Source organism: Hirundo rustica, chromosome 17 (assembly GCF_015227805.2).
Source record: "Hirundo rustica isolate bHirRus1 chromosome 17, bHirRus1.pri.v3, whole genome shotgun sequence".
Lineage (NCBI taxonomy): Eukaryota > Metazoa > Chordata > Aves > Passeriformes > Hirundinidae > Hirundo > Hirundo rustica.
The window spans coordinates 11,272,420-11,375,392 of NC_053466.1; the positions used below are offsets into that span (position 1 = coordinate 11,272,420).

The 102,973-nt window shown below is 43.2% G+C and overlaps 2 protein-coding genes across 15 annotated transcripts; both read left to right on the forward strand.

Moving 5' to 3' along the window:
- Positions 1 to 2,804: 2,804 nt before the first annotated feature.
- Positions 2,805 to 66,103, forward strand: SPECC1L (sperm antigen with calponin homology and coiled-coil domains 1 like). 3 transcript variants are annotated; one of them, XM_040080675.2, is made up of 16 exons: positions 2,805 to 2,905; positions 17,118 to 17,307; positions 22,533 to 22,692; positions 23,435 to 25,068; positions 26,482 to 26,689; positions 32,369 to 32,442; positions 32,927 to 33,102; positions 34,316 to 34,482; positions 36,121 to 36,212; positions 40,743 to 40,833; positions 42,741 to 42,824; positions 44,010 to 44,166; positions 47,560 to 47,662; positions 56,529 to 56,645; positions 57,177 to 57,236; positions 58,948 to 66,103. In XM_040080675.2, the coding sequence occupies exons 1-16, from the start codon at positions 2,865 to 2,867 to the stop codon at positions 59,035 to 59,037; spliced, it is 3,444 nt and encodes a 1,147-aa protein (XP_039936609.1). In that variant the 5' UTR covers positions 2,805 to 2,864; the 3' UTR covers positions 59,038 to 66,103. The 3 variants fall into 3 exon arrangements, with proteins under 3 accessions (XP_039936609.1, XP_039936610.1, XP_039936611.1); XM_040080676.2 differs by lacking the exon at positions 2,805 to 2,905 and adding an exon at positions 3,345 to 3,416; XM_040080677.2 differs by lacking the exon at positions 2,805 to 2,905 and adding an exon at positions 10,185 to 10,301.
- A 7,254-nt stretch (positions 66,104 to 73,357) lies between these two features.
- ADORA2A (adenosine A2a receptor) lies at positions 73,358 to 102,040 on the forward strand. 12 transcript variants are annotated; one of them, XM_040080836.2, is made up of 4 exons: positions 73,358 to 73,685; positions 82,027 to 82,121; positions 88,304 to 89,188; positions 96,369 to 100,038. In XM_040080836.2, the coding sequence occupies exons 3-4, from the start codon at positions 88,839 to 88,841 to the stop codon at positions 97,327 to 97,329; spliced, it is 1,311 nt and encodes a 436-aa protein (XP_039936770.1). In that variant the 5' UTR covers positions 73,358 to 73,685; positions 82,027 to 82,121; positions 88,304 to 88,838; the 3' UTR covers positions 97,330 to 100,038. The 12 variants fall into 12 exon arrangements, with proteins under 12 accessions (XP_039936770.1, XP_058278818.1, XP_039936772.1 ...); XM_058422835.1 differs by lacking the exon at positions 96,369 to 100,038 and adding an exon at positions 90,226 to 91,737; XM_040080838.2 differs by lacking the exon at positions 73,358 to 73,685 and adding an exon at positions 74,020 to 74,077 and having other exon boundaries at positions 96,369 to 102,040.
- Positions 102,041 to 102,973: the final 933 nt, after the last annotated feature.

Here is a 102,973-nt window from a genome sequence, read left to right on the forward strand (position 1 = left end):
GACTTTGTCAACTTTCCATTTGTGTGCAGAGCACTTGAACTGTAGTTTGTATTTACTAAGAAATCAGCTCTGGCCTCCAGTTCTTCAAACACTGCATGAAATTAGTGGGATTTTGTAGGAATCAGTGTGGAAACTGAATCAGTTATTTAAATCAAGTTAACTCGGTGCTTTATTTAAATATTGTTTAAATTATTAATGTAATTAAAGTACATTTATGTTGGAATATAGTCCAAATTTAATATAATATATAAACCTTTCTACAATAAAAAGATACCTGCTTGAAAGCTCTCTAGCCCATTTCATTAAGTGTGGATCACAAAGATTACAGGGCTCCATTGCAAGGTTGGAAGTAGATAAAATTTAACTAACTGCTGTGATTAAAACTACACTGAGTATTACGCTTAACCCTGAACTGGGCAAAGAAGAGGAAACTCAATGACTATTACTAATACTTCCAACCAGTGTGGCTGTATAATGTAAAATAGTTTTCCAGTGGCTTCAATGTGGAATTCTTTTGCCTAACGGTTCTCCCTCTCCCAGAAAGTGAACCCTTGAAGTGCAATCACACGCAACAGCAGCCCCTGGGTGAGCCTGGAAGGGTTCATGTCCTGCACCAGGCACTCTGCACCCACAACCAGCTCTCACCGTGTCCAGCTCTCCACTGCCTGGCAGCCTGGAGCATCCCAGCCTCTCCTCCTGGGTGCTTTTCCTGGACTGAAGGCCCCAGGTGAGCAAAGCTGCCCGGGGCTCCAGGTGAGCCTTGGTGCAGGCCTGACCAAAGCCACCGGCACATACCTGCGGCACCTGGAACGAGAGGGAGCGAACGAAACCTAAGGCTGGAGCAGGATGAGAAGTAACATGAATATAATAACCACGGATATTCTGTGCAAATTGCTCCACCTGAGCAGGTGTCTTTCTGTTTTCCAGGCTGCCCTGGGGCAGCAGCTCCCCTGAGGCCTGCAGGATACAGCTGTGAGTGTGAGGCAGGATCAGCAGTCCCAGCCTGACTCTGAGAGACATTTGTCTGCTCTTTGTTAGAAGCCTCCAGTTATGGGATTCTGTAATCCTCTGGGGCAGTCTAACCCAGAATATAACCACAATGAGAAAGCTTTCCTAGCAGACAGCTGAACGGCTCTCGCACACATTACAGCACACAATACTGCAATTTAATGCATTTTTTTCAGCGACCTTTAAGTTCCAGAACCAAGATCCAAGGCATATGCGCTGTCAGCTAGCAACTTGTTCATTAATTCACTGAGCTGAGCGACTGCTTCCTGCTGCAAAACAGAAAGCTGAGCCCTTTGTGGACTACCGTGAGAAATACATTGTACAAAACAAACGCAGTCACCTTTCACATCCTCAATACAGAAGCAGTGCCATTGAAATGCCGTTTTTTAGCTGATAACTTAAGAATCAATCCAAAGGCACAAATACGGGACAACGTTTTGCTTAAAGTATTATGGAGCACAGAAAATCTAGCAGAATGACATTGGTCTTACTGTAGGAAAATAAACAGCAGGATTATTACTTACACATAAAGGAGCATTTCACTGTCAAATGAGTACACCGTGTCTGTGCAGCTGCCTGCCAGGGGAATCCCCACCAGGTAGGAGCAGGCAGAGTGACAGAGAAGTGGACAGGGAAAGACATCTCAATGAAATTGACTTTGTGAGACACAGAAACAGAAAAATTTTCCCACTGTGTAAATCGAACTATGTTGTAATATCTGGCACCATACATCCTGCCAGTTTTAAAGGGAATTCTGATGTAATAGAGATATCATTTACTTTGATTTATAATATTAAAAAATTAACTTCACCAAAGATAATGAGGGGACTGTAAACCCTAGTTGCCCTACCATTCTCCAACCTACAAATTCCATATTCCTGTGAATTCTATTTCTATGAATTCTAGGAAGGAATGTACCTCAAGGGAGAACATGCAACTCAATCCTACAATGAAATGTTTCTCTTGCTAAAACAGCTGAGTTGTTGTTGGGAGAGAAGCTTTAACCTAAATAGGGGGAAACTTTTACAGGGATGTGTCAAATCAGCACATTTTCGTCATTACTGTGTTCATAGCACTTCCCAGCCAGTGCCTGTAAACACAAACTCTGCTATACCTCCCACCAAGGCACCCACACTGCAATTTGGGGTTATTAACTTCAGTTGCTGGTTATTTGTGACAAGTCAAACATCCCGTACAGTGATGGGCTTACAAAGCTGAGCTTGGTGTAATGCGTTTGAAGGGAGCTCAGACTCTGAAAGCTCATGTGCCCATGAGTTCTTGTAACCTGAGAAGGCAAAGCTATTTCCTACCCACAACGTGCTGGTTTTGGCTTGGGTAGAGTTAATTTTCTTCAAGGTGGCTAGTACGGGCTATATTTTGGTTTTGTGCTGAACAAAGTGAAGAAAACTCTAGCCCATTTAAGCCATGACACATTTAAACATCTACTTCTCACTCAAATGAAAAGCTACAATTATAGATCTGGACAGTAAGGCACAGGTTTAGAAGACCCACCACTCACATTTACGTTTCCTGCACTGTGCGTGCTTGGTGCCAGAGCTTAAAATATGCGTGCTTATTCCCCCGCCCCAAGAACCCCCACAAAATAATTGATTTTTTTCATCACTCTCAGATGTGGGCCCTAGGCCGGGGCCGTTGCCGTCCTCCCGCCCTCAGACGGGCAACGGAGCCGGGGAAGGGTCTGGAGCACAAGAGCGATGAGGAGCGGCTGAGGGAGCTGGAGGGGTTCGGCCTGGAGAAGAGGAGGCTCAGGAGGGGCCTTCTGTCCGTCCACAGCTCCCTGACAGGAGGATGCGGCCGTGAGGGGTCGGGCTCTGCTCCCGGGAACAAGGGCCAGGATGAGAGGAAACGGCTTCAAGCTGCGCCAGGGGAGATTCAGGTTGGACGTGAGGAGTAATTTCTCCACAGAAGGGCTCATCAGACATGAGAACCGGGCTGCCCTGGGAGGTGAAGGAGTCACCCTGCCGGGGGGTGTTTAAGGAAAGACTGCACGTGGCGCTGAGTTCACCGCTATGTTTTAGATGACCCGATGGTGTTGGGTCACAGGTTGGGCACGACCACCTGAAAGTCTTTTCCTCCCTACCTGCTGCCGGTACGCCGCGGTTCCCAGGTTCAGGCGCGGAGCACTCCCGCCCTGAGGGAGGGGCCGCCCCGCGCACGCGCCACCCGTGCCCGCGCGCCGCCCTCTCCCCTCACGGCCCCCGGGCGCGGGGCGGGTCCGCGCGGGGCGCGTGCGCGGTGCCGCCAGGGGGCGGGGCGGAGGCGGGCGGAGGGGGGTCCCTGCCGTGCGCGCGCCCCTCCGCGCCCCCCCCCCTCCCGCCGGCCCGGCCCGCGCGGCGCCCCCGGACCCGGGGCTGCGAAGCAGCGGGAAGGAGGCGGCGGCTGCCCCGGTAAGCGCCGAGAGCCGGCGGGCGCAGCCCGGCCCCGACCCCCGTCCGCCCGCCGGGGGGTCGCCCGCGGCCGCGCAGGCTCCGGCGGGGCCTGTGTCCCGCTCCCCGGCCGCAGCGCCTCGCGGCCGCGGGAAGCCCCGGGCCCGGCCCCTCCTCACCGCCGCCCCCCGAGGGGCCGCGCTGTCACCCCGCGGCGGTGACACCGCCCCGCGCCCGCCTCGGGTACCCCCGCGCCTCGGGGGCCGCGTCCTCCCTGTCACCCATCTTGCGGTGACCCGGCGGTGAGGGAGCGGAGCGCCCGCCGGTCCCGGCTGGCGGGGAGGCGCAGGTTGGCCCGCGTTTGCATCCCGCGGTGGAATCATTCGCTTCACGCTGCTGGCTGGTGTCTGTGAGGGGGATGGTGGGTGCGTGTGGAGCTCCCTGAGGAGAAACGCGGGGTGCCCGCGTTCAGCAGCTTCCTAGCTGGGATTTAGTGTGTTTGGGAGTATCTTTGTTTGGGTTCTGGTCTCATGCTTCTCTGGAGCGCGGTTTTTCTGCCTTTTTAGAGCTGAAAGAGCCTCTGAGTTCCAGTTTTGTGCCTGCTGTCAGCTATCCTATGCCTCACGCTATTTTGGCTTCCAGGTCTGCCATGACCTCGTATTACCAGGGCTGTGGGAAGGCAGGTTCCTATAGCACGGCCAAAACCGGTCACCAGCCTGTTCTGAGAGGTTTCTGTACGCTGTGTCTTTAGAGAGAAAAACAATGCAGTGCTGTGCTGATGCTCAATAAACTGCAGCCTTCTCTCCACAACAGCATCTCACTGTCTGTGATTGCATGAAGTGTCTGTCTGTGCTGGGATCTGGAAAACACAGTTCTCTTGTTGCAGAAAATGTGTCATGTAAGTGGTTCTGCTGGGTGAAAGAAGCTCCAAGGAGCCGTGGGTTCTGTTGAAGGGCATAGTCTGTGCAAGCTCTGCTCACCCCAAAAGCAAACATAAACCTTCTGGAGCTGCTTCCTGCTTCATTAATGGTGTGGACTTTGGCTGCTGAAAGGCAAATTAAAGCCAGTGGCTGTTTTTAACGCTGTGGATCACAATATAGTGCTGCAGTAGCTCAGAAGAAGAGAAGCAGTTTCTTTTCCATCTCCAGCCTAGTTGAGAGTTGTTAGGTAGTCGCTAACAAAAATGAAAAGAGAAGGTCATTGTAAATAGTCTGAGATTAAAACTGGGAAACTGAGACGGGAGTAGTCTCAAGTTTCTTGTAACACTGCCACTTCACTTTCAGCTAATGGAAAAACCAGATTCCAAGCTGGTACACTAGGTGAAGTAAGGAAAAAACCCCTTTCTTTCTCAGATGTTTTTGTATAGCTGAAGATACGTGTCTTTTTCTTTCTTTTTTGAATACGATACATAATTGAAAATAAAACATCTCAAATATTTTGACATATTTTTCTATTTCTGTCAAATAAAGGGCCATCTAGTTAGATAATGCAGCCCACGTTTTCCCAGTTATTTTATCTGCTCAAGCTAATTGTTGACACATGCTTTAGTGTGATCATCGGTAAAGATCTGTCTTCTCTCTTCCACTGTATGAGGGGTTTTTTATATTAAAGTCTGATGATTGTGCAGCATCACAGTGGGAAAACATCTGTGCAGTGATTTCCAAGTGTCATGGACTGTTACCTTCCATTGTGATTTGCAGCTCTGGGGTATTTTCCCTTCCCCTCTGTGCTCTAGGCTGGTGTGATCTCTGTGGCCTTCCAGGCATCTGCCAGAGGCATTCTTCATCAGGCCGGAGCTAAGGTTTAGCTCAATGGAGAGTGTGCCCATAGTAGCAAATAAAGGACAGCTTGGGTGTTAGGCTGAGGTCTGGCACGTGCTTGGCCACATCCTTGTCAGCACGGGCACTGGCATGGCTTGCTTGGGCCAGCTGGCATTTTCCTGAGCCGTACCTGGACATCATTTAAAAGTGGTAAATGCCAGGTCTAATACTTCTTGAGTTTTGGAAGTTTCTTTCTAAGTACGTGTTGGGATGGATATTTTTATGCTGCAAAGATTTAATTGTAGAAAGTAAATCTGATGTACAGTCAACGTTTTATGTATCGATAGATATATACTTAGAAGTAACATTTTGAAGTCAAATTTGTGCCATTTTTGCTTTACTATTGGTATGAAAGAGGAAAGCAGATTCTCAGTAGGTGGAGGCTGTGGAAACTCCTTAAGAGATTTTTCACTAACGTAATTCAGCAGCTCTTCTTTGACCCTGTGAAGCTGGAGCCTGTCTTGCCAACAAGGACCCAGTCCTAGCAGTGTGTAATGCTATTAATGGGACTGAATCACTATTACTCATTGGGAAAAACAGCATAAGAAATGTTATGCTTGAACTTCCTGGCTTAAAAAAATCACCCCATTTAGTCTTATTTTTGGTCTTTATACTGAAAAAGGGAGAAAGAGCAAGTGCTGGAAGCAGATTTATGTACATAATGGTAGCCTTACGTGACTGGTTAAAAGGAACCTATTACTTGTTTCTTTTGAGCTTATTCCAGCTGAAATGATCAGAGAGCCACCATTTGGAGCAGTTAGCAGTAGTGTAGCCTGGAAGGAATCACAGGACACTATCTTTAAATAAAAAGAATTCATTAGCAGAGTTTTCACACATACGATTTTCCTTGGGAAAGACAACTTTACTGTCCTACGCATGCAAGGCACTACAAGTTTTGATCTTCGTCTTTGTTACTAAATATCTGCGGGTACTTCAGTTTTGCAAAGAACTGACACTGTGTTGCAAATCAGTGGCAGAACTAGTAGCTTCCCAGATTGCAGGGAGGAGTAGTAAAAGAATAAATTCTGAAGTTAGGTGAAAGGGGATTTTGTGAAGGGTTTCAAGCCACAAGATTTCAGTACCAAAAAGAAAAAAAATAGAACTAGCCACTTGTTGAAATTAAATAGTTATAAAGCCACTAAAGCAGAATTTCAGAAGAGTAAATAACAAGTTTTTACATACTTTGACATTTTTGAAAGACAAATCTTGCATAAATTTTGTTTTCCATCACTGTCTGCCAGAATGGAGCCAAGGTACTGACTGGCTGCAACTAATTGTTAGATATGCAGTTTTATTCAGGAAAATAAACTGAGCACCTAACATGTAGTATTTAAATAATACTAAAAAAGAGTTAAGGTAGCGTTGAAGTACTCGAGTGATGTATTTGATGACATCAGTCTGAAAGTATTTGTATTTCTTGGATGCTAAAAGTATTTCCTTGACTTTGGTCACTTGGCCAGTGTGGGATGCATGTTCTGCACAGGTACATGCAGTGAGTAATGACTTTCTGTGGGATCTGCGTTTGGGGAGGTGGGTGGAAAGCATGACCAAGAGGCTGGCATTCTTACCGCTCCCTGAAACTTTCTGTGTTCTTCTTAATACGTTTCTGTGGATGTTCTTAATTAAAAGCACACAGTGGTTTTGGCGGTTGGAACCTTCTTGAAGTTTTGGTTACAGAATTTCCTTGCTGTGTGAGGGCTGCATCTGGAGAGGCTCCTTCAGTGTATTTCACTGCTAGAATGTTGGCTGTCTTTGTATGGTCAGGTCTTAAGTGACATGAGCAAGTTTATGAAAATGATCTGTTAGAGATTCACTTTCTCTCTTTAGCAGGAGGATTTTTAATTATTTTCCCTCCTTTTTTACTGAGTTGCCAGGTTATCCTGAGCTAAAGTTTTCTTTTATTTAGCAAAGTAAATGACACTGAGGGTTGATAATGGGTGTGCATTTAAAGTAGCATCGTCTGTGCAGTGTCTTTTCAGACAATGGTCTTGCCTGTTTCAATTTGCACTTCCCTGACAAGTGACCAGCACTTTAAATGGTTAATGGCAAATATTTCCTTCAAGTCCCTCAAGGAATATAGACTTTTCTGGAAGAGAAAAGGAAAATTAAAGCTACTTTTATAGACATGATTCCCTCTGCAACTCTGAGTAACTGTGTACACTTGAAGTTTTAGTTTTGTTTTTATTTCTTTCTGTGACAAAAGAACCCCTTCTTTTCTTTCAGTGATACAATCATGCAAAGCTACTTTGTATCTGCACTTGCTCATATAAGACGGTCAATTAATGTCTCTTTTGAAAATTATGAACTTCTTAAATACATACAGTTGCTGGTAGTTGTCCTCAAATTATTCTTGACTTAGGATTTGTAAATATGAGATGCATCCTTGATTGTGGCAATATAACTGAATTTAACTATACTGAGGACATCAAAAATTAACGTGTTAAAATGAAAACTTTGTGACATAAACTTTTCTCCCGTTACTGTTGCTGCTCCTTCTAGTTTTATACAAAACTACAGGAGAGTTTCCTCAGCCTGTAGCATGGGCATGCCTGTGACTTTGGAAAAGTTTAAAGGTACCATCATTCTGTTCTCCAAAGCTTTTGGTAGTTTGCTGGGATATATATTACTGTAAACAATGTAAATTCTGTTTGTGAAAACTCAGGAAACATCGTGAAGACATGTTAAAGGGTATAGATCCAAGTGTGCAGATGAAATTTCAGTCTACTTTGTTTCATATTCAGAATTACATTTGCTATATTAAAAACATTAAATCATACAAATATGTGTTACAAAAGCTTCTTGACAGTTTCCTGAAAATCTTTCTGATATACACACCTGTCAAAAATAAATAGTGCCTATCTACAGAAGCAAACTAGGTCTATCAGTTATGGACATTAGTGTTGTAATATAAAGGATATTTGAAGGAAAAGAAAAATACTTCAGTATAGCCTTTTTAAATAGAAAGACTGTTGAGACCTTCAGTCACACATCAGAGGCTTGCCAGGAAACCTGGAGATACAGGAGCTTTTCGAGGAAATACCTTTAAAGTGTTTCACAGTGGGAAGTGCACTTGCCATTCCATGAGGATGTCAACACACCCCCAGCTACATCAGCTGGGGATGCTGTATTGGGCTTTTAGCGCTTTCCCAATGTTTGTCCCATGTAGAGTCCTGCATTGCTCCAACAGCCAGACTGTTCCAGGGAACAGCGACTCCCTGAACTGGCTGGTGATTCACCCTTTTCTGGAAGGCTTGGAATTAAATTTGGAAGAGAAATAGTCTTACCCTTTTTCCCTGAGGAAATAAAAAATTACCAGTAGATGGGAACCTCTCCATCCTGTCGCAAGGACTTTTCTTCCATATGACTCAAATATATGTTCTAGAGCTTCCACACTGGTGCTGGTAACTGCTCCTCCCTTGGTGATACCGGAGTATTTAGGAAGGATTTGCGTGTGGCTCTGTCTCTGCTCTGTTTGCCAAGCCTGAAGGACTTTAAACTCCGTAATGAGTGTGTTGTTGACAGGTCTTGGAAGTGAGGAAAGATGTGTGCCGCTGCACAGAATTGAAATCCGTAGATAGCCAGGCTTCAGAGCCCTCAGTGCCCTGTTTTGTCATGTGGTGATAGTGTAAAAATAACACGGTTCGTCTGTGCCCTGGAAGAGTGTGTCTTGGAAATGGTGGTGGTTTGGTGGGTGGCAGTAAGAGGTTCATTGAAAGCAGGGCTGTTGCTGAGCAGCCAATAGCCTGAAACTGAATTAAAACAAATTTGGGGCTACACCATCTCTGAAAGGATGAGACTTCCTTCTTGTTCCCGGTCCCGCTGCTTCCTTTGCATAGTATCTAGCAATTACAAGGTGAGTCAGATCAGTCCTGATCTGTCTGAAAGACCAACTCATCAAAAATGAGCTGTGATCTCTAGAATGGAGAGAAGGGAGAGGACTGAGGAAGGGGTGGGACTGCCTCTTTAGGTAGCAGGGTACAATTAAATTATTTCCATGACTAACTTAAACAATCCCCAGCAGGCATTTCCCTCCCTCAGCCTTAGCAAGATTGACTTGTGCATGAGCCATTCCCATTCAGGCCATTCTCTTGGTGCATCTGAGACCAGGATGGTCCTTCTGGGCTTGGGAATCCCAGAGCTGTAAACACCTGGGGCCTGGGAAGGTCCTCAGGTGATGCATCTCTTTATTGCTTCTTCTGTTCTCTGGGACTTTTTTGTTGCAATACCTTCAAGAATGTTGTCAGACCAGGTTGGTGGTGAAGTGGACATAGCGAGCACCCAGTCACCTCCCAGTTCCAGACATCCAGGCAATAGAAAGTCCTCAAGCTCAGAATTAATCAACTGCTGGTAAGAACAGATCTATCATCATATCCATCCTGGTATCAGGACTTGCAGTGTTTGGATTTTGCATGGACTGAAGATCTGGTGGAGTGTTTTGGATGAGCATGAGGCCTAGTCAAAGTGAATCACTTCTCTTACAGGTTTTACCTGTAACACACGTGTGCTGGGAGCCACTGGTCTGCCTCCTGAAATGGGCCATTGCACATCCTTCTCTGTCCCCTTCCTGTCATGGGCACCTGGCTGCTGCCTGCCTTACTCCTCCCTGGGAACTTGATGCAGCAGAAGCCTTTGGCGCAGTTGGTATCTGAGTTCAGCTGACAACATTTACAATGGACCAAAGGGAGGAGGTCACCACCGATCACCTGCTCTAGGCAGCACTTTTGGGAACAGCTGTGCTGGAGAGAGAACATTGCAGTGAAATGTAAGCTGAGCGAGTCAGTTTGAAAGGGAAGGAAGCTGTTGTGTTGTTCATACACCTTTTGTTGTGCTATTCTACCAACTCCCCTGTTTTTAAAAGTACTGCCAGGCAGTGCCAGGAGAATTCCATGTGTGTGTTTGTCAGTAGGACTCATGGCTGTAGGAATCAGAGCAATTAACAGTGTAAGCATTCCGCCAGTGGACTTTGATTGTTATGTGAGGAATACAGTATATGCTTAAGGTTATAGGACACTGAATACACCTTTGTAGCTGGAAGGTTGCTGATTTTTGGAGTAACACTTACTTTGGAGCATGCTTGGAATAACAGGTAAGAGCACTTCCAGTTAATGGAGTTAACTGAACAATTATCCCTTTTTGGCTTAGTGGGGTTTATACTTAAAGCTGGCCAGTCCTTTGGCTGGGAAAATTAGCCTGTTAAATTTTTAATTTTCCTGAAGAACAAGTGTCGCTGTAGGAGTTGGCTCTGTTATTTGGCTAATGTTAACCCAAGGGGTTTACAGGGGAGGTTGACATGTCTGCTGTTTGTTCAAGCATGTAAAATCTGACATAGAATTGTAATTGTTACCCAGGAAATAGGTATATGCTGCCTCATCTCTTAGTGTGGGGCTTAAAATTTGGATGCAACTGTGAAATTTCCCAAAAGGAGTGAAAAATGACAAGTAACCAAATCACCTGTATTTACAACACCAAGAAAACAAACCCTACTTAGTAGTAATGTGGATGGTGTTCTGATCTGGACTATGAGCAGCTGTAGTTAATGGGCATGCTAAGGGTACTGAGCCAATATAGGATGTTTTTTAATCAGCTCAGCGATGGATACCAGTATGGTATGGATTTACCCGGTCTGTTATTCTGTTTTTCAGAGCTATAATTTAAAAAGTCTTCTGGAGCTGCAGTCAGTGTAGAAGCTCATGCTGAGACCAAGTTATAGACAATGTTCCCTTTCCCTGTGGAACAGTTTCCCCATGCTAGTTGATGAACAGTTGTTTTTTCTTTCCTTGGCAGTGGTTTGAAATAGGAGTTGTTTGAAATAGGAGCTTGAAAACAAGGCCACATAATTTTAATTTTGTTATGAAAAGGCTTTTAGAGCACAGTTTGTGAGTTCAGGAGTTCTGTAAATGTTCCTTGTCACTTGTCTGGAATGTTAAGTATTGCAACGGTTACACATCGCTTGCAGCAGCTACAGCTCTGAAGTTTTCTCCAAAGAAGGAGTAGTGAAATTGAGGTGTGGAACAGCCAATTCTTGCCTATAGTTCTGGTCTTTCCTCCCTTCTGTTTGAAAGAGAAGTAGCAATAGCAATTGTGGCTTGAAAACAGTGGATGGATAGAATAACTTAAATGCAGAATTCCTATTTTTGTAATTCCACAACCTGTAATGGAAAACCGTAAAGGCTCTTGAGAATTTTTAAGACAGAAAGTAATAGAAAGGTCTTTTCTCTCTAAATGACTCTCTGCAGCTGCTGTTCCAGGAGTGCAGCCCCGTGTGCTCCATCTCTGTTGCACCACAATGCACACTTGTGTATTTTCCTCACAGCACAAGAATGAAGCAGACACTGCCCACACTGGCACAGGGATCCAGCCCACCTGGAGCTCCAGCCCACCTGCAGCTGTGGGCAGATGCCTTAGGAAAAAACCCAAACCCAAAGTCTTCCCTCCTCCCCTCACTGCTTTCCCACCCTGCAATTAGTTTTGGCTCAGAGGGGTTTCTGAGCCCTTTGTGCTCGGGTATTTATAACAGCCATTAGGAAATTTCTGTACCTTGTGCATGACCAGTCTCCCCATCTCCTCACACAATATACATTAAAAATGCAGCTCACCTTTTTTATTTAAAACTTGGCTCTAAATTCATTTTCTGGTCTTTAGTTTTAGCACTAGAAGAGATGATTAACAGCTGCTCCCAGTCTGCCTTCTCGATGCCTGTTCCAGATTTGATAGGCTTTTGTCATGTTCCCTGTGAGATGTCTCATGGGAGTTATTTTATACCTTTGATCTTATTTTTGCCCCTTCCTCGATCAGTTTAAGATCTGTAAGAAAACTTTTTTTTTGAAGTTGAGAGATGAACTGCACATAGCAATTAAAGTGTGGGTAGATGGGCAAAAAATTGATTTGTTGTGTGTGATATTTGTGTTTTGTGGTTCATTCTCTATTCCCTTCTTTAATAAATTCTGGAATTGCTTTGCTATTTTTCTTTTCCTTATTCCAAATGCTGTACTGATAGTTTAATGAAGCTGTGAATCAGAATGCTGTAGTCTTGCTGAGCAGTTCTGATACACTGAGAGCACATTTATATTTGAAGCTGAGGTTGCTTTCCCCCAGAGATAGATGTGTTTGTGTTTACCAATATTTAATTTTGTTGGCTGTTTTTATTGTCTAGTTTGTCTCTTAAGGGTCTTTGTGATTCCATGGACTCTCCTATTATCTTTGGTATCTTAAATTACCAGCTACCATCAGCAAACTTTCAAATCCCTAAAACTGATGTCTTGATCTTAAGCAATAAAAGAAATGCACTTTTTGCTCTGGGCTGCTGAAATCCAGTGGTTTATAGATCATGTTTTTGGAATTATTGAGCAAGAGACATGGTTGTAGAGTGCTTGTTTAGCTTGCAGGCTGAACAAATGTAGAGAGCTGTGTCTTTTTCTATATAGCTTATTTCATATTCCAGATATGAAGCTTTTTGGTGCCTGTGCTGTTTTGTCTGCAGAGACTTGGGAAAGTTCAGTATCTGTATTTTACAGGGGGTTGATGAGGCTGTATTTTGTAATCTCTGCTTTTCAGCCTTTTGGGACTGTAAGTGACCTGAAAATGTCATTCCCTAATTATTTGGGCAAAGTTGTCATCCTAAATATATCAAAACCAAGGAATTTGCACAAATAGAGAGTGAAAGTGTACTGACTATTGCTCTTAGATGTGAGCAATTTCTTCTGTGACTTGGGTATTTGGTTTTTGAAAAGTGCTCAGATTTGAGGGACCGCTTGCTTCTATTTTTTTTTTTTATCTCTTAGAAGATAATTCTAAGATTATTTATGATTTTCCTAATAAATTGCAATTTTTAGGAGGTAGCACTGCTTAACGCCTCTCAAAAAATACTTTTGTTGCTTAACCCTCTATTGTCTTCCAGGCACAGGAAACAAAATTCTCTACTCTTGTAACTCAGCTTTATTTTTGTGACAGCAATATTAGCATAACCAAGCATATTAAATAATGGATGAGATTAAGATAATCACAGCAAGGCATCATCCCCTCCCTGCCCTGCTCCAGTGCTCAGGGTTCTGAAGAGTAACTCTGAAAGCATTCCATGTTGGCTGGCTGGATGTATCATATCAGTTTACAGTCAGGAGCAGAGCCATGCTATTGGGCAAAACAGTTTTAAATTATTATTTATGCAGTTGTGTTTGCAGCTGGTATAAAGTGCAGGACTGGTTTCACATGCCTCCAAGAGAGCAGGGAGAGCACTCCTGAGCAAGGTTCTCCTGTTTCCTGGACTATGTGTGCAATGGAAAGAGAGACGGCTGGGAAAGGATACAGGTTCGAGTGAATTGTTACAGTTTAGTTTAGGAATGCAGTCTTTCTGTCTGATATTTTGGCATTCTTTTGGCTTTTTGCCATTTTGATTAATTGATACGGTTTGTGCTATCATTAATCAAATGTTTTCCAGTAATGTCTTGTGCCTGTTCATGAGTGTTTTCTTTAGTAGTGGCTTTTTCTTCCCTTTTTTTTTTTTTTTTTTTTTTTTCCCCTTCTTTTGAGGAGGAGGAGGAAGTGTGTATAAAGGGAAAGGAAGTCTTCAGTAATTCCTTCTTTCTCCCTAGGGCAAAATATAAAATACAGTTTTATATGCTGTATTTTCTTTTTTAAACAATAGTGAAATAATATTTTAGTTCTCATTTGAATTGTTAGTGCTGTATGTTACTGTTCAGAAAGCTTCCTTGGGTTAGAGAGTGTTTTACTTCTTACTTTAAAACTTATTGTTACATTTTCTTGTTGGGCAGAGAAAATTATTGTTGATTCTTAATACATTTCTTCCTAAGGAATGTGGTGGTGCTCTTCAGAAGCACAGAAGTAGTTTTTATCTGCCATACCTGCCTTTTGAGAAACTGGGTGAAGCAGGGCTTTTTCTACTTCCAGTCACGCAATATTGTGTCTTCTGTTTTCAATGCTGAAACCCCATCTTTTTCCTTCCTGGAGAAGGCAGGATGGGAGAAACTGGCACAGAGAGGCCATAAATTCACTTTAGGAGTCTTAGTGAGCAGCTGCATTTAGAACCTGTAATGCTAATTGATGTCTTGTTCTTATTTTGTGAGACCCGTTTGTATATTTTTCTCAGTTTTTAAACTATAATCGTGTAAACTTCTCTCAGTAGGGAAGTAACTACTAACGCTTAGTTTCTCTGGAATTAAAACAGAAACAGTGGTTCCTAGCCCTTCTTGTCCTCTATCTTTAAAGTTTCTGGAAATGTGGTTCTACCTTTGAGTTTCAGGGAATCAAAGATGGTCATCTTGTGTTTCAAATTTACAGGTATTTTAAAGTAATGCTGTGATGAAACATGAGGATTATACTTAGCTGACATTGTTGAGTTTTGCTTGCTTCCATCTCTGTGCTTTGCAGTTGCTGTTCTTGAAGCAAGCAGTGTGGCATGTTTTTAGGAACACTTCTCATGGGTGAGAAGTATTTGAGCTCACAGAGTCTTGTCACAGCTGACCCCTGAGAAATATTGAATCTGGTATAAATGGTTTGTTCTGTAAAAGGTAACGTTAGCCTGCCTCTCTTTTGCAGGTCATCCATCCAGTGGGTTATGTTACTGTCTTACGTGCTGCAATAAACAGATCCAACTGTGTTTACTGTGCATGCAAAGCTCTTGTGTGCTGTGTCTGGCTTTGCAAGGTGTGTCTGAGCTGATGAATGTGCTCTGCAGACCTGAAAAATGTGCATTGCAAGTAGGCAGTGCTGGGTGTCTCCATGCCAGCCAGAGCCACCGCTTTATCTGCATTGCCAGGCAAGGTTGTCAGGCTTTGCCCAAACGTATCACAGTCACATCAGTGCCAGTGTCCTTAACCCTCCTTGGAGCACTGGCCTTCTCACTCTGTGAGCTGTGAAAAAGGGATGGTTCTGGCTGACTGGATTTATCGCAGGTGTGTGGTTTTTCTTGGGGATAATTTTTTAAACGTAGTCAACTTCGCTACAAACTGCGCTCTGAAAATTCATTTGGTTATTCCTCAGGTGTGCTATGGGCAATTTATTTATGTCTGTAGAGCATCAAAAATACCATTCAATAGTAAAGATGCTGGTTTTACTAAATAACTGTATTCTCTTTTCAGTTTTAGTTTTCAGTTGAATAAGATCAAAAGCACAAGTAAGTGTTTGACTCATGAACATGAAAAAGGGAAGAAATAGAAGTGGTAACTTAGATGGTAACCAGTGTTACCATCTGCTTCTGGAATCTAGTAGGCAGTTGTACCACTTAATATTATGTGTGTATAGCAAACATATTACCTTCATGGGGCTTTTCTGGTTTGGGTTTTGGTTTTGTAAGGAGTCTCTCATTTCAAATTATCTCTCAGTTATTTAATCTTCTGTGAAGGCATCCTGATTACTTGTAGCTGTGTGGCAGGATTGGTGCATTTTTGACATTGTGATGATGAAACTGCAACAGCAAACAAAGTTTTCTGTGTCTGTTCATGGCAGCTCTCAGAGCTAAAGGGAATCTGGAAGCTATAAACAAATATTTTCAGTGTCTTAAGATGAAGCTTCCTGTTGCTTCTGTTAACAGTGCTTAGGGATCTGAGGAGGCAAAACTCGTGGAGTTTTACTGACTTTTATCAGAGTCAGAATTGAAATATACTTGTGTGCAGCTGAGGTGGTCTTCAGAAGTGTGTATAAGGGTATGGTGTTAATTTTGTTAGCTGAAATTATTTAGTACTTCTGACCACTGTGTTAAGTCAAATGTCTCATGCATGCAGTCATCAGTCGGCTTTTTGTGCCTTTGAAATGCTTCAATTTTTAAGAGATGGAAGTGACTGGATGTGTTTCATGTTTCCAGTCAGCTGTGAGGTATTGGGCTCAGATAAACCTGATCATTTCCTTCCACCTGGTATCCATAAGACTGAAAGTGGAGTGGAGATGTTGTCCTCTTAATCTTCTACCCCATGACATCTGACTCAGGGGTGATGAAGAAAACAGCTGCCAACTCTCCCTCTTGCAGGAGGAGAAGATCCTGGTGTGTCTGGTCTTTCTGGTAGCCCATGCTTCAAGTTATGGCTGTTCTGTGGCTGTTCTCTTAGTCTGTGCTTCCTTGGAATTAGCTGTTGTTGTTGTTGTAATACCTACAGTTTTTGGGTCTGTTGTGGCTGCTCCTGGTTTGGATGAAGTCAGCTTTGTTTTCTGGACTTTCATCAGTGCTTGTGGGTGGAATGGCAGTGCTGGCAGTTGTCTGCTGTCAGAGACAGCAGGCCAGGCCAAGCTTCAGGAGTGTCCTCACTGCGGGCCGTGGAACCCAGTGAGCTGCTTCTGGCTTCTTCTTGCAGATAGTCCTCATAATCACACGACTCATGTTAAATTTTGTAAAATTCCATGCGTTTATTATTGTGATTTTTAATAATTGGTTTGAGGGAATCTGAATTTTTCAACTTCTTTGGATTTTTTGTAGAGGAAGTTTTTCTCCGCGACCGCTGTTTTTCTCTCAGCACTGTAGTTACCGAGCTGGTGGTAATCTTTTCTCAGCTCCAGTGTTGTTGGTAGTTAGGCTGTTGCCTGAATACTCCCACAGTGTTTTCCTTCCCACAGTCAGAAATAAAGGACGTTGTTCCCTTTCTTTTGCTGGCTAACGAGTGAACTCAACAACATGGGTCACTTATAAAATATCCTCAGTTCAATGCCATTTGCGGAATGGAAACTAAAAAAAAGTGATTATAATTTGGAGTGGAGCTGTAGGAAGTGCTTAGTCCTTAGCAAAAGTCCCTTTTAAAAAAAGGCAAAAACCATTGGTCAGTCACATGCATTTTGTTTGGCTCTAATTTGAGGTCTGTGCTGCTCTTCTGGGTTTCTGATCTTAAACAGAACATTATAAAAAAAGACATTGCTTTTCATCTGTATTTTATATTAAAAGTCTCTTTCTTTCTGCTTGTAGATTTGTTTGTAAATGCATCATAAACAGACAGCCCAGAATGAAGAAAGCAAGCAGGAGTGTTGGCTCAGTGCCCAAAGTGCCTGGAGTAAATAAAGCTCAAACAAGTGAAAAAGCCAAACCAGAAAACGGCTCCTCAGTGTCTGCAGTAACAAAACTCTCCAAAACCGGGACATCAGCAGCTCTTTTGAAGGTAATAATCAGCGGAACATTCTGATTATTTGTATTTTTTACAATAAAGCTTTAAAAAAGGTAGAATTTCCAAGGCTTGTCTTTAGTGCAGCTTAGACCAGAGGTTGCGTGGGTAGCTGGAGGGAATCTGGGGAGTTACAGAGCACTGGGCAGGCTGACAGGATCTTGTGTGTCATTCATGCTGTACTCTCACACTGCAGGGTGAGATGGAGAGCAATGTGCTGTGCAGGACTTGGCTGTTTGCAGAAGGAGCAGAGTGGAAGTTGTGTTCTGATGAATGTTGTTTGTTTTGTGTTATGCTTGAATGGTGTCAGTGACTAATAGGATTTGATAAGAGTTATTTACTTGTTCGGAGAAAAGAAATAATGAAGTATCTAAGATGAGAACTTTTATATAGCAGTGATCCATGTTGGGTCAGTGCAGCTGAATTCTTCTGGCTGTTTTGGCCTTTGCTTTGTGTTGAAGTACTGCTTGAGCTGGATTTTCACAAGTTGATTCTTGCTCCCAGAGCAAGTTCAAAGGTAGAGGTTTCTCTTACAGTAGCATAACAGGGAGCAATATGTAGGAGCATATGGCTTCCAACAAACAATCAGACACACTGAGGTGTGCTGGTGTGGAGTTTTCACCTGGGAGCAACCACATCTGGCTTGGATGCATGGAATGAGCTTGCCCAGTCTGTCTCCTTTTCCTGGCATGGAGACATGGCTGGATCCAGCTCCTTTTGCTGTCTGCAGCCCGGTGTGCAGTGCTCTGCTGCTGCCCTGCAACAAAGGAACAGAGCAAGGAACCCGGTGTCCAGCTGGGACCCGGACCACTGTCACTGACACACAAAGGCCATTTAAGTAACAGACCAATAAAAGTCCAGAATTAAAGAAGTGCAAGAGTTGAGGTCTCTCTGTGATAGCTCTGCAGGATTACTGAAGTCAGAAGGTGTGTTCCCTTTCTCTTCTTCCTTTTCTTTTATGGAAGAATGGTTAATACTTTTGCTGATGAACTTGCAAGCCAAGTTTCAGGGGGGTTTTCTCCCAGTGCCCCTCCTTTCTTCCATCACCCAATGCATCTTGCATTGAGCTTTAAATAATCTTTTGATGCTTGTTGACACTACATACTTTATATTTCTAGAAACCTCTCAAAGCAACTAAAGTTCTTTGTAGTTTACTTATCAAGTTTCTTATGTCATCCCTCTCAGGGAGATAAAGGAGGAGGATGATCTAACACTGAACAGATTTGACCCAGTATGCTTTCACAGTGTTACTTAGATTAGTAACACTTCTGGCTATGTTTTGGTGTGGGATTAGAATTTATGACAACTTATGAATTTGAGGCACAATGAAAATTTTCTCTTGATTACTAAGGCTTATCTCAGGTTTATGTTCAACCAGGCCTACTCATACAGTTGGATGTTTTTTTACTTGTTACGATGCTGTTGTGCCAACTGTAGTGATGGATCTTTGAGTATTCTGTACTTATAGAACAAAGTTAGTTGTTTGTGGGGTTTTTTAATTTACTGGTACTGACAAATCACGTAATTTCTGGCTTGAAAGAAGTATCAATAGAAGTTGCATTTAAAAAGATATTTTAAATTTTATATTTATCATTTTATATTTGATATTGTTGAGGAAACATTTGGCATATTGTTTTCCTCATAGAGGCTGTAGGGTATTCTCTTAGAGTTGATGAATTGGTGTGTGTTCTGAATTTCATTTAATATTCTTTGGCAAAAAAAAAAAAAAGCTGGCATTAAATAACTTTATTGCAATGCTTACTAATTTATTCAGTCCTTTGAGTTGGATATTGAGTGAAAGACCCCTTAAAAGGTAGAAATACAGTGCTAGAACAATCTTGGTTCAGTCAGTAATAATGTTGCAAAATGGAAAATTATTTTGTGATTATAGCATCCTCTTTGTGATATAACTATAGGCCAGCTTTCAGCTTTGGGCAGGCTTCTTTTACTGCATTGTTCCATACATTTGTCCTTTTTTGTGGAGTTTTCAAAACGTGTGGACAACGAGCACAGGAAGAAACTGTGGGAGCCACCCTTCAGCAGAGCTGAGCCTGTCCCAGGCTCTGTCTGTTCGGCTGCTTCCCGACGCCCTTGGTCAGTTCCTTCTCTGTAGTTTCTGTCTCCCACTTTGCCCAGCACTTGTGGAAATGCTCAGCACCCACACACACATTATTACTGCAGAAGTTGAACTGCCGGCCACTTTTCGTTTTTAATCTGTCAAAAAACACTCTACAAATAATGTATTCTTATTTTTAAGGTGATTATTTTTTGACTTCTTCGGCTAATGAGCTTGTGATCCTGCTAACATTCCCAGCTGTAATTAGACAGCAGCTGTACTTCAGAAGAATTGCAAAATCCAGTGTCCCTGAAAAGCCAGGACTCTGAGACCAATATTTGAATATTAAAAGTTAGTGTGTTTTCAGTATTCATGTGTCTAGGCTTCTATTCTGTTTGCAAAATGCAGTAACTTAATTACAGATTGTTGTGGAGCTTGATGTTTGAAAAACTCAAATGCAGAAACAACAACCATCAAAGAAAATCTTAGGTAGGAATAATTATATATATATAAAGGGATTTGAATGAGATGCAGTAAATAGGATATACCTGTTGAGAAACTAAGATGAAATGAATTGTATGGGTCATTATTCAAGTTTTGTTGCACTGAAAGAAAGTAGTGAGAGGAAAACAGAATATGAATTGTATAATTATAAAGTGCTTTTTATACAGAAAAACAAAATAGGTCTGGATGAGCATTTCCAATTATGAGATTTTCTAATTTTTCATAATGTAGGAGTTTTAATGCTAAGCAGGATGGCACAGTTCTTAGTAAATTGGAAAAAGTTGTTTGATAAATATACACCATTGCATTTGCTTCAATTAAAAAGATATGCTACTAAAATACTTTGATTTTAAAAGTTCTGAACAGTTGCCATCGTGGAACATTAAGAAAAGAGCTGCTGGTTTGTAATTTTTCCAAAGCTTTGCTAAATAGTTTTCTTTGCCAAGAATATAATGTTACAGCTTTGAGAAACTGTTTACTAATTGGCTGCAGAGGAGGCAGTGCCTTCCAACCTAGACCAGAAATAGTTTATGGGTAAGTCAGAAGAATGGCTGTCTTAAATTCCTTTGTTAGCAAGGACTGCAGATGACTAATGTCTGAAAATGTGTATTTTACTTAGCATTTTTTTTCTTCAAGCTGAGTCACATCTTGACCTATTTGGCTTGATAACGTGTACTTGTACTCTAAGTGTCTAAAAGCTTAATCTAATTTCCCTGCTCTTTCAGCAGGGTAAAAATGCTGACAGCTCATAATCTGTTTGAACTATCACGTTTGCAGGTGGGTGGGGAGAACCAGCAGCAAAGCAGAAAATCACTGTTCCGTGCCTTTTTGGAATACCTTGGTTTAGGCAACAGTAGCACGGGGTTGTTTCCCTCCCCCTGTACCCCTGTGCCCACAAAATCGGTTTCGATTAGATGCAAAAGCTAATTAGATCACAGATAAACCAGGAGTTGTGCACCAGTAGTTTGTGCTCAGCCTGTCCTCCCCACATGAGTTGCTTGGGCTTTATGGCTTTTGTAGCGATATTTTATATTTCCATTGCCTGTGCCTCTTTGCATGGCTGTGTGACATGGCAGATCAAGGGGCTGGTCTGACTCCTGGGAGGAAGGAGCCCTTGGAAAAGCCTTGTTTGCACAGCAAGCAGCAATGGCATTTTCCTAGCAGAAAATCCAGCTTTAGATGCACAGCAGACTAGATCCTTGGAGTGATGTGTTTTCTTCCAGCCTTTTATAAACCTTTTCTGAAAGCTACACCATTTCTGACGTGATTCAATAAAAACATTCTTGTCCTAGAGGATTTTACCCTTAAAAATTTCTATCTGTATATTTTCTATATTTCTATCAATTGCATGCAGAGCAAATATGTTCTTGTCCCAACGCTCCCTTTTCTTTTGCAGCAGCTCTTTGTAAATGGCACAGATCCCACCCATGTTCTTTCCACAGCACTATGATCAGTGTTCCTAGCTGTTCTGGAATTGGCACTTGGAGAAACAGACTGTAGAGAATAGAGCAACATGCAACTATTTTTTTTAATTAAGCAAGTGTACCTCTATTCTATAGAGAATTTTAATGCCTGTAATACAATTTTTAACGTGGATGTGTGTTGGAGCTGGAAGTTAGAAACTTGCAGACGTGATGGAAAGCAACTGGTTAACTTCTATGCACTATCTTTTAGATGGGATGTTGGAGAAAAGTTCCAATGTGTTGTCCAGCTGAATAATACAGTTGCTCAAGGAATGCTGCTAGCACAGCTGTTTTCTTTTAATTTTTTTTTTCTTGCTCATATAATGGGAATAATGTTGAGCATATTTTGATTTTCACCATTTGAAAAATTGTGTTTTAAAGCATATGAAGTCTGCCAATTAATGCTTAAGAGCTTAGTATTTCTGGACTTTGCTTCATTCTGAAAGATGTATTCTCTGTTTGGGAGTCTGGTTGTTGAGAATCCTGTCCTTGCTGCATTGTCACATTCCAGGAAGCTTTTGTGGCTAACAGTAGTTTCAGGAACAATCATATGAGGTTAGACAAAACATCCATCAAGTAGATAGCCCACCTCTTAAAATTCCCTTGAAAAGAGTTTGAAAAAAAGGCAAGGATATATGGTGAGGGTAGCTTTTCTGATCTCTAGCTTAGTATTTTGAGCTAGAAATTATATTTTGCTAATGTTAGATTGATTTTTGTTCTTCTTTGATTTGAGCTTTTTGTTGTGAATTTGTGCACCAGAAAACATTTGATCATATTCAATAGAAGGATATTGTACTAACTTCCTGGTAATTAGTGGTTTAATTATCTAAGAATTGCCTTCATTTTTATGCATAAGCCAACTTTTAGTCAAAATGGAGAAGTTTTATGCTATGACGTGTTGCTGTGCTTTAATTGATTTTTTCAATTATTTTTCTCCTTGGTACTGAAAGATTAAGAATTTTTGGGGGGAGAGAGAAGACTCAGTTTCAACACTCACTCATATGTAAGGAGTTAAAGTTCCATTTCAGTTTACCGACTCTGCACAGTGCAGTGCACTTACACTTTTCAGCATTCTTGTGTAGACACATGACTTGTCAAATATGTACTTTTTAAACTAAAGGAATCTTTAACAGTAGAAATGTTGGCTATGCAGACTTCTGGGCCAGGTGTCTTAAAGCTGCTTCTTCTCTTTCTTTCAGACTAAGAGTAACGATGACCTCTTAGCGGGGATGGCTGGTGGCGGTGGAGTGACAATGACCAACGGTGTCAAGGCCAAGAAGAACTCTTGTGTATCAACAGCATCTTCAGCTCCAGGGACAACCATGAACAGTCTGGAAAACAAACCCAAACCTATTGCAGGTAAACGGGTACATTGCTTCTGAAAGGTGGAAGCTGGGGAGCTTTTTAATTTCATTTAATATATTGGGGATCCAGGTTGCCTACTGAAGTGCTCATTGAAACCATGGTCAAATTGAAACAGAGATCTGAAAATCACACACCTTCTGAGCTATTTTTCTGTTTTTAATAATGTAATTGCTTTTTTGGAGGGGGTTCCATTTAGATTTTTCAGTATTGACTATGCAACTTTTATATAAAATGAAATAATATAATTAATTTAGAGAATCATAGATTTTTCTAAAATAGTCTTTTAAAAAATCCATGACACGAGCACTAAATCTCTAAGATGCCTTGTTACAGTGAAGTTTTTGGAAGTTTTGTATTATTTTATTGAAATGAAGTAAGAGGGCTTTCAGAAACTGTTCAGAAAAGTGAAATAATTTTGTGTGTTATTGATATGGATTGAAATACGTCTTGCCTTCCATTGCTGTTTTGGATTCAGTAATGCTTGCAAAACTGTAAAGCATCTGGAAATAAAGGAGTAATAATCTATCTTCATTTTTATACAATGAGATGAAAACAGATGAGAGGAAACAGAAAATGCTGAATGTTGGGTTAATGCTTACTTCCAGTACTTTGTATGAAATGTATTTAGCAGCGTGATTCAGAAAATGAACCACTGTGTTGCTGATACAAGGCACACAGCCTTCTGTGACAGATGCTGTATTTTAAATGCATGTTCATAACTTTCAAAAAACTACAGGTACAAGCTCCACAGCTAAACGTAGCACTTCATCTGGAAATAAAGAGTCAAGCTCTTCCAGAGAGAGGATCCGGGATCGTTCTCGTTTGAGCCAGAGCAAGAAGCTGCCTCTGGCGGGACAGGGCCCCAGCGACGCGGTGCTGGCAAAGCGCTCCCGCAGCCGCACCAATCCCGAATCCGATATCCGCATGAGCAAGTCCAAGTCAGACAATCAGATCAGTGACAAAGCTGCACTGGAAGCGAAGGTGAATGATCTTCTGACATTAGCAAAAACTAAAGATGTGGAAATCTTGCATCTGAGAAATGAATTAAGGGACATGCGTGCTCAGCTGGGACTCAACGAAGATCATCTTGAGGGGGATGAAAAGTCTGAAGAGAAAGAAGCCATTGTTGTCCATCAGCCAACTGATGTAGAGTCTACACTGCTCCAGTTACAGGAACAAAACACTGCCATCCGAGAAGAGCTCAACCAGCTGAAGAATGAGAATCGAATGTTAAAAGACAGACTGAATGCTTTGGGCTTTTCTTTGGAACAAAGGCTGGACAACTCTGAAAAGCTCTTTGGCTATCAGTCTTTGAGTCCAGAGATTACAGCTGGCAGCCACAGCGATGGTGGGGGCACTCTGACATCTTCAGTGGAAGGTTCTGCTCCTGGATCGATGGAAGACTTGTTAAGTCAGGATGAAAACACTCTCATGGACAACCAACACAGTAATTCCATGGATAATTTGGACAGCGAGTGCAGTGAAGTTTACCAGCCACTGACATCAAGCGATGATGCCTTAGATGCTCCATCGTCTTCGGAATCTGAAGGAGTACCAAGTATAGAAAGGTCTAGGAAGGGAAGCAGTGGCAATGCAAGTGAGGTATCCGTAGCTTGCTTGACAGAACGCATCCATCAGATGGAAGAGAATCAACACAGTACAGCTGAAGAGCTCCAAGCCACGCTTCAAGAGCTTGCAGATCTGCAACAAATAACCCAAGAGCTGAACAGCGAGAATGAAAGGCTTGGAGAGGAAAAGGTAATCCTGATGGAGTCTTTGTGCCAGCAAAGTGACAAGCTGGAACACTTCAGCCGTCAGATCGAGTATTTCCGGTCCCTTTTGGATGAACACCATATCTCCTATGTAATTGATGAGGACATGAAGAGCGGGCGCTACATGGAGCTGGAGCAGCGTTACATGGAGCTGGCAGAGAACGCTCGCTTTGAGCGGGAGCAGCTGCTGGGGGTTCAGCAGCACTTGAGCAACACTTTGAAGATGGCAGAACAAGACAACAAGGAGGCCCAAGAAATGATAGGGGCATTAAAAGAAAGGAATCACCACATGGAACGGATTATTGAGTCAGAGCAGAAAAGCAAAACGGCTCTGGCATCTACCTTAGAGGAGTACAAGGCCACAGTAGCCAGTGACCAGATTGAGATGAACAGGCTGAAAGCTCAGCTAGAGCACGAAAAGCAGCGAGTGGCCGAGTTGTATTCTATACACAACTCTGGAGATAAATCAGATATACAAGACCTGCTGGAGAGCGTCAGGCTGGATAAGGAGAAAGCAGAGACCTTGGCCAGTGGTCTGCAGGAAGAGCTGGCACACACCCGCAACGACGCCAATCGACTGCAAGATGCCATTGCTAAGGTAGTGCTTAAAATGCCATTGCATTCTAACATCCCATGTACACAATGACCTATTGGCCTCTGTAGTTCTTTCAGGAGTAAAAGATTAATTATGGGGTTAGTTGGATTGCAGTAGTGTTAGGATTGATTGCTTTCTCTTGACTTACGCAATGAAAATGATGTCAGCATTTGAAAATATTATATGGATACATTGAGCTGCAAGGTGACTTTTTTGTTACTTTTAAAAAATATTTAAACTCCACAACTTATTTCAATGGCCAAACTTAAAAAATACTTGATATTGTACTAATTTAGTACAATATTTTATTGTGTACTTAAATGGTACACCTTCTGGAAGACTCTATGTGCTGATTAGGTTTTGGATCAAGATGTTTATTTCCAGTTCTGTTTTGATCCAAATATTTCTAATTTATGCAGTAGCTATGTCTAGTAAAAGTATTTACCATAATTTAATATAAAAGTAAGATCCACACAATTTATTTATTAACTTTACATATGCATTTAAAGGTATATCTTTCTGAAGAGACAATTTATGCCAAATTTAATGTGGGAACTATATATTAGCTGCAAAACAACATGTTAGTCATGATCATGAGCCTGTTAGAATCAACCTTAATTTGGGTGAAAAAATATACTAAAAAAATTTTAATAACTGAAGTTGGAGCGTGCTATTAAAATAAAACCCACTGAAACAGATGACATAAAAGCAGGGCATTTTGTCTATTAAACTTGGTGCCTGCCAGCGTTGCCCACCCTAAGCCACAGCCTAATTTCTCTTATTTTTCTGACACCCCGTTTCTGCTGTTGGGTTAATGTTCTTATGTTACAATTTTATGAGGCAGGATAAAAAAGCCTCTTACTCTGCTCCTGAAAGGGAGAAGTCAACCAAGTCCACTTCTTCCCTCCTCTGTTTTGCTTTTTTTTTTTCCAACTTAATAGTTTGACAGACTCCTCTGAGAATCGCTTCAATTCACCTCACACACAAATGTGACCCTTGCTTGAGGAAATCACTCATCACACAGGTCCAGCAAGCACTAAAATTGATGCACAAGAGACCAGGCTTTTTTTCTTTAGACGAGAGAAAGGAAGGGCGAAGAGTTTTTCCCCACCCTGTCCCTTTTCCACAGCAGCTGGATGTTAAATTGGATCAGCTGCTCATGAAACCTCAGGCTTGATACAATGGTGGTGTTGCTTCACTTGTATGCAGGGCACTGCTCTTAGGGTAGCTGGAAATGCTCATGTATCCAGCCTGGGAATTAAAAAAAGTTTAACTTTGGCCCAGGAAAAGAGTTGCACTAGAACAAAGGCTTACATTTCTCCTGTTATTTTTCTGGTTGCAGAAATAGATTGTAAGTGTAGTAGTTAGAAAACTAGAAGAATGTTTAATATGCAACTAAGATATATTCTTCATTAGGTTGAAGATGAATATCGAGTGTTCCAAGAAGAAGCCAAGAAACAAATTGAGGATCTCAATGTGACTCTAGAAAAGCTTCGGACAGAGCTAGATGAAAAAGAGACTGAGAGGAGTGACATGAAAGAAACCATCTTCGAGCTGGAGGATGAAGTAGAGCAGCACCGTGCTGTGAAGCTTCATGACAATCTTATCATATCTGATTTGGAGAGTAAGTATTATGCATTTCTCTTGAGAGAAAGGATAATTTAAGAGAAACTCAAGTAGAACACTGTAATATTGAAAATATTTCCACTTGTCTTTTGTATGTCTGAATTCAAGTCAGACTAGCTTTTGCGGAATCCTTATACACTAGGGGAAGGAAAAAATCGAGTTGGCTTAGCTTTTCCAGACCCACTTAGTATTTGGTGTGGGAATAAAAACCTGTGACTAGAGAACAAATATGAAATCTACTACTACTGTTTTCAAGTTGTTCTTCAAAGTAGAAAAACATGTAGTAGGAAACATGTTTACTGTGTACCTGTCTAGCTCTCTGTGCCTCAGTTCCCTCTCTGATCTTGGAGACCTGCTCAGACATTCCTACCACGGGCTGGAATTCTGCAATTAGTCTCCATCTAAATAAGAACACAGGCAACTCTACCCTGGCAAGCTGTATTTGCACAGTGCTACTTAGAGAATTCAAATATCTGTTAGTCTTCCATGTTATTCGAAGATGAAACAAGACAACAGAAAAACCAAAGCATGATTCCTTCTAACAACAAGGGAAATATTCATAGGAAGAGTTTTAAATTGGTCTGCTATCAAGAAAAGTTAGTGTCTTAAGCAAGCTAAGTGGTTTATTCAAGCCCAATATCTTCAGACATGGCTGTGAGTGTTATTTCCCTACTACTCCCCTTCTATTTCCCCTTCTTTATTTATCTTGAAAGGCAATCACTGCTTCTCTTTACAAAATAGTTTTGAGTTTTTATTCTGATTTTTTTTCCCTTTCTGTGCTAAAAGACAGACATTTTGGAGCAAAGACTCAAAAAGATTGGATAGTTTTCTACTTGGTTTGTTTTGTCCATTAACTGAAATACACACACGCAGGGAACAGCACTGTAGTCAAGTAGATATTTAGGAATCTGCCTAGCAATACCTGATTACAGGGCAGCTCTGATTTTTAGAAGCTTCTGCTTTGTGGCTACAAACCAGCTGTCAGATATTTAATTTCGACTGGTAAAAATTCAGGCAGACAAATCTCTGCCGGGGAGAAATTCTCAACAAAAATTGCAACAGTCTTTGTTATTCATTGGTCTTGAAATAGTTTGGAAATTTCATCTGGACCAGGCAGTGTCCTGACGTGATCCTTCGGGGACAAGCAGGCAGTTGTTTTAGTTATATGCTGGAAGGAGAGTGGCATCTAGTGGCAGTTAGAAAGGATGGCACCCGAAGAATTGTATAAACTTTTAAAAGTGTATTTTTTCTGACGGCTTGAAAACGCTGTTGATTGTGGGTTCATAGTTAAACCTCTTACAGGAGTTTTTTTTGTGGTAGTCTCTTAAGTAGTGACAGCATAGAACATTGTCAAAAACCTGGGACTTTGAGGTGGTACATACAACATTTAAAAGATAGAATTCTAAACACAAAATGGAAAATTATAACTTAAAGATTATACTAAAGACAGGCTTTGCACTTAGGAGAAAGATGCTTCATAGATGAGGTGGTGAGCGTTCATTCAATTTAATGAGTAATCAACACAAATCGTAATGTAAGAATGGGAAACTCTCCAAGCACTGGTACTTAGGGCATGCTTCACTGTGGGCTTTCCAAACGCCAAAACGAGGCACAGGGAACCTACAATGGAACATTTTTCACAGTAATCTGGGTATTGAACTGTCACATTTTAGCTGTTAATATGTCTGCCTGCAGAAACAGGCATCTTTGATGTGTGCAGCAGGATGCAAATTGCATTGATAAAAAACACAGTATGTTCCTGACATCCATCCAGATGTGGTGAGAACTGCAGTCACTGCAGCTGAGCTCGTTACTGCTGGCATGAGGAGTTTTAAGCATAGTGCTTAAAGGGTCTGGAGGGGAAACCTAATGTGGAGGAGCAGCTGAGGGCATTTGGTTTGTTCAGCCTGGAGGGGACTGAGGGGGGACCTCATTGTGGTCTTCAACCCCTGCTCTCTGTGACTGGTGGCAGGAGGAAATGGCTGGAGCTAAGTCAGGGGAGGTTTAGGTTGGATACCAGGAAAAGGTTCTTCACCCAGAGGCTGGTTGGGCGCTGGAACAGGCTCCCCAAGGACAGTGGTCACAGCCACAAGGCTGCCAGAGCTCAAGGAGTGTTTGGACAGTGCTCTCAGGCACAGGGTGGGATTTTTGGGGTGAACTTGTGCAGGGCCAGGATTTGGCCTCGATGATCCTGACAGATCCCTCCCAACTGAGGATACTCTATGATTCCATTGTACATGAAAAGTCTGAGAAATATTAAAATAATCTGTATGTTTAAACGCTCCCTGCTGTGCTGAGCTGAAAGTGGCAGTGGGGAGGGAGGGACAGTGGAGAAGGCTGACACTGCACTAGATGGCGTGTTCCCTCTGGGTTTCGCTTCTGACTCCCAAAAACTTGCAGCAGTCAGGTGGCCCAGCTGTCACGTTAGTCATCTGCAGTAGCTTAAGGGGGAAAGAGAAACCTTTGTTTCTCCCAAACAGTTAAGAAGAGTTTGTGGGGAGATTTTTTTTCCAGAAAAGTTGGACTCCTGATGTGCAGAAAATATCTATTTGTAGGTTAGCTTACCACTTCTCCGAGGTTTTTTTCTGAAGCATAAAAATCATCATTGCTTGTTCTCTTAGCACAGGTGCACATAGGTTCTCCTAGTCTGTAACTATGTAAGGCAGTAAATTTTTAGGACAAGGGTAGGTGAGCTAGAAGGTGGATATATTTAATGTTCAGTGAATAATTCTTTTATGGATCTGACAGTGTTAGTTTTAATTCTGCTGCATCTCGTTTGAAAAGGATCTTGACAGCAGTTATGAAATGAAATGTTTACATTACCATATTAGGCCTTTTCTAACAAAGTGTTGGAAAAGTCAAAAGGATGTTCATTTTTTGTACTTTTTTATTATTTATGCTTTTAGTACCTTTTTTTTTTGGCTAATGATGGATCCTTAAAAAGTCACTTTTCTTCCTGTATAGACATATTATCTGACATGATGAGCTCAAAAGCAAGACTGATCTAAAAATTGCCTGAGCTCTGGTATTTGTACCCAGTACCTCTTCCTTACAGAAAGAAGCTGTAGTTCTTATACTACTCTGTATTTGTGATTGTGCTGGAAAAGCCATTTCTGTGCCAAAGAATCAAAATGCTCTCCCAGTATAAGACATGCCTGTGTCAGAATTGCTTGATTCAGTGTCCCATCCCAGGAATTGCCATGACATTTTTCTGAAACTTCTGCACGTGTCTGAATAGTGGTAGTATATTTTCCCTTATTTTTCCCAGAAACTACTGAAATTAAACAATTGAATGTTGATACTGATTTTTATTTCCTAGTGATAAATTTTAACTGGTAGTTATAATTAGTAAAAATTGCAGATGCAGAACATTGTGATACCTTTTCTTTGGTAGCCTTACAAATCTCTTCCTCGCAGCCCTAGTTGTAAAGGTTTTCTTTACCATTTGTAGTCTGCATGTCCCATAATCTTATTTTTTATCTGCCTCTTACGTAGAGGCAAGGCCTTGTCAAACTGTGGCTTAAATCAATATAATTTTGTGAAATGGAGATGTAATTGGATCCTGCAGTAGAACACGAGCTGGCTGATTTGCCTTTTCTGATTATCCCATTCATTCATCAGCAGAGTCTCCTTGTTTTTCATTTACCCTAACATGGAGCCACTTTTTCTTTTATCTCAGTCGTCTTTGTTGTCTATGATCCTTAAAAGAAGGAGACTGGATACTGGTAGAAGTACCTGTCCTACTGTACTGAAAATTCAGGCACAGGTGGAGGTGGAAAGGGTTTGTGTGTGTTAGAGAGGAGTGTGCAGTTTGCAAGGGTGCAGAAAGGAAAGATGCTACATGGCAGCCTCTACCTATTTTGACTACTTGAATTTTCTGGCTGTAGTTGGTGGAGGAGGTGAAATCACTTATATTAGACATAATTTCTCACTGCATTTCAAATTCAGTTGCAAGTTGGTGGGGGGTGTCTTTAATCCCCTTGATTGGGGAGGAGAGAGAGCACTGTTTCCAACAACTGCTGTAAACTGCTCTGTATTATTTATGGTACCTGCAGAATATTCAGACCATTGTGTTTTACTTCAAAGCATAAATAAACTAAAATTTAATGGTGCGTTTCATAACTCAGAGGAGCTCAAAACAATGGCACTGCACAAGCTTTAACTGTGAGTGCGTTTATGGTTTCTGGTCTGTGGTTATTTTTAGCTAGCTTGCTTTTAGTAGTACTGCAAATTTTGTTTTTAAAAACATTTTTTCTTTGAACTGTTTTAAAAGTGAAAATGAACGTCGACTTGTTCCAAAATGTATTTAAAAGAAAAGGTAGGGGGAGCAAGTTTTATAACTTTGGCCTAAAGCTGGCCTCTTAATTCTGAATTTAGCTCAAACAAGTTATGTATAAAGAGACAAGCTAAAAATTGGAGGGCTTTGCTTAAGTATCGTAGTAGCATGAGATTTGAGTGGCCCACCCTGTAGGCTTATCTTCAAAGCTTAAAGATCAGCTGGGTGCAACTTAAAATGGGCAGTCTTGCAAGGAGGAGATAAATACAGAACTATCTGTCTATTTTTAATCTTCCAACTTTTCCAAGTTTGAAAGGTTATCATGTTTTCAGGCCAGCTGAGGTTTATATGGTTCTTGTAAAGAAATTAACTGTGACTTAAAGAGTCCCTGTACTTGGAGCTTTTTTAGGAGGGCTTTGTGTATTGAACAGCCTAAATGTGTTAGGCACCTTCAGTCATGTGGAAAGAGCATTGCAATATGCAGGAAAAATAGGTGTTGGGATAATGAACCTGGACAACAAAATGCATTTAGTCAGCTTCTCCATAATTTTTACAGTTTTTACAGTCACACGAATGCTATAGAAATAAAACATCCTAGAATCCAAGGATCAGTGAAGTGACACAGATTAGGAATTTATGCTGTGTTCTTCTTCATTAGTTGATTAGTTTTAAGAAGGGAGGAATCAATTACATTGTCCTTGTGTATTGAATATAGTCACGAATGAATAATAATTGCAGTAGCCAGTCTGTCAGACGCCACACAGGAGCTGCCGGTGATCGGGCTGGGAACCCTTTTGTGTCACTGCTGACAGATTTAGGGGAACATCTCTCTCATAACACGAGCTCACAGACTGCTTGGCCTTTTGCTGTAAATATAGTTTGCTTTGACCTCAAATAGTAGCTTGATAGAGAAGAATGTCAGATTCTTGGGGACATGAGTTCAGTTTTATCCCTCTGGAAGGCACGGCTGTGAGTGTTATGTCAGCTGCTTTGTGGCAGGAATTAAACTGTGAATCAGAAGGCTTCGTGTGGCTGCAGTTTATGTCTGAGGAGGGAAAACCCTCTGGACATCGATGTCTTTAGGTTCCTTTCATGTTTAATTGCTTACCTTGTTTACTTGCTCTTTCTTACTGCTTTGTCGTTTTAATATTGTGATTTGGGATTTGTGTAAGAATTGAGTTTATGCTGCTCCCCTTACCAGTCACAGAGAAGTGTGTACCTATTAACACCCTCTGGCAAATTATTCCTTTCATACTATGTTTCGTCAGATGTCTTCGGTTAGAAAAATGTCTTTTCTGAGTAAGTCTTCAGAAACATTTGCAGGTCTTTTCAGTTACTCATTTTTAAATAAATATATCCCTGACTAAGATCTTACAGGGAATTTAACTTTTTCTTCCCCAGATACAGTTAAAAAACTTCAGGATCAGAAGCATGACATGGAAAGGGAGATCAAGAATCTTCACAGGAGACTCCGGGTAGGTAACAAATGAAAAAGTCAGTAAATTGTAAGCTTAGAATGTCCTAAGACCAGCATATGAAAATTGTGAAAAGATAATATTAGATACAATGCCAATAAAATAATTTCTGAAAGACAAGGCATCATGGGAATATATTTACTAACCTACAGACCCTAAACAAGGCTAAAAATTTCTCAGTGTTGCAAAGATATGATGCTGACCTGAGGAGAAAATGTTTCTGTGTATTTTGATGTGGAGTTTAATATGAAATATTTTTCTCCTCCACTTTGAACATTTTGTTTGTCTCCAACAAAGAAATTCATAACTTCCCATGTCTAGTTATTTCCAGCAAAACCTCTTCAGTTCAACTTGTGAGTTAGGTTGTGCCTAACACTGGACGAGCGCCTCTGTCGTTCCTGTAAATCATTTCCTTTAACAGCGTAGGAAAACTATGAATAATAAGGATAACTTTTATTTTTAACTTCCAAATTCATGCTTCCAGGAGGAGTCAGCAGAATGGCGTCAGTTCCAGGCAGACCTGCAGACTGCAGTGGTCATCGCCAACGACATCAAGTCCGAGGCCCAGGAAGAGATCGGGGACCTGAAGCGCAGATTGCACGAAGCGCAGGAGAAAAATGAGAAGCTCACTAAGGAGCTGGAGGAGATAAAGTCACGCAAGTATGCCAATGACAACAGGGATATATGGTCTCTTTTGCAGGGGAGGTGCAGTTTTGGAAATCCACTTTCTTAATTATTGAGGCTCCAGAAGTTTGTAAATCCTCTCACTGTGAGGATCCGTATTTCAGCAAGCTGCTTTATGCTGCTTTCAGCGGTCAAAATAGGTACACTTACAACAGCAATATTTGTTTCTTTATACTGTGTTCTTAATCCAACCTGGGTTTTACAAAGCCAGGTTGAAGTACAGGATTTTTCCAGTTTAAAAGCTAAAAATGATTTAACTTCCCACAGTGTGAAAAACAAGCAGTGTTGGCTTTTGTGTACTGTCATTAATATTTCTTATTAGCAGCCAAGGCTTTTGGTGTGGTTAAAAACACAGCTGGGTTTTTACCTGAGAAGAAACCTTCATCTAGTTCTGCATATAACTTACACTATTTTCTCTCCACTGATAATTAGTGGTGCTTTCTATATAAAAACAAAAGTAATCAAAATTGTGATGTATTTTGGCTTGAATTACATGCTCCAGATATTTAGAAACTGAGTTATATGTCTTTCAGAAGTATTAAAGAGCTCAAATAGGAACATCTTGGACAGCACCATTTGAATCCTGACTACATTGTCTCTAGATATGTGTATAGCTTACAGTAACGATGCTTGTGATATGTGTGTATAAAACAGTTGTTTTCTGCATGGATGGGAGTTTGGTAAGATTTACATTACATTTAGCCCAGCGTCTGGTAGGGTAGAAGATAGCACAGACTGTGAAATTGGGAAAAGCTGATGCTGCCTAAAGATGTATACCAGAAATATATTCTTACCTCCTTAGTATTAAATTGTTTTCCATTTATTCAGGTGGAAAATTCTCCCCTCTGAGATGATTATTTTCATGTGGAGTGATGAACCTTAAGTCTCAATTTTCTCCATCCGTGTGTGAGTGTGAGATAGGAGCAGAAATTAAGCCTTATATCAAATACTGTTTTGATAGACTTTTTACCAGATGCTGAGCTCTGTTGCTGACAGGTAGTAAGAACTTACAGTGATAATTTGGGTTGATAACCTATTTCTGAATTACAGTGCAAAGAAAACTAGGTTAATGTAATGGCCCATTTGGACCATAGATTTTAATTCAGCTTCAATTTGTGTTAATTTTTTTAAGACTTTGCCTGTTACAATGTTTTTTAAATGCCCTAAATGAGCAGCACATTGACTTCAGGCAGGAAGAAGAACGTGGTCGAGTGTACAATTACATGAACGCAGTAGAGAGAGATTTGGCAGCTCTGAGACAAGGCATGGGCCTGAGTCGCAGATCCTCCACCTCCTCAGAGCCAACTCCCACTGTGAAAACGCTCATCAAGTCCTTTGACAGTGCCTCCTCCCAAGGTGAGTCCCAGCAGCCAGAGCAGCAGCTACCAGGCTGCTCCTCTGCTCGTGTTATGTGGTCATCTCTGATGGCTCAGCTCACACAGAGGCAAACTGCATTATCCTGTCGTGACCTGCACGTGATGGCTGAAGCAAACCAACCCAAACTGCATTGCAGAACAGATTGTTCACTGCAGTTAAGTGCAAGCATCCTTTTTTTGTCTTGTCTTTATTTTTCTCTTTGCTGTCGCATTGCCAGTGACTCATATGCTGGATGCTTTGATTCAGTGCTCCTGTATATTAGAAATACATAAACACATATGACACACATAATTATAGCTGGGAGCACAGCTGATTTCAGCCTGATTATTAAAATGTGAACTTAAGGTACCAAATTAAGCATTTTCAAAGCCATGTAATAGCTAGAGCTGAGTTTATTGCTTTTAATAACTTATATCTTATACTCAGACCTCTGATGACAGTTAAAAGATCCAGCCAGTATCACCTGTTGAAAGATGTAGGAGATATTTTCTAAAATTAAAAGAGTCTCAATCTTGAGACAATAGACTTCAATATGATTCTGATTGTGGGAAGAAGTGGTGTTCTTCTCTCTAGGTGACCAGAATAAGGAGTCCAAGTAATTATTCTGAAATTAGAAACACTTGGGTTTCACCTTTAGCTGCGTATGACATCTTGTATGGATTAAAATGTTTCCCTTGCCAGGTCTTTGGGTTTTGACTTTCATGTCCAGTAAAGTCACTGTAAGACTCATGTCAAAAGGCTTGTTCGGAAGCAGACTAAGTTAGCAGAGACAGTTCAGTACTGTGCACAGCAAAGCTGCATTTCACTGCTTAGAACCAGGAAATTTAAGATACAGAACCATCACTGTTATTTAACCGTTCTGTAAATGCTTCTATTTCCATGCTTGCTCGTTTTGTTCATAGTTATTTACATTTTTTTACTTTTCTAGTGTTAATTTAGAAGGTTTTTTAGTGTTACTGGAGGAAGGTGCTTTCTTGCCAGGTAGTTTAGTTAAATGATAAATCCCCTCTCCCTTCTTTGGAATCTTTTATTTCAAGCTAGTATCTGCCTCTGCCTCAGCATTCATATCTAATCATGTTGTTAAACCATCAAATCACTGCTTCACCAATTTAGAATTTTTCTGTTTTCATACATTTCTAAAAAATATTACTTGTTTAATCCCCAAATTTAAGGTATATAATAATCTAGTCCTCGCGGACTTTGATTAGAAACTAGAAAGGAGAAACAGGTGATACAGTTTATCTTTCTTGTCTTACTGGCAGAGCTAGGAGCCTGCTGCTATGTCTTTAATTGTCTGAAGATCAGAGAATTAGTAATGGCATGATTTACATCTGCCAAGGTAATAGTATCCTGCACCTTAGCCTTGTCCACCCCCAGCAAACTCAGGCTTTTACCACGGATGATAGAAAGACAGCAAATGAAGGTAATTGCAGGGGAGTAAATGTGTAGGCATACTTTCAAATGACTTTTCAGTCAATTGCTAATTGAAATTCTGAGAGTGTGATCTGGTAAAACTAGTAATGTAAAGTACTAGGTGAGGGGTGGCTTTAGCAGTCTCCTGTTGTGCTGCACAACGGCGTCATGCTCACCATGCCTTCCTTTCCATGTTCCTCCTAGTTCCAAGCCCTGCTGCTGCCACGATTCCTCGCACTCCCCTGAGCCCAAGTCCCATGAAAACCCCCCCAGCTGCTGCTGTATCCCCTATGCAGGTGGGTGTTTTATGACTGCACTTAATCCTTCTCTGTAAAGAAGATTGTGTGAGACTGCAGTGGTGACATACAAATATTGGCTGACTTGCTGGGGAAATAATGAGAAAATGCTGCCTTACGTAAGTAATTACTAAACTGTTCAGTCTAACAAGTCTTTCACTGAGAAGCACATTGGAAATTTGGAAGTTCTTGTTAAATATTTGCAACCATTGCTATTCCTGTGCTATTAAAAAGCATGAGAGGAGGACTTTATTTGCATTCCTTAGTTTTAGAGTTGCTGTTTGTCAGTTCTTAGTCCTGTGCCTGGCGGGGAAACAGCAGTAATCCCCTTTGGCAGAGGACTAAGGTCTGTGCAGAATCTGTCAGCAATCAGTGTAAATGTGTCTTTCAACGCAGGCCTGACAAGGGAGGATTGAAATAGTTGCAGATTTCTGATCTTTGTTCATTTTGCACTGACAGAGTTTGGCCAGTGGGTGATGGTGCTGTGTGTTTTGTGCTGTCCCCTCTGAAGCTTTGTCCTTTTGCTCAGCTGCTGCAGCAGCCTGGGTGCACTGAGCTGGCATTGTCAGGACTCTGATGTTCAGCGTGGTGCATCTTTGCTGGTTTGATTATCTCGCTGTGTGACGTGAGATTTTGGCAGAAGCCAACAAGTTTAAGGGCAAAGCAGATGGCACCAGATTCATAAAGAAAAATCAAAGAATGTACTTTGCTTTACTCCTTTAATATCCGTAATTCTGCTGTTGCCTTGAAGCTATTGCTATCCAAAAGTTCCAAAATTGATTTTAGATCAGTGCAATGATTTGGTAATACATTCTCTCTGCCTGAACTGAGGACTCTATAGCCATATTAGCTTTTGGTCCTCAAGGAACAATACCTGGAACAGACTGACCTCCTGTTCTCAGACTAGTGCAGCTTTTATTCATTTAAGAGTGAATTTCATGAAACAAATAGATAGCCTTAAAGCAAAGAGAAAGAATTAAATGGTTTTTTGGGAGAGCTTCTGCTACTTCTTGTGGTTCAGTCACTCTTGACAGCAGTTTTCTAAATTAGTCAAATGTGACGAGTTCGCTGACAGATGCTTTGTTCCTATTGATCTGTCTTTATATTTCTGTTTATTTCTGCACTCTTGTAGGAGGAGGCAGACTTAATCTCATGTTCCAAAGGGCTCAACCAGACCTTTGGCAGACAGAAGACTTTCTGGTGAAGCCTAAGGCTTATCTCACTTTATTTACCTGTAAATTAACCAAGAACCAAAGTAATCTCTTAGAATACTGCAAAGCTGCTCAGGTTTACAGCTCTTGTTTGATGTTCTTGATCTGCCAGAATTACTTGAATTTTGAATTCAACTTCTGTTATAGACCCAAGTCATTAACAGCTGGATACTCATTAGTGGGAAACATTGCCTGAAAAACAAAGGGGAGGGTGTGTAAATGAAAACAGCTTCTATTGTCTTTCTGAAGATAGGTGGTTTTCTTCAAAGTGCTTGTAATTATCCAGAAGGCAATTGGGTTTCATGACCTCAGCTTTGTGAATATTTTCTGCTCAAGAGAGAAGGGGGTTGAGTTTTCTTTATTTTCATATTGCTGCCTCATTTTCTACTGTGGTGTTCTATGTAACCTTTTTAAAACATTTTTTGTTTGTGCTGTCTTGCAATTAAAAAGCAAGATTTTAATAAGTAATCACAGTGTGAGGTGACCTACTGGCTCCCACTTTATAGAAGTCATCTATGGTTTAAGGTCTTTGAGGAAAGGTGGATCTCTATATGGGTGTTGCAGTGTTTATTATCATTAATCTTGGTTGCTTTTAAATGCTGTCACAGAGGAAATATTTACATGGGACCTACTGAGAAACTGGCACAGTGTTGATACTTTCATAAGATGGATTGGTTGCAAAAAAACATTGTCCAAGTACAGATGCATCGATCATGTGCTTTGTCTTTGGACTGTGTCATGAATTTCCTCAGTCTTGAAGAGTTTTTGTTTGCTTGGTTTGTTTTTCTTTACAGCTGTGTATGTATGTATAATGAGACAGATTCTTGGATATATTTTGCAACTCAAAACAAACAAACAAAACCCTTTCTGGCTTCAGGTCCAAGCCTGCAGTGGAACATAGCTGTGTTTTACTATGGCTCTTAGTACTGCAGAACAATTTAGGAAGAGAGGTATGAAGAGAATGCTCTTCAGAATGTGAAAACAGCCCCAGTGGGTTAGCCCAAAGCTTAGCTGGTCTGTTATGCCACTGGGAGTGACCAAAGCAGATGCCTAGGGAGGAATATAAGGACAAGGGAGTGTATCTGCTGCTTTCCCTGCGTACTTTCTTCTTCTGTTTTGTAGCTGGAGGACTTTCTCAAACAGACATGGTTTCAGAGTTACAGGTTAGCATTGGATGTCCTGGTTTACTCTGCGTGTATAAACTTCCAGGGTCCAAGCAGTTTAGTGTCAAAGACTTCCTATATCTGAACTAGTCAGTGTGTGAAAAACTGTGTTCTGCAATTGCCACGTGTAGATGCACTGGCATGAAGTACAAAGTGATCAGGAAGAGGTACCTGGCTAGTGGTGATGGTCATGTTTCCTCCCGTAACTGACAGCAGACACAAAGATGATGAGTCAGAAGCCAAATATTTGGAGTTGAAGCGATTAGTTCATCCTGCCATAGTTCTGTTTCAAATTTAAAGCATCTCCCAGACCCCTATGCACTGCTACATAGATGAAGGCAGGTGAAAACGGATAAACATCAGTTGGTCCACGTTCCTCTGGTTTGCAGTGCATCACTCACTGTGTTACTGCTGTGAGATACAGAATGAGGAACTAAACAGCGCAAGGGAGCCCTGTCTGCAGTGCCAACAGGAGCAAAGACACAACCAGTTTGATTTATTGCAAAAAGACCAATATGCAGCAAGTTATCATGCCCCATTTCTGTAGTGCCAGTCCCAAAGTAAACCAAAATTGAATCTTTTTATTTTAGCTTCATTATCTATTTTAGCTGTTTCCTGGGGTGGGGAGGTGCAATGAAATGGCTCACTTTGGTATAGTTCTTGTCATTTAGTTAAGAAATGTTTGGTGGTTTTTTAGGTAGGTGATGTAAGTGGGAAATACCAGCTCCTAGGGGAAGCTGTTGTGGGCATTTCGTGTATGGCTCGCAGTCGCTTTCACCTGCACATTTAAAGGTATCATCTTTGTCGTGTGTGTGCAGGACACTGGATATATGAAGTGATGAAATTTTTCATGCTGTATGTTGGCAGTTGTTCTCTCCATTTGATTTCTAGCACAAAAGCATGACTCTAGTTTGACTCTCACTGATGAATAAGTAGCCCTGTAATCCTGCCTGGGCTATGGGATGCTGTAAAGTATTTTCTGTTAACTTGTTTGAATCACAATTATGGATTTGTCTGTCTTGCCCACATAATTTGGCATGAGAAACACCTGACCTTTAGTGTTTTATGAAGATAAGACTCATTTAACCTTGGGCCAGATGGAAACCTGGAAGAGTTTTCAGGATAAACACATTACTGGACTGATTATGATTAAATATTGGAATCTAATAGAAAGGACAGGGTGAATAAAGAATGAGCTGTAATTTGCAATAGGCTCTTTGAAATGATTAATTTGAAATCATTGTGGGTGATCCTCCATGAGTCTCTAGCAACTGAATCTGTTTCAGTAACTATACGGGTAATTACTGCTTTGTACAGTTTACTGTGTAAGACTAAAATGCTTATTTTAGTCCTATTCAGTGCTTACTGAATTGTGTGTACAAGTCTTAACACAGCTGTGATCATGTGCTTGCTAAAAGCCATATATTGCTAAATGTTTATATAAAACTTGAAAACAAAATGCTCAGTTCACAGCTTCTTAGAGGAGAAAAAAAAAAAAAGTGACCTGAGAAGGAGAGGAAAAAAAAAAAAATCATATTTGCGTTTTATTACATCTTTGGCAAATAATAAAATGTGTCTCTCCATTTGTTCCCAGAGCATCTCAGTTAAATATGTGGGAACAAAAGCTCTTGACATTCTGAATAAACCCCAGTTTTTCAGTAGTGTTTTTCTTAGCAAAGAGTACTTTGGGTCACTGTATCCATTCTCCCAGCTTTCCAGGAAGAGGCACAAAGCTGTAAATGCTTATGTTAATAACACAAGTCATGCACTAAACCCCTGACTTTATATAGGGGATTCTGTTGATTTAAATAAACACATCAAGTTTAGCTAGAACAGGTTTGTTCAAACAAAATATAAATGAGGGTGAGAATTAATACAAGAACTGCAAGAGCATTCACAGCCTTAGTTTTTAACTTTGGTCTGAGGAACAGGTCTCAGTTTAAAAAAGTAAATGTTACAGGATCAAGGCATAGTCAGGTTGGCTAAAGTAAAGGTTTTTGAAGTAAAGAAGGAAAAATTTTAAAGGTTCCTTTATTTTTGTAGTTCTTTAAAATTAGTAATAATGTCATATCTCAATTTCTAAAGCCGATTCTGCAATTCTGTATTTATTTTTTTATCTTCCAGTTATGTCTGACACAAATATTTTCCCATTTCAGAGGCATTCCATAAGTGGGCCAATCTCAGCTTCAAAACCCCTTGCTACGCTGACAGACAAAAGACCAAGCTATGCAGAAATTCCTGTTCAAGGTACTGATTCGAGTTCATTTAAACTTTGGTTTTAGCACTGCTATTGATAGTTTTGTAAAATATTATTTAGTGTCCAAAGCATTATCATGTTACATACCTTTTATTATCAAAGTATCTTAAAAGAATCATGGACTATCTCATGTTTAAATTCTTTTTACTTGTGTTTCATCACATGTGGTGGTATAACATAAAGATGCTTCTTTGAATTTCCAACAGAACCACAATTGCCTGCTGATAACTTGGTGTAATTCTGGCAAGTTTTAGTGTGTGCATAAACTAAGATCACTTGTAAAAATCAAGATAAGATAATTTCAGGGACATATATCTTGCAGCTGTCTCAGATATTAAAAACCCCACTTCTGGGGTTGCAGTGTTTATGTGGTTGCAGGTTTTTTAACTCCTAGAACAACACAAGGATGATGGTTGGCGTTGTATTACGTGCAAATAATAAAATAAACTTATTAAGTATTGAACCTTCAGGAGCCAGATGAAAAATTGAATGGAATCGAGTGTTGATTTATCTATTTCCCAATATTCCCCTGTTCTGTGAACTTTGTTTTGTCTCTCAAAACACTGTTCACAATGTGCTCTTCCTGTGAGAATGAATGGCTATCATGTGTTGGGTGTAGCTCTCTGATTTATGCCTGCTTTAGGGGCTTTTTGTGTGTAGATGTTTCTCAAGATAATCCCCATATGACTCCAGGCTGAATATTTCCTCTCAATTTGGTATTCCTGAGGTCTGATGTTTTCTAAAGGGTTGGGTTTTTTTTTTTTTCTGTAGCACTTCATAATAGTCTGTATGTGCCAGATTTCCTTCTTGCTTTTGTTGAATCCATATTGAGGCTCTTTGTACAATGCAGCTGCAGTTTTAATTTTAGAAACTTTGATATTTTTAGGAATATTGAAATGCCTTTCCAAGAAGATAATACAGGATTCTTTAATTGTTACAGAGTTCAGGGGTAGACATAAACTTAAACACAAAAAGAGTGGTATGTTTTACATGGCTTTTGTGGTTTTTTTCAAATCAGTGAATGCAGCAGCAAGACTAGGACTGTGTTCCAGTAGTGAGGGTGCCAGACAGAAATCCTGTTTACAGCCATACAAATATATTTTTAATATATAGCTCCAGCAATGTATATTTATGTCACATTTTCAACTAATAAATGGGGTTTCACTTTTCTTAATTCTTATTTCCCTGAGGTTTTTATATTCAAATGACTGTCTTCTAAATGTTTCTACGTAGGAGTATGTAAACCTTTTGTTTGCAGTTTTTACTGAAGGAATATTTCATAAAAGGAAATAGCTTTGATATTTTGCTATAGAAAATTAATTTTGTTGTAGTTTTATTGAACTCATTGGCGTTGGGCAGAACTAGTCTTGCAATCTAATATGTAAAGGCACCTTTTAGACTCTGCTGCATGGAGGAAGAAAGGAAAAAGTGTGTAGTTTTATTTAATGATAAAATTAAAAAAAACCCCCGAAGCCCAAAAAAAGGTCAATCCAACAATCCAGAGAGGAGGGGAAAAAACCCAGATCCCCTGAGGGACAAAGCAATTTGCTTTACCATTAACACTGTGAAAGACATATTGAATATTTTTGGCCATGTGCTGAATGAGGGTTCCTTTCTCAGCCTTTTGGTTTAAGGATTTTTTTTTTATGACCAGGGCAAGTGGATTAGCAAGAGGCTTTAGGGCAAAAGGATGAAGGTGCTCGTGGTTTGTTCCTAGTGCACTTCACTGGCAAGGGGCAATTTTAGAGCTTCTCTGTCTCGCAGAGAAAATCAATTGCTCTCCCTGAAACAGCCAAACTCGGGCACTGGTGGGCAGTATTCATGACACAGCCCTGAATGTCTTACATTTGACTGGAATCTCCAGTAATGATGACTTCCCTCCTTTTTCTTTGACCAGAGCATTTGTTGAGAACATCCTCCACCAGCCGGCCGGCGTCTCTGCCGAGAGTCCCTGCCATGGAAAGTGCCAAATCTATTTCAGGTAACGCCGCGGTTTTTAGGTGATCAGGAAAATCAGGAGCTCTCATTTCAGCCACGTGCTTACAGGTCTACTTTGTGACTGGCATAAGGCACAGATATTCTTCAGTATTGCTGATGGTAGTTGCTGGACATTTGATGTTAACTTCGCATTTAAAAAAACCCAGACTTGGAGATACAAGTTTATGCAGAGCATTAGTTTAATATCAAGCTGTATATACTGATGTCTCAGTGTCAGCAGGGGCTTCTAAAACCAAATCTTTATGAATTATAGCACAAATAGTATGACACTGTGAAAATGATACTTTGTATAATCTAGGCAGAATTGATTTTAGATCAATATATTTTTAAAAAAAACCCCTATATTTGAGTAAATGCTTACAAATTTTAGATAGTTTTTGTTTGTCCTAAGAACCTAAACATCTTGTGTCTGGTATTTATAAATCAAAGTACTTGCCCCCAGGTCATTAGCAAATAAGTCCCTGATTTATGTAGAGAGTTGAATCTTTGATTTGTACAAACATGAACAGTGGTGACTATTTAAGTATAAAGGCAAACCTCATACTTCTAACTGGAAACTCTTCCATGTAGAAAACATGTAACTATTCCAAATTTGGTTTTATGGAGTACAATGCTTGTGCTTTCATTTGAAAGAAAAATCATTTCCTTTGATAAAATGAAGCAAGCTCTGTGGAATGTGGCTGACTGGTCTCAGGTCAATGTTTGATATTATTATTGATGATATTTAATTAATGTCCAGAGCATCACATACATGCCAATTCTTCATTAAAATTAAATGGAAATAAACAGCTGTCATCTCTAAACTGATTTGGTTTTCTTTTTCCTTAACTACTTGAAGCTTTGCAATGTAACTATATGGACTAGAGGAAAATAAATGCTTTGATGTTCAATTTCCTTCTCATTCATTAAGTCCTTCAAATGGAAGTAGTGATATTCCATTAAGATACCTCCATCAAATTTTGCTTCAAAATACAGGCTTGATCATAAATGTTTCTAGTGCAGTCTAAATCCTTCATATTTACAAAGCGAGAAATATCAAGAAGAATGTTAACACCTACTATTAGATACAGGTTTCTGTGCTTGGTTTCTGAACTGATGCTTGTCTGAGAGCAAGTTTGAAAGTTTTTATGTTTGCAAATGATAAATGCATGGGCAATTCCCCCCTTAGTGTCTCGAAGAAGTAGTGAAGAAATCAAGCGGGACATCAGTGCACCTGATGGAGCATCCCCAGCATCCCTCATGGCAATGGGCACCACCTCACCACAGCTGTCCCTCTCATCTTCTCCTACAGCATCAGTCACCCCTACAACCAGAAGCAGAATAAGGTAAAAATCATTGATTTGTGTTAATTCCACAGCTGTCTGTCTGCAGACCTCTAGTACATAATATTGGTGCTGAGACTGCAGACCCCGCACAGTAATGATCTTCAGTAATCTGTAAGAGCTTCAGAAAGGTTTTCCTGCAGCTCAGTATTTGTTTTAAAAGTTAGACTAAAAGTTAAGGCTTTCTCATAAGCTTTTTAAAGCTTATGAGTTAATACCAGAACTTTATACTCCACTAGAAAAGCAAGCTAGGTCATGTCACTAAATAATAATAGCAATTCAAAATACCACGAAGCCAAATTCAGGAAGTGAGCTTGCAGCACATGGAGCAGATTGTGCAGACTGGCTTGGGCCCAGGGAGACCATGATAAACCTTAACTTCTGTAATCCCAGCTGAAGACAAAGCAGCATGCCCAGGCCTTAATCCCAGACACTGGCAAGTCTTTTTAATAACTGTGAGCGAATGAGCCTGGGTTTTTTCGTCCCACAGATGGAGTCATAGTGCAAGTCTGAGCAACAAATGGCCAGACAACCTCCTTTGATTAGGAGGGACAAAAGATAAGTCTGTGGTAAATTTAAAACTTTTCCTCTCTGTGGTGTTATCAGTCAGAGGACTTCAAAGTATTTAATGCTCGTGTTATCCAAGTGAAGTATGTCCTCAGCTCTGCTTCAGAGATTGGGGAATTGGCAGACAAAGGTTGAATAACTCTGTCAAGACCATTTCTCACAGAGCTTCCTGACAAAGCTTTTGTACAGGAGGAGTATTTAAACCCTTAATGTTCAGACACTTGCAATATGTATAAAATTCTAAGGTATTCGCAGCTGTGGGTGCTTTTGAAAGTGATTTTCCTGAAATCAGCTGAGACAGGCCTCAGTGTTGCCCTGCTTTTATTGTGCAGAAATTAAACTGAGTTTAACTGTGGGTACTTTACTGCCAGCAATTAATGTGTATGTTACCACCTAAATTTAAACTGAGTACATCCAGAAATGAGTTTAAAAAAAACCCTGAAGCACCTGTGTATGAACTTCGAACAGGTAACATTGATTGTACTGGTGTCAGTCTGCATTCTGGGGCAAATGATGTGACATTCCAGAGTGAAACTGTCCAGTTGTAATTAGGAAATCATTACTGTGCTGCCCAAGCATTGCCTGCAATGTTCAGTGCTACAAAAGACTTAATGGGCTGTGCAGCAGTGGGTGTGTGGTGATTTTGTGGCCTTTGGAGCCGCTCTGAGCGGCGCTGCTGGAGTTCAGCTTGTTACGTGATCAGATTGCTCTGCTTTCCCCTACCTTTTTCTGACAGTTTTTGGAAGACAAACAGTTGTTGGTTAGTTCACTAGAACGAATATTGCAGTTTACTGTTCCCTGTTCTAGCTGAAACTTCGCTAGCTCTTTGATTTGGAATGCAGTTGACCTAATATGTGAACATGTAAGATTTGTATGTCAAGCCATTTCTCATTGTCTCCATACAACTTAATGCTAATTTATTTTCTTCAGCAGTGTTTTCATAACTGTGAGAACCTGATATAAACCATGTGCTCTTGCTGGAATTTGAGAACAGGCTGTACAGCTCCCTCATGGCTAAACAGTATGTTTAGCGTAAAGAGAGAGGGATATTTTTATTTGAGTTCTATTGTTGCCCCAGGTCTCTGTTCTTCAGTTCTCATAGTGTTGCATAACCCTCATTATAGATCGAATATGCAATCCCATTGTTACTTGTTTCAATCACCAAAGGAAAAAATACACCAGTGTAAGTTGTTGATATTTGTACTGATTTAAGAACTGAAGTACAGAATTTCATGAAGCATCATTCTGGCTCTGTGGTGCCCATGGAGTTTAGGTACAGTGACCAATTGAGATAATTTATTTCATATTTTAAATACACAATTATTGACTTCCTTGCTGTGTTAAATCAAGACGAGCAGTTAGGTTGGAAGGCTCAGTGTCAAAGATAGCAGTTACTGTTCTGTGTTCACTGTCCAGCTGGGCATAAATTTCCATGGATATTTCAACTGTTATCTCTAAGTAACTTTGAGATCCTGCCCATCCATATGTTGGCCAAGCAATTTAAGATCAGTGCCTTAAACCCTTTCCTGGTCTGTTGGGCCAGTTCTCTTTTATGCATTGACCAAGAGATGCTGATCCATGGAATAGTCTCTGGTGTTCTGTTTATAGCACACACAGAGGAAGAAATCCACATTCCATGGGTGTTTTCTTTTCCCTTAGCAGGAGCTGGGAGAATTGCTACCTGTAAATCTGCAGCAGAGAATCCACTGATGATATGATGTGTTTGCACGTTCCACCCCTCTCTCCAGTCACCATATGGGCTGTAAAGAACAAAGAGTTGAAGATTTGAGATTTGAATGTATACAATCCCTATGTCTTTTGGGAGATATTCAAAAAGAGTAACTTAGGGTATCATCTCTGTGAATGCTGTCAAAACTTCGCTTACATCTGATAGACTCCTTAAAAATGGCAGATGGGGAAGTCTTTGCAGTTCACTGATAGCTATCTTTTTTTAATTTTCCAAATGGAGATCATTAAAAACAAGAACAACTGCTGGCATGCTTCATGTGTGATAACTAATATCCGTAATGGTGTAATATTTGCTCTGTCAAAGTCTGTTTATTATAATATCTAGAGAAATACTGATTCATGTAACCAAGCCACTAAAGAAGTATTAGCCTCTATAATATTTTTTTTTAATCTATGAATTAATTTCTGAAGCCTGGTAAAGAGATGCTTGTAATATAAAGCTCATGAAAAAATGCCAAACATAGTTAGGGTGATCTTTTCTTCCCCAATCTTTTCTTAAGGAAAAAATTACTTAAGAAAGCTTGACAAACTGGAATTGAAATTAATTGACTGCTTTTATTGTGCTAATACATCAAATGGCAGATCAGCCTACATAGATCTCCCCCTTCTTTTTTGAGAACTCCAGGTCTCAGGCAAATGTTCTGTTAATAACACTGTGCTGCTCATATGCAAACTTGTTGTTTCAAGGTGACATTTGTAATCAGCCATAAGATGCAAAAGAGATAGCATCAGTTTATTTTCTTTCTAAATACGAAATAAAGTCACTTGAGTTAGCTTAATGGTTCAGGCTGGAACTTATTATGTGGTGAGCTTATTTTTTCAAACTCTTAGAAAGAAATATCATTGCGGTGGAAAGATCTAGTAAAAAAAGCTTAAAGGAAAAAGAAGGATGATTTGCTAATGAAAGAATTACTCCAAACTAACTCAGAAATCTTTTTCAGGTATTCCTGGGTGTTCTGTTTTTCAGTCAGAAGTGCTGTATCCTGCTCCTTTCAGCGTGCCAAGAATTTGTCCTTCTGTTTAAGCCTATATAAATACCTGCTTCTGTTGCGTTATAAGCTCTTCTGGCCTTGTTCCTAGGGAAGAGAGGAAAGATCCCTTGTCTGCCCTGGCAAGAGAATATGGAGGCTCCAAGAGGAACGCCCTGCTGAAGTGGTGCCAGAAGAAAACAGAGGGCTACCAGGTACCTGCAGAGCTGCCTGAGGCCGTGTTCAGTGGCTGCCAGGCGCTGGAGCCTGCCCGTGGCACGAGCCAGGCTGCTCCACACCTGAGTGCATGGCCTGAGTGCCCTGGCATGTCCTGTACCCTCCCCTTGGAACGTGTGCTCCCAGTGCTGCTCCAGCAGCAGCAGCTCCTCTGGCGCTTTGCTCCGCAGCTTTCTCTTAAGGGGGCAGCTGCCCTCCCAGTGAGGCACTTGAAATCAGCCTTTCACAGGTCGCACTTTTGAAACTGGAGCTGAAACTTTTATCAGCTTGATGTTTAAATTCATGTTTCCCAAATGCAGTTAGAGTACCGTTTCTCAGATTTCAGAGATTTATTTTTTTTTCTAGGTAATTGTCAGAGGGGTTTTCTTTGGATCCTTGAATGCACTCTCATTTAGCCTCTTAGGGACAGTTTGTTTTGTGAAGGTGGCATTGTCTTGCATTTTGAACTTGGCTTTCCACTGTGGCTGCAGACTTTTTTTTTTTTCACTTGGTCCAAATGTTATCAGAAGCCAAAAGAACTAACAAGATAACTGTCCAGAGTTCTCTTGATTACATTATTTTTTCAAAAGAATAGTGGCTTCAGCAAACTAAACCAGGATGTTAATAGTCTGACCGTGATGTATTTGTTTGGTTAACTTGTATTGAAAGTGTTTGGAGTTCCCAACACAATCCTCAGTTTCAGAACTTTACTCTTTCCACGACTCGAGCCTCACAATGCGGGAGGAAGTTGAGAGCCGCATAACAGGATGGTCGCCCATCCATAGGAAAAGTCCTCCTCCAGCACAATGGACAGGCTGTGATATAAGCCCTCCCCCTCTTCCTGTGGCACGTCTGGTACTCAACTGTGCTATTTCTGAGGATAAGCAGCTTTGTGGAAAGAGCCTTTCTCCTTCCCCACGTTTTGAAAAAGGCAGGATGTTATATTTCTTTATAAATCCTCAAACTGAGTGCAAAAATATTTTCCCATATTGTCTTGAGATGAAAGATGAATTTGACAGCTTCGTTAATCTGGTTAGGAAAAGTGATAGAAATTATTCCAAACTTTTCACTCTCTAGTTGCGTGCATATCCAAGAATATGCTTCTGATTCTACAGATTGCTGCTTATAATTCCTTGAGCTTTATAAGCACTGGTAAAAGGACAGGTTTTGAGACTTTCTGTACTTGCTTCAGAACCTGCAGCATGGTACTGAGAAAGCACAGAGCATCTGCAGAGCCACTGCAATGAAACTGTAAGATGGTATCAGGAGGTTATATTAAGCAGTTCTGGGAGAAGAATGGCTTTTGCTTTAGGCACACTCATTTTTCATTTCTTTGTTGCACAGAATTTGATTATTTTCATCATGCCCTGGAATTCAGTTCTGGTTGAACACCGTGTTGGTGGTATTCTAATGATTTAAACATACCCAGCACTGTATTCATTGTGAACAGTGCTTATCCAGTTTGCTGGCATCTCAATGTTATCAATAACAGATAAGGATCTTTTTCTTTTTTTATTTTCCATTAAACTCTGCTTCATTTTAATTTTATTTTAAAACCGTGTGTTCAAAACTGACAAACAGTAAACAAGCATCAGGGTAATGAATATCTCCCTTCCTCATTCAGTGTTGCTGAAGGTTCTCAGCTCTCCTTCCTTCCCTGTCATCCAAGCATGGAGAGAATGCCCTCTTTACCTCTGGCTCCTCCTGCCACAGCTCCCTTTTCTCCCCAGCATTTCCTGTCATTAGAACTTCTACTTTTCCCCTGTACCACTGTTTTGTTTGCTTTAGCACCTGGGTGAGAGCCAGCACAGGCTTTCTGAGCTGCAGGTACACACTGGCTGCCCCCTCCTCTGTCTGAGCTGCTGCAGGAGCCTCACAGAACAAGAGTCCTAAATATCCCAACCTTTTCCTTTAGAAGAGCAGCAGGTCACCTTCTATCCAGTCACCAATTTCTATCCAACGTTACCAATTTGGCCAATATTAGCTGTAAATGTGGCAGACTAAAGAAAAAATACAAATAGAGTCTCTAATAAGTTCTAAAATGACCTGGAAGATTGTAACCATCATTTGGAAACAAGCAAAAGAAAAGAAAGGATTAGAAGCCTTTTATATCAGAATAATTATTTTCTTAATTTGGTCCTATTCATATTAAACTACCAATACTTAGGTAAACTACCAATACTTAGTATTTTTCAGATGTCTTTCCTCTCTTCATCCATTGCCAACAGTAATCACTTTTTTTTTGTCTTGTTTTCTCCCTCTCGCCTGGAGGTGATGTCTCACAGCTGTAGGTCTCTATGCATAAATGCATGAAAGGTATTTATAGAAAATTATTTCAGCTGTTGGTGTTTCACAGGGAAAATGGAACCATGCACGTTGAGTTAAAGCTCCATTTCTAACAGAGGCAGGTTTGCTCCTGGCATTGTTTTGCCTTACATCTCTGCCGTTATGTTTCGCACTGGACAGTGGAAATTAGCTAATAAATACTAACAAATAGTAATCACACAAGTAACCGGATACAAAAACGAATTTCTGAATTTTTTTGAAAGCGTGCAGAGTTCTAGGTGAGCTGCCAGTGTCAGCCTGTTAAGCACCAGGTGTGGTGGAGTTGGTTTATCCTTATCAACAACAGCAAATACTAAAGAAGAAAAAAAAACTAAAAAACCCCACCAAAGTTTGTCCTGTTTCAAAGAGAGAAGGTTTTATTTACTCACAAGGTATTTGTGGAGAATACAGCACTACAGAATTGTCTGGTACAACTGGTATGGGGTTTTTTGTCTGCTCAAGTCAAATGGAAGAGAAATAACTCCTACTTTCCTATCCCTTCTAGAAAATTGCTTTCAAGCTTTTGATTAAAAGTCTTAAGTACTTATTTCTGCTTTAGAAGCTTGAAACTTTGTGAATGCTAAATAATTCAAACATGATAGTGTGGTGAAACTCTTCATTTCAGTCCATTATAGTGGAATAAACCCTGTTAAAACCCCTGTAAATTACTTCATTATACCCTTTTCTTTATTTATTCAAGCAAATTTGGAGGGGAATAAATGAATAGTCACCTTTAAATGTAGTTGTTAATATTTAACTGTGTTCCAAATGTTTTTTCAAGACCTCAGTGAAAAATTCAAGTTGATACAGCCAATGAAAATAAGACAAATTACTGGTGTAAAAACCTGAATGACTTCATCTCTTACTATATTGTAGCTTTCAGCACGCTGCCTGAATGTGGTTTGCAGGCAGGATTTCTCCTTGGAGCTCAGGTTTGGAGAATGGTGATCTGCAGAAGGTCAGTGCAGGACCAGCAGAGGCAGGTTCTGTATTAACTTCCACCCAGAGCCTGTTCATTCTTGACACAATTGCACACACAAAGTTACTGAGCTGCTTTGTATTGTGGGCTGAACAGATCTCTAAGCCAGGAGAGAGGAGAACTACTCTCAAGATAAGCTTTTAGATGAAAGAGGAGCACATCACCTGTAGTTTTCAGATCAACAGGCACAAAATAGTTGAAATTTCATCGTGTGTTAGCTTTGCTCAGGATCTGACACTGCTGCAGAGTACGGAGCCAAGTGCTGCATTTTTCAGCGGAGAGAATCCTCCTGGCTCCTCTAAAATATGTGCAGTGTCATAAAACTGTCTTAAATTCCAGATATCTTCAAAGCATAAAGTAATCCCATCCAGCTGTTCTGGAGCATTTACCCTGGCTGGAACGCAGCTACTTTCATTTTGAGTACACAGCTAATAAAAGTCCCCAAAAGGATGTGAGCATGCATGTTTCATGTTAAAAGAGGACCAGCAAACAGGATACACACATCCTTACCCATTCTTATCTCCACCAGTATTGCAATTTATTTTCCATTTTTGTCAGCATTCTGAGAGATAATTCACTTCCAGAAGTCTGACACCAAAAAAGCAATTGTCACAAAAGAGCAACAAGAATAGACTATTTTTTAATTTTTTTTTAACTTTCTTTAAGCTTTACACAGTTCCTAGGTAGAGATACACTTAGTGTAGCCCTGTAGTACCTGTACTCTACTTTATGCAATGCTGCTTTCTGGAAAGACTTTTGCTGCAAAGACCTAGGTTTTACCTCCTGTACAGATCAAAGCTACATGTCATGCAAAAAATTGAATCCTGTGCTCAGTGCACCTTGAAATCAAACAATGCTTTCATTTGTGCTTGAGCAATAAGTGTAGAATAACAAAACTAGAAGTAAAAAATGCTTCAGGTTGCTTGTTTTTTAAACTTATCAACACTGAGCTAGGTCATATTCCATTCAAGGTAGTATATTGATTTTAAAAATGCACAAGGAAAGGACATGACTGTGCTTATGTAAGCCTGTGTTCAAATACTGACTCCAGGGTGTGCATTCTCTGCTGTCTGGTTGATTCATCAGAGTAGTCAGGATGCCAAAACACTTCTCTCCTTGGTTTAAGCTGATGCTTTAGCCAAAAATTGTTGAGTTATGGAAGGACATGCTTCCTTTTTGTGTTTGGATTGGATTCTGATACAAGAGAAATGTCAACTTGTTAGACTTAATTATGGCAAAATTTAGAATAAATTATGAAGCTGTCTGTACCTCTTAAGTACATTAATGTCTGAAGCTATTACTGGATTTTGTGAGAATGACTGCTTCTTTTACGGTTCTTCTTTATGCCCAAACTGAAAAATAACATGTGTTTGGTATGGAAAGAAACATTACCAGTCAGTGTTTCAAGGTTTTGATGATCTATATTTGCCATTTACTGCTTTCCAGAAGCTGGGATTGAAGAGGCAGTAGCTGAGACTGCTGAGTCTATTCCAAAAATACTTTTATGTCTTTCATGTTCTCACCTACAGCTACGGCTTTATTCCATGGTTTGAGTCATTGAACCCTGATTCAGTGGAGCGTGGATAGCAGTCCTTTTGTAGTTTCTCTTTGTAGTCTTCTATAATGGATACTCTTTTCTTTAAAAGCTTTTAAAAACATTTCACTAGTAATTTTCTGCCATGGGAAGAAGTCTGCCAAGGTCTGTACACTTAAACTTCAAATCTTGTTTTAAAGCTTTAATATATTATAGCACAGAATTATATTAATGGTTTTGCTTTCTCAACCCACTTATTTAATTACTAATACAACAGAGACATAGACACATGTTTTTAGTTTCTTCATGTCCTGACTCTTTTGAGAGCCAAAGCAAGTTTGGATATGGGAATCTCTCCCCCTCGTGCAGAAGAAGGGATGGAGAAATAGCTGCTGTGCAGGATGCTCCTCTGCTGGAGTTCTGATGTCCACAGGGAGATTAAAGCTGGGAATATGTCTAAAAAAGTGGCAGAAATTACTTTGTTCTTAATTCGTAACTGCAAGTTGCAAACCGTGTTTTCTGTACTTGGGGTTCTTGATGTTTGTGGGGTTTTTTAGCTGTGGAAGTTTTCGGTGGGGGGAGATAAAAAAATTAAAGAGTTACTGGGTTATAATAGTTAACATCTGTTCCTTGGTTTTGGTTTTTTTTTAATGTATTTTCACTGACTTTAGAAGACCCTCTATTAATTTAGAATTCTTGCAAAAAGCAATAGGAGAAAAATTTTTATATTAGCACAATGCTGGTTAAAACCCCTTTAAAATGGTGAATTTTAGAAAAGCCATAGGTTTGCGGAGATCTTAGATAGATGTTATGCAGAGGCCAGTCTGTTAAGCAGTGTAGAAAGTTGCATGGGGAATATACTGGTTTTAGTCTTTTTTTTCCTGTGTGAACTCAAGGGAAACCTCATTTTGTGGTGACTGCTCCTGCTCTGCAGTTTCCAGTTCAATATGGGCTGGAGTCATTCTCAAAATGATTCTTGGTTGTGGCTCTACCAGGTTGTTCTGTTACCATCTCTTTTTCACTATGTATTTTTACGTTCTGTCTCCAGAAAGCCTTACAAATTTTTAACCAGGAGTTGTTTACTCCTGGTTGGAAAGTGTCTTCCACAAATCATTTTATGACAGTGGTCTGTTGCTTAACTTCAGTTGGAATTGCCTTTTTAAAACCCCTCTACCCCAAGTACCAGAGGAGGCTTCTCTCCCATCATACCTATTAGTCATTAATAGACAAGGGATGATAAATCATCTTCTAGTTCATTTATCTCCAGAAAAGCTTATTCCTCATGTGACAATTTATCTGAAAGTATGTCCTTCAGTTGCTTTAATACTTTGTGGTCTGAAATGTCTTGAAGAATAATTCTAGATTAGATTCCAGCAGAATTCTCTTAATAGAGCCAATTACTTAATAAAAGCAGTAACAAAGAAGAAATTATGTCAGAGATTTTAGGATGATGTTCTGTTTACCATCAATTCTTTGAGAAATAAGAGCTTAATGCAAGATTGATTTCATTATACTGACCAAGCTTTTTCAAAAAAACCACAAGTAGTTAAAAGCATTTAGGAAATAAAATTTGCTGTATTTAAATGTGCCAGTTATGTGCTCAAAGCCCTACATGAAAAATTAAATTTTCAGTTTAAATGACAATCTGTCCCATTTCTAGATTTGTTTTTACTGTCTGACCAATATTATACTTCTTTTAGTCTAAGAGGTAATAATAATTCATAATGCTTAGAGCAATTGGAAACAGAAACCAGTCCCTTTTAATAGTTTCCTTCCGTTGTATTTAATTCAGCTTCTCTGGATACATTAAAATTCTTGGATGATGGGTTTGTTTTCTACTTGTTGTCTTAATAATAAAAGCTGGACCCTACAAGATGATTTAGAAAAAAATGGAGTATTCTGAGTGGTTTTGTTTGAGAACCAACCAAACTTGTAGGTGCACTTTAAGCGGCCCTTTTCTCCCCAAAGCTTATTTTAAAAATTCAGCATTGTATGGATACTTACTAACAGATAAAGTGAAGTTTTTACTTTGTACAATTGTACTGTTTAAGGGAAGATGACTTTTGCTTGTTGTAATTTCACTGTGGCAATGCCGGTGTACGTCTGTCTCCTCTTCCCACATCACTTGGTCATCACAGGAAAAAGGTGAAAAAAAGGGTTTGAGTTTTTCACCCTCAGTGGATTGTACAGCAAAGCAAACGGGATCATTCACACCTGGTTTTTACGGCCAGCTTGCCACACACGCCTGTGAGGAGGAAAAGCTCCTCTCCCTACCTTTGTCCATCTTACCGACACAGAAATGAGCTTGAGGCCTTTTTGGGTACAGGGTAGGAGGAAAGCACTTTCCAAAAAGTGACTTCTGTAAATGGACACATGTAGAAATTTATTTGCTTTGACAATCTGACATTTCCCCTCTTTTTTTTTTCCCCTTAAAACCTCATACTATGCGTTGCATATATCTCCTCAATTTAAGTAACGCAGAGAAAGTTTTAACCAGGCATTAATTTAAATCCGATTTCCTGTCTCTCTTGAGGAGGAAAAAAAAAAAGCTTTTTTTATTTTTTTTTCTCTCCCTTCATGTTTTTCCCTGTTGCTTTTGCCTTTTCCCAGCCGCGTGGCCGGAGGAAGCTGCTGCGGGGCCGTTCCCACAGCCCGGGGGTCTCGGCGCCGTTTCCGCGGGCACCGTGAGCCCCAGCACGTCCACTGACACCAAAACCCGCCTGCACCGGGGCTGCCTCGCAGCAAAAGGCCCAAAGCTGAGCAGGAAACCAAGATTTCCCTCACATTCTTCCAGAAATTGCCCAGAGTTTTGTTTTTTCCCTCTGTCCGAGGAGATTGTGGTTGTTGTTCGTTTGAAGTCCAAGTGCCCTGGACTGCCTGGGCACAGAGCGCTGGCTCCGGGTGGAGTTCTGTGTTTTAGGAATAACCAGTTTTAGTGTCTTGTCTGAGATAGCTGCTGCTGCTGATGACTAAATTGCTGTCAGGTGAAAGGTTGGCTCAGGTGATCGGGATCCTGCGCTTCTGTGACTGGAGCTTTTAGGTCCTGCTGTTAAAACTTTGAAAACTAAGCAAGCCTCTGCTTGAGCCCAGTTAAGCGAGTTAGGCATTAAAGCATATTTATATTTCTCCATGAAAGTGTAGAAGATATATGATATATTGTTGTTACTGGTTGTTTCCTAATTAAAGTTTAAACTGACTGCTATCCACTTAGCCTCTCTGACATTGTTTGACTGCCAACAGCCAAATATACAGTCATTTAAAAGGTCACTGAGGCATCTTGTTCATAACTCTTTTGGACTGGGCTGACTCTACAATAATTTATACAGTCTCAGGAGATGCATTTGCCAGTGCCACTGAGTTTCCTACGGGAACTAAAAGATCAAGAGTGCAAGACAGCAGTTTTCAATTTCAGTTTCAATCCCAAAGATTCTCTTCTGCTGTCAGCACTAAATCTGCTGGAACATCTTTATTTCCAAATGAAAGTTAACTTTTGTTTGTGAGCTCCTTCACATTAGTTTCTATAGAGGAATGGTTTGTTTAGAAGAAAAAATACTTTTCCTCATAATTTAGAAATTTTGTCTGGCTATGAATGTAGTAGAAGGAGAAAATAGAATGAACATGAACGGAGATAGGAGCACATTGTCTGATCAGGGATTTGGGGTACAAGTCTTTGACTCATTTGCTTTTCTCTCTTGGGGTGTACAGTTGTACCACATCCCTTACCTTCTCTAGCACAACATTTTACAGCTCTTAACACACACTCAAGCACACATCTTACACTTTTTTTTGAGGGAGGATTTAATACTACCTGAAATTAATATATAAAATAACTGACTTTCTTGTCACTGTATTATTTTGTTTTCCTCTGTTAGTAGTGCAGTTCTTAGCACAGCACTTTGGTATTGGGCTGTCCCCTTTCTCTGCCAGTTTCTTGGAAGGTATTAAAAAAGAAGTATTGGTGAATTGGTAGCATGTAATAATTGTTAGATTACGATTTTAATATTGATTTTATTTTTTTCTCTTCAAGAATATTGACATCACGAACTTCAGCAGCAGCTGGAATGATGGCCTGGCTTTCTGTGCAGTTCTCCACACTTATCTCCCAGCCCATATTCCCTATCAAGAACTGAACAGCCAGGACAAGGTAAGACATTAAAAATCCCATTCCCAGGACTGCAGTGCTTTAGTTAATATGAGTTAATAAAGACCAATGAACTAATTTGAGTTCTAAAAATCCCAGTGTTACTAGGATTTCCAAATCATCTCTCTGTTCTGGTCTGCCACAGTTCCTACCTGCTGGTTACTCCAGGATGTACAATTAATGATAATAGATCCTAAAAGCAGAAGATGATTTCATTAATGCATGAAGAGATTTTTTTTTAATGCTTTTTAGAGAATAAATAATCTTTTCTTTAGTATTTTATAACTAAATTGTTCTTTGCTGACAATGATATTCAGCGTTATCTTCTGAATAGGCAACTAATAAAATTTTTAATAATTTTTTTGGATGTTATTAACACACATTCATTCCTAGGACTCTTTTAAATTGCTGCAGTCAAATTATAGACTATTTGAAGTGAAAGTAGTAGCATTATTATGAACATTCTTAAGACCATTTTGTTATGGTAGAAATAGTATTTCCTTGTTTCCTAACATGTTTTCATATCTCATGCAGAGAAGAAATTTCACTTTGGCTTTTCAGGCAGCTGAAAGTGTTGGCATCAAATCTACTCTGGTAAGATTTAAATGCATATTGAATGAATTATGACCCATTTACGAAAATCAAAATTACTCTATTTTGTAGTCTTAAAAGATTTGGATGTTTACACTTAAAAATAGCAGCAGATGAGCTCAGCTAGAGGTTAGTGCACTAAGTAATGACTGAAATACAGACTGGTTAAGCTTTAAAAGGAAGGTTCACCAACTCCTCCAATATGAAAATAAATATCAGTAACAGCAATGAATTTGTTTGAGAATAAATTGAGAATACAATTTTCAAGAATCCATTAAATCTGTCCTGTCTCTGACCTACTTTTAAATTATTTGGGATATTTTGAGCTCTGGAGCTACAAATCAAGCAATATAATTTGTTCCCTTTTCTCAGTGTAGCGTGAGAGCTGAGATTTGCATCTTAAGACTTTTAATTTGTCATCATTGCAAATAGTTGCAAAGTTTCTTCAGTGATTGTTTGACAGTTTTCTTACACAAATTTTAGAGTTAGTTTTCAATAGCAGAGTGTTTACTAGAACAGGAGTATTTCTGAAGGTGTGGGAATATCCCAAACCCTTGTGAGTGATCACAAAAACTCAGCTGAAATGGCCATTATCAGCAATGAGATTTAAGTGATACTTTTGCAACCTAAATTCGAACAAAGCTGCCATAGTTAGCAACTAACAGTACAACAGAGTTTTTAAAAATAACACTTTCCTTGATCCTTATCAGTGCTTTTAGCCCCCCAGCATTGTGTTTGCTGACAATGGCAGTGCAACTCCTGGGCTTTCATACTTTGACTTTGGCACTGATTTGAGATGTGGAAGTTTCTTAGCAAGTGCTGATGTAAGAATGAGATTGTGGAAAATAACTGCAGAAATTCTTTCATAACTCAGTCCAAACGGTTGCTGTCTGCCCTTCCCTTTTGTGATGTACTTCATTACAGACACTCTAAACAGGCCAATTGAATGGAATTCAAAGTGCAAATTGTATCCATCTTAAGAAGTTAGTATCTATTTACATACCTACATTCACACTGTGTGTGATTTGTCGGTTTGTGGATTTTTGTCTCATCCATATTACATGAGCAAGGGGTTAAGAAGGGTGTGAAAACTGCTGTATGTAAACAGGAGTGGAATGCAAGCAGAAATTATTCTCTGAAGGAGGTGTTCAGCTAAAAGAGCTCACAACTTCTTTGTTGAGTTCTGGAGATTCCTGCATCCAAAGCTTTTAAGCAGAGCCTTACAGTAAACAGAAATTACTAGGAACTGCATCACTCTTTTGCTTTGTACGTGTCCTGAAGAGGGTAGATGGAAGTCAATTATTTATTGATGCTTAACATGATGGGAATTTTGAACTTTTAATTAATATCTGTGCCTGGATTCCGTGGCTCACAGTTCCTGGGTAGGTTGTGTTGATTTGCAAGGCTGGTGCAGGGTTATGTGAACACCAAAGTCTGACTATTGTACCAGCTGTGCTCAGTGGGGGACAGCTTGAGCACGCACAGCATCAGGCATTTCAATCTTAAGTCAACAAAAGAACTATCTACAGATATGCTATTCATTACATTTTGTGACTAATACCAAGATATATGGAGGAAAACAGAGCTTTCTTCATCAGTACTTTAAATTGTGGAAACTTGACAGATTTACCATTCCCAGGAATGTGTGAAAGCACTGCCACATTGCTCTCAGGGTTTTCATTCCTGATTTTGACCAATCTGTTTTCTGTGACAGGACATCAATGAAATGGTGCGAACTGAGCGTCCAGACTGGCAGAATGTCATGCTGTATGTTACAGCAATTTACAAATACTTTGAAACCTGAACCCTAATCACTCGACAGATCCATGGGATACACGAACGTGAGCTACCAAATGGAAACCTTACTGAAATGCTAATCCCCATTTCACTGAAAACTGGCAACATTTGAGACCCCTCAAACTTCAGTGACACTATCATGGATCTCCTCAGATTGCTTCAGCTACTAAGCATGGAAACAACTGTTTAAAAGCAAGAACTTGTTGCCACAGTGCTTGGAATAACCCAAGTTATTAAGCTATTCAGATTAATTATGTAGCCTAAAGAGCCTGAACTACTTCTGTGCTGCCTTTCCAGTCAGACTTCCTGAAACTTTCTTTGCTGGGAGAGTGAGATGAATGCTTCCTCTGGCATATAGGAGACTGAATGTACAGATAAAGCTTTGAGAAGGAAAAGGATTACATGGCATCACATTACTGAACTTTCTGTAGCATCCTGATTCCACAGACTCTGAATATTCTACCCACAGCATATGGCAGCCCAATACAGTAGAGTTCTTAATGGTAACTTAGTTACTGCCTATATAGCTATTTTCCATCCTTTAAAATGTGCACAATATTCTAGGAAAACAAGCTTTGATTCCATAATGACAAATTGAGGGGGAAAGCGCTCTTGATACCTCGAAAAATCTGGCACAGAAGAAGTCGTCATTCTAAAGCTTCATTATAAGCCTACCTCTGTCACAGTGATGTGGCTTTCATCTTTATCTTATGGATTGTAAAGACTAGCACATGCAGCTCCTGGCTTTCAGGGTACACTACACTTCAAGGAATCTGTGCAAAGTCCCCGTGCTTCCACTCTTAACAGAAAAGCATCAGTGATCACCCCTTGCCTGGCTTGTTCTTTGCTCTCTTCCTCCTTTGCCTGTGCAGCACATGCAGCCACCCCGGGCTCTCCTCTGCAGCAATACGAGCACGCGCCGTGGACATCTGCCATAGAAGTTTGGAACTGGGATGACATTTCCTTTGCAGAGAAGATATTCTCAATAAGATGTAATGATGAAGTAGTTTGTATCAAAATCCAGCTTTGCCATGTTTTCTGTGTGCTTTCATTGGTCTTGCACATCCTCATCTAAGTGACAGAAGGTGAGATGTTCTCTGGGAAGGACTATGGAGGAACTGATGTAATGTGTGTACACCCAGTAGTCTCAAATATTGCGTGGAAATGACTCACTGTCACAAGGAAGGAATTGAGAAACTTTAGTCTGCTCAACTTCTTTTTTTTTTTTTTTTTTTTTTCCTGAAAATGTACCTGAATTCATTTAGCAGCTCTTGGGCAAAAGAGTTTAAGTGCCTTAGCGATCACTGAGTTGATCTGTCCTGGCACTTCAGGGCCTGGTGTGGAATGTTAATGGCTCCCAACAGTTTCATGGCTCCATTTGTCACGAGGTGTTTGTTGTAATCTTGTTTGTCAAATCAAGGGGAGACTTCACTCTGTCATTGCTTCTGCCTCTTGCTTTTCTGAACACTTCCCAGCAGTTCAGCCACGGAACATCTCATTAATATTAAGCAGAAGCCAACTTGAGCAGTGAGTTCTGTAACAGCTGCTATTTATAAGCACAGGCTCTTTCAGCAGCAACCCCATTGTAAAGAAAATAAATCTGTTCCATGGTGCTCTTACGACTGTTAAGGACAGTTTGAATGTCATAGATGTTAACTCAGTGAATGCAACTGTGCTTGGCATCTGTGAAACTTCTTCATGGTATAAAAGCACAGATTTAACTCGAAACTATTGCCAAATCCAAAAGCCCATCATCTGAAGAACATAGCTCACGTGAAGAGTAATAATTCAGCATGTCTCTAGCATTGTATAAGAATACACATTCACATTCACACTGATATGTGCCTGTGAGAATTATGGAACTTTGCAAAATAACTACTTAACCTGTGCTGAGGGCCTTTGGAGAAGTTTTCAGAGCAGCAGTGTCTCAAACATTCTTACAGCTCTTTAGAACTAGAAGTAGAGACCCTCAGATTATTAATTGGTGCATTTGAAGAGCCAGCATAATCTAAAGACAATTGTTGCAAGAGAGGTTTCAACTGAAAGATCTTCATCAATAGATTTTAATAAAAGTCTGAAATGCATTTTCCTCTCCTCTATATTTCTTCAAAAAAGTTTTTTTTTAATTCATTGGTTTCAATAAGAATAGTCTTAGTGGAAATACACATTACAGAAATACACATTACTGCTGTCTTGCTTTCTATCTCCTATTATTAAATTCCAGATTTTGCCAATCAGTGTTTAAAACCCCTTCTGTTTATCCTCTGAACAGATATCCTTATCTATGATTGTCTTATTCATTGCCTTAGAGTTAAAAAAATATTTTTCTAATGAAAAGGATAGCATTTCTTGACCTAAATTCACATGTTTTGGTGAGGTAATTTGAGCTTTGGGCTAATTTTTCTTCCTTTCCAATGGTCGTTTCATTTACCTGGAGTGTTGTCAGAGTCCTTAAATGCAATAATCCTGAGAGTGTAACCATTTGTCAAATGAGACATCACGTTTGCCAGATTCTTTCTGTTAAAGAAACCTGAGCAGTAATAATAGAAGGGATCTTGTTATGAACTTCAGAGATCTGTAAACTTCTTCTTGGTGTGATCTGTCTGGTAAAACTCTGTGAATCCAGCCCAGGAACCCTGGGCTTCATGAAGAGTTTGTGTCCTGATGTATGTGAGCCTTTCATGTGAGGTGCTGCCGAGCGGAAGGAATGGAGCAATGGAAGATCTAAAGCAAGCACAAGGCCCTGCTGCACTCTACAAAGTGCTTTTTTCTGAAGGTTCAAACCACATTCAGTTGTCCAAGAGGAAAAATAGCAGCAGCCCTTCTGGATGTGGAATGAATACCCTGTTGTGTTTGGTTTCTGCTCATAGCTAATCCTGAAGCACCTTGGGTTTTTGTTCGTGTGAAGTGCGAGTTGATGCCGATTTACTTTCCTTTTAGTCCAGAAGCTATTTCTGAATGTACTGAAAATGTGTTGTCATCCATTTATGTTTGACTATGTGCCTTGCCAATGCCTGTGCTGTAGCAGGGTTGCTCGTGGCCAGCTGTAGGGTGGAGCTGTGGGACATCCTGGTGCAGGTACAGCTGTGTCATCCTCTGGGTGGAAACACTTCCACAGGTGTTACACTTGATTTGGTTTTGTTTTGTCCGGTTTGGTTTGGCTGTTTGTTTAAACAGAAACACTAATTCAGTATCTCCGGTGTGAATCTCTGGCCCTCACAAAAAAACTCTGAAAAGCTGAGTGAAATTTCCATTTTTAAATTGGTGTTTGTGCATAGTTGATGCAGAATATAGTTCATAATTATGACATATTCTGATTTAGAGGTAGATTTTTTTGTCTCTTTTGTATAAAATATATTCTCTGAGTTACATGTAATGTTTCTGCTATTTTTTTGTCTCAATTTTATGAAATATTTCTACTGTTTGTATTTTTCTCTAAAGTCTATCATCGTGTCTTAGAAGGCCCTTAATTTGCCAGAGCTAAATTATCTCTGCTTTAATTTATCAGTGTAAATTCCTGTTAATGTCCCTGGCAGCACTGGTGCTCTGGTTTTAGGTGCATGAGGAGGATAAATCGGATCCCTCCTGTAGTGGTGCAGTACAGTGGTTTAAGCTGCTGAGGATCTGCCTTGAGAATTGTGGAGCTGTGGCATTGGAGACTCATTTCTCTTACTGATCACAGTGTTAAGTTCTTAGCTATTTTTTCAGTTTCAACACTCCAGACATTTGGGTTCTCTTGCATCACCAGAAGATTACTTTCACTCAGTTCTATTTCTGTACAGATTTGGCCCAGGGCACAATTTTTATTCCAGCCTAGTTTTAACCAAGATTATTTGGCAAGATGGAGATTTGGAGAACTTGTGGGTGTTTTCCTTCCTGCCTGTTCCTGGTCTGGGGACAGTTCCTGGTGTTCAGGTGGCGTGTGACAGTTCCTTCCAAAGGCTGAAGTGATGCAGTTACACCTTTAAACTGTGTTCCTGTGGCTCCTTTGGTGACTTCACTTCTTGTTTGCCTCTTGCAACTGACACAGCCCCAAGCAGGAGCTCCTAAGGGGCAAAATTCTTCTAGGAAGGAATCCAGTTGTACACCTTCATGCTACTTTTTGCCTATTGTGACTAATGCTGGGGTGGTCTAGAAAGAGGACCTCAAAACAGTCATGCTCATGTCTGGGCTGCGTTAACTGTAGGGTTTGTTTGTGGTCCTTCCTGACTCGGTAAATATTTATTTCTGTTTGATTTTTATCTTCTGCTGAGCTCTATTTCTGCAATTCCTTTCTTTAAGCTACCATTAGTGTATCCCTTTCTTTAAGCTAATATTAACCAGTTTGAGAAATTACTTGGTGAGAAGTGCTATTAAAATGTCTTCATCACCCAGGAGGACTGGACATGCCATTGTGCTTTCCCAAGTTTGTGTTGACTGGCAAAACACTGGCATCTCTTTAATACATTTAATTGTCCTATTTAGCAAGATATCTTTAATAGTGTTTCTGCTTTCACAGGAGAGTGGCTGAATGGGTTTTAAATTACTGTGTGGCTTGCTGTGTCCCTCCTTCAGCTAGAATTCTTCTGTTGTGTTCCCTGATTTTAGAATCAGTCTTGTAGTACACCCTATAATTATCTAACCCAAGACATTAAGCATCTGGAATATGTAGCAAGTATGCTGTGGATAATTAATGCTAAATAACTTTAAAGGTCGAGGTTTGTACAGTGCTGATTTCTTTTTTTTGTTGTGAGCCTTTTTTTCCTTATGTTTTTGCTACACTTACCAGTTGTTTGGATGCAACACCCTTGAACTCGGTTTGACAAAGCCACTGTCCTGATCTCCTTGAGCTGATTCATTCTGGGATCTTAGAATTATTTCCTCCCAATGGAACCTTAGTAAAACCTACGAGTACCAGATGATTTCTTCCAACTGACGTTAGCTTTTGCTTGGAATATTCCTTACCTGAAGGTCACAGTCTGCCTCAGAGTCACACAGAAAGTTCCCAGCAGGACTTGGGGATGCAGTAGGGTAAACTTCTGGCAGAACATTACAGCAGCCTGATGCAATTAAGCTGGTGTCATTTTAATCCCCTATTTTCAGGGGGTTTCAGTTTAGGCAAAATCATTTACTGAGAGCCGAAATGTGGCCTGTTAGTTCTCCACTGGGAAGTATGCTTCTGTTTAATAATATTTTTATGAGATTGTATTTATGGAAATGGAAAGGAAAAACGTCATAAAGCTAGTTTTGTTGCACTTTTCTAAGGCTTTTGTATTTTGCATAGTTCTAGAATATGAGGAAGTTGCTGGGGGAAGTCAAGGCTCGGAACCTGCTCTGCCCCAGCATAGCAATGTATGATGTGCATTTTCAGCCTAGTGTTATTTTAACTGCATGTAACTGGTGTATTTATGTGGCAGTGAGGGAGCCCAGCAGACATTTCTTGCTGCACAGGAGCCGTTGGCAGTCCTGGTTCCACAGTTCATGGAATGACCTGTTCTGACTCTGGACTGCACTTGCAATAATGGAATAATCCAGTTTTGATTCGGAACTCTTTCAACAAGTGGGGAAAAAGGGGCTCTTCTTGACTTTTTTTTTTTTTTTTTGGTGGTGGTGGTGTTTTTCTGTTTGGTTGGGTCTTTTTGGGGGGGGGATGTGTTTTGTTGGTAGTTTTTTGTTTGTTTGTTTTTTGGGGTTTTTTTTGTTCCATTGTTGAAATTTCTCTGGAGGCTTTTAATGGTTTCCAATTATTGCATATGTTCAATTAGGATGGTTCCTTGGGAATCAGTTCAGCTAGAAGGGCACAAATACCTGTAACATACTCAAGTAATTATTCCTTGTGACTTACAACATTTCAGTTTGATACTTTTGGTATCAGAAACTTTTGGTTTGATGCGTATTGTAAGGTTAATTTTTCTGTCTATAAGTAGCACTTTTATATGTATCTGAAGGGTTTTTTTGAACAGAAATGTGTTTTTTCTGTGTATTATCTAATGGGAAGAAAGTATAACACTACTAAACAAGGCATAGACTAGTTTGCCTCCAGACTGTAAGTTCACTTTAGGTCAGTAATGATCAAGAGTTGTTCAGTGTATTTGGAATGAATCAGTGATGCCATTTAATACTGGACAACTCTCCTGATCAAACCCAGAAGGGCATTAATTGGTACCCTCCAGCTCTTGGATGAGGGTGCTTCCAGTTCAGGTGTGAGGCAGAACTGACAGAACAGTGTGACCAATCTTGGACTTGGTGCAAGAACAGGATTTAATTGACGCCTCGGTCTGACTTCACAGCACTATACTGGATAAGGACTAACCTTGTTTGAAATGACATTGCAGCCAGTAATGAGATCTCCTAAATAGCTAATTTAAAGCTCACTTTCCATGGGCTTTAAAGATGATACAAACCCCGGTGATTCTAAAAGTTCTTCTCATCCTTCCAGCTTTTCTGATTTGTATTGGTTTTACTCTTCCTTGCAACACAGCTGTTGTATGTCAGCTTGTGTATGGGTTTAGAAATTCTTCTAGACAAGTGCAAGTACTTTGCTTTTTTCCAGCACCCTTTTGAATAGTTTACACACATCTTACACCGAGAGAGGCTTTGCAGAAACGTACAGATGTACCCACATGGATAAATGTGTGTGTGTGCAGATGTGTACTCCTGCAGGTTCTGAGTAACGTGGAACGGGTTTCAACAAGTGCTTGCGTCTTGAAAACTTAGGCTGGTGTGGTAGTGTAGTGTATATATTCAAATGGCAAGGAGGTTAAAAAAAACCCCACATTTTGTTTGCTTCTGGTTAGAGCTGAGAAATACAGGTTTGAGGAAAATTCGAGTGTTCTGATTGTATTTCACCCTGTTTCTGGTTTGAAAGGCATAAGTTGGAAATGATTGGAACTTGAAAAGTCACCAAGCCTATATGTTAAGCTAAAACCTTTTGGAGGACCCAATATGCTTTCAGTTTGCAAGGACCACTAAAGACCTGGGCATTTACTTTCTCCATAATGTATTCTGTATGAGTATTTAGTATGTATGCCTTCAATTTGCCGATGTTGCCATGTTTTCTTCTCAATTATTCATGAAATAAAGGTTGCAAATAGCGGAACGTGTGCTTGTTTTCTTGGGTGTAGGCCTGCAGTAGGGGCTGTTCTCACGCTGCCTCTGGCACCGGTTTTTCAGCAGTGTTGCAGGAAGCAATGATGGAAGCGAGGAGTGTGTGCCAAGGGCTCGTGTGCTCATAACCTCAGGATTTTTTTGGAAGTTATATCTCTCGTGGGACACCAGCAGCCTGTACAGGATCTACCCCCAAGGGGCTTTAAGTGATAAGACACTGAATACCCCAGATAAGAGGGACATGTTCAAGGCATCTGCTTAGCCTGTATTGTTCTAGAGAAGGAAATGGCAGAGAATATGTTCAGTTTTGGCAAATTCTGTAATACATTGCAGGATTAGAATTACTTAAATGTCACTTAGCCTAACCCAAGTAAGGCAATTGTGTGCTCACTCCCTCTCTGCCTCTAAAGGAGTTGGGCTGGAGAGAGGTTGGGGACTTAATCTGTAGAAAAGTTCAGTCTATTTGAAGCAGAAGCCTAAACATAAATTTTCCAGGTGAAAATAAAGCTTTGAACACCTTAAACCTGGTTTGGTGTTTAACCTTAAACCTCAAATTGTCCTGATGGTAACTGTTTTCAAATGCTGGTTAGGAACTTAAACTTCAAGTGCTCTGGAATAAATTTGATCCAGAGGTTTGGATTGAGCTCCTAATTATTGTAAATACTCTTCTGAAAGGCACTGGCTAGTAGAAGTATTTTAATTCTACCTTTTGAGATTTGTGTGGTGTTTTCTGACTGTTCAGTAATCCAGGAAAGTCTTTGTCTCACTAATGTTATTCGGCAAGAAAGTGTTTTGTTTCTCCTCTCTTGAGGAGAAATATTCCCCCTGAGAACTCCTTGCAGTCCTTCCTGCAGTGTCTGGAGCTGCTGGAGGTATGTGGTTTATGGATTTATATCCTGTTTTTAAGCATGGATCTTCAGTTTTCCTACTTCTCTTGCAAATAAATGTTTCAGAAGTGGAGTGGAGTAGACTCCTGTCAGAAAATAGATGTTTTTCTTTGCTGTAGCAAGCACATGGCAGCACCATGGGAGGGACTTGTCCCTTGCAATGGGCATCTGGAGGGCAGGACATGGGCCAGGCCTGAGGGATGCTAAAACTGCAGGGTCTGCACAGGGTGTAGAGCTGCAACTTTTCTTTCCCATACCCACTGCAATAATATTCCCTCACCAGAGTATTTTCATGGATTGCCTTCTGAGATGTCACTAAAAAGTTTTGCTAAAAATGTGAAACCAGCTCCACCAGTGTGTCTAAGTTGAATATAATAAAATCGCTTCATTAGTTTTTAAGATCTTACTGTAACAAAAAGCTGCAGCTGTATGGAATAGTATATGCTGCTAAGGAGCAGCAGCAATAGAATATTCCATTGTATTAAATCACAAAAGCTGATATTGGAGTCATGGTTTTTCTGCAGCTAAATTCTGCGGAGGAACTAAGTTAGCAATACAGAACTTCTGAAATTGTGCTAAAGGGTTTCACAATTGCTTTGATCGACAGAATTGGATTAAATCCTGTCTGTTGCAGAGTTCTACAAAGGGCAGAGATCAGAGGGGCTCATGAAGATGTGCTTTATTACCACACAGATTTATTTAAGAGGAGACCCTTATCATTGAAAGTTAACTCCTTCCTTGAGTTTGTTAATTAGGAAGCTATTTACGGCCAGCAGCTACTGGTAGAGCTTAAAAAATTATCAGAAAGGGAGCTGGATTCTGTGCCCCTCTCAGCTCCCTCACCCAGTGCTTTGTGTTGATTTTTCAGCACTCTTTCCTTGAGCCCAGCATTTCATGTTGAGATGTTCTCGTATCTCAAGCTGGTTTTTTTTTCTTTTTCATCTTCAATACTAAAGGTTGAGTGAATTCTCCTTTGAATTTGCTCAGAAAGTTGTGATGGCATTGAGGAAACTCCAGTGCCTTCTCTATGAATTCCTGCTTGGTGCTGCAGCCCGGCACCTTGAATGGGCAGGTTGGTTAATTAGTGTCTCTGTTCCTGGCAGCTCAAGATTAGAAAAGCATTTATATCAAATTAAATATTTTTATCAGTTTCATTTCCGTTAGAAGAGTTGATTTGAAACTTCTCTTTTGTTCAGAAAAAAAAAATTGTCTAAGAATTTTTGAAGAAGCAGGTGAGGGACTGGTGCCACCGATTCTAATCCAGGTTAAGGTTTTTATTAACCTTTGTCTCCTATTTCCTCTGTGTCACCGTTGTTTAACCCTTTTTGTGGAACTGAATTTCTGTGTATGAAATGCCCTATTTGAAAAATATGATGTTGACTTCTCTTAAATGGCCTTTGTCCTTCAGGATTTTGAGTTCTTTGGAACCTTCTTAATCTCATTATGAGAATAGGGTTGGACACAGTAGTGTCTCATCTCACCTCTCACAGTATTTTTGCTCTTAGACATCTGCATTGATTCTATAGTGTGGGGCACTATTTGTGCTTCTCTCCAGTGCTGTGCATAGCTCACTCCCTTGTTTATGTCCTTTTCTTAAACCATTTTAGGCTCTATCCTCACGCCAGAAGCCTAAAAGTTAAGCTCTTAAAAATGAAAGAAACTTGAGAAGGAGACATAACAGTCTGGAGACAACTTCACTGAGCTGTTGACAATATCATATTTTTCAAAAATAAATATCCCACAGAGCACCAAAATGCCGCTGAGTTCAGGCTGCGTCTCCGTGGGGCCACACTCGGAGTCCATGGGCTGCACCAGGGCACAGCCTGCACTGGGCATAGCCAGTCTCTGCAAAATCACAGCTTTGCATGGTCAGCTTTGCAGTTCAGGAGCTGCAAAACATCCCCCCTGAAAGGGCTGCTCCGAGAAATTCATCCAGCTGGACTTTGCTCTGGCAGAGACGAAACGCAAAAGGGAGGTTTGGTGCCGTTGTGCCCTTGGCCAGAGGTGCAGCTGGCACTGAAGTGGCTGCTAAAACATGAGCTCCACTCTATAAACCCTGAAGTTGTGTCATTTTGCACCAACGTTTCCAGCAGATGCTATTCCCCAGCAGGGTCAGCAGCTACTTCTTGTGTCCAGTTTGTGTTGTGACAAAATTGGGTTAGACACAAAGTGTATTTTGTCAAGTTAAATAAGGGTTGCCCTCTCATTGCTCCTCAGAATAAAGTGAGGATAGTTCAAGTGAAGAAGAATCAAGTGACTTCTGCTGGGCCTTTCAAATCCAACAGTTCATTTATTGTGTAAAGGTAAGTTATATTTTAGCTGTTGCTCTGCAGCTCCCACATGATGATTCATGCTACCAGTTTTTCTTCTATTAATAGTTTATAGAGAGGGCTTAAATTTAGATTGAATTCCATCTCATAGTCTGTCATGCTGAATAGCATTGAGAGAAATAAAGCCACAGTCTGTTTGGGCAGTGCCTTTTACGGAGAGTAGTCAACTGCTGACATGAAATTACTGAAAATCCTTGCTTCGTTCCTGACCCAGACTGGATTCAGACTGTGTTGGGGATATGGATTTCCCTGTGAGGGCAAATCTTACCTTGACTTCAGCTGCTCCTCCTTAAGCCTTTGGTAAAAGCTGAGCTCCTCCTGTGCTGGGATTGACCAGTTTGTGCAAAAAGGCTTCAGTCTCTGACACGAGAGTGTCCTTCAATATGATTTTAGCCATGGGCATTGCCAGCACAATTCTGCATGTGTAACGTTGTTAAAGATTTTTCATCAGAAAAATCGAGCTTTTCCCAATGTTGATTTAAAAAATGCTATCAAATATTTAATGTTGAGCAATGTGAGTGAAATAATCACATATATACAAACACACATACAGATTTATATATATATATATATATATATATCTGTCTTTAATGCTGAAGGATTTGCTGGTGTATCCAAAGGGCCTCGAGTGCCCTCATCCCTGCTTTTAGCCTAACACAGGTGTCCTTCATTGCTTTTGAGGAGATTCAGGCAGTATTTGTAGGAATGGGATGTGTATAAGTCAGAACACACCATTTTAAATGTCCTGTTTAACAACACTGAACACTTGTGCTAATGCAATACTCAGTTTGATGTTCTTGGCAGAGCGTGCATCCCTTAAATGTTACTTTGCACATATTAAATAATTCAGTCTAGTTAGAAAGAAAAATATCATGACAGAGAAGAGCCTCAAAACTGATAAAGCATTAATCTCTTTGTAAAGACAGAAATAATTTTCCTGTTTGAGATAAGATTAATCCTTCCTGATTCTGTCCTAGGCAAACTGATCATTTTCAGTCCTCCACGTGGAAGCCTCAGTACCTGGGTATGATTTTCTGCTTCCCAGGGTGTTTGGTTATGAGCCTGTTCCGTGTTCCAGGGGTATCCCTGACGTGCCCAAGGTGTCGCTCGTGCAGTGCCAGCACAGAGAAGGGTGAGTTTCACAACAGGTCTCGAGCATCAGGTTTTTATTTACTTTGCTCTCACCTTTTTGAAGGAAGCATTTCAAGAGCTGTTCTACACAGGCTTTCTAGAGTTTACTGCTTGAGCTGAGTTGCTAAGTCTGTGAAGTGCAAATACTCTTATCACTACTTTTCAGCTGCCCAAAACTCTGGAGTTTGCCTTGTTCAGTGAGACAATGAACAGGATGTTACTGCAGCTCTGCTTTCCAGGAATGAGAAAGCCTTTCTTGGATCCACATGGGAGAATCAGAAAATATAACTTCTGTCCTTGCACTCCTGGACTCCTTTCAGCTCAGAGCCAGCTCTGAATGTGTGGCAGTACCTTCCCCTGGCTGTGGGGGCTGCTGGAAGCTGTTTTGTTTCCAGGAGGATTCAGCCTGTCTCTTCATGTCATCCCTTCTCAAACTGTGCCTTGGCAGTCACAGTAATGCTGGTTTATTCTCCAGAGTGACCAAGGGAGGTTGTACTCTCTGGTGCATTTATTATAAAAAAATACCCCTGCATTTATTATAAAAAAACCAAAGATATAAAAGCTGTTTATATTCCTTACTGTCAATTTTACCATCCTTGGCCACTGGTGAGGGAGGGCCTAAGTAGAAATACCCAGAGGTAAGGACAGTGCACATGGAAAATACACAGGAATTATGGTCTGATACTTGGCAGGGACAATGGCACAAGACCACTAGAAAACCAATTCATTTTTTAGTTCAAAAGAAAGGTAACAGATCTATTCAGATCTTATTACAGTAATGGAAGTTATCCTATCCAACTGCTGAATAGGACATAAAGCAGCAGCTGCTCATTATAAACACAGTTACTTGTGCAGAAGTGAGAAATGAGCATGCAGAAGACACGGAGGGTCTGGCCTGGTTGCTCTGGGAGGTGTTAATACTGATCTTAACATCTTGGATCACTGCAGAGTTCCCAGCTGCACAGATAAAATCAGCAGGTGACAACGGGGTCTGATACGCTGTGCAAACTGGAACGGCCAGTGAGGGAAGGAACCAGTGGTTTGTGCTCCTGGTATCAGAACACTTTTATGGAAGGAAAGTAATTTCTGAGAAGCTTTAGAAGCTGGTCAGGGAGCCATTGTCAGCCAGTCCTGTGAAAGTACTTGGACATTTGCTTAGGATCTTCTATGACTTGCAGATTTAAAAGAAAATCTATGTAGTCTACATTAAATACTCTTAAAATTGGTTAGCTGCAAAAATCAAAGAGATGCAACTGGGAAAAGAAACACCCAATGATGCATTTCTGGGGTCCTTCAGAAGTGTGGTGAACAACATTTGTGACTTGGAAACTTTGTAATGTATTGAGGATGGGATGGTTGGAATAAACCAGTCTGGCAGTTCAGCAAAGGGGGTTGACTGCAACAGCTTTGGGTTTCATGTATTCAGGAACAAAATAATATTTAGAAACTGCATCTCTGCTCCTTAAAAGTATTTTGATTTCCAACTTTCATTGATTTCAGTGGGAGAGAGTAATTTGGATGGCTTTGAGGATCTGGGCCAAAGAGTGAGGCAGCCTCTGCAATACAGGAAACACTGCCCTGGAAAGGAGCAGCACTGAGCAGATGCAGCAGAGCCTGGCACACAGCTGATTCTGACTTGCCCCTCTAGTTCAAAAACAATTGATGGCATAAAATTTCATGGAATATCAACTAGGAGTGGGAAAATACTGCCTCTTGTACAGGGCAGATGTGAGGCCATTACATGAACACTATCCCATTCCAAGTGTCAGCATTTTTTTAAAAAGCTCTGGTAAACATCATGTAGGCAGATGGCATTTCTAAATCTATCATTTATGCAGCGTGTTTTGATGAGGCTTCTAATTTTCTCATCTCCCACTTTTGCTTTTTCTCTTGACTTGGCTAGTCAATGTATGTGTTCCTTAAAATCATTTCATGTCACTGTGTGGTAAATTACTCCAGCTTTTTCTGTAACTTCCTGGGAAAAATTAGTTTGGTGTTTTTTGTTTGGTTTTTTTTTTTTCTCCCCAGAGGATTCCCATTGTGTTTGGAGCAGCCTTCACTGTGCTCTGTAGTTCCCAGCTGCGTGGCTGAGGCAGCCCGTGAACCACCCTGCCTTTCTGACTGGGGTAAGAGTGAAGGAGTGATGGAGAGGGCAGCTCAGGTGCCGGGGGAATTTTTAATGCTTAGAAGCTCATAGATTTTGAGGTTGGCACTGAAGGGGCTGGTGCCAGGTCTGCTCCTTCTTTCCTACTGTCTTGTTACACCGAGGAAATGTAAAACGTCGCTGCTGCCGCTGCCGGGGAGGGCAGGGGAGCGGCGCTGGGTGTCGGTGATGTGGGAATGCTTTAGGCCAAGGTGGCAGGAGCAAAGCCCCTCTGGAGTAGGAAATCCTAGGATAAAACCTCACTGCACAACACAAGCACCCAACCTGCGGCAGTGCCTGCCCAAGACGGGCCTGGGCTGGCTGTCACTGAGGCGGATCAGTCTGTCACGGGCTGGGACCTGCCGTGGAGTCACGCTGGGGTTTTTCCTGTTTGCAATGTCCACCCAATAGGAACACGTAGATTACTTAATTGCTAAGAGGTAAACTTGAAAAATAAAACTTAAAAAAACTTAGAAGATCCCCATAAAGGCCAACGAGATCAAATTCTTGGGAGGTTCTCTCCCTGTTTCAGAATTGCTGCGAGATGAATCGTGGCTGTCCCCAAGTCCTTGGGAGTTGCGGGATCTGGCTGGGGACAGGCGCAGCCCCAGGGGCACCGCCGGCAGGAAATGTGCTGTGTGCTGGGGGATCCACAGCCGCCTGCCCGCTGGGAATGTGAAACGCTGTCAAAGAGTCAGTATCTCTGCAGAGAACCCTCAAACCCTTCCAGAGCGGTAATGCACAGCCGTTCCTCTCCGTCGGTAGTAGTTAGAAAGAGAGTGAAGTTTCTCTGTGCGCAGCCTGTGCGGGGTCCCTCGCAGCCCTATGCTACAGCGGCGGGCTTCCACTCGCTGGGTGGGTTTTCCAGCCTGGAAAGAAGTAGATGCTTAAAATAATGTAGTGAGAAAGCCCTCCTCTCCTCCCCTCTCCTCTGCCCTCTCCCTTTCCCTTCCCTTTCCCCTCTCCTCTCCTTTCCTCTCCTCTCCTTTCTTTCCTCCTTTCATTGTATGCAGATCAAGCCCAGTCAAAGCCCGCTGCTGTCACTTGCCGGTCCCTTACGACAAGCGAGGACTCTCAAGTAAGTGTTCTCTCTCCTCCAGCCCCGCTGCGGGGACGCTGCTCGGGGCTGCCCGTGTTGGCACCGAGCCGGCCGCCAGGTAAAGCTGCGGGGCTGCCGGGCGCGCATCCGCCGGGAGCGGGAGCCGTTCCCGGTGCCGTTCCCGGTGCCGTTCCCGGTGCCGTTCCCGGGGCCGTTCCCGGGGCCGTTCCGGGGCCGTTCCCGGGGCCGTTCCCGGGGCCGTTCCCGGGGCCGTTCCCGGTGCCGTGGCCGCCGCCCGCCCGCCCCGCGCCGCCCTGCAGGGGGAGCCGCGGCAGCCGCGTCCTGCGCGGAGGCGGGAGCGGAGCGGGGCAGCGCCGGCACCGCCACACGGCTCCGGGCGCGGCCGGAGCGGAGCGGAGCCCCGAGGCCAGGTGGGTGAGGCCGGCGGGCCCGCGGGGAGGGGCGGCGGGGCCCGGGGTGCAGCTCCCGGGGCGGAGCGGGGCCTCCCGGCGGGGCGGACTGCGGGGCTCGTCCCGCCGGAGCATCCCGAGCGCGGCTGGCCCCGGCCCCGGCGGCCGCCGTGCGCGGCTCGGTTCCCCTCGCGGTGTCCGCGGCAGCCCCGCTCCCTCTCCTGCCCGTCCCGCGAATTTGAAAAGTGGCCGCGGCTGCTCTCTCGGTGCAGCCGAGCCCCCAGCCCCGAGACGGGGCGGCTTTGCCCCGCTAGCGCTCTCTCCCGCCCCGGCTCAGGTGTTTCCCCCGCGGAGCCGGTGCTTTTCGCTCCGTGCTGATTCCCAACTGTCAGTCCCTCGACACACCCCCGCGCTCCAAGATGTTTGCTCCGCGGATCTTCCCTCAAACATCGGGTGCTGGACTTTGGCTCCCTGCACCCAGCCCTCCTTGGCCCCTTCAGCAGATATTTGTGCCTAATCATAAAATAGCGATTCCGCGGGACCGCCCTTCATCCTGCAAACTTCTCTGTAGGGCTTTCAAAGGAGATTTCTACGCACTTCGCAGTCGCGTTAAAGGGAAAAGGGCAGGGACTGAATAGATGGCTTCAAACCTGTGCGGTCCTGTCCCATTCTTTGCCCCCAAAAGCCCCAACTCCGCCTTATCTCTGCCGAGCAGCTGGAAGTTCCTCAGCCTTTCCCTGCGCCGGGAGCGCTCAGCCTCGGAGCCCGCGATGGAGCCGCCGCTCCCCGCGGGGCCTGTGCCCCTGTGCGGGGGGAGAGGGCAGCTGGAGGACGGCAAACAGGCTTCAGGGTGCCTCCGGAGCTGTGGGCAGGGTGTGGATGCGGGTTTTTGGGGTGCCTGAGGCCGCAGGTGCGTTCCCATCCCGCTGTCAGTGCTGGTGCGCGGTGCCCTTGCCGGGGATGCTCCTGGGAGGAGATTTTCTGCACGGTCCTTTATGTGGTCTAGGAGTCATGGTTGCTTTACTCACCCTGGACAGGGTGAGTTTGGGGGTGTCAAGTGCAGGGGGACTGAGGGCTTTGCCATGGCCTGAAAGGAGGAAAGGTGCTTGAGCACCTTCTTCAAAACTGCCTGGGGCACTGAGCCCACAGAGAGACGGGAAGGGTTAACTTAAAGAGAACAACATGACTCACTTGGTAAATAGTTAATAGAATTGCTGTAACTACTTAAAATGATTTTCCTAAGCAGATGGCCAACTATTAGATAACTGAGTCTTTGGATGTATTTGTTTTCAGGTTTCTTATCAGGCTTGTAAGTCTCAGGCGCATGTAACTCAAGAACTGGAGTAACTGATAAATTCATTCTTCTGCATGAGGGAAACTAACAGAGAGAGAGAGAAAGCATGGTCAGCCCCTGAAGTTAGAGACATCCCTGCAGCATGTTGCCCAAGTGAGGCAGAAAAAGATTAGATAAAGTGACCAGCAAGGATGTGAGAAATATTTCAATTGAGTTAGGTCTGTGGAGGAAATACCTTATTTTGAATCTCAATAAAAAAAGTCAATATAAACGTAATCATGTACCACAAAAACCTATGGAAACAAAATCCTGTCTAATGTGGCAAATGGATTAAATCCTCAATTAACCAGGAAAGCTGTGAACCTCTGAATTTGTAGAGAAAACATGTGGGTACAAACTGCAAACATGTATGTGTGTACATAAAATAAAAATGACCTATTGCAGGGTGCGGGGGAAGAAAAAAAAAGGCAAGGAAAGAAAAGTCTCCTTTTTAATGGTGGCCATGTGGTACTTTTGTAATTTTCATGTGTACAAAATCTGTGCCTTTTCATATATTTTTATACATAAATAGAATCAGCATCACCCTGTACCAGGTCAAGGGATGTTGGCCCAATAATGATGTTTTTAGCCTTTGTCCTTCTATCAGGGGGTGCAAAAGGCACTAAAGGTCTGAGCTGGAATGCCTCTGCCAGGTCTCCCATGTTTGCTTTTCTGTTTTTGCTGGTATTTTAATAGGATCTTTCCATAAGGGCTGCTGCTGCTGTTGCGTTTGAATATAATCAACTTTTGAAAGCCCTTCATCTTTTTTGTTTAATCTTCAGTGATGGATTTCATGTAGAGCCGTGTGGTTAAGTTCTCCTAAGAAGCACTGGGAAAAGCTCAGCCCAGCCCTGCGGAAGATTTGGGGGGAATCTTTTCTCTTCCTTTCAGTCCTGTCTCTGGGAAGGGTCTGGTCCCCCCTTGCTTTTGAGCCTGGCTGCTTTTTCCACCCTGCGTCGAGGGAAAGCCTCTCCCTTTACCACTTCCTTTCTGCCTGGCTGACTGATGGCTGTGTGATTTCTTGTCTGTACAGGATGTTTAAGGTTTCACAGATTTCCCACCATTTTCACTGCGCTTCAGCTCTTCGCTGGGGTTTGACACTTCTGCCCACACGAGATGGGACAAGGCACAGAGTGGGGAAAGTCTGAGTTCTGCACAGCTGGGAGCGAGGTGTTCTCCTTCCAAAGGCTGGTGCCAACATCTCTCTTGGTGTCCTGCAAAGTTTGTCCTTGTCTTCAGCTCGAACAGATTCTGACTGCTTGTTCATTTTCTCACTTGGTCTGGATTGTGATTAACTCCCAAGGTTGTTCTTTATTGTGTGATTTCCATCTGAAAAGGGAGATGGGCTATTAAACATTTTCTTTTTTGGACTCGAAAGTAAGAACCAGGAAAGAGATCTTGAGCTGTGTGTCAAGGATTAAGAGAAGATCCTCACAAGTCAGTGGAGGGTTATCCCCTTTTATCAGGATATTTGGTATTTAGGACCAGAAGGTTTGGTTGCTTCATGGACCATCTTCAGGTTTTGCACAGTGCACCTGAACAGCCTTGGTGAAGCTACTTGAACAAAATAGCACAGTTCCTTGCCTCTCTGCTCATTTCGAAAATGCTGAGGAAGCTGCCACTTAACGAGAGGCTTTTGTAGTTGAATATTGAGGGTTGGACTGTTAGGAGTGAAGAAATGGCAGCATTCTGTCTTGGGAGGGCAGGAGGGTCTGGGCAGATGCACAGAAGGTGATTTAACCTCTGAAGGCTTCAGTTCCTTCTGCAGTCAGAAGATGCCTCTCCCTTCACAGACATTGCATCTGTATCAGGAATAATTATTGGTTGTATTGCATTTTTTTAAATCTTTTTTTCTCCGTAAATCTCAGTAAATCTCCGTAGATCAGAATGGACAGATGGCACGTGCGATTCTCAATTATGGGAAAAAGCCTTAGGAGGCACTTGGAGGTCATCTAATTCAGACCTCTGCCCAAAGGCAGGATGAGCCATGGATTTGCCATCCCTGACATCTTTCCTAAAGACCTGCAGCTGAGACTCCTCACCTTCCTGGTGTGCAGGAAATACCCTGATATCCAGCTTAAACCTCCCCTGCTCTAACTCATTCTTCATCCTGACCACAGTGGGTAGCCCACAGACAATCAGCAGAGTATTTCAAAGCACTTCACCCAATGTGGGTATTTGGTAAATATGAGTGGGTAATGGTGTGATCTCTCATTCCTCAACCTGGGCCCTGGGGCTCTTGCTGATGGGGATTTTAAAATTCTTATTTCTTTAAAAGTTACACATTTCAAACCTGAATAAAGTAATTTTATTACCACTACAAATGCAGCTGAGGAAGGCAGGGTTTAAAAAGAAATGACAGCTACAAGACAAATTGTATTTATCTTAGATGCTAAGTCAGGGGTTGCATGCAGTAGGTTTATCACTATCTGACAGGTAACAAGATAAAGTCCAGGTGTTACACAGGGATGTGGAAAGACTTGAAACAGGAATAAAGAATACTTTACAAGGCATTTTTAGGGAACATTTGCAAACAATGCCTCTGAGACAATGGAGAAGTTAGCAGGGAGGGAAACTTCTTGCAGGGATGGTTTGAGCCAGGGGCAGGGGGAGGGAAAGGCACGCAGGGGATGAGGGAATCTTCCTGTCCCTCTCTGATACAAGGAGAGGAAAGGGGGGTTTTCCTGGAGCTTTGGAGACGTGACGGGTGACATGCTGGGCTCCTGCCTGAGTGTTGATTAGCATTCGTGATTGCTCCCAGTTCCAGGGGGGAAGGCGCTCCGGCATTCTAGTCCTCGCAGCTCGGGGCTGGTTTATCTGCGGCGTTCCCTGCGTCCCGTGGCCGGTGTTCGTGGCCCTCGTTCGCAGCTCCCCGGGGACGGGGCTGGCTGCTGGAGCCTCTGGAAGCCCAGCCCGAGGCGAGGGTGCCGTCTGAGCATCCCCCGGGCAGGAACGCTGCTGAGCCGAGCCAAGTGCAAGCTCGTAACGCATCCCTTCGGGAACGGTGAGCGTTGCACTTTTCCCTGGTAGAAGTTTCCTCATTTGGTATTCAGACCTCAGAGTCTCCTCTGTTTTTCTCCTGGATTTGTTTTGTTGGGGATGTTTTGGTTTGGGTTTGCACTCTTGTGTTCTCCTCTTGTTCCTTGCCTCCCCTTTCCCTCCCACCCTCTTATTTTTTCTAACTAGGGCAGCATAAATGTTTCTGCTCTCTCTGCCGGTTCTCTAAGGCAAATCCCCCTTCTCGTACTGGGACAGCCCTCTACAAACAGCCCTATCAATCATTTTGGTCATTGAGTTTTCCCCAGTAGAACAGGATTGTCAGATCCTGGTATGAATCAGCTGTTGGACTTAAGGGAAGTAGGTGGTTCAATGTCATATTCTGTGCTAATAACAACTTTGGTTTCAGTACGAGATCCATAGATGGGCACAGATGGGATTTTCCATAGGAAACATCCCCCTGGACAAAAGACAGCTAACAGGTATGCGGCTTTTTACTAAAATCTTCAGAAGAGAGGCACGTGATTGAAATTGATTTGAATAATTACAGTTTCCACATACGTCCAATGCACAGATCAGTGCCCAGGTTCAATGGGACGGTGGAAAATCACATCAGACTGACCTGGGCTGGCACCAGCACCATCCCAGCTCCTGGAGCTGTGTGGGGAAGCACACTGACGTTTAAAAAGGCTGTAAAATGTTTTGCAGCCTGGATTTTGGCAAAAAAAACCCCTGACCTGTGCTGGTGGCTGCCTAGTCAGGGATAATCCGGGGCTGTCTCTGATAATCCCAAAACGCAGGTCCTCTTTAGCAGACCTTTTAAAACTGAGGCACCTGACTTTGTCAAACACCTAAAAAACATTATTTCTTTTGTGCCATCCTGTGTTTTACGAAATGTTGATCCAAACTTTGCTTGACCATTATGATTCATTTAGGATTCTTGTTGACTTTCCTACCCCATTCCGAAAGGGAAATCTTCCTTTTCCTCCATGTAGGCACCGGTTAGCCCAGCTGTATGATTACAGCAGGCAAGAGACGGACACAGTCCAGTGAGAGAAACCATCCTAAAGTCTCAGGGCAGTCTGTTCTGAGCACTTCCTCGGGATCCATCTCTGCTTGACTAACACCTTTTGTGTTTGGAGTCAAATGGCACAGTCCCCAAGGAATTTGCCTTGGGGGTCTTTTTGGGTTTGTCCTTGTTTGTCGAGGTGTGAGGCTCATGGCTGTCACGCATTTGAGAAATGATCGCAGGTTTCTTTACAGATGGACCTTTTCTATGACGTCTTGTTGTGCAGAGACTGTAAAATATCCAAAGTTTTCATAGGACAGAAGGGCCACTTCCCAAGGCTGGTGGAGGTATCTGCTGTAGAGGGGTCCTGACAGCTCCTCTCCTCTCCTCTCCTCTCCTCTCCTCTCCTCTCCTCTCCTCTCCTCTCCTCTCCTCTCCTCTCCTCTCCTCTCCTCTCCTCTCCTCTCCTCTCCTCTCCTCTCCTCTCCTCTCCTCTCCTCTCCTCTCCTCTCCTCTCCTCTCCTCTCCTCTCCTCTCCTCTCCTCTCCTCTCCTCTCCTCTCCTCTCCTCTCCTCTCCTCTCCTCAGCTCATGAAGGGCCAGTAAACGCAGTAAGGTCTTTTCTGAGGTGATTTATGAATGGCTGCTGGTTCTGCAGTGTGATGGTCAGATGCAGAAGGCCAGAGCTCAGTGGTGGGAAGGCCAGAGCTCACAGGTGAGAAGGTCAGAGCTCACAGGTGAGAAGTTCAGAGCTCAGTGGTGGGAAGGTCAGAGCTCACAGGTGAGAAGGTCAGAGCTCACAGGTGAGAAGGCCACAGCTCACAGGTGAGAAGGCCAGAGCTCAGTGGTGAGAAGGCCAGAGCTCAGTGGTGAGAAGTTCAGAGCTCACAGGTGGGAAGGCCACAGCTCACAGGTGAGAAGGCCAGAGCTCACAGGTGGGAAGGCCAGAGCTCTCAGGTGAGAAGGCCAGAGCTCTCAGATGAGAAGGCCAGAGCTCACAGGTGAGAAGGCCAGAGCTCAGTGGTGGGAAGGCCAGAGCTCAGTGGTGGGAAGGCCAGAGCTCAGTGGTGGGAAGGCCAGAGCTCAGTGGTGAGAAGGCCAGAGCTCAGTGGTGGGAAGGCCAGAGCTCAGTGGTGAGAAGGCCAGAGCTCAGTGGTGGGAAGGCCAGAGCTCACAGGTGAGAAGGCCAGAGCTCTCAGGTGAGAAGGCCAGAGCTCTCAGGTGAGAAGGCCAGAGCTCAGTGGTGGGAAGGCCAGAGCTCAGTGGTGGGAAGTGTCACTTCCCCAGCAGCTCGGTGCCCTGCAGCCCGGCCCAGCAGCGGCTCCGGCGGCGCAGGAAGCGGGAGCGGTGCGGGGCTGTGGGTGCAGCGGATGTGCTCTGACCGCAGCGCGGGGCTCAGGAAGTGACACGAGGGCTGAGGAGTCCTCAGAGCGCCAGCTGAACGCTCTGGGATCGGCGACGGTGCCAACGGAAAGCTCTTGACAAATGGGATTGGAATCAAGGACTTGGGCACGCACAGGGTCCCCGGGAGTGCCTCTGGTGTCGGCTGGCTGCCTGGGACGCTGGAAATGTCGCCTCACAAGGGTGACAGCAGCGAGGTGCAAGTCACGGCAACGAGGAGAGGGAACGGCAAAGCGAGGGCATCTGGCCTCGGGGCATCATCAGAGCATCAGCTCCTTACCCACAGAGGGTGGCAGAGTCCTAAAAATGTCTTAAAAGGCTTTGAGGCTGCGACAGGAGCACTGACAGGATGGCGAGGCTGACACCGAGGAATAAGCGTTAGCAGCCAGAGCACCTTACAAAACGGATGGGGGAAAGTTGCCGAAGGCAAACTCAGGGGACAGAAAATTTGTTATTGTGGGTTTTGCCTGCTTTTGGGATGAGCAGCGTTGTACAATGCTTTCATCGGGACGGGGAAGGACAGCTGGGGAATCATTCTGAGTCACGTGGAGAGAGATGGTGAGAGTCACATTCTTTCTGCCGCAGGAGGATGTTGGTTGTCCTGCTGCAACAGCTCTCCCTGCGCCGGGGTGAGTTTTGTTTCACCATCAGGGTTTGTGCAAGCAGGCAGCCTGCAGGACAGCGCTCCATGGAGCAGGAGAGAAAACCTGTACTTGGAGAAGGCAAATAGGGTTTGGGAATAATTGGATAAAAATGCAAGAAAACTAACAGATGTACCCAATTCTCAGCTGCCTGTCTGGAAACTTCATACAGAAAAATGAGAGGCAAAGTCACATCTGGAGAGACATCTACTCCGTTATTTTAAAATCGAGCGGAATGGATGCGTTAGCAATATGATAAATATCTTCAGAGAAAATTCTTCCCTTGCCTGTATTCCTCAGTGGGTCACCTCTTCTTGATATCCTGTTTCCTCGTTTCTCTTATTTTGTCCTTGAAGGAAATGCTCCTCATGTGTGAACACAGCTGGCTTTAGTAGGGCTGTGAGGAGGCAGAGTTTGAGTTCTTCCCTCACACAGGAAAGGAAAACTGGCTCCTCAGAGACATTGTGGATGATATTGGCAGTAGTAACTTGTTTCTGGTCATGGTACATGGTTTTAATTATGCTTTTTTACTTGTCCACCTTATGAAAGCCTATCCAAATGCTTTTTTTTTTTTTTTTTTTTTTTTTTAGAAATGCCACCATAGATAAATGAACATCGGCCGTCCTGAGTGCAAATAATTTCCTGAAAGTCCATATCATGATGCCTTCTGCCCAGCGAGACTTTGGTGAGCACAGGGGAGCTCTTTTCCCTTCTGTTTGTTTGATCTGGCTTATTTAACTGCTGGTCATTCATCCTTACTTAGTTTTGCCCTCCTTGGCTTTTTGTGACCATTAGAATTGGAATAATTACTGTGAGGTTTTTTTCCCTTGCTTTTAAACATTTATAACATCCACTTAGGGAAAAAAAAAAAAAAAAAAAGGTCAAATGTGTTCTGTTCTAATCTTCCGCTACCACAATAAAAATGAATCCACTTCTAGCACTTGGAGGGTAGGAGGCAAAGCTGCAATATTGGTTTGGGCTGAGCCATTCCTGTCAGCCAGCCCATCTGCATTACGGCCTGTGCTTCTTGTCCAGTGGGATTGCACTTTTGGGGCAGTTTTGGTTTTTAATTTTTTTTGTTGTTGTTGTTTCTTTTTTGGTTTTTTTTTTCTAATGAGCATAAACAAGAGGAGAAGAGAGGCACAGGACAGGCTGGCAGGGTGTGGCTCTGTCATGGTTTTGGTTGCTGTCACTGATGCAGCAGCGTGGGTGTCTCTGGTAAATCAGTCAAGACTTTACACCCAGGTTCATTGTGCTTGTTGCTGGAGTACAGCCTCCCTTCTTGGCCTGGACTGCAGCAGGGATGGAAATGGAAAACAGAACTGTTGCCCCTCTGTCCCATTTTTAAACTGGTAGACAGAGTTCAGGCACAGTGCAGGTCTCTGAAGAGCCATTTCTTCTGCCTTTCACAAGTACGTGAAGGGAATTTTTTTACGTCTTGTTGCTTTCCTGTAAGAGGGGATTACACCAAATTTAGCAAAGCTGAAGCTCTCATTTCACTTATTATTTCAGGAGAACTTGCAAAGCCTATCCAGAAAGCTCATTACCCCACTGTAGGTTTATATTACAGCAGATTTCACTTCCCAAGAGGAGACAAAGTCCGCGCTTCCAAAAAGCCTTGGCCTTGCATTTTTGCAGCCAGAGCGTCAGTGGCTCAGATGATATTTTGGATAAAATCTGAAATGGTGCCTGGAAGGGTCAGACTGGCATGTGGAGCTTCTTGAGAGGACAAAAATTTCCACTCCTGCCCGTGTTCTGCACTCACAAGAGCGTCCACACGGGCGTGGGAGGGCTGAGGGAAAGGGCAAGAGCTCCAGGTACCTGAAAACCAAGACCGTGGTGTGCTGATAATTTTGCCTGCTTTGTTTCACTCGCATCCTTTGTTAACAAAGAGCAGTCTAGAGGGAAATAGTCTATTATTAATATTTAATTTCCTCCTATTACTGTAAGCAGATGACCTGAAAGATCATTTAGGCAGCAGCCAATAATAAAGCAAAGAGAGGAATCAGAAAATGCACGTCTTGGTTAGGTGGGTGATGCCTCCTTCCTCCTCTTTCCTGCCCCACCCAGCCACAGCTCCTCGTCCTTCCATGGGAGGCAGGGCTGAGGATGCTCCCCAGAGCCGTGTGTGAGCAGTCAGGGACCCGGGGAACTGCTCTACGTGAAGTATTCATAAAATACCCAACTACAGAAGGGAAACCCTTGAGCAACACAGAGCAGCGCTCCTGCTGCCTTCGCTATCGTTCTCCCCCGAAGGACACGTGTTTTCATTATGTTTTACAGCCCCGGTTGTTTTGCAAATTCATGTTCTGCCCGTGAGCGCATTGGCTCGTTTATTGTGACTTGATCCTCTGAAGTGGTGGGGAGAGACGAGATTTCTTGGAGTCTTTGATTTAAAAGATAGGGATGTTCTCTTTGAGCTGAAGGGATTTCAAAGAGAGGATAAAAACTGACAGGCATCTCCCCCCTCCAGGCTTTGGAAAGTAGGAAACAAACGATTTAGCAGCACCAATTTTTCTGCTTAGGGCCATGTGTGAATTCAAGGGTTTTCCCTAAGGGAATTAGGCAATCTGCATGTGGCTGGTACCTGGGAAGGGTCATGCTGTCAAAGGGAGATTGTGATCTGTGGAATGAACACCCCCCTGGCCCCCTTAAGCTGCCTGCTGCCTCTCCTGGCCCATCCTAGAGCAGACACAGCACCCAACCCCTCCGGGGCCGGGGGAAGCTGCAGCCTGTCACCCACTGCCCACAGACGGTCCTGGGTGCCCGAGGGGCTGCTGATCATCCGCAGCTTTGGCTGATGCTGAGAGGAGCTGTCAGACTGAAGTGTCCCAGGCACCGGGAGCCTGGCAGGCACAGAGGGTGTGCCTGCTCCGTGCCAGCTGACAGAGCCTGGGCAGCCAGAGCCTCCCGCAGCGGCAGCACTCAGCCTGGAGGGGCCAAGAGCAGGAGATGAGCTCCTCTGGGGTGCCCCACTGGAAGCGAGCAGTGCCCGAGGGCTCAGCTCCATGCTTTTGGCGCTCAGGAGGGAGAAGGGGCAGCACCTTGCTCCAAAGTCAGCTGGAGATGCCAAACTAAAGCTTGCTCAGGCTCTGCTGGTGAGTCGCTTCATGGGAACGTGCTGTGCAGATGCTTTATTGAATTTTCAAGGAGGAGTTTCTCATTGGGACTGAAATATGAGAGAGAACAGAGTGTTCCAAGTCACTACAAACGAACAGAGCTCCAGGTTTACAGGTTTGTGAATGACAAAAAAGGTTTATTTAATAATGGGGGAAAGGCCGGAACATAGCCCGGGGTATCAAGAAGGAATTAACAAAATAAAACAAGGGCTTATGAAGAAATACTAATTGTAGCTGTCTGGCCTGTTGGGTGATACAGGTTATTTTTCTTAAGTTTCAAGACGCTTGCTATGCTGATCCCTCAAGGGCCTGGAATGTTAAATATACACTTCCCCAGTGAGTAAAGCAGATTGTTAATTAATTTTTTCTTATTAGATCTGATTGCTGAGCCTTTGGGTCCTGCATGAAGTAGACAATTCGACAATAAATTCCATTTTGCCTCTGGATCTATGTCACCTTCCCTGGGTGGTCTCTATTTCATTTTGCCCCCGTGCAGTGATAATTTCTAGCTGTAGAAGCAGAAAGACTGAGCCCGTTCTTGTTCTAAAGCAAGTTGCAAGTAATGAAATGGAGATTTGTTGTGTCAGGTGAGCACTGCAGCAGCTGGCACTGAGAGGGGAATGAGGAGAGGTGGGTGAGCTCAGGCTGAGCGCGAACCCTCCGGGGTTGTGGCACATTCTGCCAGCAGCGGGTGAGGCCGGGCTTGTGTGGCCAGTAATTGCTTTTTCTAATGTCAGTGGCTACTCAGCGCCGCTGAAGCAGAGACAAAATGTTGTTTTGTCGTGGCTGGGACACCTGCTCAGCTCCAGCCACTTCTCCCCTGAGATGTGCTGGCTCTGCAGAACTCCGAGTGTTTTCCGGCCCATCTGAGAGCAGAGGGTGGAAGGACGTGCTGTCCTTTTCTGGACATAACATTCCCATTGCTTCAGAATAAATGACTGGGGCTCGGGATGAGAATCAGCCTGCTGTTTGCGGAGAGAGATGGGAAGCGAGGGACAAACAAATTCAGAGATAAAAAAATTCAAATTTAACATCCGGTAATGAAACAGTCAAAGTAGAAGGTTAGAAGATCTGTTGTGTCAGAAAACAGTGTGTGATGTAGTCATTAAACTTCAGTGTAGGAAATTTCAGCTTTGTGCTGAGCCATTGGTATGTACAGAAGTGAAGTTTGGAAATTTTCTCCATGTCCTGCTGGAGTTTGAGGTGAGCCATTGAAAGAGTCAGGTTGAACAAAATGCATCTAGGATCAGTATGGGTTCATGATCCTACTGAAGGGAGCTCTCAAATGGGGAAAATATCCAGTAATTTTGCTTTGATCCTCTTCACCGACGTGTATGAGCTGTGAACGTGATGGGCAAGAGCAGCATTGCAGGACTTTGTGTAAATCCTCTGAGCAGCAAGATTTAGGTGCTCAGTTCTCAGGCTGGCTCCCCTCAAACAGGGCTTCCTTCAGCTCTTCTGACTCCATCTCAGAGGAGCTCGTGGGGGAACTCGAGTGGGTTTAGCAGCAGTTTTGGCCCAAGTATGTCAGAGTAATTTGTTAAATTTTTCTTAACCTGGCCTGGCACCGGAGTTGGAACGTGCTCTTGTCCTGCATGGGGAGGGAGCCTGTGGGAGGTGTGTGCCTGCACTCTGCGCTGACCCTGTCCTGCTCAGGGGTTCAGGGGCTCACTCCCACCCCAGAGGGTCAGGCACAGCCGTGTCCTGCACCCCTCTTCCTCTTAGGAGCCTGTTTTGCCCACTGCTTCCTTTGTTAGGTTGTTTTTTCCTCCTACCAGCTTTTTCCTGTCTTTTTCTTCCCTTCTTGCTCACACACGTACACAAAGCATTGTTTATTTCTCATCCTGCCCCTTCTGTTCTCTCTGCCTCCAGATCTTCTGTATTTCTACCTTTTATTACTCTGAATCCTCTTCCCTGGGAGCTGGGCTGGAGGGTGAGGTTTCAATATCGCTGCTCTGAAACAAACCTGTTGGGATTTGTAATGGACAAGCAGATGCTTTCAGGGGCAGATCACTGACACCCCTGAAATCCAAGAAAGTAAAAGCCATCTTTAGGAAGTCACTGAAAAACTGGAGGTTTTGCTGCAGGAGCATAGACTAGAGAGACTTCTCGGGGTTTTTCTGCTTTGAAAAAGATTAAATGGATGATCTTTATCTTGCTCTTAATGGCTAGATCACACACTGATTTCTTCTGTTGGTTTCTTCCACTAAAACCAAACAAAACACAGAAACAGGATAGCTGAAGGTAGAGAACGGCAAGGGTTTTGAAGCCTGTCCAAACCACTGAGAATCATTCACTTTCCTTTCAAATGCAGCATTAGCAATAGAGCTCTAAATCAATGAAAGGTCTAAAATTAGATTATATTCCTGAGATCAGATGTGAATCACAAGTTAATAATATTTTCTTTTATTATCACTGTCTTTACCCTTTTATTTTATCCTGAGAAATTAGGTTTCTGACTTGAAAACAGAGTGAACTGTGAAGGCATCAAACCCCGATGGGTGAGACCACACCGGATCACCTGTGGATGGGGCTCAAAAATCTCGTTTTGGAGGTTCATGCTGCATCCAAAACCGAGCTCTGTGATTTATCCGTTGGCACTGTGTTCCTCTCTCTCCCAGCCCTCTGATGTATCAAGCTGTTTCTTAAATTAATGAGAAAATATTATTGCTAAAGCTTGCTAAATAAGGTTTGCAACCCACTCTGGAAGTGACAGGCGAGGACAGCAAGCAATTATCTCTTGACTGTGGCACAAAGCTCGGGGAATTGTGTTCTCCCTTCTGTATTTTTAGCTGAAACCGTGGTGAAATGCACCCACATCTGAAGCAGAGGTACCAGGTGACCTGCAAGGGCGTGCAGGTGATGTGTATCTGCTCGTGGGAAGTGCAGCACCAGCTTTAGCCCAGACTGTGTGCAGGACACTGCAGGAGCTCCAATGCAGCCCTGAGCCGGGGCACTGGCACGGTGCTGTCTGTGTATTCCTGGCAGAGGGGAGTTTCCTGGCGTGGCTGCAGGTGAAGGATGCTGCTGTCCTGGATGCAACAAACAGCGCAGGCAAAATGAACGCAGGGAGCCGCAGGAGGGGAGCCTGCAGAGACCCTTGCAAAGCACGCGCACGGCCAGCAGGAATGTCCTCCAAGGTGTCCCCGTGTGGCACACCGTGACCACTTCTCCCTGCCATGGAGCTGGTTGCAGCTCCTGCACACATGGAGGCCAGGCAGTGTGAGCACACGGGGCAGCAGTGCAGCTCCCCTGGGAACGAGGGTCCGTGTCCTTGCAGAGCAGGGAGTTGGCGCAGCGGTTTTGTGGCAAAGCGCGTGAGGGTGGGCAGCACGTGATGGCTCAGAGCCGGTGTTTGCCATCACAGGGAGACAGGTGTGTGTGAAAGGCTCCTCCACCTTTCCTCTGTGCAGCCTCAGCACTTGCCAGGACATAATTAGCGGGGCTCTCGTGTTTCAGGGCGGGCTATGGAGCAGCTGCTCAAGTGCCAGCTCAGTCGGTAGCCTCGAAAACAAAACGTCCCTTGTTTCTCATCACCACTGTGAAACGCTGCCTTCCTGAACTTGGGCTTGGCCCTGCAGCTTGCAGGATAGACAAAATGTGAGAATTTTGCCAATAATGTATTCTTCTAGGTCTGTTTAATATCCATTATCAATTCAATGTGCCGCTTTAATGAGATTTCGCTTTCTCCATCTCCTCCATAGAGCTGATTACTTAGCGTATGTGGTTGGTTTTCTTTTCTTTTTAGAAAGGAAGAAACTGCGAGTGAAGAAGTTTAATTTTTGCTTCAGCTGAAGAGAATATTTGCCGAGCCCTGGTGGGAAAAGGTGAAAAGAGGACCAGAGGATGTTGCTAGTAGGTATGGAGATGACAGGAAGCCATGACTAGCAGGGGGATTGTCAACAGGAAACAAAACACCGCAGCTGATGTGACACTGCTGTACAGTACAGCTGCTGTGCTGCGCTGCCTGCTGGACGCCGAGGCCTGGGGAGCCCTGTCTGTCTCCAAGAGAGGTTCTCCTGTCCGTTTGTCTGCTGGAGTTTGAATTATTCTGCACCTGGTTGATCCACTTTGCTGGAGCTGGCAAACCCTGGGCTTTTTTTTTCCTTGACACCAGCTACTGTAAAGTCCTTGAACAGCTATGGGGACAAAAATGTGTGTGTGAGCAGCCTTCCCGGGCTGGCAGCTGAGCGCTCCACGGACCCCAGGCAGCTTTGAGGTGTCTTGGCTGTTCAGTGCTCTGCAGATATGAACGCTGAGCTTTGGGGCTGGTTGTTCTCACCATGCTAGTACATGGGAAGGACGACTTCCTCTCAGACATAGCCTACATCATCCTGGAGCTGATCATCGCAGTGCTGGCCATCCTGGGGAACATCCTGGTCTGCTGGGCCGTCTATCTGAACAGCAACTTGCAGAACGTCACCAACTATTTTGTGGTGTCCCTGGCTGCTGCTGACATTGCCGTGGGCGTGCTGGCAATCCCCTTTGCCATCACCATCAGCACTGGCTTCTGTGCCTTCTTCTATGGCTGCCTTTTCATTGCCTGCTTTGTCCTGGTCCTGACCCAGAGTTCCATCTTCAGCCTCCTCGCCATCGCCATCGACAGAATCATTGCCATCCGAATACCCCTCAGGTAAGCACGGGCTGGGCTGGCTGCTGAGGGCTCAGCATCTCTAAAAAACACAGGTCTGGAGATGAATCGAGGAAGGAAAATTAAATGAGGATCAGTGCTTCTTCTCCTGTATTTTGAAAGCAACTTTTCTATGTCCTAAAATGTGCCTTGGCTGGTGGATTTTCTGGTTGCTTCCTTTTCCTGTTCTTCTCTGTTCTCCTATGGTGGGTGTCCATGGCATCACAGCCTGGGAGCTGCCACTCCATGCTGGGCAAACTGTGCCCTGAGCTGCAGCCAACGGCACCAGAGGGATGGTGGAGGGCAGAAATGCAGAGGTCAGCTTGTCCCCCTCCCCGTGGGGAGGAGAGGGGCTCTGCCTGAAGCTGTAGCAGCAAGGCTGGGGGGAGGGAGGTGGGGTTTTCTCTCAGGGATCCATTAAATGTGAAGGGAGGCTGCCAAGAAATGGTTCTTAGGGAGATTTGGACTGGCTCAGGCAGTGCCTCTGGAAGCACAGCGGAGCCTGGGTCAAGGTGGAGGCTGCGGATGGGGATTTTGTGGTCTCTGCAGTTGTAAGAAGGAAAAGGACATTTGAATGACTAAGCCTGTGCACCCAGGGAGGCTGACAGGGGACAGGGGAAGCTCTGCCCCACACACAGGAGCTGCTGTGCTGGGCTGTGTGTGCCCGTGGGTGCCAGGCAGCGCTGCTGTGACAATGCTCCGAGTCACTCACTGAGCTCCAGAGATGGAGAGGAAACCCCTGGAGAGGCTGGGGCAGGAGGATTGTAGGAGACTCCTTCCTTCCTGTCTTGTCCTTAGGAGGATGCAGCACTCTCTCAGGAACAGAGGGGCCGCCTTCCTCTCCTGAACAACCAACGTGGCTGAAAAAAATGGAACGAATTTCTGATATTTGTACTCCTGAGTTGGAGTTTTTGGACATCCTCACTCTTCTTGAGCTCAGATCAGTTGTGCTGATCTGTACAGTTTAGTTCTGTCTCTTCGGAATACTTTGGTCATGCAGCACTTATGTCAATTAACACAAACCTCCTGTTCAAAACCAGAATGGGAGCCCTGGAGAGCGGAAATTGCCTTTCCATGTGGACCAGCGCAGCCAAGTCTTTCCTGAAGCCTCACCTCAGCAAGTTTGTGCTGCTGTAACACTGCCTTTCATGGGTGGTTTCCAAACCCTATTGGTCATACCTGTCACAGCCTCTAGTTTTGATGCAGATGTGAGGAATAACTGTTCCATTCCATTGCAGAGAAAACTCTGTCAATAATCATTACCTATAAACTGGACTCTCTCAATTTTTCTACAGTTCTGCTATAGATGATTTCAGTTTACAAACCAAAATAATGATAAATGGTACAAGGAAACTTGCAGAGCAGCCCCTGGGAGCTGCCTCTGAAATGGTTTTGAGAAGGGCTGATGTCTTGATTTCATCTCTCACGAGCTAACTCTGAGGATGTCTGCTGACAGTTTAAGCACTCTTATTGCTAGAGGATGACTTGCCAGGAAAGGGATTTTAAAAATCTGGATTTCTGCCCACGTTTTGGGCTATCACTGTAACTATATTGTCTTGAAAATGTAATTTCCTGGAACAGCCAAGGTAAAGAGCCTTTTCAAAAAAGCAGACTACATCAGTGTCGGGCATGACACCGGTTTCACTATCCTGTTTTGGAAAAAACAGAGCACACCCTCCTCCACCCCAGGAACAGAGGGACTGATTGGAAGCCCACAGGTAAATCCATGGGTTCCTCCTCCTCCCTGTCCTCTGCTGGTTTGTCCTTTCACAGCAGGAGTGATGAACCTGTCAATTGTATTTCCCTTGTAGAATTTATGCATAAATAAGCATTAGATTTATAGCCTCAGACATGCTGAGAAAATGAAAGCTGATTATCTGAAGAGGGGAATGTGGTATAATTTAGACTCCCCACATCCTCATGTTTTTTCTTTCACTAATACCTGCTTGTCTCAAAAATGGGTCCAGCAATTTGAAGGAAAGTTCTGCCACTAACGCTGTTTTCACCCCACTCTTTAACACCTGGGAAGGGCCCTTCTCCTCCTCACAGGACACGAAGCGTACCACCAGGTAGTCCTAATATTCATTTGCTGAATCATTAATAAACCAGACTTCCTTCACTCTAGTGAAACCCAAAAAAGGCCAAACCTGTGTTTTATTCTTCAGTTTCTCTTTAAATGTTTCATGTCTGAGTTGTCCTAATGAAGGTAACTGCACGTGTGGATGTGTATTCCCACAGAAATAAACTGTCAGTACGAAGAAGGCAGAAGAGTGGGTTTTCTGATACTGTTTGGTTTTGGACCCCTCAGTACATTATTAGTTACCTTTCAGATTATTTTTCTGTGGAGAAGAGACCCTCCTCCAAAAAACTGCAATGAGAAAAGACATTTACCGGTGAAATTTTAAAATGGATAAAAACGAATTTGTAACTTACGAGTTCTGCCTTTCAAACAATCGAAACATTTTGTAGAATTTGGTTACATTTCCAGGAGTTCTCAAGCACTTTGCTGGATTCTGCCAGGTTTTATACAAATGTAACACTCTGCAAGTGGCAGCAAGGCACTCCCAAGGAAGGGAGCCCAAACCATTGTTCACTCTAGGACAAAACGAGGTCTCTCACACGGCAGGTACCTGAAAACATGCACTGGCTAATATCAAACCCCCAGGTGCTCTGAACAAAACTGGCTGTGAGTCTGAGCCCCAGGATGGAGCCCTGGGCCAAGAACAATTGCTGCTTTCCAGGCTCTGTGGTGCCAGCAAAGGCTCCGTGGGCGCCGTGCCCAGCCACGTGCTCCTGTGCGGGCATTTGTGTAAAGATATTCCCAGGGGAAGGACAGGTAGCTCCAACACACTGGAAAGAGCGGGGAAATTTTCCTTCCTGCAGCCAAACAGAAAAGTTTGCTGAGGTTACTGAGGTTGCTGCTTGCTCCCCGTGCTGGATTCAGGCACGAAACACTCAGGTCATACAGTGCTGAAAGCTGCTTTTGCTGCTGCAATGCTTCTCTGGGGAAGCATTATTAAGGGGCAGCTCCCTGATGTTTGGAGCTTTGGGACTGATTTATCCCATGTGGTGGTGATTTAAAGTGCAGCTCTGAGGTGGCACTGGGATGTTTTTCTGCCAGAGGACGTGAAGAACTGGCTTCTCAGGGTGTAGGAAGAAGAGGGGAGATGAACCCCAACCCTGAATAAAGTATAGGATGTGCACGATGGATCTCTCTTGGTGCTGACAACAGCCTGTTTCAGTAGTTGCTTTAATTTCCTAGGGTTCCCTTCTGAAATGCTCAGGTGAGCATCTAAACCAGTGAATCAGGGTTTAAATGTTTTATTGTCACTTTGAGCCATATGTGGACTCATTTCTCTCCCTGCTCACCATAAACCTTTTGACTTTATGGCAGGCATTTTCTGCATATGCTCATGTTAAATAGATTTAGGGCAGGTTACGTGAGAACAGAGTAATCCCCCTCCTTCTTTTAACATGGGCACAGTTTGAAAGCAGTGCCCTCGTGGCCTGCACGGATCTTGCTGTTACCAAGGTTTGATTCAGGAAGCAGATCACGTCACAAGCAGAACTGTTTGCCCATCATTCCTGCTTCTGCTGTTTAGAGAAGAGATAATGCTGGGCGCCTGTGCCCACCTGTGGGACCCCACCTCCCCTGCCCCATAGCACGGACAAACACCAGGATCCATTGGTACCTGGCAATAGAGGAGGAAGGTTCCACACTGAGGGGTTTGGGAAAGGTTTGCTTGGTACTTGTGAAAGTCTCCGTTTGATTTCTTGCCCTGCCACAGATTTTCCTGGATGATCTGGGACATTTCCACCTAGAGGTAACAGGGATTGAATTGCTTGGTCGTATCCCTGCTGGCTGCAGCTGCCTGAGGTGTGGGCTGTTGAGTGGATGTGTTTGGTGAGCAGAGTTTTGTCAAACACCTTTGCACGGTGCTGGAATTCAGATCAAAGCCCTCAGCTGAGCCCAGGCATTCTGGGTGATGCAGTAAAGGTGTCTGGAAAATGCTCCACACCTGGCAGAGGATGTGCAGTGCTGTCCACCAAAGGAGGGTTTGGAAGACAAGCAGCAGGACACTGTGATGCTGAGTTAGGCCAGCTGCATATCACACAATGTACTGAAAGATTTTAACCTCTTCCTGGACACTCTGGACAGACCATCCACTCTGTCTTCCACCAGTCTCAGAGACTCTGCAGGAATCTTTGTCTTCATGGCACAGAACTTAGTCCAAGGACCCAGAAGTGGCACATCCACAGCCAGGTTACTCTAGACAGCCCAGACAAGTTGTACATTCACCAAGGACTGCTGTTCTCCTGCAGTCCTTCTGCCAGCTGGGTGGTTGGGAGAGCAGCAGGGCAGGTGAAACTATTTTGGGGAAAACTTTCACATTTTCATGTGTTTGCAAAGGTTGGTTTTGCTTTTTAGAGGAGGCAGGTGACTCTATCCCCACACCCAGTGCCACCATGAGCATCCCTGTGCTCTGCACTCACTCCTTTTGTCTGGAATTTCACGAGCAGAAGTGGTTGTTTGTGTAGCAAGTGTGTTATTTCCAGGAAGCAGAACTGCTGGTGCACAGACAATCCAGTGCTGTCTGGACACATCAGACACGCTGCCAAGTCACCTGGCAGCTATGCAGAGCATGGGCTGCAGGTGAGACCAGCTCCTTTCAGCAGGTTGTGTCTCCTGCATGGTGCCAGCAGCTCCCAGGACAGGGGATGTGTCCCTGAACTCACCCTGCTCTGCAGCACTGACATGGAGAGTGGCTTTGGCCTGGCTGCCGTGAGCCTGGAAAGATACCGAGACACAAAGTACACAAAGATGTACTCAAAGCCTGCAATGACATCTCCAAGTGGATAAGAGGAGAGAGTCCAGGAAAGCCCATCTGGGCTATAACGCTACCTCAGCCAAGTCAGTCAGAGGTGCCTCATGTGGATCATAGAAATTAAGCTCTCCTAAACAAATTAACACTTCTCCGTGGATACCTGGCCAGCACAAGGCCGTTGGCTGTGTCACGAGATGCTGTGAGCTTTCTGTCTTGACCCTGGGAGATACTGAGCAAGGTGCTGTGGAGACGCACTGCAGCACAATGCACTGCAGCTGGGAGCTGCTGCTCTGAAGCCTTGTAAAACTCCTTGCATGGGAATCCCCGGAGGATGAGAGGGAGGGGGAAGTGTGTGTGGGGTGTTTGTCTGGAGCAGTAGTGAATATATTTTTAGTGGAAGGGAAGGGACATCTCTAGTCGTGGGATAACAGCTGCACAATTTCAAAATTCCTCTGACAAGATGTAGCTAATTCCAGGGCTGCGGGGTTTTGATGCTTGTTGTGTTTTTTTTGGTTTTGTTTTGGTTGGTGTTTTTTTTTGGGGGGGGGGTCTGGTTTTTTGTTTTTGTTTGGGTTTGTTTGTTTTGTTTGTTTTGTTTTGTAGTTTTTCCAAGCTTCAAGGGCCTCCAGCCACTCTCTTGCTCCCTGAGTGTACATTTCAAAGCACAGATGTTGTTTTGATGTGTTGATGAGGTCTGAATGGAGCAGCTCTCTTCTACCATTCATGCCGTGCCCTTTGCATCCTTTAAGCTCTGGGCAGGATTCACTAATTGCTGGAAAAAACCTTTTTCTCTCTCAGAATCAGCTGAATTCCTTCCTCATTTCTGGAAGGGCAGTTTAGGTGTGTTTTGCGTGCTGGGAAATGTGTGGCTGGCTCCCTTATCCACTCACTCTTTTCTGGTTTTGAAATGCAACTGAGAAAGGGAAATTCAAGCCTGATGGGTCTTTCTTTTTTTTTTTTTTTTAAGGTCTTTTTTTCCAAACCCACTGTCAGGGATTTAAAGCATGTGCAGGATCTCCATTCTTCACTGTGCAAAAGCAGCCACTCTTTTTGCCTGTCTTGAACTTGTGTTGGGATAGGAGCATGAACCTGTGGGATTAATTATTTCACTGGGAGACGGAAAGATTTCTGTGGCTTGTTGTATTATTCCTTGGACTGTTTGTTTTTGGAGAGAATTCTGGGGACAGAGGGAGAAGGAGCGCTGGGTAAACATTGGGAGCCCAGCGCTACCGTCGGATCGCAGACACGCGGGGTCAAATTCAGTGTGAGACCCACGCTGCACTATGTGGGAATCCGGCCATCTACTTTCCATGCTGAGCATTACCCGGGGAAGGAAATTGCATTGAAATGTTAAACCGCTGCCCTAATTTACATTTTCACAGGGAAGAACTTGGTGGAGTCAGCTCAGGACTCAAGTAACCTGTGAGGCCTTGGAAACTGGCTGATATTTCGAACAAACCAAGGTCTCCGCTGCACTGTCAGATTCTTACCATATTGCTTGTTGTTTCTTTCAACAGATCTTGGAGAGTTTACTGTTAAGAGCTCTGGCTTCAGCCAGGTATCAATACCTCCACCACTGCGGCCCCTTTGGTGTGTGCAGTGCAGCCCATGGCACACCTGTAGTCAGAGAATTGTCCTCGGCTTAATTCCTCCTTTCTGAGAAAGACATGGGGTGGACTTAGCTGGGCTGGTGAGGAAAACTGCTGACTTGTCTCAGTTGTTTCAGGAAGGCTGGTGGTGCTGGTTTTTCTGGAAGTGCCATTGAGGAGCAGAGTGAGGTGCTGTGCAGGCAGTGCCGACCTGGCTGCTGCAACTGAGCCAGCAGGATTCCCCTGGAGCACACCACAGTGTGCACACAGGGCTGGTGGCACTGTGCCTCCACGTTCTTTTGTGCTTTATGGTTTACAGATCTACTGCAAGACAGACCTAACAATTCCATGCTAAAAGGCTGCTCCTTTGCCAGGAAGGAGACACTGCCTCAGCTTTTGGCAAGAGACCCACAGTGGTCTTCATCACAAGGGTCAGAGCAGTGCTGTTGGTTATCCAGGCTGCGAGATCTATGTGCATGCCCAAGTGGACCGGTGGGGTGAAGGAGCACAGATGAAAACTGCTTTAATTTCCCTGTTTTTCTGTTAACTCTTCACTGCTTAAAGCAAAGGGGAGGGAAGTAGGTGGCAGACAGTGTCACCATGTCCTTGGTGTGCTGCATGGGTCCTGCACAGCAGTGCAAAGGCCCCTCTGATGAAGCAGGTGCCTTCCTCACTGTCTTCTGGAACACAGGGCCATTGTGGGGTTGCGTGGGTGCCAGCAGCTTGTTGAATGCCACTGATGTAGCTCCCATCTCCTCTGCTTTCCAGGTACAATGGCTTGGTGACCGGCTCTCGGGCCAAAGGCATCATTGCCATCTGCTGGGTGCTGTCCTTCATCATCGGCCTGACCCCAATGCTGGGGTGGCACAAGCGCGCCCAGATCGAAGATCCGGCTTCCAACTGGTCCTCTCCCATCAACTGCAGCAACAGCATGGTGGCGTGTCTCTTCGAGGCTGTGGTCACCATGGAGTACATGGTCTACTACAACTTCTTTGCCTGCGTGCTCCTGCCCCTCCTGCTCATGTTCGGTATCTACTTGAAAATCTTCATGGCAGCCCGGCGCCAGCTGAAGCAGATGGAGAACAAGATGGTACACGGGGAACGCTCCCGCTCCACGCTGCAGAAGGAAGTCCATGCAGCCAAGTCTTTAGCCATCATCGTTGGGCTGTTTGCAGTCTGCTGGCTTCCGCTGCACATTATTAACTGCTTTACCCTCTTCTGCCCAAACTGCGCCCACGCTCCCCTCTGGCTGATGTACCTGGCCATTATCCTGTCTCACGCTAACTCGGTTGTGAACCCCCTAATTTATGCCTACCGCATCAGGGAGTTCCGATACACCTTCCGTAAAATCATCAGCCAGCACATCCTGGGCCGGAAGGAGCCCTTCAAGGCGGGAGCAGCCAGCTCCAGGACTTCCACCCACGGCGGGGACGCGGAGAACGCCAGCATACGGATCAGTGAGTATGCGCTAGAGGTATACACCAATGGGGAGATCCACAGGGATCCCGAAAAGCAGGACTTAAACAAATGCAAAGCTGGCTTGGAATGGCACCAGAATGGAAATGCTCTGGACTTGGAGACAAATGGGCATCTCCCACATTCCTGCAAAAATGGGATTCTCTCAGATGCACGCCTGAACAGGGAGCGTCACAGTGAAGAGCTAATTGATGCCCAGGTGTCTTACTCAGATCTGGAAAGAGCAGCCTTTGCTGCAGCTGATGTTTCCTGATGAGACTTTCGAAGTTTTCCTGGTAGAATTATTTTTTTTTCCATTGGTGACCTCTGCCATGGCAGAAAGGGAGGTTGGGGGGCGGGGGGAGAGCAGTGTATTCAGATCGCTGTGGAGAAAGGGGTCCATATCCAGGACTATTGGATGATCCTAAATACCAGGCTGGAGAAAAGCCAAGAGACCACTGAAGCGGACTGAGGAAGGAGGGACACGTTACCCATCAATGACCTGTCACCAAGAGCAGTGCCAAGGCCGAGGATGGCATTCCAAGTTCAGCACTGGGAGACTGCTGACCAGGGATTTCGTGACACTGTGCTGTACTGTGCCTGTGGTTGAGTGTTGGTTTTGCTGTCCTTACCAATGGAAATAGAAGCATGGCTGGAAGTATTTCCTGAATAACTGAGCAACTGGGAAGGGCCTCAGTACTGTGGCCCTGCAACAAGCAGAAGGGGAGATAGCAAAATCTGCTGTCAGGAAGGATACCAGGAGCTGCTTGGAGACGGAAGGAATTTACCTGATAGGAACTCTGGATACTTTCAACCATGGCACTTTGCCTTCAGTTTGTGTTTTTAAAGCTTATAGTGCAACAGGTTGCTCAAATGGGTTTTTTTTTCCATGTGATAAGGTTACTTTATGTTAAGTTATAAAAGATGGGAAAGAACTCACATCCGTTCCCTGAGTGCTCAGTGTTCCAGGTGCACATGGCAAATATCACCTCTTAGCGCTCCACTTTGTCCAACCAATCACCAAAGCTCAGCCTTGCCAAGGATTTCCCCTGGCCAAAGGGCTGTCAGCAGGACGTGGTGCTGCGGGCCAGGGCCGTGGGCTGTGTCCTCAGGGCAGGGCTGTGAAGGGCTGTGGAAGCTCTTTCTATGCTGGTGGCACTTTCTGCTTTCTCCGTCTCTGTGCTTCTCCTCCTGAGCTCCTAGAATGCAAAGTCTTTGCATGGCCCCAGATGTGTGTGAGGGGAGGTAATATTCCATCTTTCAGTCATCTTCATCCTCACTCAACAGGCTGAGGGACTTCTTTCTTGGGATAGAGAGCAACCCACACACATACCTTGACCTAATTTTGGAATTCCAATGAGCTCTATTTAAAAACCTTTTCTCCTGTGATTTCAGTTCTTTCCTGTGAAGCCTGATGTGTCCCTGTGGTGCAGAGGCCATCAGAGCTGTGCCTGTCTGGTTAGAAGACACTCCTGCTCTGAGAAGCTGAAAGGTGTCAGTAGTATTGGAACTCAACTCAGAAACTGCAGTTTCTACTTTCTGTAGAAGAGAACGGGCAGATTTGTGCTTCAGCAAGTGTACACACTGCTGTGGTTTGTTGCAGAGGTGTTTCATTGCAGTTTGGTAATTTTCTGTGTCCCAGGAAGTCTGGCAGCTCAAGGACAGCAGAAAACCACATCAGTTTGAATTCTACCTGAAGGTGGTCTGGGTTTTGTTTTTCAGACAAATAATCCATGTCCAGTACTACCAGCCTTCTGGAGAGACAGGCACTAGTGATGGGTCCTACTGGGAAAAGTCTGGTAATTCCAGGGATCCGAAGCTTATTCTCTAGCTGAAATCATCACAAATATCCTCCCCCAATGTGGTTCCTCCTCTTGTCTGTCCGCTGACATTTCAGAAAGCAAGGGAAACTGGATTTTCATACTTGAGGAAGAGCAGGTTAGGTTTGCATGTTCTTATTCCATGTTTATTTTATATATTGTGAACTATTAAAATGAAAAAACAGTTTTATTTTGAGGAGAATTTTCTTTTTGCCAGTTTCCCCACGAGCATGTGGGGAGAAGTTAGTGATGCTGAATGTGTTTGAGTGTGCAGCTGCTCCAGGCTAGCACAAAGCTTACTGTGAGATGGATAAAAAGATGTGGCTGCCACCATAGTCCTCAGCAGAAAGACAGGCCAGTTTGTAAAGCAATAGACTTCATGGTTTAATTGAACTGCTGCTTTCTTGGCAGGGCTCTTCCCCACAGTGTGACGTCAGAGGAGAGGACTATCACTCCAGCACCATTAAGGAACACCGAGCCATTTCCCCGTGACTGATGTCACAGGTAGCTCCTCTGTAGGGTGACTCGGGATCTCGTTACTCCTGATCCTTCTTGATGGAATATTTCTGTAGGTTATTTGCGTGATGGCTTCCCTGACCTCCTGTAACAGTAGCAGAGGAACTCAGGAAAATGGGGGGCTGTTCTCTTCGGGCCTCAGCTGGGAGCTGAAACGTTTCTAAGAATAACACAAGATTACATCCGGCACTCATGTCAATAACAATTAGGTCCACAAAGACCCAGAGCAGGGAGGGAAGTGTGGGAAAATACCAGCATCGCTCATGAGCTGGAACACACAGAGTGCAGAAGTGTTGCCTGTTGAGCTTTAGCTGCCATTGTCAAGGGAAGGTTTGCTTGCCATGGATCAGACTTTCAACAGTTGGTGTGGATTGGTTGCTTTCTATTGTTTCTTGAGCATCTTTCCATTTACTTATGGCAGTTTCTTGCTTGGTTGCCCCAAGAATCAATTTGATCTATGTGGACGGACAAACTTAGGATTGTTGTGCTTTCCAGATTGCTCTGGAAAACCTTCCAGCCCAACCAGATCACCACGTGAGCTTACTGAATTTCCAGATGTCTTGAATTTAGCTTTCATGTTGCTGCTTGAGCTGCCCCCAAGTGTATCCAGTCCCTTTCAATATTAGTGATCCAGACCTGAAGTGAAAGGGGGGTGTGAAGGGGGAGGGCTGCATGCAGGAGGAGGGGCAGGGGAGGGAGAGCATGGTTTGTGGAGCTGTCTGCAGTCAGGGAAGGAAGGGGTGGCAGGGGCACCACAGACCAGGCCTTCTGGCAAACATGGGGCTGAGATGGACCCTCAGAGGATGTTTCTGAAGCAGTTGTTGGGGAGAGCAGGAGCTTTTTGAACAGAATTTTGGACTTCCTATTTCTTGTTTCCTAGGGATCATAATTTCAGGGCTTCCTGCTTTTTGGTTTGTTTTTCTTAAAAAAAAAAAAAGAAGCAACTTCCCATCAATGAAGTGTGCTCTTTCCTTCTCCTGGTAGCTCTTCCTCTTGAGAGAAGTACCTGCCTTCCAGACTTCCTAGGATCACTCATATGCCCATTTTTATTCCAGCTGCAGAACATTTAGCTGATCCAGCTGTTCTGGATAAACAAAGATGTTTCCAAGACAAAGGGAAGAATGAGGTGACTATCAGGAGAAGCTGGAGAAGACCTTCTTGGGAATCCCAGGTGCAGTGGGTTCAGAGAGCAGGAGCTGGGGTCAGCAGAGACTAATTTCATTGAATGAGAACTTCTTGCTCAAAAAGTCTGAAGATGCACGGGGAGATGTGGTGCTTCATTTGGCATGAGGGCATTACGTGAATTTCACCATTCCCTGAAGACTCTTAGACTCCAGAGTTTATTTGCTTTAGAAGAGTTTTGGAGAAAGCAAAGTTTGATCAGTTGCCAGGAGTGATTTTGCCAAGAATTCTGGGGCTCTCTCCTCAACAGGGCACTGCTTTTGTGTGTGTGCAAATAAATGCACTTACAGCTGTATCCTGCAGAGTCCCTTTTGGATCAGTCATATTTCAAAGCTCTGTGCAAGCTGGAGCTGCAGCTCTTGAACCAAGAAGCGGTCTGGCATGGTGGGACAGCTGGGAGTAGTGGAGACAAAAAGGGTTTCTCACTAGTCCCTGTGGGTGCTAGGGTGCAGGTGGACTTGGTGTGAGGTAGAATAGTCTGAACCTTTGATCATTTTTTGAAGAGGCCTCAGGGGATGCTGATGGATATAGAGAAGTCTCTAAGGTGTGGGAGACTGGAGGGTCAGGACGGACAGGAATTCTTGGTAGTGAAGGAGCATTTGTAGAGTAGGTGTTTGGGACGATTTCAGGGGAGCAGGAATGTGCTGGGAGGTGCTGTGGGGTGTAAAGGTGATGCTGGCTTGAGACCAGGGTGTGCCTTGTTGAGGAAGGACTCTGGAAGGGACATAGAGCCTTACAGCTCTCCTGGGGTCACTGCGAGGATCAGCCCTTCTGGGGTGTGCACAGGGTTGACCTTGTAGGGTCTATATTGACTGAGGCATAATGGTTCTTAGGCATGATGTCCTTTCCAGATACATTGTCCCATTTCATGAGCACATCCAGGTCTAACAAATCCCCTTCTGCTTCATGAGCATGGGCCCCGCCTAAAACCAAATCCTTCCAGCCAAGTTCTGTGGAAGGACAAACAGGCTCCAGTGGTGCCATAATGCATTAAACCCGCATGCAAAACTCTCTGGTGGTGTTTGCTAAGTTCAGCTGCCTAAAAGTCAGTTCTCTCCCAAATTGTTTTGGGCATCAGATTGCACTGAGTTATTTCAGCATTTTTTCTTTTCAGCCCTGAGCTTCTGGCTGTCTTTATGGCAAAACACATAAAGAGTAACAAAAATCACCAGTTCCTCATTTACATGAGAGGTGACTAACCCTGACAGATGAGAATCCCCAGACTGGTGTGTAACTCCCCTCCTTACTTGCCTGCTGGGGCTGTTCACACAAGGATGTGTTAAAGTCAAGACTGGAACCTGTTGATCTGAGAGCATCCTTCACTCCCCCCACTGCCTCAGGAGCTGGTGTTCCTGCCCTGTCCTGTGGAGAGGTTCTCTGTGGTCTGCAAACCAAGACACTATGAACACCTTGCTGCACATGCTGTCAGTATGAAACAATTACTCTTTTAATTTAAATGTTTTATGATATAGGTGTTGTTTTCCCTCTGTCAGTTACCATTGGGGGGGTGGGGGGGTGGGAAGGGAGTGGGAGAATCTGTGCATGCAAATGTATTTAAAGTGCATTGACCAAAGGTTTTTTTGAATCTGTGAAGTTTTCATATCTGTGAAGTCATCAGACTGCTGGGCAGTGAGGAGCCGCTGGTGCTGCGGAGTCTGTCTTGGTTACATTTCTTAATAAGCATTAAAATAATAAAATATATTTGTAAAAGAGAGTGTGAGTGCCTTTGTCGCAGGAAGATCCGGCTGGCTGGGTCTTGTGTGCAAGTATTTTTTATTATATTATTAGCTTTCTCCATTGATTGATTGGTCCTTCTGGAGGGCTCTCTCCCTGGTGCTGCCTGTGCCTTCACAGAAGAGATGAACATGGACTAAAGTGACAGACCCAAATGGACTAGAAGACTCCTCCCGTCTCTAACATCCCGGGATCTGTCATGGTGGCAGTAGAAATCATTCACAGCTGTGTATAGAGCACAAAGAAGAGCTGTTTTCACCCAAACCACTGCCCTGGCAGGAAGGGCGTGCTCCACAGCAAGATCTGAGGGTCCATAACTGCACCATGCAACAGCTTTGCCAGCTGTGACTGGGCTGTCCCACCCTGCTGGCTCTCCTTCCATGTGGCCCTGCCGGTGCACCTCAGACCATCACCCTTTCAGACTTCTGCCCAGTTCTTGCCAGTCAAATCAGTCTGGAAATGGAGGCAGGAAATCTAGATGCTGCTGTGGTGTATCTCCTGTCAAACCTGAGCAATGCTGAAGCAGGAGTAATTTCCAGCTTTTTCCAGCTGGCAGCTACTAAGGAGGTGTGTCAAAGGAGGTTAACAGAAGTCTGTTCAGTCCAGGAGCCCTTGGAATTGGGAGGTTCTGAAATGAAAAGTTCACCAGACAGCCATCAACCGCCG

Excerpts from the sequence above, each read along its gene's own strand:
- ADORA2A (XM_040080836.2), top strand. The coding sequence starts at position 88,839 with ATGCTAGTACATGGGAAGGACGACTTCCTCTCAGACATAGCCTACATC. Across the intron at positions 89,189-96,368 it reads GCCATCCGAATACCCCTCAG|GTACAATGGCTTGGTGACCG; the intron begins GTAAGCACGGGC and ends TCTGCTTTCCAG.
- SPECC1L (XM_040080675.2), top strand. The coding sequence starts at position 2,865 with ATGAGAGGAAACGGCTTCAAGCTGCGCCAGGGGAGATTCAG. Across the intron at positions 34,483-36,120 it reads TGACAGTGCCTCCTCCCAAG|TTCCAAGCCCTGCTGCTGCC; the intron begins GTGAGTCCCAGC and ends TGTTCCTCCTAG. Across the intron at positions 40,834-42,740 it reads TGCAGAAATTCCTGTTCAAG|AGCATTTGTTGAGAACATCC; the intron begins GTACTGATTCGA and ends TTCTTTGACCAG.